Source organism: Ciconia boyciana, chromosome 15 (genome assembly GCF_034638445.1).
Source record: "Ciconia boyciana chromosome 15, ASM3463844v1, whole genome shotgun sequence".
Taxonomy (NCBI): domain Eukaryota; kingdom Metazoa; phylum Chordata; class Aves; order Ciconiiformes; family Ciconiidae; genus Ciconia; species Ciconia boyciana.
The window spans coordinates 2,217,071-2,360,186 of record NC_132948.1 but is presented as its reverse complement, the minus strand read 5'-3'; the positions used below and the strand labels follow the sequence as shown (position 1 = coordinate 2,360,186).

The window sequence follows — 143,116 nt, the reverse complement described above, 5'->3', positions numbered from 1 at the left end:
TTCTAGTTCCATCTGATTAAATAGGAGCTACGTTTTCTAACCTTGTTGCTCTAATGCCGATACAGTACGAAGATGCCCCAAGGAATCTTTCTTCTAGGACTGCCCAGTGTAAGACCTCAATCACTCTGGGAACTCAGGTCAGGACTCAGAAAAGCTTTTTTTTTCCTGTTACCTGAATGAGAGGTACTCTGATCAGTAAAAGCAGGGGGAGATGTCACAGGTGGCATTTCATATTCAATGTATGTGGAATATCTCAGAATGATACTGTGAGAATAGACCTTGATTATACCTAACAATCAAGTGAGATTATGTAAATTCAGACCAAATTATCTGTGTTACTTTAAAAGGCCCTACGATGTAGGATGGAGGTACTGAATAACCAGGTTACAAACATAACCAAGTAAAATGGAGTTAGTAATTCCACTGAGTAGAGATTCTGCAATGCCATAACTACTACAGAGGGACGAACGGCAATCTTGATATAAAAGGTAATTTAGAATGAGGCTCATGTTGTCACATTGTCCTGGAAATAAGTTTAGAGCAGTTCCTAGCATCAGGAGGAGTTGCTGCCTCTGCCATAGATGTTACGTGACCCTGAATAAATTACTCAGACTTCCAGTTTATCAGCCTATACCATAAGGATGACACGCATCTCAAAGGTGTTTAAAGAATTAACTCCTTAATGTTTGTAAAATGATTTGAGATCCCTCTCTAGACGGTGCTGTAGAAGGGCAGACTTATTATTGCAGTCATTATGGCTTTCAATAGATTTTAACTATGATAAGGAAAGCTCCTGCAGGAATGCACTGCTAGGAAACTTAATGCAGCTGTTAATCCTGGAAGGCTCTGATTTGCAGAACTAAGTCCAGAATGTGCAGAGTTGGGCTGTGAATAAAAATGACCTTTTACACACATTCTCAAGCTTTTACTACCGTAAAACTATGGAGCATCACATATATTTCAAGTATAAAAGGAGTATTCATGTTCCCAGATGGCCAGCAGGCCCCTCTACCAATTTGCCAGGCTCAGAAAAGAGGCAAAAGGAGTTCTAATAAAGCAAAAAGAAGGCTAACTGGCAAGCAGGGATAAGGAAGGACCCAGAATTTGGAGTGTAGTGGTCTTTGTAGAACAAGACCGGGATGCTTAGCAGAGGAAGCATGTGTAATAGCTAGCAAAAGGTGAGAGGCCTTCATTTTCAGAAGCAATAAATCTAATGAAGAACCAAACTAACAATCTGAATATGCATCTATCTTCGCCTTTTCCTCCTTCCCGCCTGTATCATTTCCTTGGGGAAGATTTCAGTTCTTGTTCACCTCTGTTGTGATTCCCTTGAAGTCTCAGCTGTTCCAGGGAAAGTAAATAGGGTTTAAAATTAATTATCAATTAAAATGAGGTTAATCAGCACCAGGCTTGTCATCTATTATCCTTGTAAGTGAGACAATCCTGTCCTCCTGCAAAACCCCTACAAGGAACAAGGCCAATAAGACTCAGCAACAAAGCCTGTTCCCTTGTGACCTTTGCTATGTTTAGGAAGAACAGCTAAAATAAGCTGTAATCCTCAGCCAGGCCAAACACTGTTGAGAACAACTATATTTAACCCTTTTGATGCACTGTGCATGCAAAGTGTCTGGATAGCAGAATGTGTTTATTATCCTGTACTGCTTGTTGCTATGTTAGTTATAATATATTCACTGGATATGGCCTTCCACCATCCTAGCATGGAAGCAGTTAACTTCTCCAAAGCCCTTAGCCACTACATCAGAATATGTCACACTCTGGGTTTTTTGGTCCTAATGAGATATGCTGGCTTATACAATCACTTACACAAGGCCTTTGTTTCAAATGCCTTCCACATTTACTGCAGTGATCTCCCCATTCTCATGAACAGGACTAGGCAGGCAACTTGCTAGAAAGCCAGAGAGTCTGAATACACTTACCTGCAATTTTAAATTGTTAGAGAAGCACAAAATCTCACCACTGACACATGCAATCTATGAAATGTAACACCTTCCCAGACATACAGCATATATATATATACACACATATATATATAGCATGCCTGAGCTCTGACCTGTACAAATGATTTATCTGCCTTGGTATCCAGGGAATGTTTTAAGGAACCCCTTAATTTTTACCTATCAGTTTCCTTATCTGTAAAATGGGAAAGTATTTAGCAAGGTAAAAAAAAGTAATCATACCATTAAAGAGAAAGTATCTATGAACACAGGATATACCTGTGTCTCAGGATTCAGATTTACAGATATTTCTATTAACCAGGGGATAGGCACAGACAGGTGACAGGATGGAGAAGGAGAATTTGCTCCATACAAACATGGAGAAGGAGAATTTCAGAGGCACAAGTGAGAGTTAAAAGAACTCAAATGCTACTGAGTTGAAAAGACTACAGGAGCACTTGGTTCCCCTTTGCATGTTTAAAATCTCCCAGGATCAGTGTTGGACCTTGGACCTTTAACACTGGATTAGAAAAGAACACTGATTTTTCTGAATCTGGGCATTGCCTGCTCTTCCTCACATTCAAAACCATCAAACAGAAAGATGTGTGTCCCTTCTTTAGCATCTCTTTGATTCTATTTTCATCTCTTTTTTTCTGTTCCTATTTTAACATAATTCAGTTGTGAGTGTGTGTGTGCGCTAAACTTTACTCTCAAAATAAGTATTTAAAAAAAAAAACAAAAAACAAACCACAAGAACAATTTGTTCCAATCTGCTTCTGCAAGTTGTTAAGGGGGAAGCTCAGCTGTCACTGCCCTAATAGGCTTTATGCAAAGAGCTTCCTGCCAAGAAGTGCCACAGAGCTCCAGCCTTTGCCTTTGCTAAGGCTTGCTGTGGGCCTTGAAATAAATGGAGTTGATCTATACGATCTGGAGAACAGCATACCAGAGGATGCAAAAGCAATAGATTCCAAGACTGGAAAACCTTGATGCTCAGCTATACAAAGGTGGACCTGGCCCCTGTTTGTGACTAGGAGATGCTGCAGAGAAGCCCCAAGGAACAGAGTGCGGAGAGGGTACACATTAATTGACCCATTGGTCAATTAACAGGATGGGAAAGCAAGAAGTTCTCTAGATTCCTTCAGTATAGTCCTTCAACCCTGATGTAAAGATGGCAAAGACAGAAAAGAAAGAAAGCAAATATGGTTGTGGTGAGGCTTCATGTGAGAACCAAACCTGTGAGAAGCCTCACATGAAGACATGTTTGCCTGCTGCAATTTTTTCTCTAATGGAGACCTTTGATGTGACATAGATATCCATATATGACTACTGGAAAATGGCCTTGCTGTTTGGCTAAATTTTGTTAAAAGGAAACCTTTACTTAAGAGAAGCCTTGGCATGATAACATAGAGTTACAGTGGTAGGAAAGAAAAGAATTAGACTTTTCAGGGATTTACAGCAAAGAAATTCCGGAGAGCCCAGGATATCAGTGTCAATGGTTTCCTACAGGCAGGGTACTCAACTAACAGATTCCAGTCTAAGACAGCTCATGGATAAGTTTTGCCTGGGCCTCAGTGGGACACGTAAAGTGTGTTGTTTCATGAATTTCTGCTAAAGATCCTCTATTCTTACAATTCTTTCACTGACTAGCCACAGCCAGTGGGCCCCACCTGGCTGTCTCACTGGAGCCAGAGCTGTACACTGCTTCTTTGTAGAGCATGCCTTCGTAAAATTATGTGGTAATAGTTAATTTAGTATTTCTCTTCTAGGAGAACAGTGAGATATGAAAACAGGTCCATATTGGAGGGTAATCTGCTCAATATCAGCGAACAGACATTACATTCATTATCTTTTGGGTACCCAAAAGTGGACCTCAAAATCTGCCTTCAGAGGCAAACACATATAACCACCTTCTAAAGATCTCAGCTAAACCACCACTACTCTGGGAAACACAAGGGCTGGGAGGCAGATGTGCACTCTCGGAATCCCACTGTGACTTGGATTTCTGTATCCAGTTACTGTCTCAACAAAGACATTTGTAAAATGAAGCTGTCTTCACCCTCCCCCTTCTCTCTTGCTGCATTACTGGTATCTATTTTTGGTTGGTTTTTTGTTGGGTTGTTTTGTTTTGTTTTTTTAAAGTGTTCCACTTAGAACATTTCACTATATTCTTTGCCACAGTGCTTGAGACCTCTGCGCTCAGGATGCAGGCAGCGTGTACCTGACTTCTTTCACGGAAAGCTGGAATCAGAAAGGGGTTCTCCCTGACTTACAAATTCCAGTCTTTTAAGTCTTAGTAAACTGAATAAAAGCAGGGGAGAAAACCCCTGCTGATCTGGATGCTTTTATTTTGTGTAGTCTTTTGTACATACCAAATATTATATTGCTTTGTTTATTCTAGTCTAGTTAAAATGGTAACATTCCTACCCACCTATGCACGTGTACACGTACACAGATCTATTTCTATTGGTATAATACCAAAGATTTATACTAACAACTGCTCCTGAACAGAAACAGTCTGTAATACTTTGGTACCAGTACAATAGCATTTACAGTACAGACTGGATACATGTATTACTATTTTATAAAGAAAATCACACCCTTACTCAATCAGTTTTACATACAGAAAACCTCCATGCAGACAAAGCCCAGGGAGTAGAATGGAGTTGAGGGACCCTGCTTGCCTGCCTCTCCGCCACCCTGGGATTTGCTGCTGGCTGTGGCTGTGATGAGGTGTGGGATGCCCTCTAGTGATGCAATGTTCCTATCTTTGGAAATACATTTTTGCTTCCCATGTGGCTTTTGAGGTCTCTGGACAAAACAGCAGCTTGTGGCCTAAGCAAGGCAAAGCAGTTAAAAGCATTAGTGATACTAGCACCACATCCTCAGCCTTGGGCAAAAAGAGGCACTGTGCACATGTCCCTTGGCTGTTGCGAGTCCTGCTTTTCTGACAGCGTGGACCGGGGTTGGCAGGCTGCAGGAGGAGCCTCACATGGAGCACATCTGTCAGAAGGAATATTTGTGACACCTACTGAGCAAGAAGGGAGACTGAGGGAAGGGTGGCCTGAGTCCTCTTAACCTTTGGTTAATGACTGCCTCTGGCAGAAAATCTTGTCTGGGAAGGTGGATTTTAAAGATGGGCCTCTAATGGGCAAGAATATGAGAGAAGAATAATTAGGTACAGGTAAGAAGGCTGTAGACAATATTACAAGAGAGAGGAAGCAGTGGCCTAGTGCTTGAGTGGTCAGTGGAGCACAGACTCTAACTTCAAATCAGTCTTTAGTCTTTGGGGATATATGTACACAAGGCTGTAATTCCTATTTGTTTATCACTCCTCTAACCTCCATTAGACAGGTGATATTTACACGCACTGAAAACTGCCAGTCTAAGGACTTGGCTCATGTTGAAACCCATTTTCCTACTTCTCATGAACCCCATGATCAGAGCCTCCACCTGAGCTTGGAAAAGCAGCAGCAATTAGGACAAGCCTCTCATCATTCTGCAGGCACAGAATGCAAGCGACATTGATATATAATGGAAAGCGAGTATGAAGCATACTCCAGAGACTTTTTGCAGCATACTGACATCTGTGAGGATGCTGTCATTTCCCAGCAGCTAAGCAGGTATTCTTCAACAGACTCCCCTAAGGATACTAAGGCACTCCCAAACTGAGCTGTTGCTGTCAGCACCAACTGTAATAAATCCTAATTTCTTCTAATTGTTAAGGAACACAGGGTACTTGCCATACTGGAAGTGTGGTAAACCTGGCCAAATTAGAGGTACTGTACCTATCTTCATTTTCAGCTGAATATTTTCCTTTCAAGAGGTTTTAGAACAGCTTAGAAGAGCCAGGACCAAGGGGGACAGAGTGTGCCCTTGTATGACTGGATCAGCTCCATTGCAATTATTCGATTCCACAAGAGGTCACTAACAATCTGTGCCCTTCGCCTCTGCCAGGACGCAGCAGAGAGTGGCCGCTGCCTCCTCTTTGGCACCAGAAGAAGCATCATTGTGCCAGACACAAAACAGAAGATCATTTCCTGAAAGGCGAGCTATAGCCAAGTGTCCAGCTGCACTGCCTTCAAAATGTATGAAAAACATGTAGCACTGGAAAAGCACTGTGGAAGATGGCAATGGAAGCTCATCCACACACTAACTAGGGTTAAGTCAGTTTTAAGATACTACAGCCAAAGGAGATATGTACGCACAGACCTGCATTGAAATAATTGTCAGAATAAATCAAAACAGATTTTTGTTAATTTAGTTAAAGGTCTAAGTAGACAAGCCCTTGCTTTTAGAACCGCAGTGGAAGAAACAAATTAAACTTGCCTCCAAGTAAGGTAAAAGCTGTAAATATTTTAATGTGCTCAGGATCCCACTAAACTAGGAGATCTGAAATCCATCAAGCAAACTCTCTTACATCATACAAATAATGGCAAAAAACTTGGTGACATTCATCATTTTCTTTTAAAATGTCAAACGAGTGCAAGACTGATAGCCCAGCAATGCTGCTGCTGCTGCTGTCAGCAACTCATTTAATCAATGGAGATGTTAATTCTAATAATGTCCTGGACTCCATTTAATTTTGATTACATCATTGTTTTTTCTCAGTCAAATTGTGCACTGCTCAGGTTTACAAATAAGTGCTCTGTATTTGATATTGTCTTTCTCCATCTTGACTGTTCTTCTCTGCCACTTAGACTTTTGCTTAGCTTATATATTATTTGGCTGAGATTTGAAAAGCTAAAGCCCCATCTGCTCTGATGCTGAAGAACCAACAGTACATTTAATTTTGAATAGCCATTTGCCCCAGATGCTTGGTTAGGATTCTGCCCATGGATAATACTCACAGCACACATTGTCACCGTCTTTCCCCTAGACATTGGTGCATTTCAGTGACACTATCAAATATGAAATACTGCTATTCTTGACACATCTTCTATTCAGGTCTTTTGATCCCCTACCATTTACATAGAGTCCTTACTTTAACACCAATAATCCAAGCCAAACTACAGTGCAAGGAAAAATAGCTCCAGATCTTCTATAATAAGAAAAAACAAATTATTTGGTATCTTAGCTGTTCAGCAGCTCATATGAAAGCAAATAAAACAATGTTCCTCATTATTTGAAGCAGAACAGGCAATTCCTTTCAGGAGACAAGTTGCAAGTTACTGCTAGTGAAATGATAACACTGCTTTAAGGGTCAGTAGCTCTTTTAGGGCCCTTCCCATCCCTCTCCACCCTCCATGAAATGGATTTTAAAACAGAAGATATAAAAATCCAATAATTTGTCTTGTTTGTATGAGTAAAATTATCCTCCAACATAAACACACAGATATGCTAAATACAAGTTGAATGTGGCCAGAAGGGATGAAAAAACAAAGAAAGAATTAAAATAAAAGCAAATGGAAAAATGGGAAACTAGCAAATATAACTTTTAAAATAGCTCCTGTGGTGATTGCAGGGCTTGAAAACCACTTGAATACGACCAGAATGTTTAGCACCTCTAAAGAAGCAATCTCGTGTCTGCTAGTTTTTTAATAGCAGATTGCTGAGTTTTTTAAATATCAGTTCAGTAATTAAAACTTCAGTTGTTTTATACAGGAGCTGATTAAGAGCGTTTCCATACTTGCTGCTTTGCTTCTAAAGCCAGAAGACTGACAACACTGTCAAAACCAGCTACTGTTGCAACAATCTTCCTAGATTTCACTTGGACTTAAAAATTTATATCTGTTCATGTTAATATTATGTTAATAATTTCTTAGTTTTGCTAAAGACACATAAAATTTATACGTGATTTCCCAACACACATGAATGCGTGGAAGTGGTCCCAAGGCTGAAATTCTGTATAATTGCCTTTGCGGCAGAGTTCATCCTTCTTACTCAGGTACTATAACTAATTTATTACATGTGTCTTATGTCTGAGCTTGTCAGCACTTAATTATATCCTAGAGAACCGGCTCGTCTGTCCTGACAAACTACTGCTCTCCACGTTGCTGTTCTTATTAAGATGTGGAACACTTGTAGCTTAACATTATATATAACCAATAATGCAACAGCAAATCAGCTCAGGATGGACTGCAGCCTCCTGTAAGCCAGAGCTGTGCCGTGTAAATGGAGCATGCGGTTTGGTCTCTGCAGCCACCTTCAGTGTTCCCGAATAATAGTAGCAGCTGGGACCCAAACCTTCGGTTTAGGCAACCACTCAGCTAGCCAGGCAAACTCACCCCCCGACTGTCAAGCTGGAAACTGTATTCACACAGGCACTTATAAACATAGGCTCTCATGTTTAAAAAATTCAGTATCACCAAAATTCATGTAGTTTAAGGCCAGTATATATCTTTAAGTAGCTTTATCTGACCTTTTAAAATCAGACAGTTACGTTTCAGCCACTTACCTTATATATTTGATCCCAGTAACTTGTGTTTGGCTAAAGCATGTCTTTCCAGAAAGGCTTGTAGTTTAGATTCATAGCAAAGTGCCAGCTTTGGGACCTTGAGAATCAGTACAAGGCAACTTAATCTGAACAATGTTAAAATTGCAGTGGCTGCAATAATGCAGTTTAAAACCTATGTGCCATTTTGCAGAATTATTCTGGTTTGGTTTGTTTAAGCTTTTCAACAGTAACTATTTTACTTCACTTTTGGCAGAGTAGAGATACTATATGTAGAGGTAGGGTCAATCTATTCATTACAAATGGTTCAGTTTAAATTAGGCACAGTAAAGCACTCAGTCACAGAATCACAGAATTGTATAGGTTGGAAAAGACCTTTAAGATCATCAAGTCCAACCATAAACCTAACACTACCAAGCCCACCACTACACCATGTCCCTAAGCACCTCATCCAAACGGCTTTTAAATACCTCCAGGGATGGCGACTCAACCACTTCCCTGGGCAGCCTGGTCCAATGCTTGACAACCCTTTCAGTGAAGTAAAATTTCCTAATATCCAGTCTAAACCTCCCCTGGCGCAACTTGAGGCCATTTCCTCTCATCCTATCGCTTGTTACTTGGGAGAAGAGACTGATCCCCACCTCTCTACAACCTCCTCTCAGGTAGTTGTAGAGAGCGATAAGGTCTCCCCTCAGCCTCCTTTTCTCCAGGCTAAACAACCCCAGCTCCCTCAGCCGCTCCCCATCAGCCTTGTGCTCCAGACCCTTCCCCAGCTCCGTTGCCCTTCTCTGGACACGCTCCAGCACCTCAATGTCTCTCCTGTAGTGAGGGGCCCAAAACTGAACACAGTATTCGAGGTGCGGCCTCACCAGTGCCGAGTACAGGGAGACGATCACTGCCCTAGTCCTGCTGGCCACGCTATTTTTGATGCAAGCCAGGATGCCATTGGCTTTCTTGGCCACCTGGGCACACTGCTGGCTCATTTTCAGCTGGCTGTCAACCAACACTCCCAGGTCCTTTTCCACCAGGCAGCTTTCCAGCCACTCTTCCCCAAGCCTGTAGCATTGCATGGGGTTGTTGTGGCCCAAGTGCAGGACCTTGCACTGAGCCTTGTTGAACCAAGGGCAGGACTACTTAAATTACTAATAGCTAAATATATTTTCTCCCATACACTCTTTTTTTTTTTAAACATTTAGTAATTTAGTTTTTAACAATGTCATGTCACTGCCACAATGGACACCCCACTTTTCCATTTTGATCGGAAACAGACCCACCCTTTGCTCAAAGAGCTGGTCCCTATAATGCCACATTTTCTGTGCCCCCCTCTTCCAAGGAAGCATTAAGATTGTAAGGAGAATCTATATGTTTGGGTTTGGATGCTGTGACTTACTGGGAAAAAAGGAAGTGGATATTCCTCCTTTGCATGAAGAACTCCAGGCAGGGCACACATATACAGGAGCAAACAGAAGAATACGCTTTGTCACATAAACTTCTATACACACAGCCTGAAAGTGGCTTAAAGCATTTCTGGATAGGTTAATGTCTTTGCCAATAAAGCCATTGGTTGAACTGGTCTTTTTAATGCTTTGTGTGCCTTGGAACACACTTTTACTACATGCAGTAGTGTATCTTTGAAGGCAGCAAAGCTTTTGGATTGGCACAGTTACAGTGCTGGGTGAATTGTAACATCCTGGAAAATCCCTTTTAAATGCCAGACTAGGACTTGGAACATATCCAAGCGTTTGCAGCAGGCACAGCAAAATAGCTTTTGGAATTTAGCCTCCGTACTATGCAGACACTTAAAACGGTATAGACACGTTCAGTAAAGCTAAGAGCACTTGAAGTCAAGCAGCATAAAATAACTCGGGACACCGGATTAACTGGTGTAAGAGTCTGTATGGGGAAATTATGTGCTTGCCTGCTGGGTGAATAGGGGAGGGGGAGATTGCTTAGGAAGCTAAGCCTCAGGTTCATAATAAACACACTTACAGCAATATCAGTTCTTCCACAGTGGCTGGATAGAGACTTCTGAAGGAAGACTTTTAACCAGGAGAAGCTCCAGCTGTTTGCAGGGACTAATGGTCTGAGTACCCCAAGTGCTAATTGATAATGAGAGCAAATCTCATTCCACAATGTGCTGCTACTCACGCCAGTGAGAGAGCCCTCCTTTCTGGCTGCAGTCAGCTGGCTGCTCAACAGAGGAGCTGTTTCAGCTTCAGGCTGCCAGCTGGTAGGAACTTTCAGATCATCCCCTGCCATCAGACATGGCCTAAGCAGGAACCCCTATGGCTATGAACTCATTTGGGATCTTCCCCAAAATCAGTAAGCCTGTAGCTATAGGTTTCTCCAGAACCCTAAACAAGATCTGGCTGGCTATAAGTAGCTCATTCACTTTTAGGTGAAGAGCAGGTATAAAACTTCAAGCCAAGTCCCTCAATTACCTTTCCAAAGTTAGCTTGTTTACAGAAATTAAAAGTAATCCTATTTTATATTATATTTCTGGGTCCTGCAAATGAATGGTCAAGCTGTAGGCTTGCAAGCTCAGTTTTTGTTGAAAATTTCTATATACCTTTAAAGCAGTCTTTGCCCTAGGAATGCCTCATCCTTGCTGTTATACACTGCGTTAGGCCACCATTAGTTAGCTCAGTGCTTTGAAGGAATAGTCTGGTACACTTGGGCAACACTGGCAGGTTTTACCAGTGTCTCGCATGCTAGTTTTTATAAGTATTTCTGTATCTTGTTGTTTGAAGAATTGTCTTTTTAAGTGTTAAGGTATGGGTTTATAATAAATAGTCAGTCTGAATTTATAGGACTACTACTGCCATGCTTATTGCAATGCAAGTTTAGCTATAAGAATGTGTGCTCTGATTTCACGCTCCTGATCTTCTGATGTCACCTTTATGTGATGTTATCTTTGCAAGATGAGCCAATATTAAAGTGTATCCACGTCCTTTACTTTTCTTTCCACCATCCACTCCTCAATGGGTAGAGCAATATCTTTAGGCACATGCCAATCACTTCTCATTTTTGTGACTTAAGGTAGTCATTACAGATCATTTTCCAAGTGATCACAGAAAAACTTGCATTTCTTCTCTTCTTTGATTAGACTAAGGCATGCTAGAGAGACCTGGAAATATTTCAGAGAGTTTGCTTCTCTAGATGGCATAGATCATAGCTGTTTGGTGATTTGAGCCCTTCCCACGCTTACAACTTTAGCATAGCTCAGTGCCTGTTACCCTGGGGCTCCTGTTATCGCTGCTCATCTGAGATACAACCAAAAAAGACAGACTGCTTTAAGCTGGGGTGACACAAACTAATGGAAATGAGGAAGCCACAAACTCTTTTACAGTTTTGAGAGCTTTGCTTAATACTTATTCACAAGAAGTAGATCACTAGTTATGAACCCTTAGTGGTTTGTGGTATTGGTACACAAATACATTTTTTGAAACATGTATTTCATCATCCATGACAAAGTAACCTGAGAATAACACGACAGAAAAAAGGAAATTATTATATAAATGACAGGACACTTCCGTGCTCACTAGAAGTTATATAAACTGTCTATGGAACATCTAGTATTATGCAAGCTTGTATTTAATGCAGTGTTAGCTGATTTAGGGTTGCATCTTGTGCAATTCTCATGTCCCTAAAAGGCTAAAATGTCAGGGTTTCAGCGGCGTATGAGGGAAAAAGAGAAAAGCAAGCATGGATGTGACAGTGTGGATGAGCAACTGATGGCAAATTGAGCAATGTAAACCAGGTTTTTTACTGTACTCTAAAAAGTTGGAAGCTGAGTCTCATCATCTCACCAGGAACAAATCTGTTTTTCCCAGCTCCTGGAAAAGCTTGTTTTCCTATATAACTCTAGAACAGCTGTATGCCACTGGGACAGTGAGATTTTGTGATCCTATAAAGATGATGCCCAGTGGCTAAGGCATAACACAAGCCATGGTGAATATGAGGAGGAGACCCTGAGCTCTGCTAGTGAACATGGGAAATCAACATAGCAAGGCAGTGAGGTGCTGTGTCAGTAGATAAATGGATGCTTTTTACACACAAGGCAGGAACTGAAGGTCACAAATGCATATGTCAAACCTCCATTTGTTGTGATACATCCTTTTGCCCACTTGCAACTTACATTTTTGTGGCATTTATAGCTATTCAGGTGCCAAAAGCCCTGGTAATGTAAAAGATGAGATAGCAGGCAGAGCAATAATACTCAAATACACAGGTTGAGTAAGACAGAGATGAATCCCAGATTTATGGGAAACCATAGGTCACAGAAGATGAAAATGAATACTTGATGTGGCAATGCAGTATCCACCTGCTCTCTTTCACCCTGTCCCACGTGCAGCGCTCCTAGGTGTCCTAACTGTTTTGCTACAATTTCTGCTCATTGGGTAGACATATGTTTTAATTAAATATTTAAACAAACTGGTCACTATTTCCTTAGAGGATATGGGAAGCTTGAAGTCCATCAGCATACTACATAGAAAATGCCTAGATTATTTTTGCCTGCGTGTAGTACTTGACACGTAGCCAAATGAAATTTCATCTACTGTAGTAATGATTGTCCCAGTGGTTTACTTATCTTTGCATGAACATTACAAGCTCCATAGCTTTTATCCACAGATTTTGAAAGCTTATGGTCCATTTTTTCCAGGTCATTAATAAATTTAAGATGATAATCTCAACAGCAAACCCTAGAATGCTCAATTATTATTTTTGTTTCACTGCAAGATGCAGTCATTCCCAACAACTATTTTCCTTAATACTGCATTTTGTGTTGAAACCATACATTTAACCTCCTGTTCTAAGGGCTATCATATAGGTGCTATCTTTGTGTCAAAACAGTGAAGATTCCAGGCAACATGTAAATTCATATTACAGAGTCCTCCTCAGTATTTGTTGAGGTTCTGGCTCCAAGAGGTCATCTGAAGATGTGTTCACAAAAAAATACTGTTGGTCAAACTTGGAAATCATTCAAGAAAAAGAAAATCCTGAAATACTGGAGGGTTTATCTAACAAGGGAGGATTAGCAGGAAATTTTTCTATGGAAAATAATACATTGAGTGGTCTGCTGTAGCATTCTTACATCAGAGCACCTTCATTGGCTATGGTTAGAAACAGGATGTTTGCAATTGCTTATGTGACACGAAAACTCTAAACAACTCTCGGTGGCTGCTTAGCATTCCCTCCGAAACTTGTAAGGGAGCCCTGAACTGAATGTCTGCTGGGGTCAGCCCACGCTGCAAAGTCAGAATTACGGACCTTGCTGGCCATGGAGGAGACAACCTTCCAGAGTGGCAGTCTCTCTTGGTTTTATGCCACCATGGAGCCAGTTGACAAAGTTACTTTATGGGGTTTTGGGCTTCAACTGGAAGCATTTACTTTTGAAGTAACATAAAGGAAAGCCTCCAGAGCTTTTCCCCTTTTCCCTTTCCCTCCAAGAGGATTTTTAGGTCTTGACTAGCATACACAAACAAAAGATGATTGATGAGAGTATTCATCCTCTGCTGCTTGTTTCATTTACTAAGCACTTGGGAAGCAGAGAAAAAATGTAAACCAAAACCAATTCCTAATATTTCATGTGCAAGAGAGGAAAATTTTTCTGTAGAATGCTCTGATAGTCCTATAAAAATGTTATATCTGCAAAATAACAGCAGCTCTTTGGGAAAGGGACTTCTTGTTGAGATGACTGACTTCCCAAATCCTTTCTCAGAGTGCATGATTCATATCTCATATCTCAGTCAGAAACTAAGACATTCAGACAACTCATTACGTTACTAGCACACCACTAACAGGATATTACCAAGGTGTTTCACAGAGCACTCTTGGTCTGTTGATGGCAGAGGTCAGCACATGCTGACAGACAATACTCCTCTTTCTTCATATCACCCACTGGGAAACTCTTGATACCTGATGCCATAAAGACACAAGTAAATGGTCAATTTTTATAACAACAAAAAAAAAAAAATCAGTTTATTCCTCTTATACTCCATTATCCTAAGCTGCCAATGCTGCCCCATGCACAGGTACTCTACAACCTCCCACTCACACAGAAGAGCAACATCTAAGGTACAGTTTTTGCTGATGGACAGAGTTAACTACCTCAGCAATGGGACAAAATTAAAACTTATTTACGCCAAATACCATGTCATTCTGAAAGATGCAATCCTGTTTACTCTTACTGCACTGGCAGTCAAGCTCCAACTGCCCCAGATGGAGCAGATTAATTTTGATGCATTCCTCATCTTTGAATGTCATTCACTGATCATGGCCCTGCAGTCCAAAAGCTTCACTTGTAACTCTAGCAAGTGTCAGAAATCATGGTATTTATTAAATCTCATTCTACTTTTAAGATTGGTGATAGCTTAAAGAGTAGGGTTATATCTGTTACAAGGTCAGAGAGTCACAAAACTGCACATACAATAAATGAGGCTGGCTGTGCTCATCTTGAATCATGTCACTGGGGAAAAAGTCTCCCATAGAACGGAAGCGCAAACCAAGTGTACGACCACTACAAAACAAGCATATTCCATTTTCCCTTTAGAGGCCTCCCATCTGGAACAGTACGGGCAAGAGGAACAGTTCATATTGTTTGTGGCCCATTGCTAGCAGTAGTCTGCCATCTGCTGATCTACGCAGCTGTGTTTATAGCCTTCAAGGTATAGCACTCATCCATCTTTTCTCACAGCCCACTCTTATTTCAGTGTACGCTGGTACATGAGAATATGAAATGCAGTGTCCACTCATCTATGCTACAGTCAAGCAGAAGCCAAAGCCAAAACCACAGGATATCAAAGTGCAGCTGACCATTACATTAAGATGCTTGGATCTCTGTCAAAAAGCCATTCCCTAGACTTACAGCTTTGAATCATGACAAAAAAAAAAAGACAGTTTACCCTAACGAAGCTTCCTGCAACCAACAGAAAGTGGTTCTTGATACAGGCCAGCAAACTGCTGCCTCTCTGAGTACTGCTCAAGCTGCTGAGGAGTTCCATAATCCTGCACAGTTAACCCCTTCTTCCTATGCAGGCAGTCCCTACATTTGTGATGTGCAATTGTTTACTTCCCCCTGATGAGAGCTAGCATTCTTCCACCAATTCTTCCTGTGCACGGCTACTGACAGAGCATGCAGTAACTCCATTCGCTGCTTGTGGCCAGCTGTACAATTCCATTATGCGAATGACAACGCTGATAATTAGAAGTGTTTATCAAGTAACCACAGAGAAACAGGGCTGTCCTCCATGACCAAGCTGCACTCTTCATCCTTGTGGGACTATATAACGTGCCTATCTGTTACCTTTGCTACAACTGTCTTTGTAGGTATCCAAGACACTGGCTTACAGTCAGTGTTTTTCTAGAAGATGACTGACTTTCATAGAATGTTGACAAAATAAGGGGTCTGGCGTTTGAGATTCGGCATTTAACATCTGGAAATTAGCTTTGAAAATCCAGCCTATTTCTCCCTCCTTTTCTAAAGAAATTCACTTTTGAAAGATGAGAGCTTCAGCTAGAAAAATAGAAGGTCATGTCTGGTCCATGTCCAGGTCATATGCAGAAAAGAAGTTTCTAGGGGACCTATTATAAAGTTGGTGTTTTCTCAGAATCTTTTTCAAGAAAAAAGAAGAAAACTCACAGAAAACCATAAATCAAGATGGCTTTTGAGTACCTACCAGCAATGTAAAGTTTAGAAGGAAGGGAGAGTAGAATGAAGTACTAAATAAACTTCAAAACTGTTTGACTTTCACATAGGAATATGGTATCACAGATTTTTCATTCACAATGACTTTCAACAAATTGAATTCAAGGACAAAGTTACGTGGAATTCATCTGAAAGTAAAAATTGGAAAGAAAACAAAAATGGGAGTGAGAGCAGAAATTTTAGAGCAAAGAAACCAAAGCAGGTCAACAAGCAGAGAAGTCCTGAGAGAGAGGGATCAGCTGGGAAGACTGGAAAGCTTGTCCCGTTTGTCCATATTCCTTGTGCAGCCTAAGCAGTAACACCATTCATTCCACCAGCCAAGTGACTTCATCTTACACTTGAGTAACCAGCCACATTTGGAAGGAGATGATATTTTACTTTAACATATCTACAAAGAACTAATTCCCATGTCTTTGATCAGCCTTAAGGTTCCAGCTGGGATTCAACCAGGTGTTTCCTGGGGAATAAAACTCTAACCTACCAAGTGACTGTCAAGCACACAGCAAAAAGCTCTCAGAGTGTAAAACCTACTATTTGTGACTCAGACTGCATTTAAACTGGCACCTCTGAAGTTCATCAAAATTATTTTCTCAAAAATGTCAAAACCAATTCACAATTTGCCAAAACCAAAACAAATTTAGTAATGCTTTTGATGACCCTGATAACACTTTTCAAGAAAATATTATGGTCAACATTTTCCAGATATCCTGTCTCCCAGTTGCTAGCACTTCAAAAATAACAAAGATCTAGAATTTATTTTTATTGTAATGAAGTTATTTTACTCCTTTCTTACTACAAATATGATATGCTATTTCCTATATTCATTCTGATTTTTTTTAGGGGGTAATAACAGTGACAACATCAGTATAACAACAAATAAGTGGGAACCAGCCAGGAATAGATTTAGAGAATAATTAGGAAAAGGTTCCCTAACCATCAGATAGATGAGGTTCTCTAACAGCTTTCCAGTTCTGGAGTGATGACAAAATGGCATAACTGTTTGTTAAAAGAAGTTAGTAAATTTACTGAAGACACTGTATGACGTTGACATCAGGTGCCTGAACTTGATGATGTGGGTTCACACAGCTAGAGCAAACGCCTGATGATTCTTCTTTACAGCCATGCCATGGGTCTGGTATTTGATCCTGGGCATCTCACTTCACTTTTGTATGGTTCCTTGTTTCATAGGGATCTTGGAGAGCTTCATTGGGTAATTCTGTAAGCAGGCTAGGACTCCTCAAGTATAAGCAAGGTGGGAGAAAAACAGATTTATTTACATACATAGAAAGATCCTTGACTAGTGCTGACAGTTGTTAATCACCACCTCTGTTATTTTTTCCCTCCCATTAGAAAACATGGTCCTCGACAGAATTTAATCAGAATTTATTGAATAATATTTTGAGGGGAGAGAGAGAGGGAGAGAGAAGGTGACAGAAAACATTGCAGTCACTTGCAACTGTTAAAATGTGTCTTGCTGGCAGCTTCATTTGGAGGAAAAACATAATCTCCAGTAAAAGTGATTTATCACAATGACACATCTCAATGCAGAGCTCAGCAAGAGCCACTTAATACACACACAAAAATGAGAATGAGAGGCAGAACACTGAAGAGAATAAAAAACCTGCATTTCTGATACCTTCAGAAATGACAGTCCTCTTCTCCTCCATTCCCCACAAAAAAGGTAGCTTTCTCACCAGGCTCCTAATCCAATCCTCTGTCAATTGCACATTATCCATTCATCTGAATTTTTTTCATTGCAAATGGCTTATTCTTTTAAGTTAAAAAAAATTTGTATCACATCAAAATTTTAAGAAAAAATACCAAATATTCTAAAGTTTAGGTTTCTAATTAAATAAAAATAGAAACATCTGGCTACCATTTTTTCCCCAAAAAATTAATATTCTTAAACCAAAACTGACTTTTTCTTTTAGCATTTTCATTTCATCAAAAAGCATTTTTCTTTAGAAAAAAAAAAAAGGATAGAAAGCTTTTGATGAGACATTTTTACATAAAACAAATGAATTAGTAAGTCCTTACAAACTTCCTGGTTAACACTGTATTTGTCATGACAGTGATAAGAGAATTCTGGTCGGTCTGTTCTAAAAACACAAGCTTTGCTCTCCCATGTAACAGCCAATATTCACGAGGTGTTAGCAGAGGAGGACCAGGCACGGCTGAAGAGGTCTGACGGCATGCAGAAGGCTGAGGCACACATACCCACAGCTCTGCACCCCTGCACACACTATCTTCTGGTCACACAAGTCTAGTCATGCTGTTCCCATCTAAAGGCAGCAAGGAAAACGATCTACAAGGATTACTAACTTTTCCTCTTCTCAGCACCTAGCACTTGGACAGAAAGTACAATCTTTCCTTATGACATTGTCCAGGCTCACAAAAGAGGACATTCCTAGTTCAGAGGGCGGCACAGTTAATGCAGTATATATCTCCCGATTCTGTGACCTGTTCGGTGCACAGACAGGACTGTTAGAGTGCTAAAGTGAACTAGAAATGCGAGATGAAAGCATACTCACAGCTCCTTTCCCCTCTGTGAAGGAGTTCATTAAAGTATTTTTCAATGCAAGATGAAAACTGGCCAGATGACCACTCAGATTTAAGTAATCAGATACTGTCAAGGCTTCTTAAGAGGAAAAAGCCACAGGTGTAGCACTTATAAGCTCGGCATCTTGCCAGCACCAAGATTCACTAGTGTCCAACTATCTGCTAAAGAATGGCTCCATTTGCTCACCTGCAGCATAATCCTTACAACAAGGCCAGCTATTCAGTCTTGTGCCCTAAGCAAAATCCTATAAAGGAAGACAGCTTTATTTGGCATCGGTTGCTATGGGTTATCAGTGCATCTTGCTTTTAAATTAGCTCAGGTATGGTTTAAACAGTAGAAATAAGGATGTTGTGGAATTTTAGAAAGCCTGAGGACACAGTTCCCTCCAGAGATCAAATTTACAGACGTTATATTCTACAGCATTTCCTGAAAAAAATTCCCAATAGGCACAAACTCTGTTACTAGTTGCATTGGGATAAAATTACAGTAATTCCACTACCTTAAAAGTTTTTCTCAATTTAAATCACCAGAAAGATAGAGATTTATGCAGCCTTGGTTCCAGATTTTCAGTTCTGTCAAAAAAAGCTGGGGAAAGAATAAAAATAGCAGTGAAGCTATGCAGTGAACATTGTCTACTACTCTACAGAGTACCCTAGTATAAAACAACAGAACCAGCAATAAGCAATCGCAGAGCAGCAGAGTTTGTGGGAATTAAGTAAAACAAAGTACACGCATTAAACAAGGAACTCAGTTAAGTGCCAAAAAAAGCTTCTATTTGAATACTGCATAGTAAACACTTTTAATATAGTAATACACATTTATTTCTTCAAATAAATCATAAGTGACCAATAGCAAAATAAAGATCAATGAAGACTTTAACGGTAAGCAACTGAAAATGACTGCAGTTGTATCTTTTGCTGCCTACACAAAATACCAAAAGAATTGCCCAACAGATGCAAAAATAAACAAACTAACAAATGATTAAACAGCTCCCTGGCTGGGCTTTGTCTGCCAAGTCTCTGCCTGGAGAGGACTTTTATGTCCATGTAATGAACCCTCAAAATTACGGCCTTACAAAGGAAACAGCTGCTTAACCATAATGGTAACTACCCTGGTCAGACTGCAGAGCACCCAACCTTGAGGCTGTGGCTCAGGGCACCCATCTCATGCAACACGCAACGACACAGAGATGGAACTGAATTAGTGTCACTGCACAGAGCTTGTAGCTGACTCGTCTGTATTGTTTGTCACAAGACAGGTTGAGGAACAGGACGAAGCAGTGTGTTTGGCTTACTGTGTGGCAGGCCTTCCCAAGAAGGATTAAAGGCTCAGAGTGTGCTTGATACAGGCCATGTGGCACCATCGTAAGGTGGTGTGGGATATCGGAAGTGACCCGTTGTGGCCCAGCTCACACATCCTACAGCTTGTGGCAGTTTTTAGCCTACACCGAGAGTTAGCGGGGGCACAGTTCTTCTCCCACTGCCCTCTGAAGCTCACCCAAAAGCCACATTAAGACAACACCTTAGGCTCCAAAAGCAAAGAGATACTCCCTAAGACCTGCAGGATTAAGGCTGAAATTATCATTATTGCACTTCTGTCATTTCAACAGGCTATGGACCTTAAAGCAACTCTGGGTGCACTGCTGTTCATCTTACTGATGAGTCTCATTGATCTCCACAGAAGGTGGTGCAGGCCCACCTGCTTCAGTAGAACTGGTTATATGAAGAGAGAGCAGAGTGTGTCCTATTGTAAGTACAATGTGTCCTTCTCTAGCATACACTATAGTTGGGGCAAACATAGATAAAAACTAGTTGAGTGTCTTTCTCATAGTCATCTGGTAACTTGGGAGCAGTCAAACCTAGAAAACAGGAATCCTGACTCTCAGTTTTCTATTCTAGCTACCAGAAAAAACACTGCTTTCCACAAGTGCTATTTTCCATATTTATCTTGATTGCCTATATAACTACGAATACTTACAAACACAACACTCCCTAAATTCTTCTTATGCTCATGTTATCTGATAGATGGAGGCTGAGATTCCCATTACCACAAGATCCTGCCCTAAGCGGTGGAAGCCACCAAACTGAAATGGGCAAGTGCTCTGGCTTGCACAGAAATTAGCATTTTGACACATATATACCTTAGATAAAATAATCAACTATTTACTCAGCAGCTGACAAAGGGTACCACTTGCTAACAACATCTGCCCTGTAATTCCATTCTGGCACAACCATTTTTGGTTCAGTGATCTGCTGTGTTAACTGCACAGCACCACCTATGGAGTGCATCCACAGTGCGTGGAAAGTGTTTATGTATAAACTGCTCATTCCAGCTAAAAGAGTACTCGGGCTGTAAAAGTTGCTACAATACTCATATGCACAATAGGGTGCTTTTAAACGTGTCATCTTCAAATACATTTTCTGACAGAAAGTGATTGCTGATATGATACTAGATAATTTCTGTATGAATGGAGTTAAACATGGCTTGTAAGAGACCAGGACAGCAGTGTTTCAAGAAGCAGACAACAGATTAGAGACAAGTGACAAGGCTGATCTCGGCAGCTGCAATTAACTGTCTTTCCTTCAGTCTCTCCTGCATGGTTCTAAGAAAGGCTATGTTTTCCTCCTGCTGATGAAGGTTGATTAGCAGTCAGGTGGGGAGAGGCTCTGGGGATGGCATGACGCATTAATTAAATCACTTCTATCAGCTAAGTGATGACACTTTGATTTATAGCAGAGCTCATTCAACTAGACACTGGCATTTCCTGGGCACCAAGATGAGGAAAAGCCAAGCTGGGAAGCAGGTGGAAGAAGATGGGATGTGCGCATAAAGGAAAAAGAACAAACTGTGAAGTCAATACCTGCAGCTGACAGAGACTATTTTCGAAACAGAGCGCTTGCAGGAGCAGTAGGAATGACCATGAAACATGAGCTGAAAATTACTTCATTCACGTTGCTTGTACAGAGAATATGTCGTTTTGTCTGCATCTATAAGAAAAGCTCCTTTAGGATAGAGTCTTGTAAAATTCTCTCAAATTAAACGTAATACGAATTATTTCATAAGGCACATTTCAACCTGACATACTCACTTTGTGACTATAGACATGCATCAGTGCTATCTTCAGGCACAACAGCAGCAATCTCAGAAAGAGAAGGTAGAAATCTCCAGAAGGCAGAGCAGGACAGCAATCCAGGGTCCAGTTTTAGATGCTATGCCCCAGCCCGGTCCTGCTGCATCATCTGACAAGCCTGATGTCTCCTAAACACTATGTTTCAATTTCTCCCTCTGCCAAAGGGCGATAATGTTATTTCACCAACCTTTGTAAAGGGTTACCTTTATCCAACTTTATCTATTTTGTTTAGGATTTTGACATTTGAAAAGGCTAACTTAAACCACCTTCCTATCAGAAAGCTTCTCTATTGGTGACAAGTCTACATATTCTTCCTTGTGAACTCTGTGGTCAAAATCACAAACCTGTACAAGGGAGAAAATACTTCTACACCCTGGAATCCGAAATAGGTCAAAGCATGATTATCATTACAGTAATATTTCACTCCCTGTTCCGAGTCAACCATGCTTTGGTAATTCTTAGATTACTTTTTTCTTTGAAAGCCTAAAGCAAGCATTTTAGAATACTTAGGGTCTAAAACATGCCACTTACTGTACAGGCCAGCAGTAATTTTTAGTAAGACATATCTTTATATTTTTGAACACAAAGGACGTTTGTTTGCTCACAACATTGTGTGGGGTGAACATTTGTTTTTTTAATAAAAGCTCTTTAAAATATATGCAAATTTTTAGCAAATTCTTGCTAAATTCTTGCAAAATGATTCCATTTTGGACCTCTTAAATTACACCAGGCTCAGTCTAGTTTCATACATGAAGAGGTAACATTTAAGGAAAACATCAAACAACAAAGTTGATTCAGAGGATGTATTCCTTTTTGTCAGTATTACTATCTTTCTAGTTAACCTGTGGTTGCTACAGCAGACAGTGGCCTCAGACACGACATGGTAGCTTCTTATAAAAAGATTTAATAAAAAGAGAAGTCTTATTCTCTAACCTTTCACTAACCAACAAACAAAAACCCACAAACAAACCACGTCTACTGATATGGCTTCCCTAGCAGTGACCAGTAGCAAAATGACTGCTCTTATTGTAAATCCAAATTCTGATCAGTGAAAGATCTCATGAGCCTCCTTGCTTGGTGCATGCATCAGGTACATTTGTTTCATCTTATTAGCTTTGCTTATCTAAATTATATTTCTTCTTTCAGGTCAAAGCCTTGCTGTGTCTTCTATAAACAATTTCCACCTCTCTCTCGATGCTTCAACTCATTTACAGGTGTGATTGCTGTTACACTTGATAATATCTTGAACTTTCTAGCATACCCTGTAGGACCTCCAAGTGCTTTATGGCTAATTTATTGTGATAGTCAGATTTGAGAAACCCTTTCCAGAAGCAGCAGCAGCAACACAGAAATTTGGGTCATAAAGGAACTCTGTAGCAGACCAGTACATAGATCAGTGTTTAAGCAATATCCTTTGTCCTTGTTAATGTTGTGTAATGTATTTGGATTCTTCTGCATCATCAGCTCTTACTAACAAAAGACTTTATTTAACACTGAATTTGGTAGGTAGCTAGGTGGGGGTGGGGAAAAAAGCTAGCTTGCTTTTAAAAAGATCCACATGCATCTCCTTTTCATCATTAGAATAAATTTCCAGAGAGGTGAGCAGAGGTTTAGCTGCATGACTCTCATTAATGTTAACTTTATTTCAGTAATGAGGTGAAAGTACAATCACTGGAGCTAATATAATCAGAGTGATGAGACAAAAGTCTCCTGCCGTAAATACTGCTGAAGAAGATGACAATGACAATACCGATAGGTAAGGAAAAATAGGTATTAGTAGCAAAATGATGCAGTGAGGGTAAAGACCTTGCCTTTAGGTATAGTAGTAAAACTTAAAACTGACAGGAACTGTTGCACTGATGTGGATGCACTGACAGTGGTCAGAGGACTGTCTGGCAAGATACTAAGCACGCCAATACTCAGCTTTGCTAGTTCCTAGCAAAAACTGAGGAAGCAGAGGGCTAACAGTCCTGTGCCCTTAAAAGTCATTTAGGAAAGATAAGGAGGATCAATGTAGTAGCAAAAAAGGAATGTTGAGATAAAAGAAAACAGCAGGTGTAGAAAATCAAAAGCTATCGGTGACAGTCCCAGAAGACAATCCCAGTAATATATTGCACCAGAAAGACCTTATATAATGAAAAGTGTGAGAGCCATGATGCCATTGCACTCCATTACTTTAGCTAATAGAATGATCTGAACAGAACAAGGCTGGGAAGAATTCTATAGTAATTAGCAAACCTGTTAGTGCCCATTTTTCTTCTGCACAACACATGAACAAAAGAAAAGCAGACACAGCTATTAAGGGAAACTGACAGGAAGGAAAAGTGGGAAGACAGACAATGAGTTGGGTACCTCTGCAGAAATAAAAATAATAATTACAATTTTTATTACAAAACCAGTATACGAGAATTTTTAGCTTTGCACTAAAAAAATACACTGCAATACTCTACTAAATATATAGCACAATCACCCACATCCAAGTACTACTAGTAGAGAAGGAACAGAGGAAACATAATGCATACAGCCACTCCATATAATTCTTGCAACATTCAGTACCTCCATAAGCAGCTCAGTATAACTTTATCCAGATACTATAAACATAGGGGTTTTTTTAAATCATGTGGAACTGATCCATTGCAAGCTGTTTGTACTGAATCCATTATTTTAACCTCATAGCTACAAATGAAGTGTATTTATAATGACATGAACAAGACGTGCCCTTTTCACTTGATTTCAGTATCTTACTGACCCTTTGAAGACTGGAGCAGAATTGCTCTGAAATTGCTGATGCTTGGCAGCGAAGCTAGGTGGTAAACCTTCTCACTTTCTGGATTAAGACAAAGCATATTTAGTTTTGCCATCCTGGCTTGCTGCATTGTCCTAGTCATTGTTATTGCAGATATCCAACCATAGCAAGAAGAGCCCTGATCAATATGTCTTTGTTGCGTAGACCTGAATTAACTACATCTCACTTTCCTTTGACAGCAACACAGATCACATGCAGCTGCTGCTTCCACTATGAGAAACACGAATTCTGGAAAGCATATTCATTATATGGCTGTTAAAAGCAACGGAGCATGCAAGCCTCACACTGCCTGGGCTACCTGAGAAATCAACATCTCCGTTTGATTAAGTGACTGCCAGCTAGTCACCTTCTCACTCTAACCTTGATGTGGCAGGACTGTGACAAGTGCATATAGTGTAACATCACAAAGTGTTTCACTGATGCTCACAAATAGATAGCTTAATTTGTTTTAATAGCCTGGTCCCTTGCAGCATTTCCACTGCAAACTCTGGTTTTGAGGACAGAATGCATCAGCTCTTTATATGGAACCTACCTGAAAGCCAGCTGGCAGGAAGCCAGGGAGAATCCTGATGAGGTCCAAAGCTCTCAGTCTTTACCCAACTTACAGCACTTAATAAATTCCAAAGGAATTCCACCCCACCCCAACACCATTTTTTTAGTTGTAGGACTCAGGATCAGAAAAATTGACTTTATAAAAATTACAGCTCCTTAACAGTTCTTCTGCAGCTGAGTATTACTTGTGCACCAAAAAAACCCTGAATTCATTTCCATTTTATACACAGAAGCAACTAAGTCCTTATAGGGTGAAGTTTGATTTTTATTTCACTCGTCTTGCAGAAATAATGGCTGTCAGTCACCAGCTCCCCCAAAGTTTTCACGGCTCTCATAGTATTTGTTGCTTTTTTTCCAGTTGCAGCTGCTGGAGTAAGGTGGCCACACGGAAACCTCAGTTTTTACACAAGAAAGAAAAATGAAACCTCTACAGTTGTAAAGAGGAACTCAGAACTTTGAAACTTCATTAGTCCATCTTGAGATGATAAACAAGCATAGTTCTCACTTATTTTTAAATTTATTGTGGTGTTAGGAGTGGACCTGGTTTGTGATTGCTGAACACTTAAACAGTTAGAACTCTCAGCATACAACACCCCTGTTTGGGTTCGTGTATCACCAGCAAATCATCTCACTCCCAACTGCAAAGCTTTTATAAATAGGAATGTGCACAATACAGAGAGAACCCAGCTTGAATTTATAAACTAGCAGGACAGGAAAAAAGCATGTTCAACACTGAGAACTAGTCTTCCCAGGTGTCACTAAGCAAAGGAGGAGATCATTGTTTATATATTTTTTTAAATTACTTTTCAGCATAGGGCTGGGCTTCCATACAGGGAGATGAAGGTTCATGAGCGCAACTCATCTGGGCTCGTTTTGAGATAATAACAAAATTTTAAGTAACTACTCAAGAAAAAAAAGTTTAACTGATGCTGGTGCTATTTTGGCATTACAACAAATTCTAAGTGTAAACTTTTCACAATGGAAGACTGAGATCAGATCGCACGGACACCTTTCTTTTTCATAAGTCATATTTCTCCTGCAAGCAAGCCTCATCTGCTGTTGGCAGCAAGCTAGGATACTGTAATTAGGACAAATGCTTTCTTCAGCAACCTAGAGGTTTTCAGTAACTTTCAAATAGATTTAGAACTCTTGTTGCTGAAAAAGTAAATGTATCCTTATCAAAGTAAAACCTATATATTTGAGATGCATTTGCCTAGTGGGATCCAGGTCCAGGATCTGAGTTCTTAGGGACAAATGCAACGTAAGTGGGAAAATCCATACTCTGCTTCCTAGCCCAGCTGACAGCACAGGTGCCGAGAAACACTAGTTTTGTCTCCTGAAGCTTTGGATGGGTATATGTTTTAACATGCATTGCAACCATGACAGTATGAAATTTTGCATAAATACTCAAAGCACAGGTGGACTGAGACACTGGAAAGCTACAGCTAGCACCAGATTAAAGTGGGGGTGAAGAGAAATTGAGAATGGGAGAAAAGAGTAGAGAGATGCCCTCTTATCTCAAAAGCAAGGGGGAGTGCTACACTACCTCTCCCTGCTTGGAAAAGCAACATTTCCTCTAGGAAGGAGAATTCCCACTATTCTATTTCAACCTTCAGTAACTACAGCTGAGACAGACCCAAGGCAAAGCAGGGGAAGGCAGGAAAGGTATAGGGGCCTGAGGAGAGGAAAGAAGGGGGGGGAAATCAAAAGAGAGAGAAACCAGAGCAGCCAGTGAGCTGAGAGAAGAAAAATGAAAGCAGGTTTAGGGATAGCAGGAGGTTAAAAAGCAGAACCACAGCGCTCTGCGGTGAGAGGCTGGGAAAAGGGAGGAGGAAAACAGGGCTCTGAGGGGCTGTGAACCGCTCCGCTGTCCCACCGGGCGCGGGGGCGGCTGTGACCCCCGCCCCGCACAGCAAGGGGCCACAGTCCCGCGTACCAGGGACTCAACAGGGCAGCAGTAAGGTTAAGGCTTAATTACACGTTAAAATACGGCCTTGTGCATGTTTAACCAAAAAAAAAAAAAAAAACCCCACCAAAACACACCAACCCCGCAGCAGGCTCATTCAGCTGTACTCAGTCAGTCATGGGAAGCTTCTAAGCTAGTGTAAACCAAACTACTGCTGAAACAAAGCAGCACCTCGGCGAAAACACGCGTTAGAGCAGCGCCGATGCGCCTCGCCGCGAGACCTCAACTGCCGAGACGCTGCCTTACCTCGTTTGTCCCTGTCAGAGCCACCACCGAGGAGCCACCGGGCGGCACCGCTGCGCAGCGGGGGAGAGGACGCTCCAGACGAAGGCCGCGGTCCGGACACGGTTATGGAGCTCCGTGAACGGCAGGAGACCGGTCTGAGAGCCACGACGCCCCGTCCCGTCCGAGAGCCTCGTCCCGGGGCCCGGTTCGTTTACCACTTCAGCTCCAGCTTCCCCTCGCCCCGGGCCGGGCAGCTAATGGGGGCTAGGGAGTAGCGTGAGGGGAAAAAGGCGGGAAACGGGGCCGAACGGGGAGGCGGCGCGGGCTCACCCTGCGCCCTGGCGCCAGCCCTCCTCAGCGAGCCTCGGCCCTGCAGAAGCCCCGGCCTCGTCCGCAGAGCCGTCCCTTCACGCCTCCGGAGCCTGACCCGGAGGGAAGAGCCTTTTTCACTGTTGTCAGAGTGCAGCTCCCCTGTGGCGTGAGGAGAGCTGCCATGACAGACCAGCACGCAGCAGCAGTTGGGCAAATCTCTCCACTATCTTCCCCTGCTGTGAGGGTCAGATTTTTTTTTTTATTGTTATTATTTTAGTACAACAGTTGTCAATCAGGTTGCCCCAGTACCATGGCTATTTTCCCACGTTAGCACCCATGACTGCCCAACAAGTTGAAAACCCAGGCAGCCCTCACAGGTAAGTTTATTTTGTGGGTTCGGATGGCCAGGCCGAAGGTGCAGGAGTAATTCTAGTCAGACGCTCCACCCGTTTTCCTGGAGCAATGTAATGACTTGTGTTCTGTACTTGTAGGTTTGCCTGCCTTTTGCCTAGTGAAATTCAGCTCTAAGGGCCATCTGCCAGCCCGGCTCCACGGGGAGGAGAGCAGCTTTTATACAAATGCTGTGGTAACCTCTGCTGGCTGATCCTCGCTGTTACACCGGCTGAGACATGCTACTAGAAGTAAGCTTGTAAGCTGACACAAGAAGTTGAGCAGACAAAAAAGACATCAGAAGAGGTATATTACATTTGCTTACTCATACTTCTGTATGCATTTGCTACTACAGAGGATTGGGATTTTTTAATTTAATGTGTATTTTTAAGGCATCAGCAATTTAGATAAATTAGGACCCTGTTCATCCATGTATGAACATATTTATTTCCTCAGCACAACTTTTATTACTAAGCAGCTCTGTAACTGTAGTTTGCAAATAATCTACATTTTTCAGTTTGAAGGTGTGGATACAGTAAGATGACCCAGTGTCATCTTACACAGCTGATAGATGCATTTTTATACACATGACAACGTCAGTAGCTTAGGATGCTGGAGTGGCTGTGCACCTGTGACACACTCAACCTTAACCAACTTCTTCAAAGTGATTCTTTTTTTTCTGGGTGTGTGTAAGACAGGTATTATTCATATGAATAGGTACATTAAAGGCTCCAGGTGAGGACATGGTCAGAAGTCATAGGAACTACAAATGTAGAGTTGTCTTCTTGCTCTGAGGAGTTTAAAATCTAAACAAATTTTGTGCAGGACAGGAACAGAATGCAGACAATTGACATATGATTCCCATTCACCTTGATTCCTGTTAGTCTGCCTTACTGTGTAGGTGCATGCAGAGAGAGACAGAAAACATAGTAGATAAGTGAGAGCTGGTTTTTAGTGGAAGCTTCCATTAAACTGGCAAGAAATCAGGTGCTAGACCTCATTTCAACCATTAATAGTAGAAACAGATTGATTGTAATCTCACAGGTGAACTAACACCTGCCTCCCATTCCATTTGCAACTATAGCTTGTGGTCTTCTATCCCCTTAATTGAAATACATACTAGACAAGCTTCTATGAAGCAAGCTTTTCAGCCAGAATTAGTTTCTTACTTTTCTCTACTCTGCAACTTTGTGTTATTTCACCATAGGCAAAACAGCAGACCACAGCAACAAACACACTTCAATCTGAAAGCATCCTGAGAATTCTTGCTTAAGACCTATACTTATAATCTACTAAGAACCATGATTTCTAAGAAAAATCTGTGGCCATATGACTGCCTCAAAAATTGAAAACATCATGTAGACAATATGCATGTTGCTACAAGTCAGACCTTATTTGACAAAAAATATTAGATAGGACTGCCTGTTTAATTAGACACGGATCAAAAATGAAGAACTAAGTACTTTCCCATCATTCCCTGCAGGTTTTGAAGTTGGCATTTTTTTCCCCTCTGCATATAGTTAGTTGTTTGCCTCGGGTTGTAAGGAAGTGCAGAGGACTCTTATTAAAGCACCAATAATTTGCTGAACTCCCATCTTTTGTGGAACCTGCTGAGTTAGAGAATTCCTTTTCACCTCCCCCCCTCTCCTTGACTAGAATAACTGAAGAACAAATATCACATTACAGTATTAGGTTAAAGGAACTAGTGTGTTTGCAGTTTAAGTGACTAGCACAAGACAGAACAAATCCTAAAGCTCAAGCTTGTGCAGCTAAATGACAAGGGAAGTCAAAAAAGTGTTTGCTTTTTAAAAACATATCAGAACAAAGACTCATATTTAGGATTTGCTGTGCTTAGTGCTTTATATTCCAAAATTAACTACAAACATACTTTTTAGAAAGTTCTCCAAGTGATTAGAAGCCTGAACACTTACAGGAGATGGTGAAGAATTGCCACTACAGTGAGTGAGATTCCGAGACTGCAGAAACCGTGATCCCAACTCATCAACTGTTCAGTGTTGGCCTCAAGCCAGAAGTTTGCTTTTGCCTTTTCAGAACTCCAGCCCATCACAATAAGAATTTTTATCTGATTCTGCATGTACCATCCCAATGGAGCAGTACAGCAGGTTCTTTCAAGGCCAATGGCTCAAGTTTAAATTCAGCTAAGATGGCAGTTACTGCTTTGCCCTTCTGCCATAGATTACTCTTTCCAAATTGGTACAGCCAAATACTATACCTGTTCCTCATTAGATGTCAGCTCTTACCATTTTTCACTAGCATTAATATTCTTGTAAACTACAGGAATCAAGGAGTACACAACCCATTCAATTATCCCCAGCATTGACCTCAGTGCAGATAAGCAGAACTAGTCACTCCATCAAGTGCTCTCATTAAATCTGCTGCCAAACACAAGTCAACAACCTGAGTCTCTTAGCTGACAAATAGAAAGGAGATGTCAGACAGCCACTGACAACCACAGTCACCAGGCTTTTTTGCAAGAGGGATGGACATCACTTAAACCACACAGAAGTATTACCAGGAAGCACAGATTTGACATTTCTCACCATATCTTCACAACATGAAGCAATCATTTGCATTCCTTTCCCTGCTCAATCCACTTTCGCAAAGGGCCAGATTTTTCTGTGCACCATTGAGAGAAGCGTGCTCTTTTCTCAGATTAAAATTAAATAGATTTCCTGTTTGCCTCTACTTGCTTGCCTTTATTACACATATTCAAGTTAGTGTCCCTCTCCACTCCACTGCATTCTTCAGACTTACATTTTGGTACAGTTGCTTTGTAGTTCAAGGAAAGACATGAGAACAGGCAGTATTTTGGAACACAGATAAATTTTTAATGATTTAACATAATAGTATAGACACTAGTTGAACAGCTCAACAACCAGGGAGGGAGGATGCCGTTTCTGTCCCATTGAATGGGCAATGGTCACAATGCTCTTCTGATCATATCCTGTTTTTCTAGAAGAGAAGGGGGCCAGGAATTCCTACTAATGTTGTCTGAATTAGGTTGGTTCTTATGATTTCTTACAATTACTGCTTCAAGCAGTGGTATCACCTGCTAAGGAATTAATACCAAGTTGAAAACGAAAGCAAGAGCAAGCCATCAGTATCTTGATCTCAGCAGTCATGGTGCAAAAACATGAAGTGCTGGAATACATCTCAGCAGGAATGATATAATAGACCAACCTTCCCTGAGGAAAACAGTTATGAAGTGCTGGAACAGGGGTGAAGAATCTGTTTAACCCTGAAAAGCAAAGTAACCTCTGCTACCCTCTGAAGACAGCATTTCACACTGCATCTTCACACTGTATCACGTCTGCTGCAGGAAGTTGCCATAGGATGGCAGCAAAGGGGAGACAGATTTTCAGCTGGATAAACTGCTAATGCTAAAGCTTTTAAGCTGTTGAAAAAACAAAATTTTCAGGAGAATCTGCTGACAGAACCATTATCTCACTTGATGACTTCTGGGAAAGAACAATGAAAACAATGCAAGTGGATTTTATCAGATGGCTGGTAACACTACTTCTTGTTTATATCGTATGTAATTGCAACAGCATTCTACAGAACTTCTGCACCAGGATACTCCACCACTGTGCTTGCTTGACTTTTTTTTTTAAAAAAAGCCTTTGTAGATTGTTTATTTCAGTCAGGGAATAGGAAGTATCAGTTTAAACAAGCATACACAAAGTCAAAATCATGGAGGAGATGGATGGGGTAAAAACAAGAGAAATGAGGCTCTGCATATAGAAAAGAACAGCCCAATTTTGTCTAGTGCTTGGACTTCACCCGGTGACTTGCAGGGGGAGCACAAATTTAGTCAGCTTTTTACAGGTTCTCTACCCATCTTTTCTGTGTTGAGTGGCCTTAAGAGGGAGACAGTTTAAAATGCAACCTTAGAAAGCTAGGAGAAATTGTAGGAGAACCAACCCTGTTCTAGTGCCATTCTGATCAGACCGAAATCCCAGAGTAGCAAGTATGTCAAACAGCAAATCAAAAACATCATGACTGTTTAACTGAACTCATGCAACACCGTTGTCCTCAAAGAAGGGCTTGTGCCATGTTCTGACACTCTAATTACTTCATGCACAAGGACATCATTAAACTGAAATCCTAGAACAATCCCACCCTTTTGCCTCCTGCACAACCAGGAGTGAAGTACATTTGAATTACCAAGGCCTGAACAAGTTCAAGCAAACAAATCTTCAGTGCTTTGTCAGAAAGTGGACTAGCAGAGAGCTGTTTACAAGACTAAGACTCCTCTTTGAGGAAATTGTTGCAGAGTATTGAGGGAAGTGTTTACAGACTATAAACATCCCATCCTAGGCAGATCCCTGCTCTTCTCTGGTGCTATGGGACTTTGACAGAATAACAACTCCATTGGAGTTCTGAATGCTTTAAACTCACTAAGAGGAACATAAGCACTACAGTGACGAATCCCAATACAATACCTTTAGACTAAAGAGGAAAAAAACCCAACCAATTTTAGTCAGGATCTAAAATATCCTTTCTACCTGACATAATAAAACACGGACTGAAAGGCATCAACAACTAGCTATGCAAAGCATCAATACTTTCAGCTAGTAATCCATATAAAACGAATAAATAATTCATAATTACATATGTCATGTACACCATGCATGTCAAGAAGTGCTCCAGAGAGAGAAGCACAACAGGCATGCTTTCCTCTCTAAAAGCAAAAATCCTCTAATTATTACTGTCACTCTGGAAAGTCTCTGGACTGCAGAGACACAATTGAACCTCCATGTACAGCTGCAAAGCTACATGAGATATTTTTCGTATGATGTTTTATAGCCTAGATCGACTCTGTGCATCCTAAAATTTAGAGGAAGTATTCAAAGAATGTACTAATACTCTAGTACAGTACTAGTACTCTAGCACTCTAAAGCAGGTGCATAACAAACTGAAGAAAGCAAGATTCAATTCCAGAGAACTTAAGTCCCTCGCTTACACTGTACACCTCTGGGTTTGTCCCCAGAAACAACATAAGCCATTTACACCGAGGCTCTTGTAATGCAACAGCTGTTGTCTTGCTCTCTAGTCTCCAGATTCTAGTCTCCAGATTCTAGGATTCTAGTCTCCAGCTCCTTCCCTTTGTTGCTTAGATCACGGAGCTTTCAAACAGGCAGAAGCTCTGGGGGATATTCGCCATAGCAGTATTTTGCAATTGGATCTCTATAGGTGTTTTCATGCTGCACGCTCTGTCAGGAAGAGGAGGAGAAGCTTTAACAATACACACATATTGAAACAATACATCCCTTCACTGAGGGCCAAAACCCAGAGCACTTATACGTATGCAAAAAATTTCCCAAATTCTTCTACACGTTAGAGTATCATCTGGAGTCAAACAACACTGCACTCCCAACATATAAAAGACAGTTGCTATATTATAGCACTTTAATGTTGAACTATACCCAGAATCTCCTTTTCAGGAGACTACCCAAGTAGGTGGGAACAGATTCAATATCCAAAAAAAATTATATATGCTTAGGCAGTATCATCAAATGTCCTAAGCAAGCAAGGCATAATAAAGTTGCTACTTGAGATGTGTGTGTTTTTCTTGAAAAAACTAGAGTTCAGATACTATGGGTAAAAAAACCCCAACTTTGGAGACATTTGGAACTGTGTCCTTTGTTTGCAACCCATCCCTATCGCTATATTAAATACTCAAGCTGCATGACATCTCCAACAGCACTTTCTAAGAGGGCCGATGCTTGCTTAGACCAAAACTTCTAATAAAGTCATACAGGTAACAGAAGTTCACCTCTGTTCTTAAAAAGCAAAAAAAATTACAAAAAAATTAATTTTTGAGTTGCTATGCAGATGATTGTCAGCATATGGTAAGTCTAAAAATGTACCATAAAGTAAATAGCATTCTGAAGCTACTGGGAACAACTCTCGCTGTTCTCATCCTTATGAGATCTTCACTGGTCATTGAACTCAGCTAGTCTCTTTTTAGTTATATACCTCTTTTCTAAAGAGAGTGTACAATTTGTCCTGCTCTAAATATGCATTTTGCCCTTTATTTACTGCTGATGTTACCATATCACCTTACAAATCAGAGGATTGCCTTCAGATTAGCTCTCACCTATAGCTTCAGGATTTATGAAAATGCCCGTGTGCATGCAAGCACAACAGACCAGCCATTCATAGGACCAACCCCCATTTTCCAATGGCACTTTTTGGGTATTTTTCCATTTTTGAGCCCTGGCCATGTACTTGTGTCTTACCTGTGATGAAGTCCTACATTTCGCCAGACACAACTCAAAGCGATCTTCCACTGCCATGAAAAGGTTTTGGAAAGCAATAGCTGCCCGGTTCAAGAAACGTTCCAGAAGATGTTGCTAAAGTGGTTAGAAAAAAAGAAGACAAAACAAAAAAAACCACAAACACCATACTTCAACAAGGAGTAATCAAAGCTCACCTTAACCTATGCAGCTCAAGTATCAGAGGAACAGTAAGCAACTCCGCTTAGAATTTCTAGCAAGCACTGAAAGGTTAACACATCACAGAACCCCAGCAGTAGGAAGAGAATCTAATGGAATACAGCAGTGATAATTGCAAAACTGATACTGGCTGGAATAGCTTTTCTGCAATCATTTCCCTTCAGCAAATGCAATTCCCCTGAAGTTGAAACGTTTTGCAAGGCTCCCAGTATTTGCTCACAAAGGTGGGAAGGATGGATTTTTTTAAAGCTTTATTTATAGCTTGCCATATGGTCCTTGCAGGCTTTCCTCATCCTGCCAAGAAAAGGAACTGTCCCCTCTAAGGGAAAAGCTCCTCACAAACAAGCACTTTAAGCCACAGCGGAACCTGCGAACACCTGAAAAGCAGGAGAAAGTCTATGCACCTTGTTGGGCTGCAGGCAACAGGAAACACAGTACTCATACACACTGCAGCAGCCGTTGGGAAGGCAGCTGTCACAGCTGTACAGCTTTGCACTGGGCACGTTGACATTACAACAGCCATTTACCAGTAGGTCCTTCCTCTCACAGATGTAGCCTGAAAAACAAAAGCAGCAGTAACAACTGGCAAGACGTACTCCTTGGTACATTCTACAGAAATGCTATAGTGAGAATCACATGACTTAAGAACAGGTTTGTTTATCATTTAGTAGATTATGATCCCCCTCAATTTGGCTGAAGTCCTAACTAGCAATTCTTTGAAATAACACTTGGACATAGAGTTGAGTTTTACTCCAACCTGGTGTTATCTGTACAACTATGACGTACCTACTCTAATATGCTGTATATACCATTTGCATCTTTCAATGCAGGATATTTAAGTTCTGATTTCTTTTTGGCATAATTCATTGTTGTGATTGGAAGGGGTGATTCCTTTCGGTGATTGGTGATGATTGTATTGGAGAAAACTATGATATATGTTCTTCTAACTGGTCTATGTCTGGGTAACTCTATAGTTCAATATGAAGAGACTTAGATTTATCCACACAGGATAGCTGGAATAGTCATTGTTGAGAGGAATCCTTAATAGTATAGAACCACAGTGTATGTCCCCATGGAAACTGTACTACCACCGTGTTAGACTGTGAAAGATATCCCTGATTTTAGAGACCTTAGTGAATCAGCAGTAAGCATAATTCAGGCAGTGCTACATTTAATATTGATGCAAATCACAGAAGATGTGGTGGTTTTTCTACAGCCTTGATTTCTGGTCAAGAAGGGTCCAGTGCCTGACCAACAGGCACACTGGGGAAGCATATGTGCATGGCAGGAAAGGCTCCATACACTTAAAACAAGTGGTGAATTTGAGAACCTGCAAGAGCTAACCTTGGGTTTACAAAGGTCAGATGAGCTTGTTAACTGTGACTGAGCACTAATTATACCAGTCCTGAGCTGCCTCCATACAAGGCCAGTCAGGCTTCCCCGATTACTCTCCCCAAGATACCTGACAGTAGGAATATACTGCAGGGGGATACAAATAGCTCAGCAAGCACCCACACTAAGTTGAGCAGGACTTGATGCTTGCATTCTGTGCAAAGGTAACTGGAGTTCTTTGAATTGAAGGTGGTCCTGGAAACAGTACAGCCACACTCATAAGGAACCGTGCCTGAGCTAAGTCCAGCTGGACCCAAGCCTGCTGTGCACAGAATCACATCAGCAGTGTCTGCAGCCACAGCAAAATTAATCCAGTCTGAGGATAAAATGCCAACAGCTGAGGTTATGCAATAAGAATGCCTTAATAAAGAGCAGTTGTTCCGTGGAAGTGCCATCAACAATCAGACAGGCAAAGCAGTAGTCAACACTGCAATACGCAGAATAAATTCTTAGTATCAAGTATACCCAGTTCATCTGTAATGAGGAGCTTCCCCTGCACAGAATTCCTGCACTGGTTACTCAGCTGACTGCTGTTTCCCGAACTGAATTTCACCTTCCACATGATCGGCTGCTCGTGCTCTTGCACTTGGAGGAGATTCCGATCTCTCACTGTCCTTTCTTCCTGCAAGGAAAGACAGCAATGCAACCAAACGTACAAGTTCCTTCTGCCATTGCAATCCACATGCTTTTCCCACAATAAAAAATGCCTAGTAGTTGTAAATTCGAGTGTCAGTGGAGTAAGCAACATATTACTTGCAGTAGCTTTTGCTTTACAGAGCATGAAAGCAAAGTAATCCAGTAAAACTGGGGTATGCAAGTTCACCACAGGATCAGCTAATAGAGCTGAACTCGGTTATTACAACCACAAAAGTAGCATGTATTCTATTAAATAACCATAGGTACACATATTTCTCTTTTGTAAGTTCTTTGCTAGTGGAATTACAGTTCACAAGAGACATTACAACAGAATAACCAAGTCCCTTCAAGACTTTTTTTTTTCCAGTTTTGGTTCAAAACACTGTTGCTGTCTAAATACATTATCAGACACGATGTTTTTTAACTCTTGTCTTTATTTAATAATTATGATGTAATTCTTACGGCAACATATCCCAGGAGTTCAGCGACAGAACTTGAAAAACAAAAGTTATCCTGGGATAAGGGGGGTGGTTTATCCGCCCCCAGCGTGCCGGGACCGGGACCGGGACCGCACGTCCGGGGGCTCCAGGAGGGCACTGACCTGCTTGAAGGTGCTGGTGAGGAAGTAGACGAGGGAGAGCCCGAAGACGACGCCGAGAACCCAGCGCTTCCTCAGCAGCCGCCGCCACAGCACCGCTCCCCAGGGCACCATGGCGGCGCGCCGGGCGGCCCGGCCCCGGGGCCGCGAGCTGGGCCCTCAGCCCCCCGCCGCCGCGCTCGCCCGCCGCAGGGAGGGAGAGGAACGGCGGGGGCAGCGCTGATCCGAGACCGGCATCACCGGCTCCGGCGGAGGGAGGGGTGGAGGGAGGGAGCGCGGACTGCGCCCGGCGGAGAGCCTCGGCGCGGTGCCCCAGGCGCTGCCACCGGGCCCGGCCTCCCTCCCGAGAGCGCAGCCCAACCGCTTCCGCCGGCCGCGGGGCGGAGGAGGCGGAAGCCACGGATGTGCGTGAGCTCAGAGGGTGCGGCCGCGCCGGGCGAGGGCGGTGCCCGTGACCGCGGCCCGCACGGGTAGGTACGGGGGGCTGCGGCCTCCTGGGCCGGGCCGGGCCGGGCCGGGCTTGCTGCTCCCTAGATCCGGCTTGCTCCCGCCCCCGCTGGGGCATTTAGTCACATACTCCAGCGAGCATCTCCTTCCCCGACCTAATTGGAAAAAAAAAGGCCTCACCTTTGTCTCTCTGTCTGTATACGTATATATGTGTGTATGTATATAACTGTATTTATAGATATATATCTGTATATATGTGCGTGTGTATATAAATACATTTATGTATATTTTTATTTATTACACATACACACACGTGTGTGTATATATGGAATGAAGGCAGAGTGCAGCTCAGCAAGGTGCCCAGGGAGTGCCTGTGCAGTGAGCAGGGCTGCAGGTGCCAATCCCAGAGGAAAACGGCCTTGTTGGATCATGCACGTGCACAGGCGTTGAAGCAGCAAGGCTTCCTGCTCCTCTCTGTCATTCCCAAGGAGATAGAGAGCTGAAACTCACTGTGCTATGGTGAAAATGACTCTATGCATGTGCTTCTTACAGATGCGCCTGTTTGAGCACTGTGATCCAGGTGCCATACAATCATCCAGCTTGAAGGACCTGTGATGAGTTTGAAATTTGGATCATCTTGGATTATCTGAAGGACTCCATGTATGAGATGTCTGCATCCTCGTGAGCTTCCCTCTCTCCCACCGTGGCACCTTGCACCTCTGGTTAAACCTGTTGTTCAGGTACTGTTAAAAAATGTCCAAGCGTTGCAAGATGAAAACCTCTAATCCAGAAAGGCAGAACCAATCAGTATTGAAGCTGAGTGCCTTTTGGAACAAAGTCCATTTAAATTCTATCTGATCTTAAATCTGTAGGACTCTGGGCAGAACAGATGATTACATCTCATGAAATCCTGCATCTTCAGTACTTGGCATTCATGTCACTGTCCCCTTCATGGCTGATGCCAAAAGAAAAAATGTCTCCCCGTAGAGCTGCATGTCATTTTGGAACGTGATTTCACATTACAATCTAGTAGGCTTCTAACGGTCTAGAAGAGAGTGAAGGATTTTCCAAGTTTCAGAGTTATCTCCACACTGACTAGCTCTCAGCTTGTAGCATGGGAAAATGGACAGATTTCTTTATAAGCAGTGACCCTGAAGTTGTTCACAGGTAGGACAGCTCTGCCTGCATGGGTCAGCCTGTCTTGGCCGTTTCCTCATATCTTAATTACTATTTTGGTTAAAAAGAGGATAATATTATATATTAAGTCAACAGAGATACTGTCAAGTTAGGGTCAAATAACATTTACTGCAGGGAAAGCATCAAAGATTCCTGGAGTACCAAGTGTTGTTACTACAAATGCAGGTTTTAAAAATCTGGAAAAAAAACTTTAATATGTATTTTTTACTGGATAAAACTTACAGATCATTATAAAACAAATTTTGGCCCTGAAAGCACAACACAAATTGAAAAGTGTAGCTAGAGATTTAAAAACTGCTGGGAGTTACAGGATCAAAATTCATAGTTAAGAGAGTGTTGGTAACTTAGGGAATCAGAAAACTTTGGTTAGAATTAGAGTTCTGGTACTCATGATGGCTTCCTGCATCCTCTCCATAAAATGTGTTAAAAGCTGTGGTTTTCCTGCCATATATGATTATGCCAAATCTTATTTACATAGATATGTGTGTATTTATATTAACCGTCAAGGGGATGTCCAAAGTTGGCATCTCATATTAAAACATCTCATGTTCGCTGTCAGTGATGACTCAAGTCTGGTGTTGTCTCAGTTCAGCCCACTTGATGGGGTTCTTCAAGACCGGATGTTACAAACCAAGAGTCTTTCTCTTTTTTGTAAATGTTAACTTTTTTTTTCCTCATCTTGTTACAGATTCAGTAGTTACTTGTGTGATTTAACTGAAATACCCTTTATTCTTTCTCTGCTTTGTAACTTATCTTCAGGGCTGGGCAAACTACATGTACTTTTACTGCAGGTGTATGTGGTAAACACAACTGTTCATGCACTGTGAACTGCATGATTTGGGCTTTATTAAGGGATAAAATTTGAATTTAATGCAATTTTGCATCGGCTAGTGGGTCACTGAAAGTAAAGAATGTGAATGAAAAGGTGAAACTATAGGGGAAAAAAATAAATATTCCATATTTTCTACTTCTCAGTTTGCATACCTCTGCTTACAGACAGCTAGGAGATGTTCTCAGAGCCATTGTGCCTTTACAGAATACAGATATAGGGCTACACATTTATTTACATATATTCATGCAGTATGAAATGTTATAAATAGTATTATAACTTTTGATATTCAAAAGTATTTACAGCCTTTTACATTTTATTCAGTAGCTATCGTAGTCTAGGGCTGAGTAGGATCAGACTTTAATATTTAAGGATGTCTCTCTCAATCTTCTATGAAATGCCTGTGGAAACCTGGACAAATCACTTGCAAAAGTAGCCCATTCCTCAGGTTTTATATAACTAATATAACATTAGCAGTGTAAGACTATTTGCCAGGTACTCTGCTGTGCCTTGATGATGCTGATGATTCTGTGTTCTTTGCTTTTGAATTAACTTTATTTTTAAAAGTTGTAACGTGTTTGAGGTTCCCTTAAAATTAGACACTTGAAAGCAGAGATTTAAATAACTAAATAAAGAACTTATCTGCTTGTTCTAGAAAAAGTTCCTGAAGTTAATACAATTTCCATGCCTTTTCATTTCCCACTCGAGACCTTACTTTTTTTATGCTGACAGTTCCAGAATTAGTGGAGCAGGAACATGTGATCTTTTGCATATGTGCAGATTATTTATGACCATTTCCAGAGTTTTCTAATGGCATTTTCGTGGTTTAAAAGGAGTGGGTTGCTTATTTAAAAGAATATTGTCATTGTCATGACCTGATTGTATTTTATTAAAAAATGTTTATACATTTTCTTTTTTTCCTCCCTCTCAGTTTTGCTTTACAAAGCAAGTTTCTTCAGAAGAGGAAGAAGGGATTTCATTTCCAGAGAGCGTATGTCGATTCACGTGTCACATCAAGAGCTACTCTGTTAGTTGTTCTCAAGTTCGTTAGCAGAACATGTCATCACACAGCCGTACACTCCTTGTGACTGCCACATACTGCAAAAGGGGATCTGACTAGTTCCTGCCCTGCTTGGAGACCCGTGTATGTGTGCTTCCATTTCCCAGTTGAAAGTTGCTTCTTCGCAAGTGTACTAAGAAACAAATGCAAGCTTGAGGTGCTCTTTCAGAGAAGCAAATGATTTATGCCAGCCATGTCACTAGCTGAATGGGTTTCACAGCCCTCTGACTGTGGGCCTTTGTTAGTAGTCACACTGGGAATTGTTGGCCTGCAACGTTAATGTTGAGCGTGTTGTGTTTTAAGGTTTTGAGGAAAATGCAGAGACGGCATAGCAGCAACACTGACAACGTTCCTCCTGAAAGGTAAAACTTTTTCCTTCTTTTTTCCTCTATTTTCCTCTCCAGAGGGTGATGTTCTGATTTCAGTATATGGGGTGTTTTAGGAGAGGAAAGCTCAAAAGTAAGAAAGGCATATACTTCTTGTGCATGTATTGTGGCCAGGCTGCCTGCTCGAGTTTAGAGACACATTTACTTTTCTCCTTCATGTCACTGATTGACTACTACCAACCACAGTGTTTCAGGTTTCATGATCCAGTATGGCACATATGGAGACAGTTGGCTTAGCATAGGCAGGACATTTTGGAGCTCTGGAAGAGCGATTCATGGCACAGTCCTGTGGGGATCCTAAGTGCTATAAATCTGAAAGGATCAATCTGTATGACCAGAGGCTATTTATACTTCTGTTATTAAGATGTTTTAAAAGTCTGCTGGTCTGAAGCTCCCATAGTATAAAATACTATTACTTAGTATTTTATAAAGATTTTGGGTGATCCTTTACATCACCCCAGAATCTGTATCTAGCTTCATGTATGTGAAAATTTAGAAGTAGAATACCTCAAATTCACTTCTGTAATTATAACATCAGCAAGGAAGGCTTGCCACTGTTGTTGTTCTGGTACTAAATATTCCCTTGTGCTTTCCCAGGGTTAGAACTTGACTCTTTTTTTTTTTCTAAAGAAGAAACTAATCTAATTACTCTAAGACAAAGATGGAACTAACGAATTTCATTGCTTTGGCTGAGCTGAGATTGTAAGTGAAAGATCATGATCACAAGCAGTCGCTAAGTATTTCTTAGTGGTTTTGCAGGTAGAAGTGAAGCCTGATGTCATGACCACTTCTAGCATGGTACCAGTCTTAATTTCAGGGGGAAAGAAAGCCATCTTCAACTTTTTCTGCATGGTGCTGCCCAAGCCTCAGTGCAGTCTGTGGGTTTTATACCAGCAGGCAAGCCTGGGGCTTGAGAGGCACATAAGATGTTGTGTGGGTCCTCTCATCTGCAATGTAGAGCTCTCTGAGTCTGTACAAACTTGTAAGGCACTTTGGGATCTGCTGGAGTGGTTAAAATGTATTCAGGATAGGTGTCTATTATTGAGTGCAAAAGATAAGCACAGTAATGTCAACTGGTTTTTAGAAATGCTTCTGGTTTTTAACAGGGTAAATACATATTGTCACTAACATAGGCTGAAGGTTTCCTAACTGTAGAATGAAATGCTGTTGCCACTGGTCTTCACTTCTCTTAACTTCAGCAGACTCACAATTCCATCCTTGTTTATTTGTTTTTAAATATGTTCCTGATTAATTTCTTCCTGCTGAAAACATAGTCATGTGTCCTGGTAGTATTGTTCCAAACAATACTTGTGTCTTCATCTGTAACACTGGGTTCCACCCAATCTGTTTGTTATGTTCCCAGACATAAGTACTGTCACATTATGTCCCTGTCTTGTATATACATGCCTGAATTGTAATGTTAGGTGTAAAATCCAAGATCTGGTTGATTAATATTTTGAACCAAGAAGAGGTGTGCAATATCTTGTCGACTTGATTCCTTGCTGGAGCCTGTGGAGAGACATTGGGAATGGGGTGTAGCTATAAAAAGCCTTATTAGGAGTTTGCTTAGTGGGAAGGTATGCCCTGAGAGGTTTGAAGCTATCTCCAGAGTGAAATGAAAGGCAGTGCTCTGTGCCCTGTAAGATGCTTGGGGAGGCTTTTGAACCCATGGGAGAGAGAGGGTTAAGGGCCCTGCATGTGCCTGCATGTGCTGTCTCAGCTTGTGACCACTATTTCTAAAGTTAGAGATCTCCAAGGATTAAAATCAAGAGAGACTGAAGTTCTGCAACATGCCTTATTTGTGGGCTTTGCCTCTTGCTGAGCTTTATTTATTCTTTACTCTCCTTTTGCAAGTTAGAGAGGTATTTGCTGTCTGCCAAGCATTTAGTGCCTAATGATCGTTCTACTTGTTACCTGTATTGTTCCTTGTCATCTAAACTTTACGTGTATTCATTTCAGTGCCACAGTACTGAGTTCAGGCAAAGAAAGCGTATTTTCTTTTGGTATTAGGATGAGGCTATTTAAGACTTTCTTTTTGGAATCTGGCTATAATCCCACAAGCTCAGGAAAGAATCGGTGCCAGGTCTAATTCTGGCCAGTGCCCAGTAATTTGGGTACATCCATGTCCAATTTGCCAAGAATACCAAAATAAAACAATTTCTTTTGACCCATGAGCACATCCTTCACTTACAGTATTTGTTGGGTCAGGGACACACAAGCAGCTCTCAGCGCTTCTCTTCCCAGTTGACTCTGTCTCTTGTTTGTGTCATTCATCAGCAGGCAAGTAGCGATCATCCCTAAATAAAGACAGAAGATTTTGGGGGTAGGTCATTTCTTTGAGTTAGCTTGATTAATTTGGTTGTATATAATATGACCTGTCTTGGTTGCACTGTGTAAAGTTATATGGGGTTTTCTTTATGTTTTTCTTTAAATACTGAACTCATTATAGAAGATGTTGAATTTGGTATCGGATGGGTTATTTCTTTGGTTTCTCCAAAAGTAAAGAGAGTGTTTGGGAACTCTGTTCCTTAGATGAAGGAGCGGGTGCATTTTGATCAATTCTTTAGAATTACTCTGATCTTACCTTAGGAGTCCGATTACTGGCCTCTAGTTCTGCAACTGTGACTTTCCAACAGCAAACAGAGTGAAAAACATCTGTCATCTGGAGACCTACATATTCTGACAGTGTGTGAGGAACTCTTAAATGACCACAGTCAGTTTTAGGCCACACTGGGCTAAAAGACTGACAATTTCTGTGGCACTTATTTTTGTTTAATCACTTTTCTCTAATCTCCGTCCACTGCAGAAACCGGAGCCAAACAGTCAGTTCTGAAACCAGCGTGGATGAAAGTGGAGTTTTTGAAAGTCTGAAGGCTGAAGCTTCCTCACCACAACAGCTGTTCTCAGGCCTGGCAGGCATCCCGTCGGGCACCATCACAGCCACACCGTTCCAGTCAGGTTTGGTTCTGGGCTCTTCAGCAGGAGGTGGGGAAGTATTCATTCAGATGCCAACCCCAAGGGAGGAAGGGACCAGTCGTACTGAAGGAGCCCCATTTCACCACCGGCAATCATCCCATCATTTCCACCATGGCCATCACCGGGGTTCATCTCTACTGCACATGGCAGGAGGGGACCGCCACGGGCATGCTGAGGAAGGCAGTGATGAGCAAGCTGGAACTCCAGCCCCAGCTCTTTCAGAGTTAAAAGCTGTGATCGGTTGGCTACAGAAGGGACTTCCCTTCATCTTGATCCTCCTGGCTAAAGTTTGTTTCCAGCATAAACTTGGTAAGCATCTATCCTTTTTGGATTGTAAGTGTATTAGAGGGTGGTTAGGAAGCTTTATCATGCTGTGGTGTCTGATACATTTGTCCACATGACAGTGTCTAGAGGTAGCCTAGCATGAAGGGGATATATTCAAATGCATGGGATAATGCATTTGATAAATTCAGCCTACTTTCAGTCCAAGCTGTTTTCATCTGTGTCAGTCCCATCTGTTTCCTGTCCTGACCTGTGGAAGATCAGTTCTGTACCTTTTCCTAATCTCTCCTTGACATTCCTGTAGGGGCTGAGGATGTTACCAAGGCTTGTCCCTCAGACCTCTTTCCAGGAGAGATGGGGAGAGCTTACATTAGTGATTTGCAAAGGCCTCTGTGTAGCACAGAAGGGCTCAGAGGGATGAGACACTTGTATAGCTAGAAGGATGGTAGTTGTGAAATCAAGCCAAACAGCATCAGCAGTTACACTTTGCAGTCCTGGTCTTCAGAATGCCCTAAAATATATGTCTAATCAGGTTTCTTTAATGGTACCTGAGTTTTTCAGCCCCTCAGTGGTCATGTAAAATCTAATAATCTAATCCTCCTCTTACTACAAAATTGTATGTGTGGCATGTCTGAGGATCCTTACTCATTCTGGGAGTAGTATGCTGAGATTATTATCCCAGGGAAGCCAGTAATGCTTGAGTTTAGTCCACTTACAGCTCTTCCAGTATTCCCAAAAAGAAGTATTGATTCATGTCTGCAACATCTTGCTCTTTGGACCTGGTATCCTGTATGGTTTTGATAGTGTGCCCTGTTCTCCATGAGCTGCTGAACAGCTATTGTAATACTGTCATCTAGCTGAGTTCTCTTTGCACAATGGAGCCACAACTTGCAGCACTTCTGTTCTCCTTCAGCACAGAACCTGACATTAGGACAGAGCGTTTGTATTGGGCTGGGTGGCAAGTGCTCGCTGCAATAGCTTCATTTTCATTTAGCTTGAATTTGAACTTTATGAGTCCAGACTGCACTGGTTTAGTCGCCTATATATTTTAATTCCCAGTGCATCCAGAATATCACCCAGTCAATTTTTTTCTAAGCTTGAGATGCTGACATCAGTCCTGGCTTAGGACTGAAGATCCTCCTGCCCAGCCTTACATACTTTGACGGTGTCTTTCCCTGCAGGGATTGCTGTGTGCATTGGTATGGCCAGCACATTTGCATATGCCAACTCAACACTCCGAGAACAGGTTGCTCTGAAGGTGAGTACAGCATCTTACTCTCTTACGTTCCCAAGCAACATTGCTCTTTGTATACAAAACAATGTCTGGGTTGAACCTTCTTTTGCAATGTAGGGATGAATGCCATTATATGGATACAGATCTGTCAGAAGAAGAGTACTGTGCTGTAATCCTCACTTCCTCTTCCTACTTCTCCCCATTGATGCTCTCCCACAGTTTCCATCCTGCTCTTTTGTGAAAGTGTGGCATAGTAAAATGAAGAGAGGAAGAGTCAGGGATATCGTAGTCTCCTTCTGGTTCTGCCACTGACTGGCAGTGCATCTTCAAGCACTTCTCTGTGCCTTTCCCCATTATATACAGCAGAGGTCCTGAAACCTATTTCACTAGTTAATGATGAGATTTAATTTATTAGCATTTAGATAATGTTTTGAGATGTTCAGCTGAAGGATTTTGTAGATGTATTACTTGTTAATATCTTTATAATGCTGTGTTGATAATATGCTTAGAATATAAAGAAACTAGCAGATCTTTTCAGGTCTTATGATCTTCAGTGTCAGCAGAATACTTCAACAGCACTAAAAGCACAAGAGTAGAATTGCTTTTTTGTAAAAATGACATGGGTGGCACAAGTGTACACTTGTATCTACCAACAGCAGTGGCATAAAAGCAATACGACACTGAATGAACAGATAAATCGCATAATCATGTAATAGATTGCTGTTGCCTTGCACTTTGCACCTCTGTCTTTCCAGCAGTGTGCCCATTAATCCACCTGCTTTAAATCTCAACCTAACATCCCTGGCTGTTGAATAGCTACAAAGAGCTATTTTCTTAATAAATCAGCTCACAAGAAAAATGCTGGGGTTTTTTTTCCTCCCAGGAGTAAAATTTACTCACCAAAATTACACTGGGCCAAGACCCAGGACAAGGTCTTCTGCCATCCAGCTTCTGTCTATAATGTTCCTTGTTCTTTGAAATGCAAAATTTGTACTTCTTTTGACCTTTAATTATTTCTTGAATCAAAAATGCATGTTCTAGAACCTCCATGCATTCAGATAACATTCATATCTGCTGCATGTAGTGATGGGTTGTTATATTTGATTTAGTTAAGCCTTCTTGTAAGTGGCTTTGAATCTATTTGTAAAACACCCCTTTCATGAAGTGTCATTCCAGACAGGTGACAGCTCAGAATTACAGTACAATATATGGAACTGACTTTTTTTTAACCTGCTTGTCAAACTGCGTTTTAAATATCAGGAGAATTTAGATGTCCCAAGAAAGATCCCAACTTTGAAAATTGTGTTCTGCAAGTAAGGCTGTCATTCTCACCAGTGTATTTCCATTACTTTCTCTGAAGTTGCTTTATTTGAAAAGGTTAGGTGAATGAGAGCCATTTCTGCTTGTTTATATATGTCTTTACCTAGCAGCCTACTTCTTAGTCCTTTGTAAATAAACTAATTACTGAACACTTAGTTGCGTATTTGTGTCCCCTGAGTTAGTCTTGCATTTTTCAGCAGTCGAAGGCTCAGCTCAACCCTTGAGACTTTGAATTTATCTTTGCTGCTTTTTTTTCTTGCTCAGGAGAAGAGATCAGTGTTGGTTGTCTTCTGGATCCTGGCCTTTCTCACTGGAAACACCTTGTACTTGCTTTACACATTCAGCTCTCAGCAGCTGTACAACAGGTGGGCAAAATGTACATGGTACATGATGGAAGCAGGTGATAATTGCCAGGGAGGAAAAGAGGGAAGCCCACTTTTCCCCACACTTTGGGAGGAAGTGTGCGTACTTAAGGTATCTGCTGTCTTTGTTACATCTTTGTAATAGCTGTCAATGGAGGAAAAGAATGTGTGCGTCGCTTCTACCACCAGACTATGCTCCTATCAATAAATTACATAACCAGGGTTTAAATGGGCCAGGGTGTGAGGATATACTACAGTGTTGCTGCTTGAAACATGTAGTCTTGCAATTTTCTTATGTATCGAAGCAGGGTGGATACTTTTTTATAGTGGGACTTCTGAATTTCCATTTTGACCACTGTGACTGAGCATAAAGAGCAGGTGTTGGAAGCAGATAAGAAATTTACCCTCTGATTTTCCTCTTCCTGTGATGTTTTCTCTTCAGTCTAGCAAGCTTTGAATCTATTACAGAAGATAAACCAGAGATTAAATAGTAGTATTTTACGTCGGTGTCCTCAGGGCTTGGAGGCGTTTGGATCTGGGGTAATTAAGGTAGCCTCCACTTTCAAATTCGGACTAAAGTGGTTCTCAAATACAGAAAAGTTAGTACCCATGGATTTGGTTCAGTACTATCCCTTCTTATTACAAAGCAGGGGTTAAATGACAGATAGAAAGCAAAGATACAGAACTTAAGCAAGGGGATGTTAGTAGAGCAAATAGGAAGAAACAGAGCAATATCAAACCTAGTTACTTCAGAAAGTAGTTTTGATATTAGTGGCTAAAACCATATGAATTATCTTCCCAATGAAGATTTTAATTGTCCCACTGAAGAGGACTTAGAACTTCAGACTGAAAATACAATGTGTGTAACATGCATCAGTTGGGTTATGGCTAGATGGCTCTTGGGTATGTTTTTTCTGTCATTTATTTCATTGCTTCCCTGCTTCTTCCTATCAATATTGTCTATGCAGTGGAAGAGTCAAGGTCTGCCCACAACCCTGGTATCCTTTGGAATTGCCCCTAATGTATTTGGGTTTGATCATTGGAAAGCTGTATGTGTAAATGCTTCTAGAAAGGAGGAGAGATGAGAAGGCTTGTATGTGTGGGTCCGAATGAGAAATGGCAAGCCATGGGATACTCTGTGTAGGGCTTGTGGGAGGGAATGGAAGAGAAGAAACAGGTATGGCAAAAAGGTGTGAAAGCATTAAGAAGAAATTTGTTTGCACCACAGGGAAACAGCGTTTCTCTAAGAAGAAGGTTAAGGTTAAAAGCATGAATGGGACTAGTTTAAAATAAAGGTTAGATCATCTAAAATAAAAAGGTTTCATTAAATTGGGGCCATCCTACACACTGTTCAGGGAGTGGTTTATTAACAGTGAGCAGACTGGGCAACAGCTTCACTGAAAAGCGAGTGTTGTAGCGGTGCCTGCTGTGTCATGCTTGGGCTAGTATATCTATTGCTTGCTGTGTGGGGACCTGTGACGATTCATGAGGCAGGCCTGTGAAATTAGAAGTAGCTGCTGCAGTTTTGTTTCTTTCTGGCTTATTTTTCGTTTCCTGATTTATTTACTTTTTGCTTGTTTCTAGTGCATGAATAGTAGTAAAGTCTCTGATTCTGTTTCTGTTTTTAGGGTGTAATTTTACCTGTTGTGCTGTGCCAATGTTGTGAGTATTTTAAATTCATGTTCAGGCTTTTCATTCTGGGTTGGTTATTTTAATTTTGCTCTTTTTTTGTTAAGCTTTTGCTTTCTACCATGAGGCTTTAGTAGGTAAATATCCTGAAGAGGAATCCTGTTTTTTCAGTGTGAGTAGGGTCCAGTCCTCATTGCTGCTCAGGTCAGTAGCTCCTGCCCATTGCTACGTGAAGTTCTCCTGTCCTGGACTCCCCTTCTTTAAAGAGCAAATGTGCAGCCCAGTCAATAATGTTATGTAAGGGGCACTACTTTTTTTGATCTTTGGTTCAGGTAAGAGTTGCTAATTAACACAGCCCAGCTCTTGGTCTGCTTCAGACAGTGGCGAGCCATTGATCAGAGCATGACACACCTGAAGTTCTGACCTTTCTGCCATGGCTAATACAGTGCCTCCTTTGTCACCAGTTTGTTTCACATGCACAAGTAGCTTTAGAGACTGCTGCCCTTGCAGTCGTTGTACCTGTGGCAAGCCAGCCTCAGAGGAGCAAGACATAGTGGTCTTGACTTGGCCATGACTTCCCCAAAGAATCATAACTACTGATGACTTGGACTTCAAAGGATAAGCTTTTACAATCAGATCTGATAGAGGAAGCCTGTGGATTAAAGGCACTGTCATTAGACCAAAGGCTCTTTTACAGCGTGGGTTGCAGGTTATGGAGATTGCAATCTTCCAAAACAGATTTTGTACGTTTGGGTCCTATTTTCTGATAGTGGGCAAACCTGCTGACCTCAGTAGAAATGGGCAAAACCAAACAAAGTCAAGAGGCCCAGAGGAACCATGGGACTAATTTGCATGTCTTATTCCTATTGCCCTTGAGAACTTCACTGAAGTTCAGTGGAGTTTCTAGGCTTTCTCTGGCTAGCAGTGGATACAGCTGGTATCAAGAAGCTTAAGTGAGGTTCTCCTCATTGGTGTTTGAGCCTTGTTGTCATGCCTTTCAGCCTTATATTTCTGAAACCCAACCTTGAGAGGCTGGACTTCTTCGGCCTGATGTGGATTGTGGGGATCGCAGACTTTGTACTGAAGTACCTCACCATTGCATTGAAATGCCTAATTGTTGCTCTGCCTAAGATCATCCTAGCTGTCAAGTCAAAGGTAAGAGTCTCTTTTCTTCTTGATATATGGATGTTTGTCTTTGATAATCTGGTACCTTTACAACATGTTTCCAGCATGAAATATGGGTGGAAGAATAAAAATAATAAAATCTCTGATAAAACTTTGGCAGAAAGTCACCTGGGTAGTGAGTTTTGGTTTTTGAGCCATTGCAGACCTGAGCAAGGGTTTAGTAATGCCAGCAGGTGATTAAAGTCCAGAGAGAGAGAGAGAGGTAAGCATTGCTTGAAAATGAATAGGTACTAGCAGTGAGATAACTCCTTTTCTGGTTTACTTTGTTCTAAGTTGTTTTCTGAGTAATCTCTGTAAATAGATATTTCTGAAGCACAAATCTCTTCATTTAATGGAAAGAAATTGCAAGTATTGCAGTTGTCTCTTTCACTTTCTACTTGGGTCAAAGAAGTAACGATATTAAATTGAAGCTACTGATGCCACAAGAGACAGCGCCAGTTCTAACCATGGGTGAAGAAATATTTTAACTAAATGGTTAACATAGTTAAATGTTTATAAAATCGTATTTAGACTATGCCTAACTTTTGAAACTTTTTCACTACGTTCTCTCTCTTGAAATACCTTTTCATATTTTTTTACTCTTAGAGATCTGTCATGCTGCTCCTTCCTCCACTTAGTAGTGCCTACATTTCGTGGCAAATGTAGCAATGTGTGTTATTTGCTTTGGTAAACTTTCTGGCAGCTGTTGGGATGAAAGGCACTACATAGATACAAGATATTATCATTAATTGCTGAAAGTCTCAGGCAGGGCACTTAAGAGGATATCTAAACTGGGAATAGTTTTGCTTACAAATGACATGGGTGGCAGGGGAGTTGAGCAGTTTGTTCCTGCACAGCAGGTCTATTTGAGACGGTTATTAATTTATTTCTGGCAATTGTCCAGCTCTTTTTTTTTTCCTTCTTCTTCTATTATTATTATTTTATTTTGGGAGATTAATGTGCTAGGTCAGAGCATAATCCAGCCTGGGGAGGGAGGGAAAAGTGATGTGAATAGTCTTCCCAAGATAAATTGCAGTGTTGGAAAAGGTTCACAGCCTTTGCTTGCTTGTCTGAGAGCTATCCCAAGTACTCATTAATCCTTGTCGGGCGAGAAGAAAGAGAAGGGGTCTTTATTTGCAGCTACAGTGGGAGGCTGGTAAGATCACATCTGTCAAGGGCCTATAATGACTCAGAGCACAGATGCTTCATTTTTAATACCTTTTTCTGGATAGCAATATTTCTCACTTTTTTTAAGTCCCTTTTTGTCTTAGGATGTTGTTGATGGTCTTACTGTCCCTTGACATCTGAGACTGCTGTTACCTACCACTATGGATCTGGATTTATTTTTATCCCCCTCTCTATACTACATCCATTAAGCCAACCAGGGATGAGATCTGGTGTAACAAATTAAGCAAGATCAAACTGGGATGGGAGAGTTCCAAGAGAACCCCAGGATGCCGTAGAAATTGTAATTGGTAACCACATAGCTGAGCTCTTTCCCTGAGCCTGATGACCCAGCTTACTTCTACAGGCCAGCTCAATGCTACACATCTTATTTTTCAGATGAGTTTTTTTAAATGTAAGCTTTTTCTGAGTTAGAACAATTCTATTGCACTTTAGGCATATTAACTTTGACCAAATTCTTATCAAGTTATTTGCTATCTTAATACTTGCCAGAAACAAAGTTATTCTCTTCCTTCCTCATATGCTTGTAGTAGTGTTTCTGCTTGAAGCCTAGCTTGTAGTTCATGAACTTCTGAATGGCTGTCATTTAATGGTAGCAGGTAGCAAGCTGCTGGAGAAATACAAATGAAATTCACAGAGTAGAGCTAGAAGATTTTTTTCAAGATATATATACTGAGAATTTTTCGGCCAATATAACTAGTCAGAACAGCAGCCTCTAGCTCCTCATAATACAGGGCCTGAAGTGGATATTGCTGCACTGTCAAGGATAAAGGTATTTAATCTTGAGCTTCCTTGCAGTACCTTCTTACTGGCAGTCAGTCATAGATGATAAAATTTGCCCATGGATGGCATATCAGGGACTTTGATCATTCTGCGCTGAACCTCTGAGCAGGCCCTTCAGATTTTCCTCATTTTGGAAGTTCAAAAGCACTTCCAAAGCTAGTCTGGCTTTTCATGCTGCTCCTTGAGATTCTAGTCTTCTCTGAATACTATGTGGTTTTCCCTGATGCTTTTGCATAGCCTTTCTATTAGGAGGCATCTCTTCTGAATGTCCTTCTTTTAAGTCTCTTACCTCTCCATATCCATTGTGCTTGGAGCAAGATCAGATTCTTTTCTTTTACACATCAAAGTCTTCATATCTCCCCTCAATCTTCTCTGTAGACTGAACACCACCAATTTTTTGAGTCTTTTCTCAGGGATCATTCATTCCAGATCTTATTATTCTCTTCTGGACTGTCTTCAGTCCCCCTTGTTTTCCAGACCATTTCTCCAGTCTGTCAAGATGAGTTTGGATTATAATCCTTCTTTCCAGTATGTTTACAGCCTTTCCCAGTTTAGCGTCAACTGCACATTTGATAAGCCTACTTTGTTCCATCAAGATCACTAATGAAAATAGTGAATAGTACTAAACTCTGCTTAACTCAGATGCATCTTTTCATTTTCACAGTGAACACATGAAAAATTTGGGCTAGAGCACTCAGTTCTCCCAGTCTAAGGTACCTGGGTCATGTATTCCTAGAATGGCCCCATCACAGGAAGGGCAGCATTTGGTTTAAGATGACATCAAGAACCATCTTGGATTTATAGCATCAGTTCATGCTTTAGTAACTGAGAAAAGGCAAACTAAAATTGAAAGGCAGAAAAAGAGGTTTGTCTTTATAATCTGAATACAGAGAACAGTAAACATGATGAGTGCTTGAAGTATGAAGCATGAAGACTGCTATATTATGGGGATACATCTAGCCAGAGTTCTCCAAGCTTGAATACCTCAGAAATTGAATATCTCTGCAAGCAACCCCTCCAAAGAATGAGGGAAGATTGAAAATTTAACAAAATAATCCCAGACTTTCCCAGGTCCCAAACCAGCCTGGAAAATAGAGTTGCCAAGAGAGGCTGTGAGACTACAATCAGGCTGGAAGGCAGGGAAAGAACTTGTGAATAGGGGAGAAAAGCACAGAATGGAAGGTAACCCCAGCATCAGACTCCAGTCTTACACCTCTACAACCCATGGAAGTTTGCGGGAGAAGGAGCATACCTGTGGCTAAAGATGTCCCTTCCTCCCCCATGAGCTGTGATGGGCACATCAAGCTGCGTACAAGTTTTAATAGCAGCTGGGCTCATAATTTCTTTGGAAGGGGGGCTTGGCTCCCACCCTGCACGCTGAATGCTCTCCATTAAAAAAGGCAAATAAGATCATTTGGTTCAATATAAAATGAATTAAAGTAAATTAAACTGCAGGAGCCATGTGGCCTGCAGAGGCCTCCATTGTTGTACACACATAAATGGCAGCTTTTCATTTTCACTGCTAAGGAATGACAGCTTGAGGGGGGTGGAATTAAAAATAAGGAAATAAATAATATAAAGACAGAGTTGCCAAAGATTTCGTTTAGGAAATCCCAGGTGCCTGCAAGTCTCCCATCCCCTCCTCATGCTGTTGTCAGCAATCTAAGCTGATATCCTGGAGAACGGAGTGAAGCATGGGGGGGAGGAGGGAGAAAGCAAACCAAAGAACTGTAAGAAACTGGTATCCTAGGTTCTTTTATATATATATATATATCCCTGTCTCTATAGGGGAGAAAGATACCAAGGACACACTTTTTTTCAACAGTCTTAATGGCTGGTATATAAGAAAGGCCCTAAGTAAGAATTTTCTTTGCATGTTCAATGCAGATGTGCAGCCAAGTTACAAGGGACTGCATTTCCAGAAGACTGAAAATTCACATTTGTTTGTTGAAAACATAGTATGAAATTACTATTGAATAAATACTTGTCAGTTTTGTTTGAAAGCTGGATCTAGACATTGCAAATGAGTTTTTTGTGGCAAGGCTGCTGGCATTACTCATGTGAAGCTTTTTCTTTATGCTGTTGAAATGGTGTTGGGGGCAAGTGTACAAATACTCTTCCATGCTAGCATTGTGGAGTCCTCACTGCATCTTTGAAAATATTTGCTTGGGACTTTTTTTGGTTGGTGGGTTTTTTTGGAGCTTTTGTTTTTTTAAAGTACCATCTCATCAAATCTGGTTGGAGAAAACTTAGCCTGTACGTGGCAGCCATTCTTTACACAGTTTTGCACTTGGACCAGATACCTTTTTCAGGTGCATATCGTGTTTCCTAGCATAGGTGGTTACAGCTCTGCCATGTAAACTGGCACATTAAGCTTTCCATATTCCTTCTGAAGCTGCACCTTGGACATGAAAGAAATATCAGAATGTCTTTTGCATGAAGTCGTATGATTGGGATACAAATGGTATCATACAAATGGTATCATTGCCTTAAGATAGTTTGGAAGCAAACTATCTTAAGGCAATGTATTATAGTGTCAGCTGATCTGTGATAACTGTGTATTCTGTGAGTCTGAAGCTAGTAAGACTTGATTTTGAGTAGCCCCAGTGCTCTTCCATGTTCTAATGGAGCACAAGCACTTCCACAGTTGCTTTGATTATCATGTCACCAAACACCTATCATGTTTCAGTCTCTGTGCACAGCCATGTATAATTAAACAGTTATTATAAGGAAAATGAGCACTTACCTTACAATGATTAGAATTGTTCTGCAGCTTGCCTCCCATCTTGTGTCAGAGCTCAGCTCCATGGGATACCATGGTCCAAAATCCTGGTGCCCAGCCTTTCCCACTGGGCAGACTGACCCTTCCTCCATCACATGACTAGTTGCACAAATGACTTGCATGTGCAAAAGTTTTATGCTCCTTGAGCAACAAGCTCTTCTTGCACTAGGCATTCATGTAGAACAACCCATGACAGAGTGAAGTCAATCCTTCTGCATCAGGGGAAAGAAGGCAAGCTGGAGAAGTTTGCTGCTGCCAAAGCATTTTCTCTAGGCCACAGCCTCTTCCAGAAGGCTCACATTAGGAGAGAAGGTGCCAGAGGGAAGTTGTGTTAATTGTGATGGTGATGGCAGCAGGCCTTCTAATGTCCCTGCAGCCTCTCTTTCACCATGGGACCAGATATTTATCAACCATTTTACATGAAGTTTGTGTACCTTTTTTTTCATCCTGAGAAAAACAGGGTCTCTTGGAGCATTTGAGTCTTCTAGATGCTGATCAAAAAATACAGAAGCATTAAAACAAGCACTGGGAGCGGGCATATAAATCATGTATTACAAAAAATATCCAGGTAAAGATCTTCCTGTTCCTTGTCTGTGCTCTCTTGTACTGTGCGATATGCAAGTTAATCCTGGTCTTCTCTAATAGTGTGGCTAAAGTGGTGTTTCCAGATAGGTGATAGCCTATCCTCTCATTGCCCTGTCCTTGATGATCTTGGATGCTATTTGGGGGAACTCCCTCAGAAATAGATTCACTTTTCTTGGACAACAATCTGAGCTTTGATCCTCTAGAGCCACGGGAACTACGTGATGGTTCTGCAAAGACTTTTCCCTATTGCAGCCTGGGACAGATGTGGTGTCCCAGAGCCAGAAGCGTGGGATTTATTACTTATGAAAGAAAAAGACTCACTAAAGCGTAGGATTAGGTACTGAGGAACTGGGTCTTTTCTGTCCCTCTCCTTAACACACTTTGAAAGTCACTGCTACTAAACTTTTTAAAGGTATCATTGCTCTTAGGTGCCTTCCAAGTTTAACTTTCCAGTTTAAGATATCCAGGATGTGACTTTCAGAAGTGCTGTGCACTAACTAAAAATCTCATTTTCCCTTCTAGTCCCACCTTGGAATTACTACTCATTAGTCTTGCATGGATTTTCACCAGCATCCTCTGCGCCACAATCCTGTTTACTGCTCCTACCCAACACTTTCTTATATTGGCAATATGACCTGAAATCTCAGCAGAGCCTGCTCTCCTCTGATCCAAATTGCCAGCAGGTCTCAAAAGTTTTTTCTAGCATCTTCCTGTTTCAGATTATGTCCTAATGCTGCTGGCAACAGAAAAAGTGAGACTTGGAACTTCCCTTGAGTGCTAATCACAACTTACAGTTGCCTCATTGCAACTTCTCTCACTTCTCTTGCATCCCATTTTAATTCCGCTGTGTAAAACCTTAGCATGCCTTTCTGTTTCCTTCTGTGGAGGCACACATGCACAGCCTTATGTCAAAAGAGACTACAAAGTCAATGCTCGGTTAGGCTATGTGGGAACTAGCATTGCTTTTGCAGCTGTAATTTGCCCCCTTTGGTGTGCATATATTGTGATTCAATTTTTAATTATGTGATTCCATGTTATTTTTCTGTAAGACTTCTTCCATCCATCACCAGTGTATACTGTGCCCCATGGACAAAGCAAGGTGAGGTACTGAAAGAAGCTGTTGTAGAAACTGGGAAGTGCATAGAGAACAAAGAGACTGTTGGAAGAAGAATGTTCTACAAGTTCAAGTCAAATGCTACACTGGAGAATTAAATTCCATCCTTTTCTTTGCCAAATAATTCCTATGTGATTCTAGAAAAGCCATGTACAGCTGCAAACTGAAGTCAGTGGTTTAACTTTTAATGGTAATGTGATCTATAAAATTAAGTGCTTTATAAAAAGTCTAATCCCAGAGATCTCAGATTGGATACCAAAACAACCTTACCTTAACCTTAGTCTTTCCGTGTCTCAAGTTTTCATTTAGAAAATGCAGAGAATAGCTGTCCCTTATGTCAGCCAGCAATGTGAAAATAAGTTGGCTTTTTTAAAAAATCTTTTACTGTAGTGGTGATGTCATTAAAAGATTGAAGAAATTTTAGTAATTTTCTACTCTGAGCAGAGCTTAAATAGCCTGAAGTGATAGGATGCAGATCTGCCATCAAGTAATGAGGGTGTAACAAAATACTAAAGTCACATGCTTAATGAGTACCACTCGCCCTCTGTGAAAAAATAGCGTGTGTTCACATCATTAGACCGTATAATACTGCATGTACAGAAGGAAAATTGCAATTGTATGAAAATCCTGAACTCTGCTCTTCCAAAATAAGTGCTTGATTTAAAGTATAAAAATGGTCTTTCTATGTGGTGAAGGAGGTAGAGGAAAATGGAGGGTTATACTTGAGTCATTGACTTAGTTTTTAACAAAGCATTCTGAAAAAAGAAAGGAATCAAAATTTCACCATGTGGTATCACACGGCTCATCAGCAGAGCTGCTATAATTAGATCCACAGCACAGTCCTCTGCCACTTGTGCTAATGAAGGGTTTGATAACAGTAGTAGACTGTCAGCTTTTATAGTAACTGACCCTACAGAGGTAAGCAGGGTAAGCTCTGTACTTCTTATATTTTAGTCAGGCTTAACTCCAACCTGTTGCAAGGGCTTGATGAGAGCAGAGCAGGGACTCTTTTCTGATATCTGACTCTACCCTAACCAGGAGCTGTAATTTCAGGTAATATCCTATGTAATCTCTGCAGTCCAGCAAGGTGATATGCTTGCTGTGGAGGGCTGGCTCCTGCACACTCCAGTCATGCGTTGGGGCTGGCTCACAGGCTCACCAAAAACAGCTTTCGCTGATCTTAGAGAGCTGTTAAATCTCTATAGAGTGTATTTAAGAGAAGATTCCCAGATTTACATGGATTTTTATGAAATAGGAAAAGTCACCTAACAGAGGCAGGCCTTGCCTTATTTCAAGCTGTTGTTCCAGGTCAGATGCACAGGAGAAATAATTGTATTTGTGCTTAATATAACACACAGTTCTTCCTAATCTTGATGAGAAATAGCTGAAATACTTTAACTGAAGTTTTCAGACAAAATACAGCTCGAGACAAAGATTTGGCTTTGAAAACGTCAACCTAGATAGCCAAGATATAACAAAGCTGAAAAGGAGAAGACAGAAAGGGATATGTGATGGGTGCCACCTGCAATAAGTTACTGCTATCAGAAGGCTAAATTTTGCTTCTGAAATTATAGGGAACAAACCTTGTTTTCTAAGCTTCTGACTCAGAAGGAAGACTCCACTTTTGCTGCAGCCCTTTGTAGAATTACTTCTGATTTTCTAGGCACTTTCCCTTAGTTTAAAAAAGGGCTGGTGTGTTGCACTGAGGACTGAAATGCCTGACAAGACTTACATTTCTGTAAGCATTTACTGTAGCACTAGGTCACTTCTAAATGATGCTCAGCTGTCCTTGTATTGCTTCCCCCTCCTAGCTGTAATCACTCTAAGCTCATCAACAGGGCTCTCCTAAATGGTCAAGTGGGTGGTGTTCATGGGCTGGATAGAGAGATGCATCCATTTAAAACTTAACTGCACTCTTATGAGGGTGTTAACAAGTATCTAGCTGCTAAGATACCCTGCAGTTACCATTGAACACTGAAGATCTGCATTAGATAAAGGAATTATGAAAGCTTTGTAAAGGGTGGAGATTTTGTGGTTAGAAAATAGAAATTTGTCACTTGCTGCATGTTCATTTTAGAGCCACGCTCTGCCACTTCCAATTCTGCAGCCTGTCTGGACCTCTAGGGCTGCCTGTGACCCATCTTCCCTTATGTCTTGCTGTGGGTTCTAGTGTTTTTAGTGCCTCAAAGGCTTCTGTTGTAGAAGAATTTCAGCTTTGATGCCCCAAATGCTAAATCCAGAAGTTCCATCTGATGCAATGAGAAAGTAAGCAGTGACCTGTCCCAGCCCAGCCTGCTAGGGAAGCAAGGCTAAATAAAAGAAGATGAGTGTGAGCCTGGTGGGAGGAACAAGTCAGAGAAAGCAAACAGTTTGCTGCCTTTAGCTTGCTGGTAGCTTTCATCAGAGCTGGCTGAGGAGGGGGAGGAGGAGAACTGCCTGTGTGAAGGGAAGGAAGTGACAGCGTAGTCATTAGCAGACTGCGACCCTCTGTCACAGGGGCTCCTGAAATAAACGATGATTGTATTGAAGCATGAGGCTGGATAGAGACCTCTGTGCTAATTTAATAAATTGCTTGCATTTAGGCCCCCAGATTGTTGCTGTTACATTTTTGCTATGTGATGCCACCTGGGATTAACAAGGAGGAGGGGATGGGGGGAAAGGAAGAAAGCAGCCCAGGTCCGTTAGCAACCGCTGGTGTGACCTCACTCCTTGTCCCAGGGGGCATATGAGATCATGAGAATGCCAGAGCTCTCTGAAGGATTCGATTTGTTCGGTACAGCAGGATGGCCTGCCGAGTGATCTCATCTCTGAGACCCTAGGGAAGGGCGCTAGCTGCTGCTAGCCTAATCCCCACTCCAAATCTCACCAATTAACAATTGACCTGTGATGACATCACTGATGACAAAGCTAACTGGGACAACACAGCAAAATTCCAGGGGAATTTCCCCTTCTCCATGATCTTATCAAATAAAAGAATTTTGACATGTCAAAACCAAATCTTTCAGTCCAGATAATGTCATTGCAGATTAAGCATAGTTCTGGGGTCACAGCTTGCCCTGACCTAGTGCCCTGTCACCAGTTCTCCCTTTTAAACAGTGTGGAACAGAACATAAACAGGTCCTCATTAAGACTGGGAGACCCTCAATTAGATAGCCTTATTTAGCCACCTTCTTAGCCCTAGTCTTAGGTGCTTTAAAATAGAAATTACATGGTAAGAAAAAAAAGTCTTATTTCAGTTGTTGCACCTCATGGTTGTAGTAAGCCAGAAGGGAGTTTATGTTACCTTGCATGTGTCCTTCAAGGAAGGAGAGCTCTCTAGTTGGAATAAACACCAGAATGGCAAGGACAGCTTTGGTGAAGGTTTACAAAGAATGTTGTCCATTCTTTGAGTTTCTTTGGAGAGAGAAGTGTTTCAACCAGCATGCTTCCGCCCTCTTCCCCTTTTCTTCCTTAAGGTCCCCAGGAAGGTTTAGTATCTCTGAGTTTAAGATGCCTTGAGGGGTTTTTTTTCAGAGCCAGTCTTTTTATCTGTGTACTGTGCAAGAGCCAACACACACCTGGGTGGAAGGGGAAGGATGCTGGCAAATAGATCATTAATTTGATTATTTGGGATTATCTAGAAAGTTGTCAGAAAGACTGATGTCACCTTACATTTAAACCCCTGTACCTTCAGAAGGGGTATAAGATCAGAGAGACCTACCTTGCATTCCTTTTCTCATTATTAATAGTTTCTATGGTTTACATCATATTAATCCCTGTAAGTCTTAACCTCTGCTGCTAGTGTTCTGTAGCATTGTACAGGTATGCAATAAGGTGTATATTCATAACCTGCTCTAAAAGTTTAAGATTCAAAAGTGTAGAACAATAGCTGCATAAGTGACAGAGCAAGAAGAACACTAAGAAACAATGAAATGATAGTTAACCTATCTAGGCACCAAGTTAAATGGCTGCAGAGAAAGCTGCATCTCATGAATACTCATCTTCACACCATTTAACAGAGTGCATAGGTGGACAGTGAACACAAGTCTTATAAGCTTCAAGTCCCACACCTGTTATGTGCTCTTCTTTTGACTTCCTGATAGTAATCACGTATCACTTGTTTGTTTGTTTTACAGGGAAAGTTTTATCTGGTTATTGAGGAGCTGAGCCAGCTGTTCCGCTCCCTTGTCCCCATCCAGCTATGGTATAAATACATCATGGGAGATGATCCATCCAGCAGCTACTTCCTAGGTGGGATCCTGATCATCCTGTATAGCCTCTGCAAGGCGAGTACCACCTCATTAATAACCTCTATGGGAGCTGTAGCAGGAGCAGAGAAAGCAGCACAGCTGAGGGGAACAAATACACTTTTTGATTGTTACTATCACTACCCAGGAAGGGAAGCTGCAGCAGCTGGGGGCACCATGTGCTTTAGTTGCCAAAAGCATTTTGCTTCACCAGTATGTGAGCATTGGTGAGCTAGAGGAAGATCTGTAACTGCTCATGTAGTGTTGCATCAGGCTAATGAAGTCCTTGCTGCTTTCTAATACCATTCTATAAAGGCTAGAGGAGAATGGGAGTGGAGTCTTGGGGAACCAGTACTGGAAGATAGGTTAGCTGTCTCCAGACTTCTAGATAAAACATGGAAAGGAAGGTTGCAGACAGTTAAATGTTTCTCTCTAAGCCTTCCTCTGTCTTTCAAGGCAGGCTAGGTACTCTGTCACTCGGTACTGAACGCAGCAGGGAGAGAGAGAGGGTCATCCAAGTCCTGCCTAGATAAAACAGGTAGTTCTGGCCCCATTCTAGGTCCTGTTCTGGCTGATACAAGTTCAGCGTGACTTATTTAGAAGAGTCCAAAGTCCGAGGTCTAGAAATAGTTGCATTTCTAATTGTGGGTATTGAACCCTGCCAAGGGGCAGAGCAGTAGCTGAAGCAAACAATGATACACCTTGTGTTATCCATCCCTCTGAGAAAGGCCAAGTGAGTCAAGCTTGCTGCAGCCCTGATGCTTGTCTCTGCCTAGGAGAAAGGGGCTATGGCTTTGCAGAAGCAGACTGAAGAACAGAGAATATGTTTAAGCCAAAAACAGCTCAAAGGGGCTAATGGATTGCTGTGCAATACAAAATCATACTATAGCTCTTATGTGAGATGTGGCTGCAGTTGCAGCTATATGTTGTATAGGAATGGGGCAATGCAACCCTTGCTGTCAAGGAGTTTGCAATTTTTGCAGGCAATATATGCAGAGAAGGTCATGGGAAGTGAAGTGACTTGGTCACAGCAGGTCTGTGATCAAGCCAGAAACAGAGCAAGCAGTGCCAGAATAGAAGGCACATGAGACCAGTGTAGTTCCCTCCACACCCATCCATTCTCTCAGCTGTATGTTTCCTGCTCTTTACTCTGTGCTGTGGGAGAGGATTGTTGTCCCTTTCAAAGATACCATTGTCTGGATCCCCTCTAGACAACAGTATCCAACCCTTCCATGCCCTTCTGGCTTGTGAGGTCAGGTATACAGATCACAATTACAAGGACAGATTTCAAGTGATCTTTCTGGTGTCTCTTCTTGCAAAAGTTACTCAACACCTGGAGAAGAGATGCTCATCTGCAGTTCTACATGCCATTTCTTACATCTGGAGAAGTCATCATAGTGTGAAGAAGCAGTAGGGGGCCATCTGCTCCTTGGAGGAACAGGAACCAAGTACAAAAACACATCTGGCAGGACAGGGGCCTCAGCAGCCAGGGCCCAGCCCCACAGCACCCAAACAAGGCAAGCAGGGCAGGCCTGGAGGTGATAGCCAGGTTCAAAGAGTCCATATCTTCAGGTGGTGAGGCAGGTCCAAGATAAAGCCAGAACATCAGTCCACAGGTCAGGATCAGGTCTGGTGAAGGCAGCCAGGATCAGACCCAGTCCAACAGTTGCAGCATATAGCCATAGTGATGAGACAGGCTCAAGGTGAGGGTGTGAAGTCACTCCATGTGCTGGGGTGTCCAGATCAGTGGGATCTGTAGCTAGGCACAGGCATGGCTATGGCTGAGCTAGAAACTAGCACTTACACAGCACAAACTTGAACTGAAGCCTCCAGGGCTGAGCTTAAATAGAGCTCCTGGGTCCATGGGCAGGGATTGTGTGTGGAGACCCCAGCTGAGGCTCGTCAGAGCCATGAAGGCCTATTAATGTACTCGGAGCCCTGACACATAGGTGCAAGCAGTGCTTTATGGGCTAGCTTGATGTTTCTCTACTATGAAGCCTTTATAGGTAGTGTTGTGATAATCTAGATTGGAAAAGCAACCTCATTTTGAAAAGTCTGCTGATGTGTTATTTAGAAGTTCCATGAGGAGAGAAGGACAGCTATTTACTGGCCTTGGCTATAACTTAGGACTAGCACTGGGGGACACACTTGTGTGAAAGTGCCTTGGCTACAGCCTATGCCTTTAACATGCACGTTTCTTCCTTTAATTCATCTAGTTCATCAGAGGTGTAAATGGATGGATAGGCCAGCTGAAGGGTGATAGGTCCAGGAATAAGTCCCAGGTCATTGTGTGGCAGCTACTTAGTACCACAGATGTGTCCAGGATTAGACCTCTGCACGCTAGAGACTTTGCTTGGAAGTGAAAGAAAAGTGTCAGCACACTCTTCTAATACAGATCATGAAATACTAGGTGCCTGCCTCCCATTTACAATCACAAGAGTTGCAGGCCTAATTCCTTGCCTGAGACACTGAAAATATACCCAAAGGAGTCCACATTAGCAAAGCCACAAACCACATTAGAAAAACCACAGAAGCCAATTCGGCACTCAGACCTTCTGTGCTCCTGGCAAAAATCCAGGGCTCAGCTAGGGCTGCATCCCCTTTCCCTACACAAAGGGCAGGCTCAACTTTCAGAAGGTTGTATATAGTGCAGCTGATGGGAGCTGTCTTGGTGTCTCTGTCTGGATTGTGTAAACATGAACCTCTGATTTTGGTGAAGCAATCCCAGATGTTTATCAGTAAGGGCATCCAGGTCTTATCTTTTCCCTATCCTGAACAGAAGCACTCACTGTCTGTGAACCCAATTGTTACAGTCCTATTGCTAGAAAGGTGACTGATGCAACATAGACTTCAGGGCATGGGGTGATAAATGGATGTTAAAGAGACTACTGAAACATGCATCTTTTGGGGGTACAGGGAACTCCAGAGGAAAAAAAATGGAAGGGGGGAAATGGACTGGGAGAAGAGGAGACATCAGAGCCAGAGCAAAGGCATTAGAAGTCACGCTATAAGCAAAGCAACCAGAAAAAGCTGTGAATTGGACTGCGCAAAAAAGCTGATCCCTATCCTTGTTAGAAGATAAAGTCTGTAGTAGTCGGCAGCCTGAAGTGCTAGTTGCTGACTGGAAGCATTACTGGAAAGACCCTGGGAGCCTTTTTACATGCTGACTGGAAGCATTATTGGTGCCTTCATTTGATTCCACATCTATTGCACGATGATCTCATTGGCATTCCCTGCAGTGAGCCCACTTAATCATGCTAACCAAAAAAAAAAAATAGAAAGCCAACTCCAGGCATTCTGGTGCCTTTGTACTGCTAGTCCACTACAGCTCTGCATATTCTGCATCACATCTTCCCCTGCCCTTGCTCAGACATGTTAGAAATGGAAAGGTCCTGTTACTGTCATCTGGCCCTTCTCCCAACTAATGCATGGCTGTTCTTTGCACAATCATTTCTTCATATCTTGTCTAGATCATAGTGTCTTTCTCTCTGTATCCTGCCAGATAGGGAACATGAAGCTGGCATACCAGATTAGGTTTTTCAAGCTGTTTTCCCTTTTATTAGTAGTACCATGTCTTCACTTTAAGAACGCTGAGTGTGTTTGGCCCCTTGATATTTGTAGGCAGTTTATCATCTTTTCCCCTCGCTTTTGTACTGCTCAGCCAAGCTGTAAATATTTATGTCTTTTAGTCTGTTTTCAGAAATCATTTTCTGCAGGCTCATTTTCTGCCCTTCTCTGAACTGCTTTTAGTCTTTAATGAGGAGCCCAGAATGAGCGCTGCTCTCCAGATGCAGTTACATCATGTTTGCTGGGCAACGGAGGGAGGGGGGAAGAAAAGGACCCGGTGTTGCCCCTGCTGTTGGCTATCTTCGGGCGTCTGCAAAGTACCAAGGTGCCGGAAACTCACTCCCTTCCTGGCATTTGAAGTTTCTCACTCTTTAGGCAGATGCAATTCAGAGCAATTCATCCTCAGTCCTGCTTCTTATTCCTCAGGCCGTTCTTCTCTTCTCTTGGTCGCATTTAATCCCTGCCCTCCACTAAATCACTCTCTGCAGCAGGACAGGCAATTCCCACTCCTTCTTTCATAATATCATCTGGGCCCTGAAGTGTCAAGCTGCATGGCAGAGCCACACAGCCCTGGAAATCCCCCTTTTCCCTAGAGGCTGAGGAAAGCCGTTTTCTGCCTCTTCCATGTGAAAAGACTCCTGTTCCTTCCCTCTTTCTCAAGCTAGCTGAGGTGTTTTATAACCTCACTTCTGGGCTTCTCAGGTACTCAGTTCTCAGGGTGGGAACGGTTCCATTTTAGCCCTTTCCTACTTAGTGGGGCTGGGAAATTTACCCTACCACAACGCCCTGATGTCTGCTCCTCTTTCTGTCCTGTAAAGTCCCTGATTTGCAGTCCATTGTTACCAGAGCTTTTTTGGCTACCCTTCTCCACTATCAATTCACATTTATTACATATTTCATGATCACCATGAAATCTTTTTTGGCACCATTGTTACTTAGGATCTTTGTTCCCTCCAAGTATCCATTTGGAGACACTGTTTCCTGAGTTTCTGGACTGTACACGCACACACACATATTTTGTGAAAAGTATCTAAAATGGAATGTCTTTATTGCAGTCTTTTGACATCTGTGGTCGTGTGGGAAGTGTCCGGAAGGCACTGAAGGTCCTTTGCACCCCGCAGGTAAGTAGTCATACATATTAGAGCAGTTTCATAGGTGGAACCTTGTTACTATTGAATGATGGAGTTGAAAATTGCTCAGTGTATCAATCAGGATCATCGAATAAAATAATTTGCTGTCCCATGGCTGGATAAGCTGGTATCTCTTGTCAGGGATGTTAGGAACCTTTTCTGATATCTGCCCTGTCCCAGCTATGGGAAGAGATTGTTGCTAGTCTGGCCTGTTTTGTCTGATTGGAAGCCCTGTGTAATATGGATTAATCCATTGAGGCCAAAACTGCAAGAAGCTGACAAAACTTTGTAGTGCAGAGTGTGAGAAAGACTTTAAATAGAAGTATGTAGTGCCTGATGTGCAGTGACATTAAAAGAGATCCTATAGTGCACAGAAATTATCCCAGGCATCGCATTATACCGTACTAATATTTGCAGTGAAATATAAAAACTTATATTTTAGGATGGTAAAATTAAAGACTGTAGAGGAAAGGAACATAACATCATAGAAGTTTGTTAGAACTTGCCTTGCTTATTCTGTGGGCTTGGGCTTGGGCTTGGTCATTTTTCCTCAGCATGTTTCCATTTCCCCTATTACTGTTACTACAGGAGAAGCAACATTTACCTTCCACATATTTAAAAAGAAAAGTGAGAAGCCTGTGGCTGCTGCTGCTGTTATTCTTTCTTCTATTGTCTAACTTGCTAATAATAATACCTCCCACTATCTAAACACCTCTGCAAATGATGCTGAATTAATCCTTTCAGCTCCCTGTTGAGCTCATTAAATTTCATTATCATTGCTCCACAAGTGGAGGCACTAAAAGATGGAGTCAGCTCGAGGGGAAAACAAAACAGAACACAGAGCTCCAGACTCCCTCTGTTCTATGTGCTGGTGCCCAAGTCTCCCTTCCCCATACACAGTGATGTGACACCGGTGTCCTTCCCAGGTCACGCAGGGAATCTGGGTGTGAAAAACAGTGTCTATGTGTATGCTTAGCCACAAACCAGAGTATCTTCAAACCCTTTGACATTGGGATTTTTTTCTACCTCTCCCTAACAGAGCTATGGAGTTCGTGCTACCAGCCAGCAGTGCAGTGAGGCGGGTGACATCTGTGCCATTTGCCAAGCAGAATTCAGGGAACCTTTGATCCTTATATGCCAGGTAAGACCCCAAGCTTCCCACATCAGGCCCCCTGTTGGCATTCATTTGGTTAACTTCTGCAGCTGGGGAGGGGCACAGTTAGCCTGAGTACTTCTAAAATCATTTACTGGGTCCTGATCTAGGTCTTAGTGGATATTTATTGCCCTCTACCAGATAGCCAGTGATTCATGATAGCTGAGCCACTCTTTAGGGGCTGATCGTAGCTATTGAGATGGAAAAGGCCAGCCTTGTAGTCCAGGGACTGCCAGTTGGCAGTCCAGACCTTGGGTCTAGAATGCAAAACATTTTTATCTGACCCCTGGAGAGACTGGCTAGTCAATAGGCCGACCGAATTATGAGCAAGTGCTATGAGAGGGGCATAGATCCAGAATGAGCCTGACAGGGTGCATGAAGGCTGGTGCAGCACCATGTAATCCTGGTCTGGCCTCTGAACACCTGGCCAGGAATAAAAGTAGTTCTGCATATAGAAGTTGGGCACTGCTGCCAGTACATGAGAATTGTCCTGTTTCTCGTTTGGTAAACACTGGCAAAACCTAGAGCTTAAGAATGGCATGCTCTGAGTAATGCAGTAATCCTAATCTGGTGCTAGGAAAACCCTTCGAACACACCACGCTGCCATGGGTTCTGTTAATGTGTCAGAGGGCAGCTGAAGGTGTTGCCTTGTGGCAAGACTGGTGATGCTTCCCCAAGGTTTTCTCTTCAGTTGCTTGTAACTCAGTCAAGCTTTGTCTGCTGGGGTTGAAATTCAGCATCCTGGAGGCTGTTTCTGGCTGATGTGGGGGTGTGTGCAGGAAAACTTTAGGCAGAATGATTCAGCCATTTCTGGGAATGGAATTGATGGGATATATGCTCTCTTGTGATATCAAAATAAAGCTCAAGAGCCTTTTTTTGGAGAGCTTTAACACTCCCATGGTTTGTAGCAGGGTTATCAAATTAAAGCAAGTAGGTCACCTATGCATCAAAAGTGCCTCTTACTATTCCTGTGAAGAACTGTGCAGATGTTATCAAGATGAAGGCCCCGAGGAGCTGTCTTTGTATGTGCTTATCAGAGCTGAGATTTTGATGAGTAACATTTCTGCTGACTCGACATGTGTTGAGGAGGTCTCAGCTTCTTATGGCTTCTAATAATCTCTTCTTGCCCTATTCCTGCTCTTCCAGTCTGGGGATAGATGGGGTTGTGTGCTGGACAGTCGTCCCTCCTGGTCTCTGTTAGTACCCAAGGTAGGCTGGAGGGAGAATCCTGTTGTGGCTCAGTGTAGAAATGAGAGGAGAAGATAAGGAGTGAAAACTGATATTTATAGAGAAGGGGAAGTGGGGACTGCGAAGCTACTGACTAGGACTGGGTGATGTGAGCAGAAAAAAACAAATGCAGTAAGGAGTAGGGGGAAGAAAGGGGGTTGTTTGAGCTAAGTAAAGACTTGTAAAATAACCCAGGGAATTGAGGATGGAAACATGGTAGAGAAAACCCTCTCAACTACTTTGTTAGCCCAAACGTCGTAGGCCTTTTTAATGTTTCTTTCTATTGCTATATTAAGAAACAGAGTAATATATCATTAGCTTTGGCAAACTGATGTACTAGTAATGCTGGGATTTATTTTTCATATCATGCGAGTACTGCTAATCAGCTGCACTGTCCACCTAAACTTGAATCGTTACTTGCTCCCGTGGCTGTCCTATTGAGTGTGCACGCTTAGTGACAAGGACCTCCTGCCCTCATCGTGGTGATGCCCTTTTGTCTCCACAGCATGTGTTTTGTGAAGAATGCCTCTGCCTCTGGTTTGACAGGGAGAAGACCTGTCCTCTTTGTCGTTCTGTCACAGTAGAAACCTTGCGTTGCTGGAAAGATGGCACCACCTCTGCTCATTTCCAGGTGTATTAAAACCAATAGATACCAACAAATGGAATAACATGTGCAGAGAGAAGAAAAAGCTGGAAAATCTGGTGATTCCATGCCCCGATTTAGTTGCCTGTGGATTTGTTGTCTTAGTCTTTCTTCCAGCTCTCTTTCTCCAGGAGCAAACAGAACAACGATTGTTACTAGCCAGAAACTTTATCCTCAAAGGCAAGAAAGATGTGTTTTATTTTATGGCAAACTCCATGGCTAAGCTACAGCCAAGATTTTTTCTTGAACTTACATGGTTATAAACTGCCTGGGATTTTTCCTTTTTTTCTGTCCTTTTAGTATAGATTATATATTGCGTGTATAAGGCAAGCGTACTGTGAATTGCGTGTGTATAACCTGGTATACTGGAAAAAAGCTGTCCTCCTCTGGCTCAAACCACTGGTGAGATTTTTCACATTAAATGGCCCTAGCTTCACGGATCTGTAACTTCATAGAATTACACTGTTGCTGTTATAGTACCTTTGAGAACTCTTCCAAAACAGTGCTTCAGAACCACGCGTCCAAAGTTTATTTGGGGTTGGAGAAACACCATTTCCCAGCAGCCGTGTTTTTGCAATTGATTCCACAAATTGCACACGTTGTCATCTTAATAAAATCTCAAGGAAAGACCATGCTAGCAAAGCTGGAAATGACACTTGTTTTTCTTGGGAATGTTCTTCCTCTTTAATTTGCATGATCAGACTTTCTGATTTCCTAGCATATGGGGAGAACAGTGGGAGGCAGGGAGAGATTAAAGTCGAGTTTGATTTGTCTAGGTGAGAAGTTAAGGTCCTAACCAAGAGCATCTCACAAATTCAGGTGTCTCTGCAATATGCTCCTCAGCGCAGCCACTTGAGGCAAGGCTTACTGGCTTTAAAACCAGCACCGCTCAGCATCCAGAACCTGCCCGGGTCCAAAACCGGAAAAAATGTGCTCACGCAGCACTGAGCCCATACAGCACTGCTTATACCAGCGATGCTGGGGCATCAGGACCCAGGGCCCCCTGGAGAGGCTGGATTTAGTGAGATTTACTAGCTTGAGGGCAGCATTATACAGAAGCAGCTGCATTGCTTCAGGAGCCAGCCTGGTTTATCCACAAGCTGGATAATCCACCTGTGATGGTGGAGACTTGATTGCAACACCTCCGCTTCAGAAAAAGCTCTTTGAGGAGATACCTTGTATTGTTAACAGGAGAATTAACACACTTTATATTGCTGCAGTTTCCATCTCTGCTGAGGGTGCTGCAGTGGCACTTGCATGCAAATGGAGTTGCTGTTTGTTCGCTGGAGCTTTCTCTTTCACTAAACAACCTCTGCTTTTTGCTGCACGCCCAGAGAAAGTGCCTCATTAGGCAATTGTGGCATCTTCCATGCTCATTACTATGGAAATGGCCGTAAGGTTACAATCCCACTTGAGTGGATAATCAGGAAGAACTGTACCTGGGGGAAATGAGCCTATGAGTGTGTACTGACTGCCGCCTTCCCCTCCTGCTGTGAAACTCCACAGGGAAAAGAATTAAAGCAAACAGGAGCTAATGGTAACAGGATTAAGGCTCAACATTTCTTTGGAAATAATAGTTCAGTATGGCTAGAGGAGAAATTATGAGAGGCAGAGCCTGAGCAGGGAAGATAGTCCAAATCTGGCTTGAGAGATACAGGGAAGTAGAGGAGGAAAAGCTTTACTTTCCAAAACAAAGTGATTTGATTCTTGTGAAATGGATCCCGTGAAAGTGGAGAACGAAGTCAAGGAATCCAGTGGCTATCTCCAATGGGAATAGCCTTTTTGGGATGGGGGAAGAGAGGTCAGTAAGGCAGGAAGCAAGGTTTTCAGTGGGCATAAAAATGTTGTTCTGTACGATAGTCTGGTATATTCACCAGGAAAAGGGAAAACTACCGCTTCTGTGGGCAGGCAATTTATGAAAGGTTTCAGCATCAGTTTTCAGTGCAATGCCAATTAATTAAAGGGTTGGTGGTATCTGCTTTCAAGATGTTTGAAAAGCCACTTTTAATTCTGATTTTTTTCTAAATGCTCCTGGAAAATGTATTTGGAGAAGCGTATGAAAAGGTCAAGATGAGCCTAGCACTACAGATAGCATTTGCTACGCTCTTTCAAAATTACTCATTTTTACTTGGTGACAAGGAAGGAAGGCAATCAAAGGGAAAGCACGGGGAATATTTGTTGCCATTCTTATAGGCCTTCTTTTTCTTTACTTTTTTTTTCTTTATTGACTGATCTTTCCCAGTTGTCAGTGTAAGATAGAGGGGACTACCATCATCACATACTTGAAACGCTTTGCTACAGCCCAAGGACTCAGAAAGATCACACAGTAAGACTTCATACCAGCACACAGTGGAAGAATTGCCACGTACCTCGGATGGTTTTGGTACCTGTGTAAGAACCCCTGCACCAGTATCATCATATTCTAAAGAACTTCTAATGATTAATTTTTCTTTTGCTTCATCTCAGTCATCCCTTCTTGATTCCTATTATAAGGCAGCATTCAGATCCCTGTACAGAAGGCTGGCTCCTCTGGTGATGTGCTTCAGTGATATCCGACCCCTGTGTGCAGGTAACCCATTGCAATTCTCCTTTGTCTCAACAGAAGGCCAGGAAAGTTGTTGGTTGAGTAACCTTTGAGACAGAGGGCTTCTGTTGCTATTCGGATACCTCAGGGACAACATGCAGCACTGTCACCTGTATGTGAGACCTTCATTATGGAAGAGCCTGTGTCTGAGAGGACGTGGGTGCCTGAGGCTCGGTGGGCCATCCAGTGCTCCACTTCTCTGTTAAAATTAATTAGTGCTAAATAGAAGGTGAAATTTGATGCTGTGGATATTTATTCTACTGGAAGCATAACAAAGATCATCTTAATTCCTGCAAGATAAAGAATTTACTACAGGCCGCTATTCTATAGCTGTTAAATTAAAACAACATCCTTCAGTCCCTATTCTTCTGGCCCAGATGCTGTGGCAGAAACAGCTCTGTGCTGTCAGCAGTCTGTCAAACCCTCCCTCCTCGGGTCTGTTACAGTGATGGTTTTGTGAGGCAGGACGATTCTACCCTCTCCTAGAACATGACATTTGGACCAGAAAACATACAGGGGAAACTTCCATTCTAATGACAACTGATGAGAAACTTCTGTTGATTTCCATAGGGAAGCAGTTAGGGTTGCGGAAAGAAATTATTCTCTCAAATTTCAGAGAGGAAATAAAAACTGGAGCCTTTTTTCGCCATTGAACAGTTGTTTTTCTTTTTTTTAATAAAGTCATTATAAATATGTACAAAGAGTCTCAGCATATGAAATTCCTTTTACAAAAGAGAGAAGCCACATCCAACCATAAACAGGAGCCTTCAGGAACTCATATCAGCAGTGAGCATATGCTTTGCTCTTGCTTTGGTGAGGGTGGAAACTTGCACAGTGACTCTGCAAGAGTTTACATCCAAACAGTACTGAATCAGCAATGTGCAAGGAATTGCATATTCACTGCATTTCACCTGCTTTATTCTGTTAGCAGTGCATCTGGGAGCAGACTGGAAAATCTGCAAATGTCCTAAGGACTAAAGATGACGGGAAGATTTTTGCTTGCAATAAACTGTGGTCTTCAAATTGATTGGAAAGGTTATGCTGCGAATGCCCGTGAGAACTAAATCCCATTGTAGTTGGTTTTGCTCTCTACTTAGGTGGCATCTGTAACTAATAATGGATGTAACTAATAATGGCAGTTCAATACCCAGATGCTTTCAGTGAATATTTATCAAGCTCCACAGTCACTTTCTGTAAATATTAAAAAACTTGTGAAATTCAAGTACTCAAGTATTTGTGCAGAGTGAACACTGAAGAAGTCTGATCGGAGTTACATGAAAATTCACTCTTGTATTCAAATAAATATTGTCAGGAAAAAATATTCACTTGTTTGGTATTTTGTAGATTTAAATTTATCTTGCGGATGGGGAATGGAAATTCCACGGCTTTGACTGGAACAGTCAGCTTTTTCCTGAAACTGGTAAGGGCAGAGCTGCAGTTTGGAAGACCTGAGTTTGGGAGTGCGTTTGGGAGATCCTTGTCAGGCAGATGGTGCGTGATTCAAGCCAGTAGGCTTGGCAGAGGAAGAAGCACAGAAGTGTCTAACACTGGGGACAGGGATGTTTACCTGTGCTGTGAGCAGAGACAGCCTTTTGAATGAAAAGGGCTTGCACGTTCAGGCCAGGCCAGAATTAGAAGACCAAGGCAGGAGCAGCAGGCGAGGATTCCTCTCCGTTCAGACTAGCCAATATACTAGTGTTTTCCTAAGGAAGATCAAGTCCTGTGTTATTCAGACTTTTGGATTTTGAATTAACATGGCCAGTGTCTCCTAACCTTTTGTACCAAGAGAGACGAACAAGCCTAGCTCAGCAGACAGCAAGCAGTGCCTTGCAGAGTGTTTTATGAGAATGAGGCTAATTTGGAAGCTTGGATTCAAAATCAAATTTGCTCTAAGCAAATTTGCCCTAAGAAAAGTTGTGAAGATACCATTCACCTGTTGTGGAGGTAGAATATAGCCAGGATGTTTTGACATGGACAAAAAATGTGGGTCCAGGATTTAATTTGGAGCCACAGGTAGTTCGTTATATATATCTCAGACTTCTGTCAAGATCATGGACAGACGTTTTAAAACCATTTGTAGGATAATTAAATATTAAGGTAGATGTACTGTTCTGTCCTTATCATGAACCATTTTGTACACGGTAGTGCAGTTCTTAGAAGGGAAAGATCTCCTTCAGTTTTGCTTCCCCATTCTCCGTTGCCCTGGGCCAAAGTGAGATTCTCCTCTGCCTGCTGAATGAGGACTGCGGTGGTAGCAGTATTTAACCAAACTGTTTCGTCTTACGAGGCCGCAGGGAGAAGTGCCTGATTCCGAGGTGCACGTGGACATAGAAACTGCACCGGTTTAGCCAAATCTGTTTGTAATGAGTTTCATTAGAAGGTACTGCTTCTGCTTTTGCAGCGGAGGTAAGACCCTTATAATTTTAGCAAGATATAGAAACAAAGCAAATTCACAAATCAGATTAAACTGATTTAACAAGTGTTTCTGATTTAAGTAAATTGCTTTAGTAATGAGCTTAGCTAAATTAGTGTAATTTCTGCATGCCTACATGCTCTAAAACAGAAGCATGATGGGTTTCTCATTCCTCATCACTGACAACTCATTGATTTTGGTGATTTGCTGTATGTTTTTATTGGGTGATGCCTCTCCTGGGCACATGAAAGTGTCTGACACAGGAGGCATTGCTGTTCCTGTACAACACAGGAGGGAGAACTGGTCCCATTCTGTATTTTTTTACCTACTGAAAATCATTCTAAGAGAGAAGAGGAAGGAATCTGGAATGAGCTAAATTCTGTCCTGGGTGTAACCCAGCTGTCTGCAACCAACAGCGGTGCTATCCTAGAATTAATTTGGCCAAAGGACTTATTTTAACAGGCAGGGGGAGAGAAGCTAATTAGTAGTCCACACTAGACTGCTTTTTTAACTTGAAATATGAAGTTCCAATATGTGATGGAAGCTATCTTGGTGGAGTGCTGCTTTAAAAATTAATAAAGACTTTCCTCACAGCCACATTATGCAGCGTTCTATATAGACTATGATCTCATAACCTCCTCCTCTGGCTTGCACACGCACCGTCTGCTGAAACCTAAGATGAGGTCTTTTTTTTTTTCATTTAGAGAGCACTCCCCGGTCTTCACGGAGGCGCAACTGTGAAGCTAATCAAAATCAATGACTTCTTGGCTGCTGTAAAAAAAAAACCAAACCAGGAGCAAGAGAGAGGAACTGTGCTGGTTTCCTACCCAGTAGTACGGTACAGGACCCCCCACCATCTCACACAGCTGTTGCAATACAGTAAGAACAGCACTAGGGGAGTATACAGCATGCTTTCTTTTCCAATACAAACATCAACCAGGGTTAAATCGGATATTTTAAAAAGGATAAAAACACCCCTTGTCAAAAAATGGAGGCATTCAAGAATAGCAATTGTACCAGAAAATGTAAGGCTTTGACAAATACATACCCTCTAGTAAGTAATTTGATTTATGTACAGTGAATGCTGGCTATAAAGTGCTGGTAAGCTGTTTCTCTAGCAAAGCTTGCTTGACCCAGCAACTAATAGATGAAAGTCTCCAAAACATAACCCTCGGTTCACACTAAACCACCAATTTAGAGCTACAAAAGTTAAGCAAATCAGGATTAGAGCAGGATTTGGGGTACTGGACCTGCTCTTGTTTACACTTGGGAAGCACCATAGGTTTGGTGGTTGTTTCATGAGAATAACAGGCAGCATGTGTCTTCGAACATTTTTGCTGAATGTTGGGAACCACCAAGAGGAGATTGCTCCCCTGGGAGTTCTGGGGGGCTGGGGTTTTTACAGAAAAGCCTGTCCGCAGTGGGGCAGGACTGAGGGAGATTATCCAATTGCTTTGCTACTGAGGTTGATGACTGATTCGAGGGGCTTTCCCACAGTGAGGACACTATGGTAAGGACAGAACTTTTTTTCCTTTCCCGTTGCTGTGCTGTTTCAGGGGAATTGCCTCTTTGGGAAAAAATGCCACAAGAAGCCTCAGGGCTGCAGACCCAACTAGCCGGCATGGCAGGATAAGCAATGGCAGTGCAAACTGTACGCACAGAAGCTGCAAGGGAAAATGGAATAATGCATACTCCGGGTGAGAAGTTCGTTCAACATTCAGAACTCAGGAGCTAATAGTTGTTAAAGGTGAGGAATATGTGGGAGAGCCCTCTCTCTTGCACTGAGAAACGTAAGCCAGCTCCTACGCCGGATGGGTTGTCACAAGGCTGCCTCTGCGTATGTGGGGTGCACGTACGGGGTGAGGGAAGACTGTGTAGGGGTGGAGGGAAGACCTCCGGCAGGCTGTGTGTCCTGTATAGCAAAGTGATGCATCTAGTCTTCCTGATCAATTATTTTCTCTCCAAATATGACTTGTGCAACATCGTACACACAATTTCACTTCCCCGTTTGAGTGATTTGCAGAAAGTATTTTTAAGACTATGCCCGATCCAGCAGTCACTAATGCAGCACTTGCAACACTGCTGAAATCAGCTGAGGCTCCTCCTTTTGCCAGAAGAATTCTTACTCATTTCAGTAGGAGACTGAGCCAGGAAGGAGTACAGGATGCCGAGTATGACTGAGCATCAGGCCACCAATGGTAGGACAATGTTATATCGGTCCCTGTGGTTCTGAAGCCATCTAAACTCTATCAACAGACAAACTACGCTTAGCTACATGATCCCTCCCGACACCGCACATAATATAAAGCAGGGCAAGGTTACTCATTAGGAACAATTTGCTCTTTCAGCATAGCCCTTTCTGCTGTTTGTGAAGTGACTTGGATCAGTAATACCCATGGATATGTGTGCACAGGCCCAAAACACATCGGTGAATATCTGATAAAGGGAGAATTTAGCTTTTAGATTGCTTAGAAACATTCCTCCTGCAGTAGTGAAAAATGCAAGGTTTGACTGGGACACAGTGACCACTCAGCTTGTTCCTTGGCTGGGCGAGGGTTAGGAAGTATTTTTAAAAGACGAGGAGCCAAACTTCCTTTGGAAATTGGGTTAACATTCCTTTATGCCTTTGAAAATTCCCCCCTGCCATGAGAGGGACAATCTTCTGGTGCAAATATCTGAAGCTGGGAAAAATGTTTCTAAAAAACTGTGCATAATAATTACTGTAAATAGCATCTGGAAGGTATCCTGAATCTGACAGGTAGTTTTGGCTGCAAGAAAAAAAGCACTCAGTACTAGACTGAAAAAAGCCCTTTGACTTTTAAGGACAAGTTCTCCTGTTATCCCCTACTCTATCGGTTCGTCTACATATAGTTCTCTTCCCTGGTTCATGGGATTTGAGACTGCTTAAATCACCATCCAGGAGAATACCCAGCTCCGGGGCTGTAGGAGATTCTGCACTAGCAGACTTTGACATGTACACTGCAGTGAAAAGAGCTGGCGTGTCTTTGCCACCTCAGTGAATGCTGCTTCCCAAGCTCCGTAACCGTCAAAAGAAAAATAACTGCCCCAAAGAAAATTAGTTGTATAAACTTCTGGGCTAGATTATTTGTTTTGTCTTAATTTCTGCAGAGATTGAAAGAAAGAAAAAAATAGCACCTTCTCAACAAGTATTATTTTTTGCTATCTTGTGTATAAATATTAATAACCAAAATAGATTTCTCCTTGTCCCATGTTTCAGAACATCCTCTTGGGGAAACTGTAGCACCACAGAGAGGCAGTTTAGCCCCAGACAAATATTAAACATAGCACCAGAGAAACTAAAGTCGTAAGAAAAGCTTATCTCACCTGGTGCTATAGCGCTTAATATATACATACACAACTGTCTGTTGTCCAAGCTGCTAAGCACCTGTTCCCCCACCACCACGGCTAGGACATGCCCATTTTGCAGCAAGTTTGGTCTCTCAAGATATTACTTAACTCTGGACGTATAGATTATTTTTCATCCTGCTGCACTGAAAGGAACGTTTATGTTGCCATAAACAAGGTGCAGTGGAGAAAATGCTAGCATTACAGCAAGGACATCACTAATCTTTTGACTCAGACTGCAGGAGCACGAATGCTCAGACCACCATCATCTACAAGGAATGTTGCTTACGTTCTCAACAAGGCATGCACGTTTTAACGTATGCATACAGGAGGGTTTACATTCTTCTATATATAAGCATGTATGTGTCTCTGTTTTGCTGCTGGGCCCTTGAACAGCTCCTTCCGTGCAAATCCTTCTTCACGTTGCCCAAAGCACTTCCAACATCTTCCACTTCTTTCTTTATCTCCACTCTTCACAGCTGCTGCTCAGGCTCTGGATTCCCTGTCGGAAAAGGGGAAACAATTTTCTCCAAGGGCACAGGGTTTTCTCCAGCCTAAGAAAGCAAAAGAATTGTGTTTGGTTTTAATTATATTGATGCATTGGTTACAATAAAAGCTTCTTTTAAATTTATGCTTGAACCCTCCTGCTAAATTTATTGACAAGAAGAGGTATATAATTTATGGGGATGCTGGTTTTGTGGTTCAACACAAGAGATTACGCCTTTATCCCTGTGCTACTGCAGGATTTCTGGTGAGCTCTCATTTTGCAAGGCTCATTCTTTGGGGTGCTCCATCTTCATTTACATCACGTTAACAAAAATGTTAACTTTCAGGGAAGCCATTAATTTTGTTACAGGTAGGCAATGGGGTGCACTGAGTATCACGGGAGACTGGAAGAACTCACTCATTCCTGGTTCTGCCACTGATTAGATTTGTGGCCTTGGGCAAACCACTTCTTTCAGTTGCTGCTGTAAAATGAGGGCAGTAATGACTTATTTGCCTCATAGGTGGGCTGCAAGCCTTAATTAATAAAGTGCTCAGAGAAAGGCACCTATCTAAGTGCAAATTAGCAGGAGAGGTGCCCAAGGGGCATCTACTATGAAATTCCCATTTCCCGCATTTATACCTAGGTTTGTTGATACCGGCACTTGCTGGGGTAGATCCCATCGTTCAGACTGTGTTGTCTAGCATGCAGAGACTGTGACAATGAGTGATCTTATAAAAACTTCAGTGGAGAAATCTCTGCTGGCCTTCTGGATGAGGTGATTTCACCCGGGTGGGAGAAAGGAGGGGGGAGTAGCTGACTATGCAACTGCATCAGCTATGAAGTCAGAGTGTAATTAGGGCTGGCAAACAGCTTTGGAGCAGATTCTGATGGGCATTACTCTGATGTAAACCCAGAATCACTTCCCTTCCTTCTGTAGTACTACCCTGTTTATGCCAGCAGGAAGGTTATCACGATTCAGTGGCACTGCCTCCGAGATGAACTGAAACCTCCACTGCGAGGAAAGTGGGCAAATTCTGGTGCTGCGATGGATCCTGAGTGACCTAGAACGTCTCTGGTTCAGCCTCAGAAGATGTAACCATATCTGCTTTATCCCGGTTACTGTCGGCTGCTCAAGCTGCTGCTGCGCGCAGGATGTGGCAATTACAACCCCTCCCTCCCTCTGTTTACAGTCTTGCTTTCTAGTTTTGAGGAATCTGAAGCAACAGTAAAAATAGCTTGAAGGACTAAAGCCAGAATGAATCATCTAGACTTGAAGCACATTTTCATTTGTCTTGCTGTGATCAAGGCTACCAGCTAGCCACACAGTTTCTGTGGCTTCTGTATCTGCATGCACACAGACTTTCACATACACTCCCACTCTCTGGAAGTACTGGAGGTATTTGAAAAGGTTTTTTGCAGAGCTACTTAGTTTTTTTGGCAGAAGGTAAATAGGAAAGGTGTTCACTACTTGAGAAAGTATGGGCATGATAATACTGGCTACACAAAACCAGCCAGCAGAGCACAGACCGTCAATAAAGAGCTGTCAACAAGTAGCCCAGAGGTTGAAATGCATCGCCGTTCAGCCTCCTGGCCTGCATGCATGGGAGACAGCCCTTCCTGCAGCCCTGCGCTCCCACACCGGCCTCCCGGGACCTCAGCCTGCACTTGCACAACCGCACACGCAGGTCTAGGCCAATGCTGAGCACAGACAGCCAGCACCACGGCTTGCTCTAGACTTGTGAAACGGCACAAGGAGGAGATTCTGGGCACCTGCGTTTCCCACACAAGATATCTTTATAGAGAGGTCTTCATAATTAACCACATCGGCACTGCTGGGATGGGAAAGCAGGGCGCAACCTGAGCTGCGTGGGGGTACTGAGAAACAGGGCTGGCGATACAGAGGAAGAGCCTGTGATGCAGTTGCTTACACTCAAAGTGGTGAGGTATTCACTCAAGTTACACTGGAATCAAGGCTTCAGGAGCTGATTAAAGGATTTCCTCCAAAGCAGAAACATTTAGTCCTTATTTATTATTTCTCCTGTCGTAGCACTTCCAATTGCCAGCTGCAAACCCTTGTCCTACTGTGCCATCTACGGCCTGCAACATCATCCTTGGTGTCATTATATTTTACAAACTGTCTCTCTGTGTCACTTAACGTATTGAAAATCTATAAAAACCTGTAAAAGTTGATAAATCCTAGAACGTCTTGAACTCCGAGTGATAAATCTGCTCTGGGGCAGGCAAAGAGTTCAGCACAACGCTTATGCACCTCACAAGCCCTATTCTAAGAGCTTAAATGGCTCTTAAGTTTTGCATCAGCCTCGTGCTGGCCTTCTGCATAAAGGTGAATTTCATGGAAAGAATAAAAGAGAACCCCAGAATCCTGGCCTTCAGCCCATCTTTCAATAAAACAATTTTGAATATCTTAGGCTGTGTTAAAGCCATTTCTGGGTGCATATTGGCTGCATTGCCAGTATCTGACTCATTAATGGAATATACTTTGAGCCAAATTCTGATCTCATTTACAGCACTGTAAATCCAGGGCAACCCAATTGACTTCAGTGGAGTTACTCCAAATTTCCCACAATAGGCACTCAGCAGATAGATCAAAATTTGGGACTTCAGGTCTGAAAAAGGCTGAGGAAAGCCAAACAACATCCCATTTGCAATACTGGGGTGGATAGTAAGTTGGAAAGACTGCCAGCATATCCGCTCTGCAGAACTGCTGAAAAATTGTTTCTTTACATGTCATTTGTATAGTGTTGAAACTTTTGGGGAGGATTGTCCACTCCTAGCAAAATTTTTCATTTACTTATAAAAAAAAGGAATTCTAGCTGACTTCCTATATGAAAAATGCGGTGTCTGTTGAAATCTGTGGATCGAAGTGATAAAGAAAAAAATCACTTGCTTTGAAATTTTTAATGGGAACCAATATTCCCTTTGGTGACGTAGCCCTCTCTTCCTGGTCATTTAGGGAGAGGCAGATTCTGCTCAGAAAGTTGCTCTTATTCATTGCACCTATTAAGCAATAAGCTTGGGAGACAACAAATCACGTTGGCTGGTATTTGCAAGACCATCTCAGCCAGCCTCGACACATCCCATTGCTTTTGACAGATACACGCATCTCAACTTCTGAATTACTTTGAACTCTCCAGCCTTAAATCCTACAGTTTTATCACACAGCTTGCTAAGCTGGTGTTTACCAAAAACAAGCAAGCTGCTCTTCTCTGGGATGCTGAGTCGGATGGGCATGAAATGACACGGGTAGGGGGTCTCTAGTCTCATCTCAGCATTTCTTTGACTAATCTTTATTCAGAGACAGGACGCAAAGCCATGCTTGGGTACCACCTGCATAAAGCCATAGGAGAATCTGAGCTCATGTCCCCTAAAGCAGTTGGCAAAAGGAGTTCTGCTCACGGCTAATGTGTCAGCATGTAACTTCTTGATTTAAATGGATTACACAGGCAATTCAGTTGGCACATGTTCCACTCCTAATGAACAAAATAACAGTTATTGATATATTTAAAGAAAAAAAATATTCAAGGGCTTGGATTGCTACAGGAAAGCTTGAGGCAGGGACAAAACGAGGCACTCTTGCTTCCTTCCTCACGCAGCAGCAGGTTAATGAGAAAACAAGGGCTGGGCATGAGCCCTGTCAAATTCCCAAGCAGCCTGCATCCATGTACACTCACACTTCATTAGCATCTCTGTGGGAGATGGAAGGGTAACTTGGAAGACCAAAAAACAATTAGGAGGGGGTTTGAGAGTTAAGACAAAAGCGTAGAACTACTAGGGAAGAACTCGGAAGAATGGTGTGTCAGGGACATCTTAGCACAGGAAGATCAAGGAACCCAGACGGGGTAAAGAAATATGTTGGGGCTCCAATCTTTCCACACAGAAGTGGCCTGCTTGGCCATAGTCCATTTGCGGAAAGAGGCATTGCTGGACTGCTGTTTATTTCTGAAAACTCTGCTGCTTGTTTATCATGAAAGTTAATGTTGAAGGTTTTCCTTGTGCAACTCAACTGTCAAGCTGGGGCAAGTGGGGGCCTTTGGCATTTTTGAGTAGGATGCTTGCGACTAGGAAGAGCAGGCTCCTTCTTGCTTAGTTATCCAGGAGGATAAACAACAGCGCTTACCTTTTTGTGTCAGGGATGCATACGGGGTGCAACACGCTGAATGTCTGTCCTCGTGCAAAACTGCAGCTCACTGCTGAGCTAGTCGGCTTAGTCCTGCGCTAGCTGTACTGCCTCTGGTCCTTAATTTTCTTTGCACTCCTGCACAGCTCAGTGTGACATCTCCAGAAAGCTTATCAACCCAATTTTAATACAGATAATTAACTGCACTGAGACTTTGGACAGAGTGGCTCTGCATGAACCTCGCAGCAAACAGTGGGGGGAATTACTGGCAACACAGTGGGCATAGAACCAGGCTGGTGAAGCTGGCAGGGACAAGCAGGGTTTGATTTTAATACACCGCCACTTCTGAACTAATAGAGCGAAATACAAGTGACATTGTATGCCAAACTGGCACATGACAACTATACTTCATGCCCTGGCTGGATATTTCAAGGTGATGTCAGATTATATATTATAAAACTGCCATTTGCAAAGCATTCATCCCCAAATCCCAAGCATGGTCCACAGATACAAGAAGCTGGCCACAGACAGCGGCCCTAATCCTGCTTTCACTGGCATCACATGGGGGCTTTGAGAGCAGGAGAAGTTCCCTGGTACACAGGATTATTCCCTGAGCTGCACTGTTGTGTAAAGCCACAAGGACCCAAGGGAACAACTACCAACCTTCTTCCTCAGAAACAGTACGTACACTCACGGCAGCCAATGCAAAACACTATTACCACTTGAAAAAGCAGGAGGGGAACTCAAGTAGTAAGCCAAGCTGAAACTGGCCTTTAGCTTCTCTCTTCCTTCTGCAACCACTGGATTACAAGACAAATGCTGACTTTGCAGCACATTACAAGTTACTCTCCTCTTATGAGCTGTTCCATGAAAACCCAAGATCACAAGTGCTCAGAGCCTGGACTTTCCATCTCGTTGCAGAACAATATTATCACTGCAGAGTGTCTCTGAGGACAGCAGAAAAACACATCATTTGTTCAGAAATACTCCGCTGAGTTAATAAAACACTGCTGTCTTACCACATCTCTCAGTCTAGCCCAGCTCACTGCGCTATCACTTGGGCTGAGATACTGCAGATAATCAGATACCTCAACTGGTGTGAGCAAATTACTCTTCAGGAAGAATATAAAAGATTCTTAATGGCAAAAATAACCCAGAAACTGAGGTGTAGCTGATATATTTAATTATTCTGGGGTTGCATTGTATTTTCATCTGCAGCTTGGTCACTTGTGCCTTAGAAGCTTGCCAGAGTTGGACAGGTCAGTCCGCTGTGCATAGGGGCAACCAGGAGACTGCTACTAGCTTGTTATTCTCCCACATCTGGCCTCTTTATCCCTGAAACTGCTTCACATCACACGCAAGGATCTTCTTTTCAGAGACTTACATTTGTATTTGTGTCCACGAAGCCCCAAAGCATTTGGAGGCAGCTCAGCACGTCCTGTCTGCAGCAGCCTTTGAAGCTGTGAGGAAGGTCTGTGCATGCTGAAGGAGCTCGCCTCAGTTGTGTTGAGTACAATGCTTTGCTTTTCTATAGCGTCTTTATGAAAGCAATTTATAAGCAACTGGTTATTATTGGACCTGAAGTGCAGAAAGCCAGATGGAGGTGAGGGCTCCACAGAGTCAACAGCAGAAGAGATTGGGGAAAAAAAAAATATCTGCCTAACCAAAGCTATGCAAAACTTCACAAAAACTAAAAAATCCAAACAGCTTTGGCCTCGTGAGATTGCCAAGAAGTCTGGGCTGAGTGTGTGCACGGATCCACGGGGCCAGCGAACAGGCTGTCTCTGCCAGCCCTTCTCACCTACCACCTTCTCTACATGGCATAAAGTCCCAGACTGGGCAGGGAGGAATTTCCCTGGGCTTGTTAGAAAGAAAAGGACACTTGAGACACTCAATAAGGGAGATCACTGCAGTCCCTCTTGGATTTCAACCTTTTTTGAGCTCAGAGAGGTGAGCAAGTCAGACGGGTGGGTTTGCTTCCAAACACTAGAATCAAATTTGCCACAAACTGATGGGAAAGGAAAGAAGATCTCTAAGTTCTGCTCCTGACGACAGTCCCACGTCTCTAACCCCTGCCCCACGCCACTGACACTCTCCAAGGGCTTTGCTGGGCACAGCTCTGCAGACACCATCCTGGATGATTCTATAGAAATTGAGGCTTTGATTCATCAAAAAACCTAGTTTTGTTCTGGTTTTGTTTTCAAGAAAGCTTTACAAAGATAACCAGCTGAACCTGCTGACAGACACAGCAGTTGTGGCTCAGACAGACAGACGACAACAATGCCCCCCATACACCAGGGCATACACACACGCGCGCAGTGCAAACACACACACCTGCTGGAAAACCTTACTTTTAAACTCTCTCGAAAACCATACTTTTTCCCACACTGTACATATGTATCTAACTGTACTTCATGCACCTAAAAAGCATGCAAGACATTTTGCAATATAAGACCTGATTCCTGACAGCCAAGGTCTGGCCCAAGCGTTGCAAACAGCCCAGTTAAGCTGAACTTGTGGGAGGTCAGCCCAGTACTGGTGGCATTTTTCAAACACTTTATTTTAAGCTCTTGTCTAAACCCTATCTGAGGTGTTGGGATATAAGTGCACGCTGAAAGTTCTGACATACACTTAGGGTCTTTCCTGAACGGAGACAGACATTGGGGGACATTCACAGATATAATTTAAAGCACCCAAAATAGGAGCCCTTGCTCCTCACGGCCGTGGGGAGAAATCCATGTCCCAAAGAGCACTTCAGAGCATGCAAAATCCCTGAGGTGACCCAACATATGCTCAGTATCCCCGCGTGCTCCCAGGGCTGAGGGTGCAAAGCTGTCCCCACCAGCCCAGGAGGTGTCACCAGGATGACAACGAGTGTTACAGGACCAGGTATGTCCCATTTCCCTGCTACTATTTTGCTCGGTGGCTCTGGAGCACAGTGGGGGCTCTAGGAACCAGCAGTAACTGGGCTTGGATGCTTTTCCCTGGCTGGTGGCTTGCGACCCCCCTTGGGGAAAGCCTCTGGCACTGGGCAAGACATTATCCAAAACACAGTGCCAAGCACAGCCAGCCAAAGTGCCAGGCTGCCCTGCTGGATGGTCCTGTGGGGACATCCCACCACCCAGGGACCTTAGTGATGGGTGTCCCACAGCACACATGGGTCTAAAGCCCACCGGGGGAGGGCAGGACACAGGGGAAGTTCCTCCAGTCACAAGAGGGCTGGAGGCTTGGCAGGCATGGGTGTGCAGGGCAAGCATCCTCCATCTCCCAGGGCCGGCGGTCAGGGCGACACGGGACCTGCTCCAATTCCCCCGAGCTGCCCTCCGCTGCTGCCACTGGCCCACTGGGGCCACAGGCTCACTGAGTACAGGCATGGAGCTGAAACTGCCCCATGAGAGCATAGATGACCCGGGTGGAGGGGAGGCACAGGGCTGGAAGCCGTGAAAGTTTGGGGAAGGGGAAAGGGGTCGTTTGAAGAGTCCTGGGAAAGGAGGAGAAGAGAAGGAGGGGAGAGGGAGAGGAGAGAAGAGAGAAGAGAGAAGAGAGAAGAGAGAAGAGAGAAGAGAGAGGAGAGGAGAGGAGAGGAGAGGAGAGGATAGGAGAGGAGAGGAGAGGAGAGGAGAGGAGAGGAGAGGAGAGGAGAGGAGAGGTCGGTGTGATGTTAGCGCCGGTACCCGCAGCCCGGGGCTCCGTGCGCTGCCGCGGCCGCGATCAGCCGCTGCAGCCCGGCGCGCCGGTGGGTACCGCGGACAGCGCGCTCCGCCGGCCCGGGCCCCCCCTGCCGGCCCCGGCCCCTACCGAGCCGCGCCCCCGGGACGGACCCTGCCGGGACGGACCCTGCCGCGCCGGACCACCCCATGCCGGGCCGGGCCGCAGCGTACCGGGCCGCGGGGTACCGTGCTGTACCGACGCCGGCCCTGTCGAGCCGCCCCGGGCGGCACCGTAGCCTGCCGCGCCCGGCCGCGCCGCGCCGCGCCGTGCCGTGCCGTGCCGTCCCGTGCCGAGCCCCGCCGGCCGCCCAGCCGCCCCCGTCCCCCTCCCCGCCGCCGCCTGGCCCCCGCCCCGTCCCCCGGCGCGGTGCCGACCTGTTGCGCGTCCCGCCTGCTCCCCGCTCCGGCCAGCGCCCCTCTCGCCTAGAGGCTCCTCCTGCGGATCAGCCAGGCCAGCGCGGCCGCGGGCGTGAGGGCGCACAGCAGGCACACCACGGCGGCCAGGCGGCGGCCGGCCGAGGGGCCGCGGCCCCGCGCCTTGCGCCGCGCCGCCCGCTGCTCCAGCTCATCGCCCAGGCGGCGCAGGCGGGCGGCGACCAGGCGGGCGGCGGCCGAGGGCCGGGCGGCGCGGCCGGGGCTGCAGGGGCAGGGCGCGGGGGGGCCGCCGTGCAGCGCGCAGGGGCACATGGCTGCGCCGCCGCTCGCCGCCGAGTGCCGCGGCGTGTGCGGGCGGGCGGGCCGGGGCGGCGGCGGGCGGGGGACGGGGGTTACATCATCCCCGCGGGGCGCGCTCGGCCGCGGGGAGCGGGCGGGGGACGGGGACAGCGGGGAGCGGGGGAGCGTGAGGTGGGGGGCCAGCGTGCGGGGAGCGGCGGGGACGGCGTGGGGCTGGAGTTGAGGGGCGGGGTGGGCAGGGGGACGGGGGGAACTGAGGGGCAGGGTGGGAGGAGGGGACTTGGGGGGAACGGAGGGAGCGGCGTTTGTGTGGCGGGACATTCTGTTATCTGGGGATGGGGGGAGTTTGATGGGACAGCACAGGGACGGAGGGACAGTGTGGGATGGAGGGGACGGCGTGGAGATGCAGCGGGGCAGTGAGGGGATTACGTAGAGCTGGAGGGGATTTCATCACCCAAAGCGTCACCGATTCTGATCGCATTTCGGGTGGCCGAGGCAGGAGTGCGCAGCCCCCAGGCACTCGCCCAGGGGGATGCGGAGCCCCCCCAGCCATCAGTGCGCAGTGGGGCTGGGACCCCCGGCAGGACTCCCCATCACACATCAGCCCTGCGATGGCAGCGGGGGCTCCCTGCAGCTCCCTGTGGGGCAGGAACCACCCCAAACTGGCCCATTTCTTTTCCGCCTGGCAGGGAGGCTGCTGCCACCTCCTTAGCAGATCGCCCTGGCATGGCAAAGGGGCCTAAGGAGACCCTCCTGGGGCTCGCCTTCTTCCCAACCCGTCTGCCCGCCCTGGAGCAGCCCTGCATCCCGCTGCAGGGGAAGCTCCTGCTCCGCAGCCCCTCCGTTTGCAGGGCTCACCGCAGTCGGCGTATGCACCCCAGGTTAAGCCTTGTTATACCAGGTTATAAACCTTGTTTATAACCTGTTTATAACCTCCTCCAAGTTCAAATGATTGTTTTGTAGGGAAAACAAATCTTTTGCAGGGTTTCTACATACAGGAATTCCTCCTCAAAATTAGGTAGTTCAGGTTTTTCCTGGAATCCAAAACACCTGGTTGTGTTCTTTAAGTTGGGTTTTGTAAACTGCACAGGCAGCAACAAGCTGCAAAAGAGAAAAACCAGCCAGTGGCCGCTGAGGATGGCTGAATGGCAGCAGCCGGAGGTGGACGAAGGGTGGAGGTACACAGGCACAAGCTGCTGCTGAGAGCAAGGGCCATGCTTTCAGCATGTTCACCAGTGCCCAGTGAGGACCAGCTGTTTGACTTAAACGTGGACAAGTATCGCTTACCTGTTTAATTTTCCCGAGCGCTCCACGAAAGTTATGCTGAAGACTTAAATACTTGTGGCCTTTCCACTCCTCTGGGCAGCTGGACTGGCTGAAGCAATAGCAGCTCCGTGGCCATGTTTCAGCGGTTGGCTTTCGTTGTTTGAAAGGCAGCCTTTAAGCAACAAGGTGGGTTGATACTGGAGAGGCGCGGAGCAAACGTCATCGCCTCCCCAAAGCGCCATGAAAGCGGCAGCTCTTCAGGGGATGTGGGCATGATTCGGGGCGCGCTGAGCAGCGCAGCACGTCCTCCCCAGGACGTGTAACGGACATGGTGCGGGGCAGGACCACCCCTGCCCACAGGCTCCGCGGTGGCCAACAAAACGGACTTGTTTGGACAAGTCCGAACGGACAAGTTCGCACTTGGCCAACAAAACAGGTGGAAGAAATGGGCCGACCTGTGCCTGTCACCCGGTGGCAGAGCAACTCATCTCTGTGCCTCCGCCGTGGGCAATGACCCACTCAGTGGTGTCTCTTCTGCTTTTCTGGGAGCTGCTTTTCCCCCGGGGGGCCACACGGGTGGCCCTGGCTGGGAGGCAGCTGAGGGCCTCCCCTTAGAGCCCAGGCCCAGGGCACCCACACAGGACACTGCCCTCGCCCCAGCCCTCGCTCAGCCGCCAGCAGCTTTCCAAGGCCGGGCCGTGGCCGCTGGGCCAGCAGCCCCTAGGTCTCCAGCCCGCCCTTCGTGTGCTCGACGGGCGCGGGCAGCCCCAGCAGGGACACCCGCCTCGGGCCCACAAAATGGCGGCCGGCGGCCCCCGTCAGCCGGGCCCCGGCCCGCCCCGGCGGCGGTAGGAACCTTCGCGCGGCGGAACGCGCGGGCGAGGGGGGCGGTTTCCGGGCCGGGCCGGCGGGAGAGTGGGCCGGGCCCGGCCCCGCCGCCATGGCCGAGGGCTCGGCGGAGCTGGAGCTGTTCCGCCGCCGCTGGCGGGAGGAGCTGGCGGGGGGCGCGAAGCGGCGGCGGGAGGCGGCAGCGGAGCCCGCGGCGGGTCCCGGGAGCCGCCGCAGCGCGGAGTCGAGCGAGCCGGGCTACCTGGCGCTGGCCCGCGGCCTGCTGGACGGCGGCGCCCCGCCCGCCCCGGCCTGTCGCAGCCCGTCGCCCGCCCGCCCCGCCGAGGAGCCCGCGGGGGACGGAGACGGCGGCAGCGACGGCGACGACCTGCTGGGGCAGCTCATCCGGGACCTGGTAGGGCTGCGCGGCCCCGGGGCTGCGCTGGGCTGGCGCCCCGCCCGTGGCGGCCCTGGCGCCGTGCCTCGGGGTGGGGAGCGGGGCCGAGGCGTGGAAGGGGTCGCGCGGGTGGGAGCCGTGGGGGTTATGGCGGGGGTCGTGGCGGGGCCGCTGTAGCGGGAGCAGCGAGCAGGGCCCGCCTGCGCCTCGTCTCTGGGATGGGGTGAGAAAGGGGGACGCTGAGTTTTGGGTTCCTGTGGGCTTGTTTATAACCTCAGCTTCTGAATGGGCTTTCTCCTACAAGGCTTGAACCCTCCCAAATCTACTTTTCTTCCTGTGAGACGGTGGGGTTTTTCTCTTAGAAAAGATTTTGTTGCATATTCAGGCTGTTTGATGTGGGTGCAGTAATTAAGGATATCCTGCTTTGTGACACAGCAGTGTAGTAAAAAAAACAAGTATTAATTCTTTAAATAAAGGAGTTAGTTAATTTGGAAATAGTCTTAAATACAGTTCTGAACCAGATAGAAGTTATTTTGGTAAATCCTCTAAATGCAATAGAGATTTTATTTACAGCGTAGGAAAACTAGGGGGGAAACCCATTTTCTTGCTTCTCACTAACCTAACTGTGACTAATTACTCTTTGCTTAAAAAAAATTAAAAGGAACAGATTAAATTTCTGTCTGCAAGGCACAAATTAATCCATTTACAGAATTAGTGCTCCATTAGCCCACAGGAGCCCGAGTCTGTCTCAGAGGGGATGGCAGTATTTGATTTTTGGATTCATTCCAGTAGACTTTTAGACAGGCTGGTGCTGACTTAACATTACCGCTTCGTTTGCAGCGATGAGCACTGTGCTGACGACAAGCTGCGTGAATTTTTGGGGTGTAGAAAGGGAAGACCTTGATCTGCCTCTAATGTTAAGGATGCATTAGAATGGAATTAGTATGAGCCGTTGCTTGTGCTTTGTCGCAAGCTCGTGCTTACAGTTTGACTGTAAATACTCTTGCAGATTAGTTAAAAAAAAAAAAAAAAAAATCTGGGTAAGCTGTTTTTTCTTCTCCCGCCCCCCTTTTTCATGAGAGAGCTGTCAGTCTTGACTGTTGTGTCTGGACCGGTCTGTCTGTAGGCAGTCTGTCCTTCTGATGATATCTTTGGGTACATGCAGACAGACCGGGTTCTGCCGGTTGGACATGAGTCAACTACAATTTGGAAGCAGGCTGTTCATAGTGGTGCTGTGCCTGAGCTCATAAGCCTAGAGCTAGTCAGCCTTGCCGAATGGCTCATCTTATTTGTTTGGGCAGCGCGTTGCTCTAAAATGGTTATGCGGCTCCTGGATCCGAGCTGGTTCACATCTGGCCAGCTTGAGGTCTGTCTGCATGTGGCCATGGAGACGTGTTCTCAGAGTTCCTTTTATATTTTTCTTTGGTGTTCCCTTTGGAAATAGATGCAATTTATATCACATGAAAGCAAACAATCTTCTTGCAAATCCACAGCAGGGAGTGGAGCCAGTGATCCTCATGCAGAGGGAAAGGAGAGGAGAGAAAAGGGAGCTGTTTGCGCAGAAAAATTGTGGACAAGGAGGGAGGTTGGCCACAGGTCTAGTTTAAGTAACTTCAGCACAAGTGCGAGGTTCCAGTGTTTACAAACTGGTGCTGTTTTGCTAAAAAGACCTAATGGGAACGTTGCCCATATTTGTGCTGTCTAAACGCTTACCTAGTGTAGAATACCTTTTGCGTTAAAAACTTTCACACAACTATATTATACAGTAGTTTTTCCTTGTAACTGTACTTTAAACACCCCCAGCATTGCCTATTTTTGCCACTTAATTGGCACTGCAAAGTGTCCAGGTTTAAATGAGCAGGGAGTAGTTGTAGAAGAGACCTACAAAGAAACAAAGGTATTGGGGCTAGAGAGGTGCTAAGAGGCAGGGGATGATCCTGATTTGGGATCTGACTTTCTGACAGCGAACAATGGAGATAGGTTTTTAACTGAGCAGCTGATTTTGTGCATGGGGATTGACGGAGAGTGATCAGGTGTTGGGGAGCACCTGGGGGGTACAGAAACCAGGAAAAAACACTAGAGAGCAAAACTTCAAAAAGGGTGACAGAAATGGTCAGAATGAGCTGATTTTGCTCTCTATTATATAGTATAAAAATTTGGAATATCCAGACAGAAATGAGGGAGAGGACAAATCTTGATGTGATAACTGCAGGAAGAAGATTTAATAATTATGTAGTTAAAATAAACAACAACCCACTAGGAAAAATATACATGCACCATTCAGCTGTTAGGTGATGGATTATTTGGTTTTACATTTTTATTTGAGATACTTAATCAGTTAAAGCAGCAACTCTTTCAGCATATTTCTTATTAAAAAGACATTTTAATGTTACTAATGAAAGACAGAAACAAACTGTAATGTCTTCTCCATTCAGTTTTATATCAAAACAGTAATTAATTTTCCATCATCTGTGTTTGAAGTCTTGTAAGTGAAATTAATAATGGGCATATATCTTCAAAGTGCTTACTTTGTTTGGTCTTTTTGACACTGAAACCTTAAAGAAACTTTTCTACTGGAACTTGTGTCTTGCCTTTCTGTGCCATCTGACCATAGATAAGCCTTATGGTTCTCCTCAATTTGCCTTTTAGCTCCACTTAGCCTTCTAGTATTCTTTACCTGACATGACTTGGAGAGAACAAAGAGTAGCTCGCGTCCCTTCATGTCAGCGTGCTCTGTCTGATGTTGTGCCGGTATGGGCGGGAGAGGCAGAATTACTTCTGCTGTTTTTATGGAACTGTGATGGCACTGAGGATACAATGTCCTTTCCTCATACTATGGTAACTTTTGCTACTATCTAGCTGTGCATTAAAGAAGTCTAACAAATTATTTTATCTTTTTGTCTTTTCAGAATGAAATAAATGAGGTTCCTTTCTTTGATATCCAGCTGCCTTATGAACTGGCACTGAAGATATTTCAGTACCTAGGCAAGACTGAATTGGGAAGGTGTGCTCAGGTAAGTGCTGCTGACAGTTTGCTTCTCTGATCCCACGTAAAATAGGCAGAAATATTCAAGAAACAGTCAGGCACCTTGATGCAGGGAAGATGTACGGTAGCCCTAGTAGCTCAGCTGATTGTGCTTTTGCTTATTGGAAATACTTCCAAAGCTGAATTGAAAAAATAATAGTAAATGAGCTGGATTTATAGCTTGCAGTTGTGTAGAGTTAAATAAAACATTTGTGGCTTGAACAAAAGTGAAGCCTTAAAATTTAAAACAAATACTTGCAGAGATCTTTTGATTCAAGTAAATGTATTTAGAAACAAGTGAGTATCTTGCTGCAGTATTTAGAACTTAACACTTTGCAGTGCGAAGGGCATGGCAAAAAAGCTGCTCCCCCCCACTTTTCAGTGTGTGACTTGAACCATAAAAATTGCAGTAGTAACTTTTTGTCTGTAGTAATTTCATGTGAGGCTAAATTCTTTAATGACACTGGTTTCCTCCCACCTCTGCCCTGGCAAGGGGTTTATATGTTTCTTTGGTGATACTTTAAGATCATGCTTTCACCAGTCTGTACTCAGACATGGTCTGTAATTTGTGTAGTTGTAAACTGTCGGTCTCTTCAAGTAGCTTTACTAACTTAAACACTCAGACACACCTGACTATACTTTCAGCCCACACTACTGAGCCTCTTTATCTCCTTTCTTCACATGTTGAATGATGAACCTCGTCTCTGAATGAGTCTTCAAAGCAAACTTAATTGGCAAGTGCTGATTACCCTGTGAAATAGAGTAGAATATTGTAGATAGTCATTGCCAGCTTCTCCCATTGCCACTGTTTAGCCTCTCAGGCTGATGTTCATTGAACTTTTATGTACAAAGCACATCTTGCAATTTCACAAAAATGCAACCAAAACCATTCTTTGTGTTACACTTGAACCGTGCCCTGGACTCTTTGTAAGAGAAAGAAATGTTAACATGTAAAAATTGAAAAGTGACAGGGTATAGCTTTGTTGTGGATGGTAAATAGACACAAGTATTAGCCAAATGGCACATGCATTGAAATCAAATTGGGCTTTTAACATTCAGTATGAGCAAGTCATAGTGTTAAATAGCTACAGGTGGTTATTGCATCTTTGACTTGCTAGTGCCTTTTATGAACAAGGACTGTTAGAAGAAAAATAATTCCTCTTACAGGGCTTCTGTTGCAGAGGAAAAAATTCTCCAGGATTATATTTTGGCGCTGTCCAGGAGACTGTGAAGCTTTCAGATAATGCTCGAGTTTCTGTCGTTTGAGATAGAGATATACGATCAGTAAAGGCCGCATCCCGTGAAATGGAACAGGATTGCATTTTTGAAGTGGATTACTTTAAGGTTATTCTTTCTCTGTCTTCCCCCCCCGCCTTAGGCATGATCAATTTACCTCATGGCATAGTAAAAAGATTGGCTGATGAAGGGCTGCTGCTTTTCTCTGTGCTTGGGCTGTACATGATTTCTCTCTCGCGCTTTGGTTTTTAACTTGAACCTATTCTCATAAGATGTGTTTAACACTGAGAAAATTTTCCACATTTCTCCTTTGCCTTCTAAGACTGAGTCAGTTGATCCTATGTGGCAGCTGACAGGTAGCTGAGCAAATGCCCAGTGTTTTACAAGGCTTTCCGAATGAGATGAATATCCAATGCTTTTAGTGCAGAGCTGGCTTCTTTTTAAGTGTTCAAATAAAAAGCAAAGCAATAAAAATAAATACCATTTTCATTTTTCTCTTGGTTATTTTGTTTTTGAAGGGGGGGAAGCCCTCTTCTGTTAAATGGAAAGCCCTGCTGCTTTACGGTGTTATCGTAGAAAGGTTTTTTTATTAAGGCGCCTTGGGATTTTAGTGAAATTGGGCCAGTTAGTGGAATTGGCATCATGAACTATGTGAGTGACTTTGGAGAAAACCTGTTTGCTTAGTTCTTTATGCCAAATCGGTAACCGACTAACAGTAAAGTAGCCTGACTGTGGAGCCTCTTTGAGATTTAATCACACCACAGGCTGCTCTGGAGAACTTTAATTTCACCCTGGTATTTCTCCCTCCCCCTCTTCCCCACAGCTTTTCTTTGATTCTTGGAATTAGTACTGTAAAACACAAACTATCCATAGGGCACTTGAAATATGAAAGCCATGTGCAGCATGTAGATTAACGGTGTCATCAGTTCCTGAGCTCTGGTGGGTTCGCAGTAGTTGAGATACTCAGTAGCATCCAGCAGACCAGTCCCTGTTGATATCCCATGTTTATAATTCAAAGAGAAAGGTATCCAGGACTTAATGTGTCAGCAGAACAGTCCAGAGTAATGGCAAAATTTTCCCTCTGCTTTGTGCCAGCCCTATGAGCACCTTTTGATTCTGTTCTGACCGTTGAAAGAAATATTTATGCTATGAGCTACTCTTGTGACTTCTGTGATGGGTGGGTTTGAGAACAGTCAGTCCTTCCTCCTGGTCGTGATGTAGAGGGAAGAGAAAAACAATCACTTGGGACACCACAAGTATGACAAATTGAAACGTATCAGAAGTTCTTGTGTTATTTGGGGCTGATACTGCAGATACCTGCAATTAACTTCACTTGTGGCCCTAGGACCTGACCTTTAGGCTCTCAGCTTTGCGATAAGGTGATGTCTCATCTATGAACTTTTCCATATACTTACAGTCGTTACTGCTTTCTAGTAAATACCAGAGACTGCATAAATTGCATTTTGTGGTGTGAAATACTTCTTGACAGTATGTACTGAATTTTGGCAATGCTAAGGCAGTTTTATTTCTGAATGGATCAGTGGGAAATTGCTTTGAACTGTTAGTGTCTTCATCTGAGAGATGGTTTAGAAACGTTTACCGACACAACAATTGTGTATGTATCTAGGACAAGGGAGACTCTTTCTAGGAATTTAAGAATAAATTGTCTTGCATAAATCCAGAATTTCAGATGCTTGCCTCTAGAGCTTTTGGAAGTGTCAAACTGTTCGGCTTTTAGTGTTTAGACATTTTAAAAAATAAAATCTCACGTATTTTTTGAGCATGCTTTGGCATCAAGGTTGTATATGGGTAAAAGTAATCATCTGTCCTCCCCATAGTTTAGAGAGAGAGCAGAGAAACGGATGGGTAAGGATATCCTGGGCTCAGGATGAGACTTAAAATAACATTATGGCTGTGAATTGAAAAGATGAGCAGCTTCCACCTGGTAAATGTGCATCTGAATGGCTTTGGATTAAATGCTATTTGGCGCTACGTATTGTACTGAATTGAAAGTCCAGATATTTCTAATTGAGGCCCCGGCTTCAGTGAAAGAACCTTGAATATGTCTTTGTGTGACTCAGAAAGAAAATAAACCTAATGAAACAAAGACAGTTATCAGATGCAGAGGGATGAATAAACCTTCATTAGGATTTGAGCCAGTTGATTTAGACAGGATTAGAAGAAATTTAGGATTTGATGGAAAAGGTGGGGTTTGTTTTTTTTCTGGGGGGGGAAAAAATCCCCCAAAGGCAAAACCAAATAGCTAAACCTATGTCAGCAAAAGCCTTTGAAGTCCTTCAGAACATTATTACTTGCTGAACTATAAGGTATAAAACCGTTCCTGCGTGGAGCTCAGGGGAAACCAAAGTTTCTTTGCTGAGAACAGTTGAGAACTGTAGTAAAAAGAGAATAGGAACACTAAAGACAAAATTAAATTGGGGACTCTAAATCTATAAACAACTCTGTAAGATGTTGTCATTGATCGTTGTTGGAGTTTGTACATAGTGTAGATTTGGAAATAATTATGTTTGTAGTTTAATAAAAGCCTTGTGCATCTCAGCTACTCCAACAAGCAGAATGTATGGGTGCATATAAATAAAGCCGTAATGCTCTGGCTTTTGGGGCCTCACCTGAAACTCTAAGTCAAGCAGATCTAATAAAGCTGACTTCAAGCCAATGGCTGGTTTTAATGCGGCAGCTCACAGTGGTGCTGTAAAGTGAAATGCTTGAGACACTTTTATTAGAGATTTCTTGCAGCTGAGGCTCGCTCAGTGGGGCTTTTACAAGGGATTGTCATGCCAGTTTTGGTGCATTAAGAAAAGGCTGTGTTAGGGACCCTTTGGAAATTCATGCTTGTAAAGCAGCAGGATTTGATGTAATTTGATTTAAAAAAATCATAATAGGATAGGATCTTTATTCCCCCTGAATGTTTGTTCCTGCAAGTTGAAAAGGCAGTCTAAATTTTATGTAGTCCTCCCTTTTTTTTTTTTACTGTCTTTATAAAATGCTTTTAAGACCTTGAAACTAGAAAGGTCTGTGCAACATTGTCTATTTTGGCAAACTCCAAAGGTGTGTGTGTTCTCTTTTTTTTTTTTTTTTTTTTTAAAGCAGAGCAAAAGTTGTTGTAGTTTGGCTTTGTTTACTTCTGCTTGTGCATTAGCCTGTCCCCTCCATGTCCCCAGAAACGTGCCGCTGTTACGGGAGCGGGGCAGAGGTGCCGTTACTGTTGACCAGGCTTGGCCGGGGTGCTCGGCTCCTGCAGAACAGCTGCTTTTTTTGTGTGTCAGCAAAAAGCTGGCTGGTTTTTTTCTTTCTTTGAGCAATAATATATGGATTTATATGACTTTAAAATCAAATTGAGAGCAAATTCCCCACTAAACTGTAATGGTTTGAAATTTGGATTGCCTTTTCTTTTTTTTGCTTTTGAACTTCCTGAGTGTGTCCCTATAGGGACAGGAGCATTAAGCACTGCTTTTTTATTACAGGATGATGTAGAATGTTAGAGAAGACTCGGTGCTGTTCCTGTCATTTTTAAGGCAGTTATGATTGCCCTATCCAGGTTGTTTTCTTTGTCTGATGATGGAAGGGGATTGTATGTCTGCTAGTTTGAATTTAGGTCTTTTGGTGAATAACTAGAATATTAGCTCTGCTGAGCTTGAATATTCCTGTTTGAGAGCTGCTGTTATATGTAGGTATAAAAATCTTAAAAACATACGCAGGTTACTCGATCCACCCCCCTTTTTTTCTCTCATACTAATTTTTTTTTCCCCCTTGGAAGAAACAGGTCATGAGAGATGTCTTATGATGCAATTCTTGATTCCTAGTGGGATGTTGGTTTTTGAGAGCGGTAATGATATATGTGTGTCTTTACAGCAACACAACGTAAACAAGATGGCTAGAAGCTTCATAAAGTTTTCAAGGGTGGATCTGTGCTGTTCACTGCAGAGCGTGCTGTCCCACTGTTTGGGGACTATATAGTATGCAAGGAGGTTTGGGACCGTGTGTGTAAGATGTTTTTGCACTTACCGTGACCCACAGAGACCTGTAAGACCCAGGGTCGTGTTGATGGGGCTGACCTGCTTTCTGGGCCTTCGCTGCTGTTTCCCTGCGATGTTGTGGGTGTTCTCACTTGGTTGGGCTGACTTAGTCTTGGCCTGATGTTGCATTTAATACAGAGGACTAAGGCACACTCTTCCAAGTCATCACGTGTAAAATTTTACAGGTCACGTTACAAACTCTGAGATCGCTTGATTTATTTAAGGCGGGGGCGGTGTGTGTTGTTTTCCTAACCTCTCTGTAAGCCTCACTGCACACTGTGTTGCTCCGATGGCTTGTGTTCTGCAGGGCCTTCTTGCAAATCGGTACCAGCCAAAAGGATCTCATGCTTTCAGTATCCTTCATGATTTATAATTCTGTGAAGCTATAGTTTGTATTTGAAAGCTGTGGTTTTAAGAAGTCTGAACGAAGGTGTGCACACTAATGATAAAATACAAAGGAGATTAATCTTATAAAATTGAGAACAAGTAATAGTTCATCTTTCACCACACTGTGCCATGTTGTATCTGTGTGTAAATGTGAAACGAATGGCAAGTAAACACGAAGATGTGGTCCTGTGAGTTTGTATCAATGGGAGACCTAGATTCTTGGTGTAATCTTGGGACTGAAACGGACATTAGATGCTTAATTGTAAGTTGCTAAAAATGATATCAGTCTGAGAAGGGTTTTTTTAATCTTTTGGAAACAGCGCACAATTGATTGCTGCTTTCACCAGTAGCAGTTTTCATTGGTTACGTCTGTTTTTTTAAATTAAGAATTACAGAGAACAAATGCTACTTAAGTTGGCTCTTACCTCTTGAATCTTTAATTCTAAGCCCACAATTGATTATGATGAAGCTGTTCTCTCTGAAATGGACAGCAACTTGAGGCTACTTGAAAAACTTAATAATTCATTCCTATTTATGTATACCGTAATACAATAGGTTATAAATCACTAATGTCATATACCTAATCAGGCATTGTCAGTAGGACTTCAGAGATATGGTGGGGTGATCTGAGAGGTTTTCTTAGCTACAAATATGAAAATAAATTCGTATTTTTTTCTCTAAACTTACAATGCTGTCTTAATTGTTTTCTTGCTTCTTTTTCCTTCAACTTTTTCTAATACACTGACATTTCAGGTTGGCAGTGTGGCCACTAAACACTGGTATCCATGTTGCTGGAGTTTTAGTGGAGTAGGAACTTACTTATTTTCAAAAGAATCCACAGAAAACAAGCATTTTGTTAAAGGGTTGGGTGTTTTTCCATACTGTCAGTAGTATATTTGTTTAGATAAGAATTTAGTCTCAGTGCAGGCCTATATTGCTTTATATGTATATATTTCAGATGTTATTTAAATCAGTTTATATGAAATCCAATTTTTACTTATAACTTTGAGATAGATATATAAAAACTTGATTTCTAGGTCAGCAGGACATGGAAAGTACTTGCAGAAGATGAAGTGTTGTGGTACCGGTTGTGCCAACAGGAAGGATATCTATTAGATACGAGCATCTCTGATCATTCCTGCTGGAAGCTCGCCCTCAAGAACTGCCGTGCCAGAGAGCGCACTTTGAAAACCAACTGGAAGGTAAAAGGGAATTTCTTTAATGGGATCCAGACGCTGTAGAAAAATGGGAACCTGGTTCAAGCAAGTGGTAGTGAAAAGTTGGTCTTTTGTGTCGCAGCTTCTTTTTGCCAGTTAAAAGGAGAAAGCTGCTGAAGGATTTATGAGACTTTACCCTAGCTGTAATACCTTTTTTCCAAATGACTGATTACTTTTGGGACTGAGTCTTTCTGTTTGCTGTGCTACTCCATTGACTTTGGTGAAAAAGAGATGTTTATACTTCAGCCATCCCTTGATAATGAGAATCAGCCTTTAAGACGAAGGCTCCTTCCTCTGCTCATTACATATCCTGCCTGAAAGAAAGCTATCTTTTGTTGTTGTTGTTGTGATAGTTGTTTCTCTACCTAAAGATTATGAATGATAATGAGTGATAGCTTCTTTCTCCTTCATTTCTGTCTGTAAAAAATCCAGGAGGCAACCATAGAATAAATGGGTCTTCTCTCTCAGCTGCGCTCTCAGTAGCAATAGTAAAGCTCGGAGTTTTCCAAGAAGCAGCAAATTAACTTGGTTGATGAATGTATTGCAATTCCAACACCATGTCTCGTCTTTCTGTGCAGAACCGTATTGGTGCTGTGAGCCAGCTGCAATATGAGCAGGGAAAAGTTCTTTGTGATGTCCATTCTTGCGATGGTGTTGTTATTGCTGGGTGAGTATGAGGTTGCATAATGCTCATTTAATCTTCACTGTTTGAGATCTCATGTGCTGCTTTTTAACAAACTCAAAAGAAGCATCCATTTGAGGCAACAAGAATGAATTTTTATGACTGCAGTTCCTTTGTGGGTGAGGTAGATTGTCTTTAAAGTGACTGATAATGATGGTTATCTACAAGTCATTTCAGCAGTGCAAATTTTTACTGTACTATTCAAAAAGCTATCTCGCATACATATAGTCCTTGTAAAAACTATAGTACTTTCTGATGAACTCTATCTATTGTTCAGCTGTGGAAGCAGTCAGAATGTATTAAATAATGTACACATCTACTGAAAAATGCTCTTTTTATTATTTTTTCCATCAAAATCTCTTAATCACAAGGATATTTTTGTGTGGTGTGGCAAGATAACTTTAGAAGGACTGTTAACTTTTCTCCATTGTTATTTAGAAGACAATCTGGGGAAAAAAAAATCCACCTAAAAACCAGAGAAACTCAGACTTCTCTTTTCCTAGTATAAAGCTTTGTCAGGACCTTGATTTAATGTTAGCTAGTCATTTGGTTTACACTCTTAAATACAATTTTAAGAACCTCCTGAACTTTTGGAAGAAGTGACTATGACTGTCTCGGTAGGTGTAAGGCTTTACTGTATTCTGCTTGAATTTTACAGATTCAGTAATTAGTAGCCTTCCAGAAGAAGTCACACAAGTAAATAAAAATGATATCATCCTGGGGGCAGTCAGAGGACATTGTCCTTAACGTACCAGAGTTCCATATTTTACGGTACACTTCACGTTAATGGCATGCTTACGCATTGTGGGATTAGAGAAAACTACTTATAAAATAGTACAAAGTTCACAGACTGGTTATAAGAAAGGTGCCTTGAAACACATTGCGTGTAGGTAACATACACATTGAAACACTTTTGAATGCTGTTGGGCAACGGAGAGCAGAAATCTAAACTAGCAGACAGCAGGAGGGAAAGGGGAATTTTAATCTTTGTTGGTGGGTTTGCTGGTTGTTTTGTGACTTGTGGGTGTTTTACTTCTGCACTTGGACGTCTTCCTTTCTATTCCCTTCCATCCTGTTCACTGACTATTGCTTCTCTTTCTCTGCTTTTCATGCAATGTCTTTGCTGCTGTAATCAGTTGCATTATAGCAATGAAAATGCTTCTGCTGAAGAGCTGTGTAGTCTGTGACCTCTAGAGGGGCAGTGCCACACAGTGGTTAACCTAAACAGTGGCCATGGGAAGAGGCTTGAAGAATTCGTGCGGCTGGAGGGCTGGAGTACCGCAGATGTTACATAGGCGATCTGACGCCTGCCTGATGCTGAGGCTTCCTCGGGCTGCTGCTAAGGCACGGCAGCTCCCAGCCTGCTGGGGTCCGCAGCTGGGATCCAGCTCTGCAGATAGCAACCTGACTTCTTTTGTGCCCTTCAGCTTGGGCAGTGGTTTCCCGGCCTTGGCTGGGGATCTACACTACTGTATCTGTTCCACTGTATCTAATGAAACCTCCTGTACTTTTCTGGGAGCCAGAAACCCCAGTTGTCTCCACGCTGCTGCCAAAACCTCCAGCTCTTCTTTTTCTTCATTTTCTCCATTGTGTTTGTATCCAAACATGCAGTATATAGAAGGTAGGCAGAATAAATTTAATTTCTAAAGAATTAATGAACAAAGGAGATTAATCCCTTATACTAAACTCAAATAGTCCGTATTTTAGCTTGATGTATTACAGAAATTGGGTTTATGCAGTTTCACGCTGTCTTTTCATATTGGTTCCCCAGTTCCTCCAGTATCTCTTGATTCTTTTGGCGAGTTTGCCTCGATCGGCATGGTAAGGGGAGTTGGTGCTCTTAAAGAATTTAGGTTCCTGTAAGATTCATGATAATAGGTGAGCAGGTAAGAGGCCACTGAGGGAAAAGCTGCACATGTGTATCCATTAGGAAAAGCAGTGTTATGGGTTTCACTCAAATTACTTATCAGTAATTTCCCTTCTCTAGGAAAATGAATTTTAGTAATGAAGTATCTTTTTATGAAGCTGTGAGCATACATTTGATAAAACAATATGGGGAAATTGGACTTTGGTTAGTAAATGAAATGTTTAGAATATTAGAACACAAAAATTATATTACTTCCATTGCTGTTTACTACTTGCCCTTCACTCTGCTTTGGTAGCTTGAGATCTCTGAAAGCATCTCTTAAATTGCTGCAAGCAGAAAACTGTTCTGTGAATCTTGCCCAAAAGAAGGTGAATTTGTTGTTCTGCCAGTGATGATCAAAGTCTGCAAGACAGTAGCACACTGTCACACCCCCCCAGTCATATCTCGTGGTATGTCATGGTAAATATCAAATAAGACGGACTTAAAGTTACAACTAAAACTTCCAAGGATGTTAGCAGATTGTGCAGGGAAAGACTTTGTTCATTATGTGCATTTGATAAGTATTTAGGATAGGTAGATTGAGGAATTTGTTGGGGTTTTGTGGTTTGGTTGTTTTTTTTTTCCAATCCAAACATAACCCTCCCCTTTCTTTCCCAGCTTACAGTATTGTACTTAATGGCATTGTGCTTTCAAATTTGTCATAAAAGTGTAATGAATCTGGTGATCAATAGCTAGCTGTTGCATTCTTTCAGTACTGAAGAAGTAATTTAATAGCTGAGGTTAACAGACGTCAGTTTTCTTCTCGGTATAAATATCAATTATCTGTTACATTTAATGATTATATCTCCAGTTTCGCAAACACTTATGTGCTTAGCTTTACATGTGAATAATCATAGATTACAGCGAGACTTGCCATGTGCATAAAGCTAAACAGATGTGTGACTTTGCAAGGCTTGAGAAGTTGGTGATGATCTTAAAGCTAATTTTGTGTGTGGCATTTCCTGGGGTTTTCTGAGCAGTGGCTTGTGGCGTCATTTACCTTTCTTTCCTCCGTAGTCAGGTTGCTGCACTGGAGAAAAATAGGGCCACTCGCTTTTTAGCAGGTTTTTTGATGTCAGACTTTGGGGAGCAGCTGCAATGCTCTGGCTCAGCTCGGTCAGGCCAGCCAGGCATTACACTCTGGCTGTATAGCTGGAAACTGTGGCAGTGTATAGCAGCTGCTCCCTGGTTTCAGGAGGTTCAGCTCAGGATCTTGGGAGATCAGAGAATGGTTATAAAAATTAAAAAAGGGGTGGAGAGGGAGGTTCTCCAGCAGAAATGCTGGGGCTGTTGTGTATTTGGGGTCTTGGAGCAAGCCTGGAAAAAATCTTATTTGATTTGAACCTGTGCTGTGATAGACCTGATCTAGTGTGCTTCATTATACTGCTTCAAACTCTGCTGGAAAGTGGAATAATTTTTATTTTAGCTGCTGTAGAGCTGTTTTAAAAATCTTTCTGAAAAGGAATTTGTACAGGTTGTGGGCAGAGTGACTTCAAACAGCAGCTACAAGTCTAATACATAGAGGCATAGTTTGCCTGAACTGGTTCAGGAGCAGATCTCTTTGTTAACTTTGTGTAAGGAAGCAAAGATAAACTATACAGGGTTAGCTCTCCCTTAGAGAAATGTACCTATTTCATGCACTCTCCTCTATTTTCTCCACGCTGCTGCCAAAGCTCAAGCCAGAAGATGGCAGAATATCAAGGATTGATTAAGTGCAACCTGAGCTGCGAGTTGAAGGTGGCTGCTAGCAGCTCCTCTTTCTCAGAGCGCCTTGCATTTACTGGCTGACATCAGATAATTCAATCTGGCCTGCATGCAGAGCATCTTGTGTTTATCATTAAAATTTCATCCCAGCGGTTACGATGCTTGTTTTTTGGGTCAGACCTTGAATCCCTTTTCATTTGAGACAGTGGTGTTTGTGGTTACCTCACTCCCAATCAATGTTGTATTCACCAGCCTTTCTACAGTTACATGTCTCGAAGGATCTTCTTTAAAGGGATGTTGTCCTCCCCCCTCTCCATATTCAATTCAAATGTAGTTTCTTCTTTAAGTCAGAGTTTACTTAAAGCAATTATACGTCTGCTCGCTTGGCTTTTATAAATTACTACTGATGATTAGGTTCACTGTACCTAATACTGTCGTATGTTTGGTTTCAATACAGAATGCCTGGATTTCGTCACCTTCTGTTAATAAAATCTTAAATATCTCTCTCCCCCCCCCCCCCCTTTTTTTTTTTTTTTAAAGCATGCACACATTCAGACAGTAAAATTGGTACTTTTTCTCTCCTGGCAGTGTTGACAGCCACATCGATGGGCATTCATAGTCAGAGGTTAGGTCCTCCTGGAGACACTGATCTTGGAGCGTGCATCTGGGCATCTGGTCCTTGTTTGAACTGTGTTGTCATTATACAGTGAAGCCTGTGGTGTAACATGTCCGTAACGTGTTGTGAGACTGTTTTGCTGTCTGACTGGCTCTGTGTGAAATACTTAACATGTGGCTGTCCTTGAAACTGTGCAGTAAACTTGCCTTGTGTCGGTGGTGATCATCTCACCTCACAACTTGGTCCGTAAAACCACACCAAGTCCGCTGTGCGTCAGGGTGATGTTTTATTGTGCATTGTGTTAACTTTTTTATGCTTGTGGGAAGGGCACTGTGGCTTTACTGCTGCTGTTTGTAGCTTTGAAAGCTTCCCAACTGAAAATAAACAAAAGAGATCTAGAGTCAGACCACCCTTCCGAAGACCCAGAAATACAAAGGTATCTGACACTTTTTCATTCTTCAGTTTTCTTTGACTGAAGAAGGAGTGGTAGACTGTTAGTTAAGAGCTTGCATAAGTGGAGATGGAAGGGCATGCCTCTGCTGTGCCACGGAGACTGGTCTAGCAGATGCTGCGTGGAGTCCTGCACCCCTTACAGGCTCAGCTGGGAATCAGCCCTTGGTCCTTCTCTTTGCATTTTAACTCAAGAGGTTCTCCTCCTTCCTCCAGTAAGTACTATCTTCTTTCCTAGAGATTTTATTTTCTTGCGTTAGGGCTAGTGAGATTCATGTGCTTTGAGTGCCTCAATAAATTTGCAGATAAACACTTCCTCCCTTTTCAGGGTGGAGCACACCTGGCACTGATGGTATTTCTCCAAGTGATGCTTGATAAAGGCAATGAGAAGCAAAAGAATAACTTGCTAAATATCCTGTGTGGTTGGAGGAATCATCTGTTATAGAGGTAGTGATACGTTTTGATTCTCTCATACGGAGAAACTAAATGCATGGAAATAATTTTCATACAGTTGTCTTTGTTTTGAAGGAGTCTTACGGGAGTTACAGTTTAAGCACTGCAGCACTTTTGAACAATCTGGGCCTTTCAGTTTAAGTCGTTATGAGCAACATAGAGACATAAAAGTAGCTGCTACTATATGGTAGATTTCTTTGTTCTCTACGATCACCTCCCACTCTGCTTTCCTCTTGCTCAAAGGTGACCTGCAAATGACTTTTAAAAAAAAATAGGCTTGCCACTCTTTTTAGCTCCATAATGATGTGTGAAACTAGCCCGAAAGGCTTGAAAACACTTTTCTGCACTTTTTAAAACTTCATGTCAACTCTCATCTAATTTGTTTTTTTTGCTGTAGGGCTTGTGGGCTATTCTCAAGGTATTTATTATTAGGTCTTGCATCTTAATTCGGTGTGCAGACCTGAGGAAACCAAAATATTAATTAGTAATGAAAATGAATAAAAGTTAACAAACCAAAGTCTTAAACAGCCTGAATAAACCCCTGCCTTATTTAATTGCTTAAATTTCACTTGTATAATGGCACAACTTTGATAGGTTTCTCCCTTCCCTCCCAGAGAGTGAGAGCCTGGATGTAAAACAAAGCAGCAAGGCAGAAGGTAAAAATACTTGCCTTTTTCCTTCAACCTTCCCCGAACCCTTTGTGTTCTCTTCACTCATTCTCATCATTGTTAAGAAGTAATAAGTGTCAGACCTTCTTCTTTTCAAGTGAGTCACCTCTAGGAGGGTTGAAAACAGGATGACATCATGAGTTCAGCGGGGTCGGATGACAAACTACAGGAGTTAGGTAAGGTTGTGTTAAGTGACAAACACATTGGCTTCTCTGTCATCTTGTGAAAAAGAGCCTTTCAGGTGAAACCAATAGTAGAAGCTTGATACTGACTCTTTGTGAAAGCTGCTTTTCCAGCCTGCCCGACCATTAAGCTATTGGCTTACCTGTAGGTTTTGCTGGATGCATTGCTGCAGGGAGATGCGCTGTGTGCATAATGATGCCCGGTATTCTGAAGTCACAGTAGTTATTTTTGGGCTTGTAGAGCTTGGTCTCTGCTGAGGCCAGACGAACCCATCCTTCTTTCTGGTAAACTTCTTGAACATTTCATTTTTACTGTTTTCACAATCTACCTCTGGGCTGTTGCTGTCAGTGCCTAGAGTTCAGGTGATCCTTTTCCTCTCTGCTGTTTGCAGTGTGTTGCAGTTTGTGTTCTTTCTAACACGTAAACATATCAATTTACATCATCTTCAAAAGGTGTTTTCTCGCCTGTGTCGGAAACCGGATACATTGTTTTATTTGTTGCATTACATGTTTGTCCTTCGTGAAATAATAGGGCTGATGGACCAGATCCTGCCCAAGTTGCATCGTGATTCCTCTTGAACTCTCTTGAAAAAGATTTTTTTTGTTGTTTTTTTTTCTACTGCCATGGCAGTAGCCTTAGGCAGTACGCACAGTACGATGTTTCCTTGGTCAGAGCAGCTGGTTTAATTAATGGACCTGGGCTGATGCAAACCACTGGAACCTTGATGTAAATGATGGGAGATTCTTGGCCTTAAAAAATAAATTGCTAGAGACAGTTTGGCTTTCTCTAACTTCTGCTTTTGTAAGTGTTCATTAAAATGTTTTGCCTGCCATATAACCCTGTGGCTTGTTTCTGTTCCCTTGGTATGATATTTGCATGCACTCCAAATTAATAAGAAAGTAAGGCACGTGGAAGTACTTAGGATGGCAAAATGTTAATTTTGTTACAGATAACAATGAGAAGCTGCAGCAGAACTGCACGCTATCTCCAGCAGCTTAACCCACTTTCTAGAGCTACAATTTCCTAAATGAGGCCTTAAGAGTGAAGGTATAAGCTTTCCGCAGCTCCGTTTCTGTGAGTGTGGTCCACAGATGGACGTGGGTTGATGCATTGGAGAGTCAAGTTCCCAGCAGAAGAGTTTGGGAACTGATTGTAGGGATGCTCAGAATGTATTTCCTACACGTTAAATCTTAAAGTGGTTCCAGATCTGTTTTGGTACAAGTTAGTCACTTTTTTCATAGCTGCACTCATATATCAAGCAACCCAAAATAATGTTTGGATGGAATCAGGGACATTACTTTTCTACTTCACTTTCTTCTGTCAGTGTTAGGATTGTTTCAAATGCTGGTTTTGATTTACCCCCATCTGTTTTTTCTTGTATTTTATGGTGTAGCTTTCTGCCATGCTATGTAATAGCAGAAAATTTTCTCTTTTCTGTTCCATTTGTATTTCATTTTTTTGGTCATTGTGTTCTATTTATATTCCCTTCTGCCATATAAAGTAGTTCTGTACTCCATCGTTACTACTAGATGGTTTTTCCTGATTCCTTCCCTTAAGGAATCCCTTAGCCAAGCTACCTGTTGGTTATATATGTCGTGGCAAAATCAATGTCTCTAAATAACTGTAAATGAGAACACAGGAAGGCTTGGGAACTTCTACCTCTTTCATCCAGCCTTAGTCTGTGAGGCATCTAACACTGTGGTAGATGTATCTAAGCTCTCCATTATCCCTCACATAAGAGAAAAGTTGTGGGTCTTAATGTTGAGTGTAAAGAGGGTAATAGAATCCATTTAATTTCAGTATTGTGTGTTGCGATTGAGGCATCTTCCAACTTGCAGTGTTTTTGATGAAGAGGTTTTTTGAAATTGAACACTATGAATTACCACTGTTTACTTGAGCCTTATAGAGAAGATGAAGCTTAGGAGCAATTTGGACTTGGGTTTGCATGTTTAATTGGACCTTATTCTTAAGCCTACTGAGGGGGTCTCTGACTAGATACGTTAATTAATGACATGAAGGACTGGTTAGTTGCTTTTGGTGGAATAAGGATGAAAGGTCCGAGATGCTTGTTGCAGCAAGACAATGCAAAATACTCATTATTTTACTTGCTTATCAACAGGCATCCATTTAAACAGAGCTATAGCTAGACATTGTTACATGAGCAAAATTCCTACTGACTTCAATAAAATGCATTGACATTGTAAGGACTTGATAATAAGATCTTTTGAGTATTAACAGATGGTCACTGACTGCCTGAAACAAAGTTGTTGGGGTTTTTTGTTTTGTTGATCACCGCAGGTATCTGGAAACTGAACAGACTTTGCCTTCTGGAAATCAAACCTAACTGTGAAACAAAGGTTTTTCTTTCTCCTTCCTTTTTATTTTCTTGTTACAAATTCTTTAGAGAAAATATGGAAAATGTAAACTGATTTTTGAAGTGTCTTATCAAAAGTCTTTGGTGTTCAGACCAACTTAGTGTAGTAAGACTTGCCCTGGAGTGGTGTGCTTGAGGCAGCCTACAAAATGGACTGACACCAGCATCCTGTTTCAACAGAATCCCAGCGACAGTCTAGTTGACCTGCTTGTTTGAAGTGAAATTCTGCAGTGCCAGCAGTAAGTAAGCCATGAAGGAAAGCAGTTTGTCTTTGCTGCCGCCATGGACTGAATGAGTAGAGTCTCGACTGTTTTGAAAATGTTCCTGTTAACAGTTTTTCTTTTGTGTATTTGTCAGTTTATATATTAGTTGCAGTTGTACTTTGCACAAACACTAATTAGACAGCCATCAACACTCAGGGCCAAAGGCTTACTAACAATGCAACTGTGATAGCAGTGTCTTAATTGGTTGAGTATAATTGTCATTAGGCAACGATAAAGACATCTGGGGCTCTGGAGAGAGATCAGCCTCCCCCTCCTCCTCTTCCCCAAATTTGTTCTGGCTATTGCTATCCAACACAGTGGAGCTTTTTCAGATGAGATTCTGTGTTTTGACCAGTTTCCTGATGTTTTTCTCCTTATGAAATCGTCTGCCTCTTCAGCACCACTTCATTAGAGCGGTGCCCAGCCTCCATCTCTGCTTCCTCCCACATGTGCTCTGCACTTCACCACCTGCTTCCCAGCCATCGTGGGACATCAGCAGTTTTTAACCTCCAGCTCCTTCTCCTTCAGTCTTCTGCTTTCACTCATGTGAGAGGGCACAAGGAAATTGTTCATCTCATTATGACATTACTGCCAATAAAAAGTAGTTGAAATGCTTTTCATTAGTGAGTAGGTATTTTTATTATAGTACGTTTGTAGATACCATATGAATTTTTTTTTTCAGTTTCTCTATACTATATGCATTCTGCCTATTGTTGCTCCATTTCAGTAAGTTTTTTGTGCATATCTGTAAAGCTTAAGCTGAATTTGCAGACTCATTTTTACAGATGTATACAGATCTGTCCAGAATTACAGAACTGGCTTCTCAAGGAGAAATACAGTTAGAAAAATATAGCTCTTGTCTTTCTCCTGCTGCTACTTCTCATGTGTATACACTGAAATGTTCAGAAGAACAAGAGCAAAGTGAAATGCAAGTCCATCAAAGAAGCTTTTACTTGGGTGGAGAGTCTCTGTTGAACGCTAAGAGAAGGACAGCTGTGTCTGGTGAATAGGGAGAGAAGCATGCAGACCCAGGGCTGAAAGCCAGGCTCTGTGTGGATGAAACACCTTGGAAGGCATCAGGACAGGGGGTATCTGGAGAGGGGGACACTTGGGGTTGTAAGCAACAGTCTCTTTCTTGTTGCTCTCTGTTGTGCTCAGGAAAGCAAGACTGAACAGCCTTTCTAAATGAAGTAAATGGGGTATGGTGTCTAATGTTTCTTTTTCTTTGAACTTGAGAACTCAGAATTTGTAGGTTTTGGGGTCAGTGAGGGTATTTTTTGTTTGTTTGGTGGGTTGGTATGTTGGTTGTTTTCGTGCAAGTGGCTTAGATGTTGGAGTATTCACCTGCCACTGAAATAAATCATCTCAATACACCCATCAGGGAAAAAAAAGCTACAGTTGAATGCGCTTGGTATTATAGCAAATAGAATGTATGCGTTGTTATGTTAAAAATTCCAGCAGAAAGCTATGTGGGCTTTTCATAGCCATCTCAATAGAAAAAGCAGTAACTGAATGAGTTTGGAGGACTATGCCTGTTCTGGGGCAGAAGACTTAAATCTGAGGTTCATTTTTTTGGTAGCTGGTAATCCAAGGTAAATTTTCATGGCAAAATATAAAAGTTGTTGTGGTAGGAAATAAATAGAAATACTGAAATGATCTCGAAATGGGTCCTGTAAAGTGCAGCATGTTCTACTCTTCAGCCATCTATGTTGATATGGCCGATTTGCCAATTATCTGCAATAAAGCAGCCTTTTTATTTTTTTACAGCAAGGCAGTGCTTTAATAGTTTAAAAGCCTTTTGTTGTGGTTACAAATTGAAAGTGTGTTGCTCTTTACAACAGCATTTAAAGCGGGGAGTTGAACCATTACATTTTTTAGTTCTGAATTGGATTCATCTGCGTTTGAAATTCTTCCAGTTCAGTTCTGGTACAGGCCCAGTGTATGCTGGAATGGGCATGCAGTGGTGATGGCCAGCGGAGCGTGTTGTCAGCTGAGGAGATGGTTTCTATCTCCCATTTCCCCATGCTGGTTCCCTGCCCAAACCTAGACCTCCACTTATGTTTCCAGCCTGGTCTTGTAACATCTCTCCAAATCCTTTAGGTTGGCCGCATGGGACTGATTTCCTGTCATGCTGCACTGGGAAGGATGTGAGTGGTGTTGCTGAGTGAGAAATGGGGGTAGGAGGGATATGGGAGGGATGGGGGCAAAGATGCCTTACTGCCCTCCTCCCTCCCTCCCTGATGAACGTAAAGCACTTGTCCTATCTTGCGGTGCACCAGTGGGATTTCTGGACAGACACATGTGAAGGTAGGGTTTGGTGGGCACTTGCAGGGTTCTCCTGGCACATATAGTGCTCCCCATTCTCTGTCATGGCAGAACTGGAATGAGCACTATGGCCAGGATCCTCTTACGGATTGTTCTGTAGTATCTGCCTGAACCCACTAGAGCATACCTGAGGTACACGTAACAAGCTCTTGTGTACGACAGGTCCTTGCTAGGGGTGGGAGAGCAGCACGGCTTCATGGTATGGAAGTGAAAGCTCTTCAGCATGTACCTGTCTGTCACTAGAGAGGAAGGGGGTAAGGATGAGGAGGCTGCAGGGTGGTCTGATGCAGAGCCTACCAAGCAGACGGTTCCTGCATTTAACAGGTCTCAGCACAAACACATTGGAATTTGAGTCAAATTCCAATTTCGAACTGATGGTCAGAAATGTTTGGTGGTTCTGTTCCAGTTTAAGCTTAGCTGTAGAGGTGGTTCAGGAGGGTCTTAAAGAACAAAGACTGGTTCAAACTAAATTTTGACTTGGTTGAATTCTCAGAAAAAATTAAAGCACTTATTGTGGTGCTATGATGTTGGATCTTTAATTCCAAGATTGCAATCCATGTTATTTTTTTATGGATGGTAGCATGTCTTGAGCCCTGGATCACTTGTGTTGCATGCTACCTGGAAAAACCAGAAGCAGTGTGCTCAGAATTAGCCAGCCCTGTGTCTCTTCTCTATTCCTGTCATTCTGTTTTCTCCATCTATTAGTCTTTCTTTTTACATTCCTGGACTGGACCATGTGAGAGCGAGTATGTAGATGCACTAGGAGGAGGTGCTGTTCTTCCTTGCTTAGTTGGGGATAAAAATTAATATTCTGTCACTTAGTTCTGTCAATTCTACCAGTATTTTATGTCTCCCTTGAAACTCACTTTTCAGGGTCACATAGTGACAAGAGCATTTTGGCTTCCCCCTTGAGAATGATCTGCTACTCTTTGCAGTTCGGAGAAGTTTGAAAACATGACCCCAACCAACCCAAACACAAAAGGGAAACAAAAAGCAGCTCAAAATTAAAATCCTTCCAAAATGTTACGGGTGTGTCTTGTTGAATGGGACTGCAACAGATCGGTGCAATTACCTGTCCCATTGTATTTTATCTCCAAATTTTAAAACATATCTGAAATGAGCACTTTTCAGTTTTGTAAACTGAAGATGTTTGTTGTGGACTGATCTGGACTGCTTGTTTGGTCCAACGTGAAACGTTTGGCTTTGCTTTGGGGAAGCTTCTTTCTTGAGCTATTCTTTTTAAATAGTGCTGCTGTAAATTGGAAATGAAAGCAAGATTCATAGAGGGATTTGGGCCTCCTTTGCAGAAGGAGGAAAAGGGAGAAGTGCTATCGCACCCTATTCCCTCATTTTCTTCTGTCTCACCATGTCAAGCACTGAAGAGGAAGCCAGGTGACAAGGACACAGTTCTCCTCTCTTCCTGATTCAGTGCAGAAAATTAATGTGCCTCTCTTTCTGCTTGACAGATTTCACCGTCCCCTCAGGCACTTTAATTAGTTGTATAAAGTGGAGTATTTTCACTCGGAGTGTTGGAAGTAGTCTGCTCCAGAGTACCTGCAGTCTCGTTGCATGGTACTCCCCAAAGACCTGGGTAACCTGAGTCGAAGTCCAACATCTTCTAAACCTTTATTAAGCACCTTCCTTCACCTCCTTTGTAAATAACAATTTTCTTATTTTCCTCATAAGCATAGGACAGCCAGATTTCTAACCAGTAGGCCTTTGAGGCTTCTAAAAATCATTCTTTTGATATATTTTTTTTCCCCAAAAGTCAGGATATAACAACAAAGCTGACAGAGCAGGAAGCACACTTCATTTTTCAACAGAATCCAGGTCTTGAGTGTGGCAGAGAAAGACATCTGAGACTGTTTGACAGTGTTAATTGTCACAGTTCTGTCAAAACTTATCTTAAATAATTATTGAACTGTTCCAAATAACTATTGAACTGTGTTCTTTGACCAGTTGTAGAGGGAGCTTCTCCTCTACTTTGCCTGCAGTGGTTTTTTTTTTTCTTTAGTAGCGTGTTGTGTTCCACAGCATAGATGGCACAGAACAGTTTCTGTGTTGCTCGCTGTGTTACGACCTTCGTTCATTTGGATGTATTCAGTGTTATCTGAGAAGTTTTGTTCTATTTTTGTATTTTCTCATTGGCAAGCCATAGTTTGATGTTAAACTATTGTTTTTCTGATATTTCAGTGAGAGCGCCTTCTGCAAAGAAGGCAGCACTGCCTTAACTCTAAAGACAACACTTAATAAATTAATTAGTCTTCAGAGATGTAGGCAAATCTGATCAGTTGATGAGGCATTAAGAAGTTTCTTTATAGAAAGAGCAGTAAGCTGGATGGGCGTATGCGTGTGCGTGCTTGTATGTATGTACATAATGCTCTGATTAAACAGCCTTTCCTTGGCACAACCACAGTCACAGATTTTTAAAGACCGAAAGGAAACAGTTTGAAGTTTTGCCATGATGTAATTTAGACTCTTTACTGGTTACTTTTTTCCCCTTGAGCCCGGGTCTCCTTGCATTCTATATGTAAAGCTAATATCAATAGTTGGCAACCTGTGGTAGCTCAGTCATGTCGTTCTTGTAGCTCCAATATACCTCCCTGGCTTAGCAGACTCGATGCTGCGTTCGGTAAATGGGAATAAAATGAGCAAAGTTGATGGGCTTGTACACAGAGCGTGTAAACAGGAGGAGAATCAGTCTAGGAGCTGTAAAAGGCATTGGGCTTTAAGACACTTCTTGTTTCTTCCTCCCTTCTCCTGCAGCTACCTCTTTTCAGATGTTTTGGGATGAATAATAGCCTTCTTTTCCAGATATACATCAGGAGAAGTGAGGTTGTGGGACACTCGCACCTGGGACTACACAGCCCCCATCCTGGAACCAATGCACGGTCCTGGTGATGCTGGACCTCAGCCACATGTCTCCTTTGTGAGGATAAACAGCTCTCTGGCTGTAGCAGCTTATGAGGACGGTAAGTAACCACAACTCTCCTCCCTATTTAAAAAAAAAAAAAAAAGGCTTTACAAAAATGAAGCAGCTGTGCTCAGCTTTTTGTGTGTCTGTAATCCTGTATATACACACACACGCACACACTTGCTTTTATGTGAGAAAGTTGGCCAATAACCCTAAATGCATTAGGAGGCATTGGAACATAGCACCCATTAAAACTGATGTTTAATTCCTACTGGAACTGCTACACAAAGCTTGAGTGCCAGGCTGTAGTCCAGCCAAACTATCTTAAGCAAATAACTTGTTTTGCTATAAAAATATTAAATATTCTTCCACCAGCCTTCTCCTCTGTCCAAAACTCCCTTGGGGTGCTGTGAGGCTTTGTTATGGGAATACTGGCAAACTTGCATGTCTGATTAATTTGCGTCCTCTCTTGCTCTTGGCATAGTGTATGGATGCACATTTTCTTGACTGAAGTTTCGGTTTGCGATGGTGGGTTATTATATACTTTGATATAGAGAAATAAAAACTGTGACCTAATATTTAATGAAAGCATAATAAAATCTTGGTTATATGCATTGTTTTAAATATATTTAGATGTTTATATAAGGGGCGACAAGAGCCAAAGACCAACCGTATATCTACTGGATGTAGGAACAGCAATTAAAAAAGCCAGGTTTGGACCGTGCTAGCCAATTGGGATCCTAGGCTGAGTTGCTCAGGCAGAACTCATCTCCTATCATCTTTCTTTAAAATGTATGATTTGACACTTAAAAACTTCTCCTCAGGTATGAATAAAGACTATTTTTAAAGTTAGGGACCTTTGTACACATACTGTCTTTGATCCTGGCACTTCTGCATGTGGAAACAAAACCAAAGATGGGTAATCCAAACACTATCTGTAATCCATATATTTTGTTTTAGAAGTATATTAAATGCTTTATATGTGAAAACAACTGTTTTAAGATGATCAACATCCTTAGCTGTTTTTCTAGCATGGATCATGCTAAACGGTTTTCTGTGGCTAAAAATTGTTTTCGGAGAACAGCAAGTCTGGTATTACAGAACACTCATTAATATTATTTACTCGAATCATAGGAAATTATAACACAGTGATAGTTTTAAGTGTTGGCTCTCTGTCCGGTGTGCCAAACAATGACTAGCAGAGGGTCTTTTGTTTGTTTTCTAGTCTCCCACTGACTAATGTAATAATTTGTCTAGGGTTTTTTTCTGTCATATTCCTTGTTGTCAGTCCTCTGTGTGCTGTGACTAAACTAGTTTGCATAAAGCTCAGTGTCTTTTATTCTTTTGGGTAGAAATTTTAATGGGCTCTGTGATATGGCAGTTTCTCTGGTTTGAGAAGCCTGGTCAGAATAGATTAGTTTCTATGTGAATAGGGAATTATAAAGACTGATTTTAGAAATGTTTACTAACTGGAATCTGAAATCATGTATTTACAGTTTGGTGGGGAGAATTATTTTAGGCTTCGGGAGGGGGAGGATGACTTTGAAGATAATGTGTTTGATTGTTCTTTGTTGTACTTTTCCAGCTCCCTTTTGTCTTTGTTTGTAAGTTTGACTAACACAGAGAAACCATCTGCTAGTGTTGGAGGTGGTGCTGTCAGGCAAAGAGTCTAGACTTCTCTGTTGAATCCCTGGCTAGCAGACTCGCTCAGATAACATCAGTTTCTCCCAGTTCAACAGAGCTCATGCAGCGATGTCCTTGGCATCTGATCACAGGGAAGAGCTAACAGGCAGATTCTGCTTACGCCGTGCCTGCCTTACAGCGCTGTTTTGCTGGTTCGGTAGTAGCAAACGCTTCCCAAGGCATATGAAATATAGCAAGGAAGAAGATTTGTCTTACTGGGATGCCTGCATCCAAAGTGAATTGTGACTCCATGATGGCACTAAAGAAAAATTGGATTGTGACTTCTGGTGAATGTTTCCGAGGGCATCAGCCTCTGAGAAACAAGCTGCAAGGAGAGGTAAATTAGAGAAAAATGTATGGGGAGAAAATGAAGTTCCCTCTGCCCATGCCAATGCTCAGTGGGGGCACTGTATGTACACCTGGGGCAACGGGACTTGGCAACCTGATCCACAGTTGTGATTTTTGAATTCCAACCCACTGGCCTCATATTTCTTCTGCCTTGTTTCCTATTGTCAGCACTGGCAGTCCTCCAGTTTGATTTTACCACTAATTGTGTTGCACGTTACCGAATTGAAATGAATCAAATCAAAATGCTTTTCCTGGAGCATTAGATAAAGCAGGCGAGGGTTCTGGGTAATGAGCAGATGCTGCTAATGCAGGGACAGTAGAGGCCTTGCCAGGACTCCATCTGCTCCATGCTTGCCTGACTTTGGCTGTGAGCCACAGCTTTTGGGAAACAGCAGTCTACTTTAGCCATCACCCCCCCTCCCCCCCCCCCAGAGTCTCATAGTTTGACTTGAAAACAATGTGCTGCAACAAGAGAATGTACTTTTTTTTTTTAATGCTGTGCTTCATACTCGTGTAGGCATGGCAGGGAGATGCCACGCTGCCTCCGTTCGTGGTAGTGCTTTGAGACCCATTGGGAGGAGTTAGTAATACTTCACAAGTTGCAAAGTAGCAACATGGAGCAAAGGAAGGTGGTTTCTGCAGGGATCAGAAGTGCTCTTGCTTGCTGGCAGGCTCCAGGAAGGGAATTTTGGCAGCGCTACTTTCTGGGACTGGAAATCTGCTGTCTTGTCCATTCTGATGCCCTTAAAGCTGCTTGCAGGTGTTGTACCCACTTTGCAAAGACAGAAATGGATTAACGTGTTCGGAGTCTTCCCCTAAGTGCCAGGACGTGCTGTAAGATAGCAAGAGCAGGGAAACAGGCTGGCCTGCATAGAGGAAGAAGTTTTTGAAGAAAACCGCATGTAGCATGCAGTAGTGTATTTATTCCCATCAGATAGGTACTGGTGGCCATGGATGCAAACCTCTTGGTTTGGGTAAATGGTGTGTGATTTCACATCACAGTCAGGGAAGTCTGCCTCCCGAGTCCCCAAGCTGGGAACGAAATACAGACTTTCTCATCTGCGCCTTTTCTGAGGGGACTGTACAAGGATGGTGTCATTTGGAAATCTCTGTTAGAAGAGTGGTGGAGATAAAACCTGATGACATTTGGTGGAAACTTGATGTGGTAATGGTAACGTAAAGGCACGACTCTTATGATTGAGGTCTAGTCTCTTGCTGTTTAGTACGGTAAGTAGCTTGCTATAGCCACTGAAAGTTGAGAAGCAGCATTACTGTGAAAATAAAATGTAAAATTTTAGTAAATAAACACTAAGTGTCTAGTAGGGTCAAGTTGGCTGTGTATTGGTGGTCCCTCCAACTAGAAATGTTTTTGGGAGAAACTCGAAATTCAAGATAAGCAGCTTTGAGACTTCAGACTGGTGCTGATTTCCACCTGTGTGTTTTGTTAACTGCCTGTACTTCATATAGAAGTATGATGTTATCTGAAAATTATAAGGAAATAAATGTTCCCAGCTTAAAGGAAAAAAATTACATGTACAAAGTGTTTTCAAAAGGTCAAAAATAAAATTATTTTGTTTAAATCAAGATAGGAAGCGGCAAGACTGCGACCCACAAACAGGACGAAGGTCATGTAGGTGATGTGAATTAAGCAGCTTCTGGCCTTTCCATGCAACTGTGTTTAGAAGCTGAAGTGAACGAGCATGAAGACCGTGTCCAGATTCCCTGCTCCAACATATACAAAATTCTGTCTTTGCTTTTATTTTTTGCAGATAATGTGCATGTAGATCACTCTACATCTTTTCTAAAGCTGACAGCAACTGCTAGCCGTATCATCTTAACGTGGAAGAGCTGATGTAATGGGTCATTAGGATCTGAGCGTAGGATCGTCTGCACCAAGGCACAGCCCTCCCTCGGCTTAGGGTTTGCTGCTAGCAGGTAGCACGAGCGGGCAGTGTCCTCTGCTGTGGCTAGCTCTTGGAAGGAGCTGTGACATGCTGTATTACGCTGGCGAACATAGCCTGTGTAATATTTACAAATGTGACTTAACATTTTTCGCCTCTGTGTTTATGCTGCCTTTCCCTCTTACAGGGTTAGAGTGTTTGATATGAAAACAGATTTTTTTTTTTTGGTGGCAAAAGTGTTGCCTTTTATACCAGAGATGCCTATGTGAAAACAGATGTAAAACCAGCTCCTTTTGCAGGATGTCTTTTGTGCTTCCAGCTGCAAAGAGGGGAATATATTAGAGACAGGCACTGTTAAAGGAGAACAGCTTCCAGCCATTCACCTTTGATATAGCAAGAGATGTGTAAGACTGGCTCATGCTTACTAAAATTGGAGTACAGTCAGGATCAGCAGTGCACTGTGTAAGGCCCAACAGACTCATAGTTAAGTGTTTTATCCAAATATCTTCCAATCTAGAGTGAATTGCAGTAAATGGACCTTTCATCAGTCCACATTTCAATAATATATTGGGTTAGAAGTTACAAACCTAAATTCTTTGTACAATCTGGGCCAAAGTGATAAACAAGAAGACTGGTACAATGATTGTAATGCCAAGTGTCAGCAATTATACTGTCTTCATCAGCTTCTTGCACTTAATTCATTTCCTTGAGCCAAGATCAAATATAAGCAAGCTGTAAAGTCTAAATCAGTTTGAGGAGTTATTGTTAGAGTTCAATTGGAATAATCACAATTGTGGTGCAGATTTTAGCATGCTGTGAAAGTATTGCTTATAATTTTGATTTAATGACTTTCTAACACTTTTAAGATTACAGTATTCAAAAAAAAAAAAAAAGATACTGCGTGCTTGCAACCTTAACTTCACCTTAGCAAAGATTGCTTTGGAAATGAAGTACTGGTCACTGCTGGAGGCAGGAAGATAGACTATGTAAAGTAGTGATCTCATCTGCACTGGTAAATCTTATGCCTGATTTTTTTTTTTATGTTGCCATACGAATAACTTTAACTGTAATGGTGGCTTTTTTTGCTCTTATACAAACACGATTGACCGTTGCAAAGGCTTGCACGCTAATAAATCCATTTTGCTGTTTCTGCATGAAACAGAATATTCTGAGTAGCACTTTTAGACCTAGTAATAGTTTTACCTATTGATAAATACAGTGGAGTGTTTGCTTTTTCTGTGGAAAATTTGATAATGTTTTCCTGCTGTCATGCATGAATACGTACACCTGTTTTGACAGCAGTGCATTTCCACAGCAGGTCCTTGCATGCAGCCACTGAAGCTTCTGACTGGTAGCAAGTAACAGCTGATGGAGGATATACGTACCAAGTCATACGCTCCTTTGGAGAGGGGGAGAAGCAAGGGGGACAGGCAGTCCTTTTGCAAGCAAATAATTGTTCATCCTAATGAAAGAAAATAGTATTTCTCTTGCTCTTTCCGTTCCTTTTGAACTCTCCTTTTTACTCCTTATGTTGTGCTGCTTCATTAAATGTTAACTTGTGACCTTACCAGTCAGTTGTGGTTTTGATATTACCAGGGATGGTTTCACACCATATTGTGCATCAGGTGTTGCACAGACTGTATTTGCCTGATAAAATTTGTAGGTATTTGGAAGATTTTGCTATTGAACATCTGGTTAAAAAAAAAAAGTACCTGTCTCGAACTGATTGTACTATTGCATGAGCCAATTGCATGAGCCATTTTCGCTGTCTTCTTTTTTTGTGATGTTTGAGATGCAATAATAATAATAGTGGCTTTGTTGCCCAAATTGGGAGAGCAGAACTCCTGAATTCTGGATTTCCCAATTTGCTCGCGTGGTCAGCAGAGGGTTGTTTGACTTGAATTTTTTTTTTTTGTATTTTGCAGAACTTTCATACGTTAATACACTCTGTTAGAAACAGTGAAATGCTCGTCACAGAGATGACTAAACAAAAGACTTCACCGAAAGGAAATCAGCTTCCTTTTCTCCTTCACAAAAGTGGTCTTTAATTGGGATAAATGTTCTGGAAAAAAAAACGTTGAAAATACTCCTGCCCAGAGGAGCTTGGCAGCAATATTTATCGTCTGATGAAAAAGTCCAGTTCTAACATCCGTGATCTGATATCACTACAATCTTTTATCATTGATGTTTATTTGTTTGCTTGTTTAAATCAGCTGTCCTGGAGATGAGGCTTCACCCATTCCCTTTGTTGTAGTTTGGAGCCGAGGACTCGCTGTGAAGGCACAGAAGTGCCGCTGCTGAGCCTTCGCGTGGGGCAGACCAGGCTGCAGAGGGAATTGTAGCCTGTGCTGTCCATTTGTATTTGTTAACTTGTTTTAATTGTAAGTGTGTGTGATGAGAGCTAGCATTCTGTTTTTCAAAACCAGTTCAGCAGTTATTTACCTTTCAAGCAATTAACATAATTACCATTATGCTAAGAAGTAATTTTGGGAAGTTCTGCTCTGAGCCCTTATGACTCCATCGGGACAGTTTTAGTTGGGACTTATCTTTTTGATGGAAGCCTAATTGCAGTTTTGGCTTTGTGTAAACAAACAGAGGCAGCTAATTGTTTAGGCAAATAGCAGATTAATTTAAATATGCATCCCTAATAAAACAAAAATGGTCCCCATTATGGTACTCATTCCCATGGCGAGGAATATAAATATTCAGTGGGAGTGCCATTAGACAGGGATCTTAAGGATTATCTGCATTATTTCACATGGGTAGCACTTTCCAGATACCAAATAATCTTTACAAAAGCAAACATAAATCAATTTAAACTCATTTAGATACCATTTCACTATGTGCAGTTTCATTACCACACTCTTGCTTCACCTCCTTTGGGACGTGGGAGGAGTGTTTGCAAACTGGCATTGGTGCCCGTCCACAGCTGTCTGTCAGAGCTTTTATGTCTCCTTTTGAAGGAATAGCTACCATTAATCATTTCATCATTAATGGCCATGCTCAAGTAGAAGGAAGGCCTCTCCAGCCCTGTCTGTCACGTCTGAAGATTGCTTCTCCGTTAATTCAGTGCAAAGGTGGCCCAGAAGTCTCCGATTCCGTCTGGCCCTTCTGTTCTGTAATACGCTCCTGATTGCTTCAGGTTGCTCTTATTCAGATTATTGCTTTAATGTACCATGCTTTTAAATAGAATATCGGTGATATGTGCCGGGAAAAAATGCAATTGCAAATGTATGGTCTTTTGACTCGTGCTCCTGTGTTCTTTGGGGTTGGTATTCTTTAGCTTTCTGAAAGCACTGAACCCTTTTGCATTTTCTGTTTTTCCAGAGCATCAGGATTAGGAGGAGCTTAGCTGCTGGTTGTAAAGTGTTAAGAATGGTATTAAAATTGCTGGCCTGACCGCTGTGTGCAGGGCTTCACATTCTTTACTTTAAAACTTTTTTGTGTGCAGCAGAGTGACTTAAATTTGAGTGTGGGTTCTTCCTCACTATTTTTAGTGGTAGTTGAGGGCAAGTATTTAGTAGAATAAAAAATGTAGATGTCCGTTTAAGTCTGATCTTCTCCAAATGTGGCAAAGAGAGAGAATTCAAGCAGTCTTCCTCAAGGTAGACAACCATGTTATCTAAAAGTAAAAAATTCGGAATTACTTACAGAGCAACAAGCCTCTAATGCCAGAGCCCATAATTTTGGAAAGTTTCCTCTGAACCTGTTAGGTGGTGCTACACAGTGTCCAGAACTCCTGGTTTCCTGCCCTACAGTCTCTTTTCTGTATATTAACCTTTTCCGTTAGAATGCTTATAAGCTTACATCTTTAAATGATCTTTTAAAGTTTTGTTAAATGCTAAGGTAAAGCACAGTGTTTATTTTTTTTTTTTGTATACAGGAACAGTTAGTGTGTGGAGCCTGATGTTTGGGCGGGAGCCAGTCCATCATTACCAGCACAATCAGAGGATACAGGCTTTAGCTCTTGGTTCAGAGACTGCAACGGTAGCAACGGCATCTGGCTTCGAGGTCAAAGTGGAAAGCCCTAATGACAAAGGATTCTGGCAAACTACAGAAACATTTGAAATCCAGAAATTGGTGAGTGTCCAGGCTACTCAGCTTCCTTCCAGGAGCTCCAGATCCACTAATTATTTTTGGTACGGTTAAGAGGGATCTTATAAAAATCTTACAAGAATGTTGCCTGAACTAGATAACAGCGTTATCAGCTAGAGGCTATGATTTTGAAGCAGGTTAATGGACAAGCCTTTCATCACTGAAGAGCAAGGGTGAAATGCTGGCTTAAGCTACAAGTGAAAATGAACAGAAGTCCATATGGTGCAGGAGGTTGGCTGTTTTTAATTATTTTTTTGTCAACATCAAACTAAGTTGGCTCATTTTGTAAATCAGTTTTCTCACGTAGAATTGGAGCTAAAACTCAAGGTCTCATTCCAGATCTATGCTATCTGATTAATTCTGAGGCAGGATATTGCAGACGAGCTAATGGTATCACTTGTGAAGCTGTAACTAGTTGCGTAGCTTCTTTAGGTTGCACCTTCTGTCACTGAAGTTTTGAGACTATTTTAATTAAAAATCAAAAGCTGTCCCATTCTCTGAAGTTTTATTATGTCTGAGTATCAACATTTTTTTGAAAGGGGAAGGAAGTGCTTAAGAAGAAACTGAGTCTTGCAGCTTCTCTCCTATTGCTAGAAGCTACTGCGCAGCTAATGGGTATGAAGTTGTGATTTAAACCACTCCTGATTAATCCCCTCTTTCAAAGCTACAATACTTAAAATGTTTGGGGATTTTGTTTATTTTTAAGAGGGTTCCCAATAAAAATGTTAGAAGAACACCACCTGCTCCATTGTAGTTGGATCCATTTTACTCTTGCATCTTGCTTGCTGTGAAATGTCAGTTTGCCACATGTGAAAGACAGACACTTCAGGTCACCACACTCTTTTCTAAGGTTGGGTTAGAAATCAGCTGTGCTGTTAAGGAGTTTAAACCGTTCCCGTGGTGAGACTTTTTAGCAATGTCTTAACCATTTACTGGAATGAGAAGAGTAACGTAATTCTGGTCTTGTGACAGAAGACAGGGGAGCTGATACTTGGGCTGTCCTAGAATCATGTGATGACTTTTCTGTTGATTTAGGGTATATATACATGATTTCAGGGTAAGCATCAGCTATTCCGTGTTAGCTGCATGAATGTGGTGCCTCTTCTGGAGCACTGTGTTCATGTTCTAGCCACGATATTTGCTTTGTGTGCTTTACCCTTATGGCTTTCTGTCCTTCATCTGAACGAGTCCATTAAGTGTTGCTCCTCTCTTTGATGTGACATTTTGGTGTGTTCTGTTGTAATGTGTTCTGATCGGTTTTTAAATGGGCTCATTCTAAAGACTGAGCTAGATTTCATTGTAGGAGCTAAACTTGCAGAAGTTCACAAATAAAATGGATACTTGGTCTTTGTCTGAAATTAATCCATAATTGGGATGATTCAAGATAGCCGATAACCACATGCCAGTAGTTTGTTCGGTTTAGCTTGTGGCAGTAGTGATCTAAAAGAATTTTTGGCTGTAATCAAAAGTAAAAGTCTGCTCTTTTTAGGTCAACTTCCTTAATCTGGTTCCAGATGTTATGGGGAGTCCAGTGACAGTAGCAGCTGCAGAAGACATTGTCTACCTCCTGAAAGCAGAAGATCCTGGCAAAATCCTCCATTCTGTCTATGGTCAGCCTGTCACGTGTCTCGATGTCTCTGCTCATGAAGCAGCCTTTGGGGTCAAAACCTTTGGCTGGTTATTGAATGAGCCCAACCAGGTATTTAAATTTTTTTTTGTAAGATTTTTATACCTTCATAATTAACAAAGGAAAAAAGAGTTCATGCTACTGACCCTTTCCTTCCCTGCTATTCAGCTTTTGACAGTAGAGGGAAGACATTTTACTTAATGCAAAAATCTGATGCTTCTATTAGTTTTCTTCCAGTGGGCTGAAGTAAGGGATAATTGTTCAGCTAACTGGGTTCACTGCAAATACTTTGCGTGTTCTGCTTCTCAGTGAGTCCCAGCTTATTCAGCTGTATGCTGCATCAGTAGTCCTCTAGGGGGAACTCATCTCCAAAACAAACCAAAACCCAAAACTCCAAAAAACTAAAAGCCCCAATAAACAACCCTACCCCAAAAAACCAAAACATCCTTCAGCTTTTCTGATGAGGGCATCCTGAGCAGCGTGTCAAGCCCTGTACATGCAATTGTGCAGTCTTAGGAGGACGCTTCTTTTTTTTGTGCATTTGAGTATTTGAACTAAGTTACTTCCAATTTGGTGAGAGTGGTGTGACCGTTGTATTAAAGGAAGCTAAATGATAATCATAGGTTTGAAGCCCCCTGTGACACCGCCTGCTTCTTTTATCAGCACATCTTAGCAGTGGCAGGGTAGATCAAAACCACACTGTTCTTGTAACCCTGCTGAAGACTCATGGCTGAGGCATACTTCTAATTCTCAAACTTCTTTGCTTGCAGGGGGGGCTATTTTGGCTTGCAGATCCAAATAGGTAGCATAAATAACTGTATTTTGGGGGGGCTCAGAATCCTACCTGAGATCCCAGGTAGTGGGTGGCAGCAGCCTGCTCCTGGACACAACCCTACGCCAGGGCAGGGACCAGGCTGCGGAAAGACCTCTTTCCAGATGCCTTAAGAAGAGTTTCTGTCCCTTTCCTGCATCTTGCCTAACTTTCCCATTCCCTGATTTTATTCAACTCCTTTTGTGGTTATACTTCAGGCATGTGATGGGCTATCAGCAAAGAGGGAATGAGAGTGCTTCAGGCAGGTGGAGAAAGAAGCAGGAGGTGAGCAGCCAGGTGAAAGGAGCTGTGGTCTGTAGTGTACAAATGCAGTGTTTTCTTTGGCAAGCGACTAGAACAGAAAAGCTTTATTTAGGACTACCTCTGTGTTAGGAATAAATGTGTCCAGCTGCATCTAATTTCCCCTTAAAATTCATGTTCACTAGGGAAACGCTGAGGCCACCATAAATACCTCTAGGGTTGAGAGATGCTGCGAGGCCATGCTGTCTTTATTAATTCCTTTGCTGTCCTAATCCAATTCTTTTCCCTATAGAGGCGGGAGGTTAGAAGGTAAAATGTCCTCGTTCAGGGGCATTACATCGGTGATCACCTTTGTGCCTCGTAAAGGAATAGAGAAATCCGCTTAGGCCCCTGAGCGTCACTCTGTAAAGCCACACATATTTCCTAATTTAGTTCTGAAGTATTTGGCATTTGATGGCAGATTGTATTAAGCAGTGCATCAGCGCGCATCCTAATCAGGGAGATGGGACTGAAGTTGTCCAGACGGCTGGGGTGTGTTTGACAAGGACGCTTGCTTGGCATTGCTGCACCAGCTGACATCACGCCGGAAATTAATTACTAATGTCTATTATGATAATTATTCGCCTCGCGCAGACGTGAAGGGACTTCACATTGGCTGATTACAGTGGTCACAAGTTGACAATCTGTCTTTAGGAGAGCTTTCGGTCTCGGAAACGGAATGATGAAGAATTCCAGCCCCGTTTGTTGCTGGCTGTGTTGCTGTAGTGGGAAAGCTGCATTTCTTCTCAGTTTGGGGTTTTCTTTGTTTTTCCTGAGGGATATTTTTTTTTCTTTAGTGTAATCTCACAATCCTAATGCTACTGCCTAGTAACCTGCTTTCTGATGAAAATATAGTTAGGGAGACCATATTTTTCCCTCTCTCTCTTTTAATCATTGTCTAATTTTAACCAAATCTGACAGGAGAGTAGAGATCTGAGGCATAAATTTTGTAGGAACTTTTATGTCAGAGAGGAGAAAAACATCAAATCTGTGGCATAGACTTGCCTGCTGTTAGATGAGAGACATCCGTGCAGGAGAGAGGGGAGAATATAAATGCTTCATCTGTGAGAAGTTCAACTTTCACTTTACTAAGCATCTTAAAAGTTTGTCTGTTTAGTGCTCCTGGAGCTGTTTGTTTTATGTTAAGCTAAGAGAAATTTCTTGAGTAAGGGTTATTTCAGCTGTATTAACTCAACGTGGAATGTACTATTTTCCTTAAATTCCAAATTCTTGAAATACTGAGATCTGTGTTCCCATCTAGGCTCGTACATGGCTAATAATGTAGACCAGATAATGAACCACAGGGAAAACTCTAACCCTGGCTTTCCCTTTCAGTCTAAAGTGGTGCTCCTGACATCCAGTGGATGTGCCTTGAAGGATAGTGTCTAGTGAAAGACATGTTGCCCTGTGTCATGCAGTCTGGAGACCTGTGATCACGATGCTGCAGCAGCATCGCAAAGTCTTGGCATTCACATGTTTGAATTTGGGGTTTGAGCACTGTATGTAAAATTAAAGCCACAGATTTAAACTAGAGCTGGCTTTGGTCCTCTTCATGTCAGGATATAAACCTGTCAAACAGGTAGCACTATAACTGTCAGGATTAACATCATCTGATTTCTGATGCAATTATCTCGCTGATTGTAGGATCTGACTGAAGCTTTTCTCCTAGCTGGTATATTTATAAGCTTCCCCGAATGGACGGTCTGCTGTCAAGTAAGTCTGGTCTCCTACTGTAGCTTCAGGTGAGCTTTCTCCTGCTTGTGGATTATTTATATGAAATTTATAGGTGCTTTATTCTTGGAGGGTGAGGGGGGGAATCAAGCCCACCTTTCTCCTGTATCTAAAATTTAGTTGAAATTTTTTAACGTATTCACAGTTCTTGGTGATAGAAGATAATCAACATGGGAGGATTTGGGGCTTTTTTTCCACCAAAGAAACTTCATATAGCATGCAGGAGAATTTTGTTTTGCACTCATGCAGCTGAAGAACTCTTTTTTTATTACATGCATTATAAGGCGCAGTTCAGAGTACATCTGTGGTTTTGGTTGCTTTGTGCACAAATTTGAACCTTATTTCAGAACAGGTAGATGGGGAAGAGAGGAGTGAAGGGAGGACGGTAATGATTTTAGAGCCTCCGACTTGGAAACAGAAGGCTAGATATGTGGAGATCAGATGTCTTGGGAGTTGTTTGTTATGCTGTCACTTTTTCATCTGTTTTGAGCTGGGGATTGGCTTGTACTTGATGAATGGCGTTCAACATCACCTGTCTCTTCTCATCAGCGGTTGAAATACTGCCTAGTTTTGCTCCTGTATTTAATGTTTCCACAGAGTTCTGCTGCTGCTTGCTAATGTGAGTGTATCCAGTAGAATTAACCACTTGAAATGGATGTTATGAACTAATAGTAAGTGAAAAAGAAATTTGAAATAATCCTTTAAATTGAATTTCATACTCTACAGTCTCTCTTGGATGATGTGTTTAGGTCATAGCTGCTTTATATAAACCTTTACATCTTTCTTGCACCTTAATTTAACTAAAATCCTCCTCTTTGTTAACTGGTAGCTTCCATTGTCTTTTCTGATGTTGTAACGTCTCCAGTTCTCGTGGAGTTCCAAAGACGTCACATTTTTTTATCTTGATTTTTCTTGTTTAAAAAATGTGAGGTCTTTTCAGTTTTGTTAACCACTGTGGCCCTTGTAAATAGTCCAGTTTTCAATAAATTGATCTTTATGAACTCTTGTTTTCATACCAGTAGAAGGGCAGGTCTTACTGGTGACTGAATTTGAACATATGGGACTTGCCCAAACGTTTCTCTTTGGGGAGCTGTAGGACTGTAGAGTGCTAGCAGATCTTTGAAGGTGAAAGGTGTTTTAAATACCTTTTTCTTTATAAACTCTTTGGTACCATGTAGGAGAGACAGAACTCTTTCTGAGGATCTGAACTGTGTAACGTATAAGTCAGGCACTGCAAGAAATACAGTCCAGCAGAGAGAACAGAAGTTTTCCTTACCTAAATTTTGCATGATGTATCAGTTAACCCCTTTCTCACTGAAAAGTAACAATCATCCATCTTGGTTTTTCTGCATTTGTAAATGACCAGAAATAATATTGCAAGTTAAAAAAAAAACCAAAAAAACCCACACCAAACAAACAAAAAAAAACCCCACCCCTTTTGTATTGGCTAATGTTAATGGTTAATGTTAATGGTAATGGCTTTTTCCCCCCTATTTGTACATTAATGTAAATACATCAAAATTGGCACAGCTGCTTAGGGAAGTGTCTCAGGTTTTGAAAATATAGCTGCTAGGATGTGCCATGAGTATTCAAGGTGATAATCTATGAAACCAAGAGAATTCATTCAGTTTTTGAGAATTACCTTGCCTTCCTTTTCCCTATCCTATTCTTAGGTTAGGGAAAATGTGTTTCTGGGCTAGGGCTTGTTTTTTCAGTGAGTGGGTGGTTCAGTAGGTAAATACAATCTCCTGTCCTCTCTGGGTACCTGAACTCTTAGATCAGTCTTCAGCCACAAGTCAAATGAGTCTGGTGACCTCATTCCAGGTCCTAGCAGACATCTGTCCACATCACAAGCCCATCAAGGCTGGCAGAGTCCCGGCCGCTGGCAGCCCGGGCTCGGGCAGGGTCCAGTGCTGGAACAGCAAGGGTTGCAGGTGCGTTGGCAGAATCGCGTTGCTGAAGCTTGTGCACTGCCTGCCTGCACGATGCTTGGCTCTACTTCTTGCTACCAGCTTGGAGTCTTACTTTTTAACTCCAGTCAGATGAAAACTTGAAAGGAAAAACCAAACTACACTCGTCTTCAGCTTCATGTGTAACTCTTATGGCAGGTGAGGATACTTGGAGGACCGGGTAGTGTGTATGGCTGGCTTTTTTTGCTGCTGGATTTGCTGCAAGATGTTTAGACTCTGTTATTTTTGCAGTCCTGTGTGTGGGTCTTTAAGCATTGCTTGAGGCTGCTTGGTGCAGCTCAGCGCATGCGAAATAGGAGTTCTCGTTTGCCAGCATAAAGTCACCTTTAGGATGGCATGAAAGTCAATTTTCCACATGCTCAGGGAAACGGTTGTTACCAGCCTTACACAATGACTTATATCTGGCAAGAGCCTGCAAAATAGTCTCTCTGGCTGATTGTCAAAAATTACATCATATTGGAGTAAACTGCTTTTAAATCAAACATCCATTATTCATGTATATTAACTGCTTTTTAAATTTTTTTTTTTACTAGCTGTTTTGTGTATGATTTACTCTTTTTTTCTTTCTCTCTGATTGTCTGTCTGTCTCCCTCAGCTGCTCCTTTTAAATCTTAGCTCATCTTTAAATTTATGGAGCCAGAACACTTACCTCTGTGTACAAGTATCAATATGCTGACCCTGCATTTGTTAATAGTCAGATGTTTTTGTTGTTGTTGCAGTGTTATGTGCCATATTTACAGTAGGCAATTCAATACATTTTCACTGGGAAACTGTGCCCCTGAGGCTTGTAAACTTTGAAAATATTCTTTTTCCACATCCCTTTAGAAATAAAATTCAAACTTGCAGCAGTGTGTACCATATGTTGTACTTAATTTGATGACTTCTGCTGCAAAGGCATATGAAATAGCCTTATCGCTTTTGTAGATACCATTTGAATTGAATGGTTTGGACCTGAGCAAAAACCAGATCCCTTTTTATTCGTGGTGGACTTGAAATTTCACGACCTTTTCTTTTGTTGGCAATATTTGTGTGTATTCAGGCGATGTTTTTTCTGGTTGGCAGAGGGATGGGCAGAAGGAAAGGGGGAGAAACATAATCTGAAAATAAATGCAAATTCTGTTCCCAATCTTGCTGCTTGTTCCTTTGCCTCTTTGAGCAACTCAGGTTTTTTATTTTGATCCTCTGTCTCTAAAATGACAGTTAGAAACCTCTATCCTAGACGGTTCTTTCTGAGAAAGTGGTTCTTTAATGCATCCTGTGTGTTATTCAGTAAGAAAAAGGATGTCGGATTTGACTGCGGTGTTACAGTATACATTTTGCTAATGTTTATGATACTCTGTTCAATACTTCATCCAAATAAGAACTAAATACACTGTTGTATACAGAGGGCTTCGCTCAGTTCTGAGAGACGGCTCAGTTTTTACTAGCCATGAGATGCGGTGACTTTTGACAAGAAGCAGAAATGTGATTGCAGAGGGAAACTAGCTATTTCACAAAGCAGTTGTCTGCTGGCTTTCAGCCAGGACAGTGGGTTGAACACCCCTGGTCTTGTTGAAAGTACCACAGGCTCTTTGATAACAAGTGCTTGGGGATTTGTTGTTTTAATGTTCCATCCAAAAAAGACATCTCGAACAACACAGGATCCCAAAACACCTGCTGGGGTATTGGACATGCATGGATGAGTTCCATCAACAGCATTTCCTTCAGTTCCTTGGTTTTTCTTGGAAGTGTCTCAACCAGAGTACATCGACCACGCTTGACCTCGCTTAGCTGCAAGATGTAACAAGGCTCACAGCTTAGCTATTCTGGCTACAGGGACTTTAGTTCTTTGTGAATTAACTTCGTCTTCTTTCGTGAGTTCTTGGACAGCATTTAAAGAGCTCCCCGTACCCACTGCTCTACCGTTTCGTGAAGTACAGTAACTTTTCCTTTCTTCCTCTGCCTGGTCTCATGAATTTGCCAGCTTCTCGGCGCATCTATCTGAGAACAGTGGCCACAGGTTGAGATTTGCCCAACTCGCACAGTAAAGAGGGAAATTAGTCTAATGCACTGCCTTAACAAAAGAGAGAGTATGAGCATGAATAATTAATACCACTAGTCTGTGGCAGTCGGATAAAATGAAGTCCCATTTGCTCAGCCTTATTAAAAGAGAGAGAGAGAGAGGGAGAGATGGTAAAGGTCGTTAAGGGACTTGTAACATGGAAAGAATCGCCTCTGAGATGGATAATGTGTTTTCTAATCTCTGTGGTCTTTAACTAAACATAATGGTAAAGGTACTCTGGCTATTTCTGGCTTGTTGAATTATTAAGCATTCTGGGAGATTGCTTGGCTCTTATCCAATAACTTAGACTTTTTCATTTGAACAATGTTAATAGGTAACACTTTTTATTTTGTGCGTTAGATCCTGATACATCTGCACAGAGTATTTAATGCTTTTCCTCCCTTGTGTCCCCGAAGTCCCACTGGGGGAAGGGATGCTCGTTAGTGTGTTATCCCAGGGTACTTCATTTCACGCCCAGATGCTCTTGGTTCACTTACCTTCAGTTTGGTACCTATTAGGTCACTGGTCTTGGGTGTCCATTATAGGATTATAAATATCTTTAAAAGGGTAATCCCTTTGCAGTGTGCATTATAGGATTATAAACCTCCTAAAGATCTTAGGTTTTATCTGCCCTTTAACGTATAGGCCCTTATTTCAAGTCCCTATTGACCAGGTATTTTCATTCTTTCTCCTTGGCCTTTGTAAAGAAAATCCTTGCTGCCTTGGGATATTATAGGAGAGCTCATCAGAAGTGTTCTAGCAACTTCCAAATTGTTATCAGTATGCTTTTAAAACCCATGTCTTCAAGGAATTATTATTCAGACTTAAAAAAGCATTCTGAGTTCTTTTTGTTTCTTTACCTATCGGTTTGTCAGGATAAGGTTTTGAAATTCATTTGCAGACCATAAAATTGCTCAAGACAGGAGATGAATTAAAGATAGGTAAAACCTGGATACCAAAAATCACAAAGAGAATCCGTCTTCCAATGATAAGGCTAACTGGCTAGAAATACACACGTGTATTATAAAATTTAAAAAACCACAACCCAACAATCTTTAAAAGAATGGAGACTGACGTGAGAAGAGAAGGAGTTGGAGGGACTAGGAGAAGATAAGACAAAAGCTTTTCTTCCAGTTTTGTGGATCTGAACCTTTATTTTTTTACAGATTCTCTTTCTTAGATGCAAACGCTTTAAATTGGTGGCCATCTACAAATTATGCGAGGAGAAATAAATAATTTTTCGGCTGGTGCTACCTACATATGAGGATTGCCACAGGTCTAAAATTGAGACTGCAAGCAGGACAATATGTAATATTTGCTCCGATGTAAAACAGGGGAATCTTTAAATGCTATGTGGAAGCAATTTTTCATTATAGTCTTTCATGGCCATAACTGAATTTTCAAGTATGTATCATATATTTATAGGATAGATGGGAGCTATGGTCATTTAGATAAATTAATAGTTTATGGATGTTCACTTTAAGTATTAGCCCCAGGGGACTTTTGAGAAAGCAGCATTTGGCCCTCTCCTCTCCAGAGTTTTAACGTACAGCTGGGAAGGGCTGGTTCAGAGGCTCAACTGGGAGCTGGAATACGCTGCTGTTGACCCGATCGTTTATTGTTCGTAAGTTGAATTCAGCAGTTTATTGACTTTGTATTTTGTTCAGAACTTTCCAAGGAGAAATTTGGTTGCCAGGCACAGATATTAATTTCCTTTGCACTGAAAACCGTGCAAAGTACCTTTGCCAGAATGTCATTATCTCTGGGTTTGGTTAGTGAGCTGTTGGAAGCTGTGCTACAAGTGAGAACAGGCTGTAAATTGGTCTTTACCTTGAAGACTAACATTTTCTTGCAGTTTGTAGCAGCTTTGCCATAGGTATGGAAGTTTAAATTAATATTTTAGCAACTTTTATGTCCTAAGTCTCCCTGCAAAGGTAGAGTCTTCCTTGCTTTACAGAGCTTGGGTAAAATTGCTTTGGTTTTTTGGGCCTTAAGGATGAAAAATTACATGCTAAAGACTGGTATTTGAGGCAGATAGCTTCACAAAGACAAGGCTGGGAAAGGGAACTAGTTGGGAGGTTATAACTATTATAAACAATTGAGGAAGTCAGGTGTGAATGTGTTGATTCTAATAAGGAGCTGATAATACGTCTGAATAAAACTATGCCTGCTCTTTAGTTGGGAGAAATGGCAGGTGGAGGAAACCTGCAAATTCTCTGCCTTTCTTTGCAGTATTCCTAGAGATTTTTAAAGCTTCACTTTTGTTACCTAGAGGCATCCATCACAAAATGATCCCCTCCTGCTCTCTTAATTTGACCTTTCAGATGCTTACTAAATTGCACAGATGGGAAGTAAAGGGCCAGGCAGCATCACTATCGCTGTTCTGGCAAATGTTGAAATAATATGTACAGATAGTGTAATATTTATTAAGCTGCATGTGGATATGATCAGAAAAGTAGAAGTTAAGAATATTGATGTGACGTTGACATAGCCATGCTGATGTTGCCATGGAAGCCATAAGTTTTTTTTCTAATGTTTTAACTACCATTACTCTTTTCATGGTCACAGGTTTCTTTTAAATTAAAGGAGCATCACCATGAAATTTAATAATGTTTATGAAATCACGTAAGACCAGGTGCTGTGCTGAGCTCCACTGGGCTTTGACCAGTACATTTTTCTGTTTCTAAAAATACTTGCTCTCCTAAATTGAAAGGCCCAAATAGAGAAATCTCCTCTGGTCCCACAGGAAAGACTGAATTAAAGACTGTGATTAAACTGATTGCTGCGCAAAGGAGAGTAGGGTGAACAGACGGGAAACAACTCATACCTCTCTTCCAGTCTCTGGTCGAATCATCTTGGACGTTGCTTAAAATCAGAGTTGTTTTTATTCCTTTCCCATCTGAACTGCCACTTCAGCTGTAATATTTCTCTTAATCTGTTTCTGCCGCATGATCTGTACAAAAGCTATCAGCAGGGCCTGTCAGCGCTGAGTCAGTGTTGAGTTCTGCTCTTCAATTTTTGCTGTATTTGATTGAATCTTTTTTGCACAGTCCATCTGTCTAAACCTTCTAAATGTTGATTCTGTTTACTTTTACTACTCTTTCAAATATTAAAATTGATGAAGAAACTATTTGCTTTTCCATGTAAGCCTTAAAAATTTGACCTGGAGAAAATCTGTGTGGCTTGCTTTGCCTGCCTGAGAGCTATGCCTATCTGATACTGGTTGGCAAGAGCCTTGCATCCCTGCTTCTTGATGGATTCCATCATGAAACTTGATTTCCTTATTTCTGAGGGTGGTGTTGCCCTTCTTAATAGGGATAGAACTATATCCTGGTTATGTATTAGCATATTGAGAAACGAGTCCTGCAAACCATCTCTGATGGTAATAACTCTGCTCTGCTTTATGCTGCAGCAAAATGTGGTTGTTGTGCTCATGCTACATTTAGCCAGTGTTTCTTCTCTTTCTGCCAGATTCTTCTTTACAATCTGGAAACAAGTCAGTGTCTGAAGAAGATGGGCAACTCAATAGGTGACTTTACATGTGTCAACCTCCAGAACAGTCCTCCAAACATGCTTGTTACAGGCAATAAAGACAGAAGGTAGGTACTACCAAGAGCTGTAACCCATCTCAAATTAGCTTACTTCCTGTCCTGCTGTCCTACATCTGGACCTGCTAGAATTTGTTTCTCCTCTAATGTTTCAAATGCAGCCTGCATGAACTTCAGGAACAAAATATTAGGTAATAGTTGGATGTGGCTGCCAGTTTGCTTTGTTTCAGAAAGCTCCATGGGAAGACTTTCTTTTTAAGCCATTTGGTGGACGCAGTTGGTGTACAGCCCAGCGAGACCACTTGGAATATCTTCCACTTCCCCACCACCACCCGCAAAATTAGTTTGGCATTTAAAAGCTCACTTTCTGATATTAAAAAAATAACCTAAGGGATGAATCATGTAGGATGAGATGGGTCCGTCTGCCAAATGATGTCAAGAGTGTATTTCGGAACACTGTGATGTCCCTCAGGTGACAAAAAAAAAAAGAGACTTTCATATGAACAGATTCCAGCTTCTATTTAGCTGATTAGCAGCTTTCTCTTTAACTCCTTGGCTTGGGGAGTAGGATTTTCCCAGCACAATATCTGGTGCCAGGAATGGACGCGCTGGGAACAGTCAGTGCGAAAGGATTAAAGTGCTTAAAAAGACCCTTTGAGTCCAATTTTTAGATTTTCTTTTTTTGGCTAGTTATTTGTGGGGTCTGATCCAGTGCACCAAAGGAGATGTGGGATGGCGAGGAGCCAGTCTCTAATGGCTCCCTGTTCCTTCCCTCCTCCTTTCTGCACTGGGCATCAGGCTGCAGGTGGTGGTCTGGTGTGGTGGTGGGTATCAGATTGTAAGGCGGATACTTCCCTTTGCCAAATCCCAGACCTCTGTCCCGCCAGTGCAGCAGCTTGCAAAAATGATTATTTTGTCAAACAGCTTTTTTTTCCTTCTCAGTGAATAGGCAGCGCAAGCAAACCTCACACTTTCTCAGAAAAGAGGATAAAGGAAATATCTGAAGTTCGACATGTGTAATTGAATCCTTGGGAGTTTTTTTCCTCTAAGAGCAGATAATTGATTTTCCAAAGCACCCCAGTAAAACTACCTCCAATTTTGATCTCTTGCACAATGATGGGAGAGTAGATAAAGTTGATATCCCTTAAGTGAGATTGAAATTTACTCCCTTCATACTAGAGTAAATGTCTGCGCTCTTTCCCCTCCAGAAAGCTTTTCAGTTTTTCGGCTCAAGCATTGACTGAGTTCAGGGATTGGCCATCACTAAAATAGCAAGGAGTTAGGAATCAATAGTTCAGCAAATAAGTTTGGCATCCGGGAGACAAGACCATGTGTATCTCAGAGGTCAGTTCCTCATGTGGTGCTGTGTGGAGTGTATTAGTAAGTGCTGGGCATCCGCAGGTGGGATGCGGCTTGAACCTCCATAGCCCTGTTGCAGAGCAAGTGTACTAAATAGGGACCTTGCCACGTGAGCTCAAACTGCTGATGGCCAGTGGGGAGATGTATTGCTGGGCTTAAATATAGCACTTCCACAATTTTACTGGTATATGCTATTCTTTTATTCAAAGCCATGATTTTGAAAAGTAACACAGACCACCCTGTTGAAGTGAAATGTTTTTGGTAGGGCCTATAAAATCTCCTTCAATCAAAAAATACTCTGGAAGCGTTGCTGGGGTATTTGATTACTTAGCTGTGCTTCACACTGGCAAGAGTTGTGATAAGAGGGAGCATGTGCTGATGCACTGCACAACAGCAGCCTTCAATCTTGATGGAACCTAAGATGGTTCCATCAAGATTGGTTTTAGATTGGATGTTAGGAAAAACGTCTTTCCTGAAAGGGTGGTCAAGCTTTGGAACAGGCTGCCCAGAGAGGTGGTGGAGTCACCATCCCTGGAGGAGTTCAGAAAACATGTAGATGTGGCACTTCAGGACATGGTTTAGTAGGCATGGAGGTGTTGGGTTGACGGTTGGACTAGATGGTCGTAGAGGTCTTTTCCAACCTTAATGATTCTATGGTGAATAGCATTGGGAAAGCAAACATATGGCAAGCCCAGTGTATACCACTGCTGAAAAGTGTGGATCAAAACATGTATTCCATGCTCTCCTAAAGGCAAGGGAGCTTACTTCTAAGATAGTCTAACAGGAGAGTCTAAGTCTGGTCACGAGAACACCTTCCTTACAGCTCCCTTGAACTCGGGAGAATCTGATGTGCTCCCACTGAGCCCAGCTGTTGAGGCAGGAGATGGAGACCATGCCAGGTCTGCATTAGAGCATCACATTGGATTTGCAAAATGCTTTTCACTTTTTTTTTTTAAAGCACATCTAAACAACTCAAGTGTGCCTCTAATTCTTCCAAGGGTGTGCCAGAACAGACACCTGCCTGAAACCTGGGCCCTTGCTAATGAAATAACCAGGATGCAGTCAGATCTTCATTTCCAGCTGTGCTTACCAAACAGAAGAAGCTTTGATTGCCGTGCAGAACACATGCAGTAAGACAGGGAGAGCGCTGGGTGTGAACACTTCCAAAATACCCCATCCTAACCCAAAGCATAGCTCTAATATGTAGCCAAAGCTGCTCTCTGCTGGAGTTGGAGAAAGCAAGAAGTCCTTTTCACCGTCAGCAACTGTTGTGATGGGGTTTTCCTAAGGGTGACTGCGGAGCCGCACAAAGCGTGCTCCTCGCTCTGTTCCAGCACGTTTGTCTGCATGTCAGATGGATGTTGCTCTGTTGGAGTTTTGGACTGTTCTGTTGCCTTTTATTTCGGTTGCTGAAATGTGTTATTTGTAAAATCATATGATGCAGTCTCCATTTGAGAAAGGAAAAGGAAAGACTTGCAACACCATTAGGATCGTAGCAGGGGTATGGAATAAAGTACAGTTAATGTGTTGGAACAAGTGTGTTTTGGCCTTTTCTGGAATTAATGTGTACCTGATGGTTTCATTCTCAATAGCCATCAGCTGGGAGGAACTCTCTCTGGCTTCTTTTCGAATCTGAGATCAGTATTTCCCCTTTACTTCTGTTTTCACTTGCTGCATTTTTTTTTAATTCGCTTACGTACTTTGCTTTATCTCTTAATCTTGATACATAAGGATCAAAAAACATACTCCTTTGTGATGTGTGCTGGGTTTAAAACTTAACACCATTAGCTTTAACTGGTTTTGTGGACTTGTTGCAGTGGTTGAAATCATAAGCTCTTTTTCTACAGTTCTGCTCCTAGCCGAGTCTTCGAGATGTTTCTCTTCAAAATGCCTTGTCTGAGTAATCAATAATATCTGAAAACCAGATGTACCTAAAAGCTGCAGTCAGTAGTTGCGTTTTTGAAATCAGAAGAGATGTTGATTGCTGGGTGCTTGTGGACAGCTTTGTTTCAATATTGGTGATTAACTCAAGCATATAAACCTATAATTCCCTTGACTTGTCTTTTGAATTGCCACACATTTAGTCTCTTCCTAAGTCTTTGTGATAATAGTCCTTTTCTTGGATCCTCATAATAATATTACCCCTTGGCCATAGTGGACGTGGGTTAGGTATCAAGGGGTCGGATGTGTCAGCAGTATGCCCGAAACATGGTACTTTATGCCTCATGGCATTGCTAACATTGTGGGAGACAAAGGTAAAGGAGCTTTCTCTAAATTTCACTTACATTTTCTATCACCTAGGACTTGTAAAGAGACAGGGAGGTCCTGTATGGTGGGAGAAGTCTGCCTCAAAAAAATCTTTGATAATAGAAGTCAGAGTGAAAATTCAGTGGTGAAAAGCGTCAACCGTATTGGATTCCTGCCCTGTAGTGGCTGTGGGACTAGTGCTGTCCTAGACATATTTGCATAACCCCAAAAGTACTTGTGCTCTCAGAACCCACAGGCTGCAGATCCACAGCTCTTTTTATCTCTGTTCTTCATTTGCTTTCGTTTAGAGTCAGGGTATTCGATCTCCGCAAAAGCGAATCTTTGTGCTCCCTCTATGCCCACCAGTTAGGAGTGTCTGCGGTCCAGATGGATGACTGGAAGATCGTCAGTGGAGGAGAAGAGGGCTTGGTCTGTGTGTGGGACCAACGGATGGGCACCAAACTCTGGGAAATGCATGCCAGGTAATTTTGTCAGCGTGGGGCCCTATTGCAAGGGTGTTTATCGGATCTGGCTGACAGGAGGAATGTGGGAATGGGATGATCCAGGACCAAAATGATAACATGCCCATCTCTAAAGCTTCTGAGAGTTCTGTTTAGTTTTCATGTGACTTGGGAACAGATTGCCTCCCCACCTGGAGTCTTGTGCTTGTTTCTCTGTGTGCCCTTCAGCTATTGTAGGCTTTTTACTCATTAGTTAAGAAGAGTGCTTCAGTCGACATAAGGGAGCATGGAAATTGTTTCCCCTGGATTTTCCATGAAGTTCATTTAGTGTCTTGTCCCTGCCCCGTCCCCAACCAGTATTTACTTTATTGAACCTTGGATTTAAAATGCTGGACTCCTGGCTGTTGTCTTCAGAATGACTGGTTCTGGCTGTCTCTATCCTACCTTACCCAATACCTCTGTTTCTGTTCACCTCATTCACGCATTCCCGTAGTGGTAACGATCAAAGCCAGGCTGGTATTTAAACTCATTTAAATATTAAAATACCAGTTTGTACTGAAAGCACAAGAAGCACAGTACTGAAAGTACAGGCAGAGATCGGTATCCTGGAGTTGACAGAAGACTGTTAGTTGCTGCAGGCAAACTGTGATTTCCTGATCAAGGCACAATTCCCAGGGAGTTAGCTTTGTCTGAATGAAGACCTCAGGGATTTAGCCCCTTGTAAGTCTGAGTGATACCCTAAATAAAATGAACAGATAAATCCTGATTTATCTTTTTTTTAATGCATCTTCCCCAAAGAGGAGCTAGATGAGGTATTGACAGTCAGAGAAGTTCAAGTTGGCGTTGTCATTGATTAATAGCAGGTATCTCCTTCTCTTTTGACCCTGTGAATTATAAAGCCCGTTGTGATGCGGCTGATGCATTAAGGACAATATTGCGTTGATTGTCTGCTGGAGCAGCACTTATGAGCATGCCAAGAAGGAGGGCAGGCAGTGCAGATCTGAGCTTTGGGGGTGGACTAAAAGTGAAACCATTAGATTAAACACTTAAAATACTGTTTAATCTATATAGGAATCAAAAGGGATGACTTCAATCAAAAAGGCCTTCATAGATAAGAAGGTGTGTGTGTTGTTATCCATGCCTACAGACCGGTGTCATGAATAGAAAGCAAGGGCAGAAGCTAAAGGAGATGACAGGAGACACGTTAGGGTCATGGAGATGAGCCATCTTAATCTGAGAAGATGATTTACTCCTACTTGAACAGTAAATGCTGTTTACAGTGGTTCAGGGTTAGTTTATTCACCAGTGAGAGGAAAAGGAATGAAGACCAGACCTCTTAGTTTGTGCCATATAGTGCATTTCTGAATCGGCCGTAGCTCAGGGCTTGGGAGCGTGGGGGTCCTGGGTGTCCTCATCCTTCATTTTGGGAAGGAGTGTGCTGCTGCTGCAGTCCTTAAAGCAGCAAAGCAAGCAGGCAGCTTGGATCCCTTGCAGCCTGCGTGCTGCCAAGTGTCTAAAATATTTTCTGGCCTCCACGTGTGTTCTGGTAACAGCCCACTAGATGGGGATAAAAGCTGTGTTTATCTGCTCCAGACAGGGGAAGAGCCAAAGGTGCGGGTTCCCAGCCTCTGGCCATAGAGGGGGCGCTGATTTAAATGAATTCTGTTTAATCCAGAGCGGTTCCTTTACTGCACTGGGATTTTAGGAGTCTAATGCAGGTGGCATCTCACCCAGTGCTGTGGGTTATTTTTCAGACATCCAGTCCGCCATGTATGGTTTAATTCTCATAGCCTTATCACTGCAAACATCCCTGATGAGAAGAGTCCCCGAGGTGCCAGCATCACAGACGATGACCTTACTGCGCACCGCAAGTGAGTAAGCCAGCTCTGAAGGGTAGGATTTTTGGCACTGCAAAGATCTGCGTTGTTATTATATTTTTTAAATGGCACACTAAGCACCTGAGTCATGGTGCAGAGCAGTAATAGAGAAGGTATAGCATCTAAAAAAATAAAATAAAGTTTAAAGATAAGGCTTTCAAAACCATTGATGAATTGGCTCTTCATTTACTTCTGAGCACAAAAAAATGCATTTCTTTTTCAGCAGGGGAATGTAAAGGCCACTGAAGCCAGACAGGGAATGCAGCCTTTTCCTTGCTCTAAATATTAGTAATGATATCTCCTCCTAAAGGAAAACTACTGGTATTTAAACTCCAGGTTTTGGTATTTGCATCTCAGATGGCTGTTAGCATATCTAATTGAACTATCAAACTACAGTGTACTTATCTTCCCCCTTCCTGAATAGATTAGAAATGTTTCAGCGGATGACAGTCATGTGTCTGCAGTGCTAATGTGAATGATTCACTGTTCATTCCAGGGCCTGGTGGGGTCCCTGGAAGGAGGCAGGAGGGAGTTTTCTCTGTTAAAACTGCACAGACAGCCCTAGTGCAGAAGGGATGGGTTTTTATATTCAGCTTCTGAAGCATTGAATTTTCATCCTTTATGGTAATCTCTAACTTTGTTCGTTTCCCCTGTTGAAATATATAATTAAGGTAAAACGGCGTGTCCTGGTTGTGTTTTTGTACAGGCATCGAGGAATCATTTATGCCTACGAGTTCTCAGTGGACCAGTTGGCTGTAGAAAGCGTCCTTCCTATTTGTCGCTCTTCCTATGATGAAGTGACTGGTTACAACTACAACATTGGCCTTGCAGTTCCCTATGATAACATTTAGGTAACTCACTTTACTTGGCTTCTGTGGGCCAGCCCTCTGCCAAGTACATGGCCAAAGGCAAAAAGGAGACCCACACGGGACAAGCGCCAAAAAGACGGCGTTGGCTGCAGGTACATCAAGTGGGCTGAGCATTTGCTATGAACCAGAAGAGAGAGTATGGCTGCCCTCGAGCATATCACTAAAATATGTTGCTGCGTGAATGTTCGAAGGTCCACTGTGGTGGAACAGAGAAACTGAAGAGTGAAAGGGAACAGTACGCTGCAGTGTAAACAAAAATGTTCCTTCCTGCTGCTTGTGGGAAGAATGCTGCTGATCCCATCTTGGCAGAGGACATGGTCAGGAAGCGAGAGCCCCGAGTGGCAAACTGCTGAAGTGGTGGGAGGCTGGGAGCACACTGAGGAGTTCATGCTATCCTGAGAGGGGGAAAAAAACCACCAAGGACTTGGAAAAAGCCTCTTGCTGAGCCACGAGTTTGAAATTCCTTTCCTTGTAATGAGCTGCTCATTCTTCTTTTCCTTGGAGCACATCGGAATGTTTCTAGGAACAGGACCATGCACAAAAGCTGGGGAGAGGGGAGTATGATGGAGAGAGGGAGGGGAGGGTTGGCCTTGGCCAGGCTAGGTGCTTGGAAACTCAGCAGGCCACACACATCAAAATTATTTTAAAATAAATTATTTTTTTAAGTCTCTCAAATTCTGGATTAAATATTTTCTAATTGTATACATACGTGTGTTTGTGGGTTTTTTGTTCATAGGTCTTTTAGGGTGAACTAACCCCTGGGCACTGGAACAAAAGGCTGTCATGTCTCAGGTTAGTTGTCAGGTATGTTCTTTGCTGGATCATGCCCTTCCACAGCACCTGGAGGTTTTCCCCAGGGGGCTGGGACCTGGGTGTCCGACACTGTCCTCGCTTCTGAGCTGTGAATTGATCATGTTGGTGTAATGAAACAGAAGGGATGAACTGGCCCCAGTCCCTCTGCTTGGGTAATCATCACTAGTGCTGTGGAGAAGCATCCAGGCTGAAGGGTAAGATGTGGTACCTCAGGTGAAAATGAGGAGAATGACTTTATCTTAAACCCGAGTTGCACTGACAGAGGTAGAACCAGTTTGGCGAACAAGAGCTCGAGTCCTGCATGGATATGTTTTACTGTTTTAAAACTATTTTATGGTTGTGATTTGCCCTTGTAAAGTTACTGGTGCAAGCCAAAGCCATGTAAATTAAGTTTAAATTGAGGTTAAGTTTTAACTTAACACCTTTTTGCTGGCTTAATGGAATCAATTTAAATGTACAGTGCTGGGGAGGGGTGCAGGAAATGTGCCCGAACCTGCAGGAGAGGGGCTGGCTGGACTGTGACTTCAACCCTTAACCAGTCACTGAGGCAGCCCTGGGAGAGCTTGGTGCTGCCCTCCTCCTGCCTGGAGAGAGAGGTATTTCACAGCTCGTCATTGTCTTTGGCTTGGGCTGGTTTTCCATGACCTCTTGGCCAACTTTCACATGTGTTTGGTTTTTAACAGTCAGCTTTTTCCTCGTGATGGACTGATACAAGTGCAAGGGGCAAAGTTATTCTGTCTGACAAATAAATTTTATCTTTCATAAAGCTTTGGGTTTTGGTTTTTGTTTCTTTTTTCTTCCTCTGCCCTTTTGGGAAGCCAGCTCCTTTCCTTCGTTCCTGGAAGAGCAAGAAGTGTAGTTTGGACAAGAGCTCAGCTGAAACCTGTCAAATAAATAATCGTTTCTGTAGCACAAATGATTTTGTGGGTTGTTCCAGCCCTGTATCTTCTGATGTGGCTGAACAGAGAGAGCTTCCACCGTCATTGTTCTCTTCCCCTCCACGCTGTGACCTGCTGCCCCGTCTCACTTAATACGCCCTTGGCTTGTTCCGACTTTGACTCTCCTTATCTTGCCTCATTATCTCAGGACAGTTGTGTTCTTTCTTCATCTCTCTGCTGCAAGTAGCAGATAAGCTTGTCTTGTGCCCATGGCTGTCGAGCCCTTTTCCTGGAGTCCACCTCTGCACTTCCCCTCTCCTTCTGCACTGCCTGGGGCAAGGCTGCCTGCGATTGCTCCTCGGCTGTGGTAGTCACTGAGCTGCTAGAAAATGGATGCTGTGCAGCACCTGCATTTGGAGAGGTGTTTGCTTTCTTAGGCAGAGAAGACCTACAAGTCATGGATTCATCGGGGACCAAACATCAACCCATCAGATGCTAGAAGGCTTGCATCCCCTGCAGTGGAGGAAGAAATTCTCTGTCCCCACAGCCACCATTTTGTTGGCTCACTGAATGCAGCTCCTCTGGGTGGATTGGAGGGTGGTCTTCATGATAGGATGATTCCTATCACTGGAATTCGTTTAGGAAGGTTGTACCACAGCAGAAGATTGTGTATGTATTTAACTAGCATTCATAATGCAAATGAGGGCACTTAGGCTGTTGGAGAATATCCATGATGGGAGTTTAATTTTTGTTTCTGAAAAGGGATGTTGTCCTACTTCACTGGGTAGTCATTAACACTGTGCTGAAGTGGGTGCTGGAACGTAGCAAATGCAATCGTGACGTTTACATCTTCACCAGGGTTAGGTGACATTTACGTGGAGCCTCTTCCCTAATAACTTCAAGAGCAAGAATGGAGGCACCATCCAATCTTTACTGAAGGTGGATGCCAGCTTTGGATTTCCCATCTGGGGACTCCCTAGGACTCATTAGTGCTACCAGTTTGTGGTAGGTAGGGACAAAGGTGGACTCTTGTCTCAGCAGACCCCTGTCGCATCCCACAGGAAAGGTTACCACTCAAGAAGTGGGCATCTCTTCAGTGTTGGGTGGTGCCTGGGGCTGATGGCAGGGGTTCGGGTTGAGGAGCTGCAGTCAGGACATGTTGGGCCAGTGTTGTGGATTGACCGGGCAGAGCTTAGACTGAAGGTGAAGGCTCACACTATGTCAGAGTGTGATGGTCACCAGGCTGGTGACCATCAGACGGGCTGGGTAGTTGGGGACAGCTAAGGAATCAGAAGGCATCAAAGGAGGAAGTAGTTTGCGGTGAAGAGCCTCAAGAACGACTTCTGGTTTCTCTTATTGATGACAGTGATCCTTAGCAAAAAAGAGGTGGCCATTGTCTTCATGAGAAGGACCCCTGGACCCAAGTTTCTTCCCTACTATTCTCCAAAGAGAATATATGATCAAAGGGGGAGGCTGTCTCTGTATTGCAACCTCCAGCTGCTACCAGGCTCTGGAGCTCTGACTTCAGTGAAGAGCGATGGGTGCTGCATAGCAAAACAGTCTTGATGGGAAGGACGTGGTAGGACACACTCAGCTGTAGTGCCGTACTGGAAAAACCCCAGCTGTCCCTCCACGTATTCGGGGTCCAAGCCACCAGCAAAGGCCCCAGGAAAGTGCTTTTTGCTTCTATTTTGTGTCCTTAACCACCTTGGCAGCGGGGGAAGAGCGGTTCCAGCATTTTGTGGTCTGCTGGCCCTCTCTTGATGCTGAGGAGCGGTGGGAGGAGGAACAGCAGGTGCTCTTTGTGCAGAGAGGGACTACGGGGGGTCTCTGACTCCTCTCCCCTTCCCCGTAGCTCAGCTCCGCAGAGCA

The 143,116-nt window shown here is 42.7% G+C and overlaps 4 protein-coding genes across 12 annotated transcripts; 2 read left to right on the top strand and 2 right to left on the bottom strand.

Annotated features, from left to right (window-relative positions):
- Positions 1-30,820: 30,820 nt before the first annotated feature.
- SPRING1 (SREBF pathway regulator in golgi 1) lies at positions 30,821-37,680 on the bottom strand. 2 transcript variants are annotated; one of them, XM_072880439.1, is made up of 5 exons: positions 37,104-37,680; positions 36,420-36,488; positions 34,879-35,030; positions 34,259-34,372; positions 30,821-33,229 (listed from the first exon to the last, which is right to left on the bottom strand). In XM_072880439.1, the coding sequence occupies exons 1-5, from the start codon at positions 37,663-37,665 to the stop codon at positions 33,146-33,148; spliced, it is 981 nt and encodes a 326-aa protein (XP_072736540.1). In that variant the 5' UTR covers positions 37,666-37,680; the 3' UTR covers positions 30,821-33,145. The 2 variants fall into 2 exon arrangements, with proteins under 2 accessions (XP_072736540.1, XP_072736541.1); XM_072880440.1 differs by having other exon boundaries at positions 36,332-36,488; positions 37,104-37,359.
- RNFT2 (ring finger protein, transmembrane 2) lies at positions 37,528-72,242 on the top strand. 7 transcript variants are annotated; one of them, XM_072880433.1, is made up of 12 exons: positions 37,528-37,570; positions 38,100-38,287; positions 40,505-40,717; positions 40,937-40,995; positions 43,826-44,304; positions 45,459-45,535; positions 47,096-47,196; positions 49,824-49,977; positions 60,551-60,700; positions 65,284-65,349; positions 66,398-66,499; positions 68,244-68,526. In XM_072880433.1, exons 4-12 carry the CDS (start codon positions 40,949-40,951, stop codon positions 68,376-68,378), a joined length of 1,311 nt encoding a protein of 436 aa, XP_072736534.1. In that variant the 5' UTR covers positions 37,528-37,570; positions 38,100-38,287; positions 40,505-40,717; positions 40,937-40,948; the 3' UTR covers positions 68,379-68,526. The 7 variants fall into 7 exon arrangements, with proteins under 7 accessions (XP_072736534.1, XP_072736538.1, XP_072736537.1 ...); XM_072880434.1 differs by having other exon boundaries at positions 37,533-37,761; XM_072880437.1 differs by lacking the exon at positions 40,937-40,995.
- Positions 72,243-72,256: 14 nt separating this feature from the next.
- Positions 72,257-85,766, bottom strand: HRK (harakiri, BCL2 interacting protein). 2 transcript variants are annotated; one of them, XM_072880442.1, is made up of 2 exons: positions 85,455-85,766; positions 72,257-77,298 (listed from the first exon to the last, which is right to left on the bottom strand). In XM_072880442.1, exon 1 carries the CDS (start codon positions 85,764-85,766, stop codon positions 85,503-85,505), a length of 264 nt encoding a protein of 87 aa, XP_072736543.1. In that variant the 3' UTR covers positions 72,257-77,298; positions 85,455-85,502. The 2 variants fall into 2 exon arrangements, with proteins under 2 accessions (XP_072736543.1, XP_072736544.1); XM_072880443.1 differs by having other exon boundaries at positions 72,257-77,246.
- Positions 85,767-87,903: 2,137 nt separating this feature from the next.
- On the top strand, positions 87,904-140,255 carry FBXW8 (F-box and WD repeat domain containing 8). Its single transcript, XM_072880431.1, has 11 exons — positions 87,904-88,263; positions 91,155-91,259; positions 97,968-98,132; positions 98,726-98,814; positions 112,586-112,743; positions 120,501-120,697; positions 122,202-122,411; positions 132,664-132,791; positions 136,655-136,828; positions 138,562-138,678; positions 139,391-140,255. The coding sequence occupies exons 1-11, from the start codon at positions 87,961-87,963 to the stop codon at positions 139,533-139,535; spliced, it is 1,791 nt and encodes a 596-aa protein (XP_072736532.1). The 5' UTR covers positions 87,904-87,960; the 3' UTR covers positions 139,536-140,255.
- Positions 140,256-143,116: the final 2,861 nt, after the last annotated feature.

Coding starts and splice junctions, on each gene's coding strand:
- SPRING1 (XM_072880439.1), bottom strand. CDS start 37,665: ATGCCCCAGCGGGGGCGGGAGCAAGCCGGATCTAGGGAGCAGCAAGCC. Junction 36,489..37,103: donor TCACCAGCACCTTCAAGCAG/GTCAGTGCCCTC, acceptor CTTTCCTTGCAG/GAAGAAAGGACAGTGAGAGA. Junction 34,373..34,878: donor GTTGCCTGCAGCCCAACAAG/GTGCATAGACTT, acceptor TAACCACTTTAG/CAACATCTTCTGGAACGTTT.
- FBXW8 (XM_072880431.1), top strand. CDS start 87,961: ATGGCCGAGGGCTCGGCGGAGCTGGAGCTGTTCCGCCGCCGCTGGCGG. Junction 112,744..120,500: donor TGTAGCAGCTTATGAGGACG/GTAAGTAACCAC, acceptor TTTTGTATACAG/GAACAGTTAGTGTGTGGAGC. Junction 136,829..138,561: donor CTCTGGGAAATGCATGCCAG/GTAATTTTGTCA, acceptor GTTATTTTTCAG/ACATCCAGTCCGCCATGTAT.
- RNFT2 (XM_072880438.1), top strand. CDS start 40,913: ATGTTGAGCGTGTTGTGTTTTAAGGTTTTGAGGAAAATGCAGAGACGG. Junction 40,996..43,825: donor GACAACGTTCCTCCTGAAAG/GTAAAACTTTTT, acceptor CGTCCACTGCAG/AAACCGGAGCCAAACAGTCA. Junction 66,500..68,284: donor CTTTGATCCTTATATGCCAG/GTAAGACCCCAA, acceptor CTGGTTTGACAG/GGAGAAGACCTGTCCTCTTT.
- HRK (XM_072880442.1), bottom strand. CDS start 85,766: ATGTGCCCCTGCGCGCTGCACGGCGGCCCCCCCGCGCCCTGCCCCTGC.